At 46.3% G+C, this 124,396-nt stretch overlaps 9 protein-coding genes, 2 long non-coding RNA genes and 1 other non-coding gene across 38 annotated transcripts; 8 read left to right on the top strand and 4 right to left on the bottom strand.

Annotated features, from left to right (window-relative positions):
* The first annotated feature begins 5,566 nt into the window (after positions 1 to 5,566).
* Positions 5,567 to 18,483, top strand: ANXA9 (annexin A9). 10 transcript variants are annotated; one of them, XM_010803038.4, is made up of 14 exons: positions 5,567 to 5,680; positions 5,836 to 5,925; positions 6,395 to 6,485; positions 6,662 to 6,758; positions 7,289 to 7,383; positions 7,633 to 7,746; positions 8,290 to 8,380; positions 9,519 to 9,598; positions 9,764 to 9,823; positions 10,261 to 10,345; positions 10,484 to 10,579; positions 10,666 to 10,724; positions 14,439 to 14,561; positions 14,797 to 18,483. In XM_010803038.4, exons 3-14 carry the CDS (start codon positions 6,411 to 6,413, stop codon positions 14,857 to 14,859), a joined length of 1,038 nt encoding a protein of 345 aa, XP_010801340.2. In that variant the 5' UTR covers positions 5,567 to 5,680; positions 5,836 to 5,925; positions 6,395 to 6,410; the 3' UTR covers positions 14,860 to 18,483.
* MINDY1 (MINDY lysine 48 deubiquitinase 1) lies at positions 10,359 to 25,902 on the bottom strand. 5 transcript variants are annotated; one of them, XM_010803008.4, is made up of 11 exons: positions 25,295 to 25,902; positions 22,132 to 22,931; positions 21,515 to 21,572; positions 21,054 to 21,118; positions 20,097 to 20,255; positions 19,660 to 19,762; positions 18,615 to 18,757; positions 17,428 to 17,619; positions 16,940 to 17,095; positions 16,546 to 16,665; positions 10,359 to 10,781 (listed from the first exon to the last, which is right to left on the bottom strand). In XM_010803008.4, exons 2-10 carry the CDS (start codon positions 22,582 to 22,584, stop codon positions 16,585 to 16,587), a joined length of 1,410 nt encoding a protein of 469 aa, XP_010801310.1. In that variant the 5' UTR covers positions 22,585 to 22,931; positions 25,295 to 25,902; the 3' UTR covers positions 10,359 to 10,781; positions 16,546 to 16,584.
* On the top strand, positions 25,829 to 45,672 carry PRUNE1 (prune exopolyphosphatase 1). Of its 6 annotated transcripts, none has more exons than XM_010803029.4 (8): positions 25,829 to 25,911; positions 34,083 to 34,175; positions 34,851 to 35,053; positions 36,700 to 36,884; positions 37,607 to 37,765; positions 39,379 to 39,473; positions 41,888 to 42,046; positions 43,813 to 45,672. In XM_010803029.4, exons 2-8 carry the CDS (start codon positions 34,137 to 34,139, stop codon positions 44,239 to 44,241), a joined length of 1,269 nt encoding a protein of 422 aa, XP_010801331.1. In that variant the 5' UTR covers positions 25,829 to 25,911; positions 34,083 to 34,136; the 3' UTR covers positions 44,242 to 45,672. The 6 variants fall into 6 exon arrangements, with proteins under 6 accessions (XP_010801331.1, XP_015318194.1, XP_024845139.2 ...); XM_024989371.2 differs by lacking the exon at positions 25,829 to 25,911 and adding an exon at positions 27,196 to 27,373; NM_001035352.1 differs by lacking the exon at positions 25,829 to 25,911 and adding an exon at positions 27,248 to 27,289 and having other exon boundaries at positions 43,813 to 45,671.
* A 497-nt stretch (positions 45,673 to 46,169) lies between these two features.
* On the top strand, positions 46,170 to 54,420 carry BNIPL (BCL2 interacting protein like). The gene is given in 10 exon segments (NM_001079621.1): positions 46,170 to 46,349; positions 47,344 to 47,439; positions 47,644 to 47,708; positions 47,926 to 48,150; positions 51,097 to 51,279; positions 51,470 to 51,572; positions 51,720 to 51,851; positions 53,023 to 53,109; positions 53,297 to 53,395; positions 53,843 to 54,420. Coding segments are annotated over 10 exon segments (1,071 nt in total). The 5' UTR covers positions 46,170 to 46,305; the 3' UTR covers positions 53,880 to 54,420.
* On the top strand, positions 47,146 to 47,215 carry TRNAG-CCC (transfer RNA glycine (anticodon CCC)). Its single transcript has one exon. It is a non-coding gene; the product is annotated as a tRNA-Gly (tRNA).
* Positions 54,421 to 54,602: 182 nt separating the features above from the next.
* On the top strand, positions 54,603 to 56,947 carry C3H1orf56 (chromosome 3 C1orf56 homolog). Of its 3 annotated transcripts, XM_024989700.2 has the most exons (3): positions 54,603 to 55,775; positions 56,113 to 56,236; positions 56,675 to 56,764. In XM_024989700.2, the coding sequence occupies exons 1-2, from the start codon at positions 54,735 to 54,737 to the stop codon at positions 56,212 to 56,214; spliced, it is 1,143 nt and encodes a 380-aa protein (XP_024845468.1). In that variant the 5' UTR covers positions 54,603 to 54,734; the 3' UTR covers positions 56,215 to 56,236; positions 56,675 to 56,764.
* A 492-nt stretch (positions 56,948 to 57,439) lies between these two features.
* Positions 57,440 to 65,069, bottom strand: CDC42SE1 (CDC42 small effector 1). Of its 3 annotated transcripts, none has more exons than XM_015462774.3 (5): positions 64,766 to 65,043; positions 61,523 to 61,835; positions 60,890 to 61,000; positions 59,957 to 60,044; positions 57,440 to 59,712 (listed from the first exon to the last, which is right to left on the bottom strand). In XM_015462774.3, exons 2-4 carry the CDS (start codon positions 61,574 to 61,576, stop codon positions 59,970 to 59,972), a joined length of 240 nt encoding a protein of 79 aa, XP_015318260.1. In that variant the 5' UTR covers positions 61,577 to 61,835; positions 64,766 to 65,043; the 3' UTR covers positions 57,440 to 59,712; positions 59,957 to 59,969.
* Positions 65,070 to 65,911: 842 nt separating this feature from the next.
* MLLT11 (MLLT11 transcription factor 7 cofactor) lies at positions 65,912 to 70,983 on the top strand. The gene is made up of 2 exons (NM_001076169.1): positions 65,912 to 65,979; positions 69,711 to 70,983. The coding sequence occupies exon 2, from the start codon at positions 69,717 to 69,719 to the stop codon at positions 69,987 to 69,989; it is 273 nt and encodes a 90-aa protein (NP_001069637.1). The 5' UTR covers positions 65,912 to 65,979; positions 69,711 to 69,716; the 3' UTR covers positions 69,990 to 70,983.
* Positions 70,984 to 71,874: 891 nt separating this feature from the next.
* Positions 71,875 to 73,558, bottom strand: LOC104971501 (uncharacterized). The gene is made up of 2 exons (XR_805374.4): positions 72,985 to 73,558; positions 71,875 to 72,521 (listed from the first exon to the last, which is right to left on the bottom strand). It is a non-coding gene; the product is annotated as an uncharacterized lncRNA (long non-coding RNA).
* A 4,087-nt stretch (positions 73,559 to 77,645) lies between these two features.
* Positions 77,646 to 93,735, top strand: GABPB2 (GA binding protein transcription factor subunit beta 2). Its single transcript, NM_001076242.1, has 7 exons — positions 77,646 to 78,018; positions 78,563 to 78,757; positions 80,730 to 80,868; positions 86,175 to 86,291; positions 88,050 to 88,235; positions 92,279 to 92,409; positions 92,531 to 93,735. Exons 1-7 carry the CDS (start codon positions 77,830 to 77,832, stop codon positions 92,828 to 92,830), a joined length of 1,257 nt encoding a protein of 418 aa, NP_001069710.1. The 5' UTR covers positions 77,646 to 77,829; the 3' UTR covers positions 92,831 to 93,735.
* Positions 93,736 to 105,355: 11,620 nt separating this feature from the next.
* Positions 105,356 to 118,436, bottom strand: SEMA6C (semaphorin 6C). Of its 5 annotated transcripts, XM_015462996.3 has the most exons (21): positions 118,235 to 118,436; positions 116,209 to 116,258; positions 114,297 to 114,465; positions 112,567 to 112,681; positions 112,205 to 112,268; positions 111,992 to 112,048; positions 111,533 to 111,634; positions 111,218 to 111,308; positions 110,900 to 111,019; positions 110,632 to 110,720; positions 110,122 to 110,339; positions 109,721 to 109,852; positions 109,304 to 109,456; positions 108,900 to 109,073; positions 108,484 to 108,630; positions 108,133 to 108,210; positions 107,951 to 108,006; positions 107,737 to 107,781; positions 107,293 to 107,388; positions 105,990 to 106,857; positions 105,356 to 105,814 (listed from the first exon to the last, which is right to left on the bottom strand). In XM_015462996.3, exons 3-21 carry the CDS (start codon positions 114,409 to 114,411, stop codon positions 105,757 to 105,759), a joined length of 2,778 nt encoding a protein of 925 aa, XP_015318482.2. In that variant the 5' UTR covers positions 114,412 to 114,465; positions 116,209 to 116,258; positions 118,235 to 118,436; the 3' UTR covers positions 105,356 to 105,756. The 5 variants fall into 5 exon arrangements, with proteins under 5 accessions (XP_015318482.2, XP_010801384.3, XP_024845741.1 ...); XM_010803082.4 differs by having other exon boundaries at positions 105,356 to 106,857; XM_024989973.2 differs by lacking the exon at positions 118,235 to 118,436 and adding an exon at positions 116,910 to 118,189 and having other exon boundaries at positions 105,356 to 106,857.
* LOC132344839 (uncharacterized) lies at positions 110,655 to 112,111 on the top strand. Its single transcript, XR_009493860.1, has 2 exons — positions 110,655 to 110,743; positions 110,888 to 112,111. It is a non-coding gene; the product is annotated as an uncharacterized lncRNA (long non-coding RNA).
* Positions 118,437 to 124,396: the final 5,960 nt, after the last annotated feature.

Below are 124,396 nucleotides of genomic sequence, written 5' to 3'. Positions count from 1 at the left end.
TTTTACCTTAATGAAATGTTGGTGTTTTTATACCGAGACAGGTAGAACCTCTGAGGGCAGCTTGTTTCAGGGTTTATCTAGTCAAGTTCAGGTGTTTTGACAGTTCTCTTAAGAAATAATATGATGTCTCACTCATCCAGTTTGAGAGCTTGGTCCTCACTGAAGACACTATCTGGAGAGGTAAAGAGGCAGAAGCTGTCTGATTTCCAACTTTTCCTTTGCTTTTGCAGTGGGCCCCCCAGCCCAGGCCAACAGGGGGGGAATGAAACTTGTTGGGCCACCCCCTGGCCCCTCACCACTGAACCAGTACCCAGGGGACTCTAGCCTTTTTCAGCCCCAGATTTGCCTGATTTTCCAGTTCCCAGCAATCCCTCCAGCCTTTAATTCCTTTGCCAAAGGGTAAACTCCTTTATTTGCAAGTCATATCCTTTCTACACCTAGGCTACAACCCACCCACCCCCACCCCCTCCCATTCCCAAGTTCCCCCCACCTTTCTTGAGTTCCCGCCCCAGCTTCCCTTTTCCAGTAGGGTTCCAATGTCTCCTCTTTGGGCCCCAGCTAAACTTTGGGTACCTCTCTACCCCCTCCCCAGATCTGTCTTACTTGGCTTTCCTCCTTTAGTTTCTGAACCCTTTTCTCAGGAAATTTTCCTAGACTTCCCCAAGGCCCTCACCAGACTTTATAAATGATTCCTCAGAGCACTGAAGACCAGTTAACTTTAAGATAGCAGTGGGAGGGGAAGTTTGGGGCTGAAGCTGAATAGACAGGCCTGAAAAGTAAAGATAAGAGGGTATACCCCCCCAGGAGACAAAGAAGATGGATGGAGAAAGAGAAACTGGACCTCAGGCAGCATTTGAATGATGCTGCCTGTTTAGAAGGGGCTTCCCTGGTGGCTCAGTGGTAAAAAATCCATCTGCCAATGCAAGAGACGCAGGTTCAATCCCTGGGTCAGGAAGATCTCCTGGAGTAGGAAATGGAACCCACTTCAGTATTCTTGCCTGGAAAATTCCATGGAAGAGAAGCCTGGCGTGTTACAGTTCATAGGGTCCCAAAAGACTTGGACATGACTGAGCAACTGAGCACAACCAATTTAGAAACTCACTCTCCCTCTCTCTCTCTCTCTGCATAGTTTGGACCAGGAGCTCTTGATCACTCTGACCCATCCCCCATGGCCCAGGCCTGGCATGGCCACGCCCACAGTGCCCCAAGCTGCCCGCCTTGCAGTGACTCACTTCCTCTGTATGGGCTGCTGAGGTGTCCGGAGGCACAGGACACAAATAGGCCTTTGGCCGGGGATTTAGGTATCTGGAGCAGGCAAAGATGTGGACTCCAGTTGTGGAAATGGGTCTTGGTCTTCCCAGGTCAGGCTTGCCTGTGTAATACACAAGACTCTGGATAAAAAGAGTAGAGCTTGGCCAAAACATGAGCAGCGGGATTAAGATGCAAGGAATTCTGGGGAGAAAAAGTTTTATAACAAGAGGAGAAATAGCCAGGAGGAATTTCTGTGTATTCTGAAACCCATGCAGAGTGCAGAAAAGCAATATGGACCTAGAGCTGAACAAGTTTTCATGAGTCAACAGCTATGGCTCTGTATGTTACTTGCTGCTTGTCCTCCTAAGAGGAGACCCCAAGTCAGTCATGCCCTTCTGAATGAAAAAATGTTGCCTACCATATCAGTAAAGAAAGGATATTGCAGCCATCAAGCCATCGTATTATAGCTGCCAGGATGATGAGTCCTGAGAGAACTCAAAATGAAAATAGGATGCCCTCCATTAAGCTATCAGCCATTGCAGTCACTCCCACAATGGTGCACCCTTTGGAGACGCAGGATGGGAAAACACAGGATACTGGCCCCAGATAGCTGAGATAGATATCAAAGGAATGATTTCAGCGAGCCCTGACTTTTGCATCTTTCCTTACATAAAAAAGCACTACATTCATTGATTTGACATGTCTTGTTTTCCTTAATAAACAGTAATCTTTTGATATTCTGACTACCTGGCTTTTGTTACAAAATTCCTATATATCCTGGCTCCTCCTTTACTTCTTCAGAGCAGACCGTCAGAGCTATTTGAGAGGCTGCATTCCAGGCTTAAGTTCCCAGTATTGTCCACCAAACAAAACATAATTCTCTACTTTTAAGTTGTGCTTTTTTTTTTCCAGTTGACCTTCTCATCTGAGTGATGAGGAAAACACTGAGAAGTTAGGAGACCTGGATTCTGGTCCCAACACCATGGCCCTTGGAAGTCACTCAGTCTCCTTGAGTCAGTAACAAGAGGGTGGTAGGTCAGGTCATCCCTAAGATCTTCTCCAACTCTGAAATTCTAAGATTTAGAGCATGGGTATGGAGGGTGATTTGTTGCTGTTGTTCAGTCGCTAAGTCTTGTCCAACTCATTTGCAACCCCATGCACTGTAGCCCACCAGGCTCCTCTGTCCATGGAATTCTCCAGGCAAGGATACTGGAGTGGATTGCCAAATCCTTCTCCAGGGGATCTTCCTGATGCAGGGAATCAAACCTGCAACTCCTGCAGCTCCTGCATTGTAGGAGCATTCTTTACCCTTGAGCCACCAGAGATGCCCTGGAGGGTGTTTTAGTAAATCTGAAAAGGGCCTCAATCTGACCCTGGAGTTTAACAAAACAAAACCCAGGGACAAAAGGAGTAAAGCTTCCACCAGTCTCAGAGAGACATCTGTAAATGCATCACACACCTCCTCATAATGCTAGGCAGTCAGGACCACTCTTCTGCCTCCTCCAAATTCAGTATTCAGCCTTGCAGGTCAGCCAGCATTACCTTGCAGAGGTTTAGACTGGAGAAACAGGAGCCCTCTTTTGCCCTTCATTTCCCCCTACGCATACTTGGAACATGCCCAAAAGAGATTCTCAAGGGTACAGAAAGCCAAAGCCCAGGGACCCTGGCTGTGAAGCTGCTCTTCTGCTATACCAGCCTAGAAGTCTCCTGCGTGTGTGCTGAGATCCGTCTCAGCGGGGCCCCTGGAGTGAATGTCTACCTGAGGCTCTTCCCCAACCCTGCCTGCCCATGGAGTCCTCTGGGGAACCTCATGTCCTCGGGCCAAGAGAGCCCCTTGGTATCTGAGGGATACCAGGGGGAATCAGAGCCTCCTAGACCACGAATGGCCACCAGGGGGTCTCAAGGCTTTCTTGCAGTGGCTCTCTTTTGATGGCCTCTTGTGGCCAGATTGGGGATTTAAAAAAAGAAGCGGCAGAAGAGAGCCAAGGTTGGAACTCTTAGGGAGATGCTAATAACAGTTACCACTATAAAATAACATTATAACATATGTATTATTAGAAATTAGTAAATATTTTACCTGTATTTACCATTCAACGCCCAGCACTCTCCTAAAGTGCTTTCCATATATTTATTTAATCCTCACAATAGTCTATAATATAAACACTGTTATTATCACCAGTTTTTTTTAACCTCTGTTTTGACAAGGAAGAAACTGAGGAGAGAAATGTTAAGATGGTTGCCAGAGTCACACAGCAGACCAGAATTCTAAGTCAAAGGAGTCTGGCTTCAGAACATTTGCTTTTAATCACCATGCTGAAACTGCATCCCATTTTTCAGGCTGCCAGATAAAATATAGGACACTCAGTTAAATAATTTATTAGCATCGTGCATGCATGCTAAGTCGCTTTAGTCATGTCCAACTCTTTGCGAACCTATGGCCTATAGTGCGCCAGGCTCCTCTGCCCATGGAATTCTCCAGGCAAGAATACTGGAGTGGGTTGCCATGCCCTCTTCTAGGAGCTCTTCCCAACCCAGAAATCAAATCTAGTCTCTTATGTCTCCTGAATTGGCAGGTGGGTTCTTTACCACTAGCATCACCTGGGAAGCCCTATTAGCATTGTATAGCCTTGCTTGGGGGACTCCCCATGGAAGGCTACAGTCCATCCGGTATCAAAGAGTCAGATACAATTGAAGTAACTTAGCACACACACACACATTCTATGAAACATGTGGGTCATACTCAGTACTAACAAATTATTGTTATTTACTAAATCTGGCAACCTTAGTTTATAATGCACGTCAGAATATTGTTTATTATTTTAGATGTAATCCCACAGAATGACCTATTGGTATAAATCAGGATCTGGGCTTTTTTTTTGGCCACCCTGCAGCATGCTGGATCTTAGTTCCCTGACCAGAGATTGAACCGTGCCCCCTGCAATGGAAGCATGGAGTCTTAACCACTCGACTGCCCTACAGGGCATTTTTCTGTCTCAAATGCCATCACACATATTACTTCATTTAATCCCCCCAGGAAGCCTATTCCCAGGTGCTGCCAGGATTCCCCCTCCAATCACCCAACCCTCCTACTCCCCCAAGCCCCACCCACAACACTTCATCCTCTCCCATTATTCCCTTTTTTTCCCCTGGGTAAAGAAACAGAGACAGGAAGACCTGAAATGACTAGCTGAGGTTATAGAACTTAACAAGTGGCAGAACTGGGACTGAATCCACGTTCTTTAGCAAAAATCGGTGCATGCTTTCCCCTTTAACAGGAGAGAAAAATGAGGTGCAGTGATTGTCACCATGAAAATCTCCCTTTATAGCACCTCCTTAGGCCTGGTCTGCTCTGAGGATGAGCGGCCGGTCCTTCCTCAGGGATGCAGGAAAACCTTCCAGGGTAGGAGCATGGCAGAGGAGTGCAGATAGCTTCTGTGCCCAGCCCCTGCCTGACCTGTCTAGCATTGCAGGAAGGAGACTGCTCCCAGGCCCTAGGGAGTTGTCGGTGAGATTCGAGTAATTGCCTGCTCAGGGGCCCCTTTGGCTCCCTAAAACTGTTTACCTGCTGTTCTGTGCCCTGACAGCCTCCAAGAAAGCTGCTGGAGTTGCATCACCTACCGCTAAAATAGTCCTGGCTGCTAAAAGGCAGCAGCAGGAATCTAAGACGCAGGGACCCAGGAGCCTCCTTCATCTCCCTATTGCCTTTTGGGCACACGATGCTTCTGTCCACGGGGATTACCCTTCTCATTTTTCTTTCTTGACTCTGCTGATCTTCCCCCACTCAGAAATACCTGTGCTCTTCCTTCCGCGGAGGTTTACACAGTCTCCCCACCCTACTCTTTCCATCAGTCCCACTCACTACTGCTCCAATAAGTCAATCATCAAGGGGTTCTGGGTTGGGATCTCTCTGGGGTACAGGCTGGGGTGCCCCACTGGTATGTGCCCCAACAGGTTTTTCTCTATCAGCCTCCAAATCAGCCTGGAGCCTGTCTGACCTGCCCCCCCAACCCCCCCGCAGGGAGCTGGAGTCAGAGGCAGAGCCAGGTCAGAAACTGAACTCAGAGACTGGGCTTCTGTGGTCCCAACCCAGCCCCACAGAGAAAGCAGTGCACAAAGCCTCCTGTGTCAGGGCTGAGCTGCTGAGAGGCCAGCGGAGTTCTCTTGTTTGGGCTGAGGCCAGTTCCTGGGAGGAGAGATGCTGTAGGGAGGTGTTTGCATGTGGGACACGGTACAGCCTGGTCCTCTCCCACAGTTGGGAGGGGCCAGAGCCCGAGGACAGTGGGGCTGGTCTGCTGCAGAGGTCATCTGACTGGCTGTTCGGCTTGGGCGGCACATACCGCTGTCCTGTACCAGGCCACACCGGAGCTGGTGCCCACAAAGGCACCGCGCCAGAGCCTGACGACACCCACTTAGCCCCCAGCACCTCTGGGTAAGCACTGGACCTGGGCTCTCATGCTGAGGGAGGGGGGAGATTGGTAGGAACTCGCTGATCACTTGGGGGAGGGAGAAAGGACTTTTCTAACATGAGTGCCTGAGTCCTTGTCCAGGTACCCATGTACCCACAAGAACACACACTCACCTCAGCTCAGAGACTGTGGCTGCTGACCTAAAGATTCCAGCGGGAAACTCCGAGGGCGAAAGACACGCAGCACAGTGGTGGAAGCTGACAGGCAGGTGACAGTCTCACTTGTAGTCTGGGGCTGACGGTGAGGGGAGGTGCTGTTATTTCCCACTCTGCATACTTAATCCTCACCTCCTCCACACTGCCCCAGGAACAACCAGCCAGGCCATGGAAGGGAGGGGGAGGTGCACCTCAGGAGGGGATCATCCATCTCAGACCACGGGGCTGGGGACCCTGGGGACCAGCCCTGGAGTCTGGGAGGGTCTGTTTTGGCACTAGGTCTGGCAGCATCCCTGATCAAACCTTGCTTCCTAACGACGGTGAGTGGTGGGAAAGGTGGGGGCACCATTCTTACCTTCCCCTTGGGCTCCCCAACCTGCCAAGCAGGTTGTTCTTTTTTTCTGCAACAAGGGAAAGGAGTGGGCAAAGGGCTCCCAGGCTCCCAGGCCTGGGTGTCATAAAGAGGCCCTGAGGGGCGAGGGGGACGTTCCCCTCAATTGGCTCCTATGTCCCTCCCCCCAGGGCAGCCAGTAGCACCATGTCTGTGACCCACGGGAAGATGGGACTCTCCTTGACTCAGGAGATCCTCAGTCACCTGGGCCTTGCCAACAAGGTAAGGGCTGCTGGGATTGTAGGAATTATTTTTTAAAATTATTTTCATATCAATGCAGAGGCTGTGGGGTGGGGTGAGGAGTAGGAAAGGAAGATCTAGCCTGAGGCTATGCCAAGGGCCTGGCTGGGTCACTGGGGAGGAGCATGGGCAGACTCTGGTACCTCCCTATCTTACAGACTGCAGCTTGGGGCACCCTGGGCACCCTCAGGACCTTCTTGAGCTTCAGTGCGGACAAGGATGTACAGAGGCTGCTGAAGGCCATAGCAGGTCAAGGTGAGCCATTTCCCTCTGCGCTTGGGCATCTATCTTTTAGAAACCAGTCTGTAGACCAAGGAGCCAGAAGGAGGAACTGACAATACTCAATAGATGTTTGTGGAATGCCTTCATTCCTGTGTGTCTGGTACCCAGTAGGTATTTATCTCCATTTTCACAACAGCCCTGTGAGGCAAGTCATACTATTTCTGTTTCACAGATGAGGAAACTGGGGCTTAGGGAGGTCAAAAGCCTTGCCCAAGATCACACAGCTCAAAATATTGCATAGCTGGGATTCTAAAGCAAGCCTGTGATCCCAAAAGGCCATTTTCTGCACTGTACCAGGCCACCTTTGCTTAACTTTGGGTCAGATTTACATGCCATTGGCAACTTCTTCAGGATCAAATGGTGGTAGGGGTGATGTAGCTTTTCCCAGACCTTGTCATTTCCTCCTCCGGAGGCTTCAAGTCAAGGACTAAGGGGATCTCAACTCTGTAAAGACCCTGACAGGGCTCTGCCAGGCTCACGGGCCAGCCCTCACCTTGGTTCAGGTGTTGACCGTATTGCCATTCTGGACGTGCTGACCAACCGGAGCCGAGAGCAAAGGCAGCTCATCTCTCGAGCCTTCCATGAACGCACCCAGCAGGTGAGACCACACTGATTCCCAGGAGCAGTGGGCTGGGATGAGAAGCTCCCAGGAAACTTGGGCACAACAAGAGCAGTTGAGACCAGCTGAGACCAGCCCTTACCCCCTGCTAAACCCAGTCTGTGGGGGGAAGGTAAGCCTGGTGGTTAGGTCTGAGATGAGAGCCAGCGAAATATTCCCAAACCTCCTCACACACCTGGGACTCTCCCCCTCATGCCGTTCCTCTGCCATGGGGACTGTTTCTTGTAGGACCTACTGAAGTCCTTGCAGGCAGCACTCTCTGGCAACCTGGAGAGGATCGTGGTTGCTCTGCTGCAGCCTGCAGCCCATCTCGATGCCCGGGAATTGAGGACAGCCTTGAAGGTACCCTGGTAGCTCAGCTGGTAAAGAATCTACCTGCAGTGCAGGAGACCCCGATTCAATTCCTGGGTCAGGAAGATCCCTGGAGAAGGGATAGGTTACCCATTCCGGTATTCTTGGGCTTCCCTTGTGGTTCAGACAGTAAAAACTGCCTGCAATGCAGGAGACCAAGGTTCAATCCCTGGGTTGGGCAGATCCCCTGGAGGAGGGCATGACAACCCACTCTAGTATTCATGCCTGGAGAATCCCCATGGACAGAGGAGCCTGGTGGGCTGCAGTCCATGGGGTCGCAAAGAGTCAGACAGGACTGAGCAACTAAGCACATTGAAGATACCAGGAGAGGAGCTTTGCCAGGAGTGATGACCCTATTGAGGGAAAGAATACGTTGACTGCCTTGCCTTTGCCCACTCCAGAGGAGTGGACTTGGCAGAAGCCCCCTGGAAAAGTAGTCCCTGTTGACCCTCAGAAGGACAAGTGGTCAGCGTCTGCTCCCCACCATTCTAACAACATGGCTCAGTCTCAGAGTGGCTTCCCAATTTCTTGTAGGGCTCAGGTTCTGCTGAAGATGTGGCCTTGGAAATTCTTGCCACCCGAACCCCACCCCAGCTGCAGGAGTGCCTGGCAGTCTACAAACATAGTAAGAGTGTGGAGGATGGAGCTCTAAGAGCTGGACAGGACAGTCCTCGCCTCCCCTGCACTCCCTGCAGGGAGCCCTCTGGGAGCCTTTCTGCTTCTGTTGTTCCCTTGGGGTCTCTCCTCCCCCACCGCCCACTGGGCTCAGTCTCCCCAGGGAGACAGCCAGTTGTCATCATTAAAGAGAGAGAAGCAATCATTAACTGTCATAGTCTGGGGTTCCAGGGTGGATCCCGAGGTAATGACAATGTTGAGCCCTGTGACAGTCCCAAGGGCACCCAAGTCACCTTCCCAGCCCCTTGCTGATTCTGCCATCACCCCACATCCCAGGCTGAATGGAAGCTCGATGCAGCCAGGGGGAAAGGTGGGGACCTGCTTTTGTAGGTGTCAATTCTCGGCCCCTGGCTGCTGTCCCTGCAGTGACTGCCACATGCCTCACCCACTAATTGGTAACTAGTTTTTTCTCACCCTCATCTTAACACACCCCCTCTTTTTCTTGCTTTCCCCAGTTTTCCTTTGATGTCCCACCTCGGCCTATCTTTTTTTTTTTTTTTAACTTTTTGGCTATGCCAAAAGATCCCGGGCATGTGGGATCTTGGTTCCTCAACCATGGATGGAACCAGTGTGCCCTGCATGAAAGTGTGGAGTCTTAACTGCTGGACCTCCCGGGAAATTGATTTTCTTAACCCCTCTCCTACCCCTTTTTCCTTCCTGCTTCTCTTTTCCCCTTCCTTTTCTCCCTTTCCTGCTCTTTCCTTTCTTCACATTCTACCTCCCTCATCACCTAGCCTCACTTCCAAGGAGGGGGACTGGCCCTAGCCATCTTGCGTCACAATATGGGCACCCCCATCCTCTTTTCATTGTCTGGCCACCACCCGAGTAACTGATTGCCTCCCGCTCCCCGCAGTCTGGCACTGGGAGATGAGGCCCCACAGGGCACGACCCCACAGCGCACAGGTTACTCGTGGCTTAGAGATGCTTTCAGGGTGGCCATGGTGGTGCTTCTGCCTTACATGCTGGGAACTAGTGGCCATCAAGCAGGGGACAGCGGGACTGACAGGGCACAGGCATCTGACAGGTCCTGGAGGTATCCTCATTGGGAAAAATCAGGAGGATTCAGAGAGCTCCTGCTCCCATCCCAGATTTCCAAGTGGACGCTGCGGAGGACATCAAGTCTGAGACCAGGGGCATCTTGCGGGACTTGCTCCTGGCCCTGGCCAAGGTAAGGGGGACTGGTCTGGGAGGAAGGGAGTTACCCCACTGGGGAGCACCCACCTGTGGTGTAATGAACAGGAGAGGGCTTTAGGGGAAGACCAGGGTTTGGTTTGTTGGTCTGGTGATAAAAAACTGCCCTCCAAAGAGTCCTCCTGAGAGTTTCTCCTCCTAGGGGGGCCGCGAGGCCTACACTGGAATCATTGACTATAACCTGGCTGCACAGGACATCCAGGTGAGCAAGGGGTGGGGGGAGTTTACACCGTCGTGCACGTAAGACACTGTATCTTAGAGCCGGTGACCTGTGTCCCCACTTGTCTTGCAAAATTGTCCTTGCCTTGGGAAGGAATCCTCGATGACGTAAGGCGGACATGGAGGGTCGGGCAGTGTCACACATGGAGCTTTTTCCACTCATCTGGACTCTGACTCCTGAACTCACACATTCTCCTCTCATGGGCATTTGGGGATCATTTAATTCCTTCCACGGCAGGGGGCATAGGTTCTATCCCTGGTTGCAGAACTAAGGTCCCACATGCTGTGCTACACAGATAAATAAATGCAACTAATTTATAGGTTAAAATAAGCTTTTCCATGTTTATGGATTCTGGGAACACCATAACCGTGGCTCCCCAATCCCCAAACCAGTGATTCTGATTTGCTCCCTGCTCCCAGGCATTAAAGCAGGCTGAAGGACCCAGCACAGAGAGGACGTGGGTCCTTGTCTTCACCCAGCGCAATCCCGAACACCTCGTCCGAGGTACACAGGAGTCTTCCGGTCTCTCCAACTTGCTTTAATGATGAGTTCTGGCTGAGGAAGGTGGGGAGGGCTCATCCTTCTCTGGGATAGCCACCCCCTCCCCCATGTATTCTTCTAACTCCCTTCCGTGTGCACCAGTGTTGAACCAGTACCAGTGGTACACGGGGCATGAGTTGGAGAAGACTGTCCGGGCCCGTTTCCATGGAGCCGCCTGCGTGGCTCTGCTCAACCTAGGTAAGGGGTCTGCTTGGAACCCGTGGGGCAGAGGTCTCCTGTGGAATGGCGGTGGTCTGTCTCCATCTTTGTCTCTTTGCTTCCAGCCTCGGTGATCCGGAACACACCCCTGTACTTTGCTGATAAACTTCATCAAGCCCTCCAGGTAAGACTGACGCTCCTTTCCCCTTGCGGTGGAACAAAAACCGGCGGGAGACACCTCCTGGGCAAGAGAGAGGAAGTTTCACGCTGTTGCTAATGTAACCATCTCATATTACTTTGTAAACATGGAGTAGCTCTCTTTTCCTAAGTTTACAAATTGTCTTGTCAAGAGTAGAGGAGGGAGCTGTGGTTAGAGATAAGTCCATTGACCCATCAGGGCCCTAAAGCTAAAATTTTTGGTCCAATGAATGTCTAGGTGGCCAGATACAGATATGAATTTGCTCTGTAAAGACACTGCCTTGTCCGGGTTCAGTTGTTGCCAGAATGAGGCTGGCGATAACACTAAAAAGAAGAAAGAAATAGCCGCCCGTTTCTGAGGGGCTCCTTGTGTGCCAAGGCCTCTGCTGAGCACGTTTCAGTAAGTCCTCACATTAACACTCCATCCTTGTTTAATAGACAAAAAACTGAAGCACAGAGAGGTTAAGTACCTCGCCCAAGGTCACACAGCAGTCTCCCTACAATACACATAATGATCCTATAGGACAAATTTTAACTGCCACATGTCAACTCCTAGTCTATTCCATAGGTGTTGGTCTATACTATAAGCTATAGCCTACTCTTGGTACCCAAGATCACCTTTCTCCATACTGATCAGACTTTGTTCTATATAATCCAAACTTAAATTGGCAATCTTGGTTTGAGTAATTTCATAAACAGAATCCAGTCATTCTGCTCATTCAACTAGGTGTCCTAATACAACTGTCCCCCAAGGCCTATAAATAAAAATCCCACCCAAACTTTGAAGATGGAATAGTTTTTGGTACACTGGTTGAGAAACCATGATGCCTATTGACAACTATTCAAAATGTTACACAGAAACTTTCTTAAAACGTTTTCTTTTTGTTTATTTATTTACGGCTATGCTGGGTCTTCACTGCTGTGAGGGCTTTCTTTAGTCGCTGCGAGTGGGGTCTCTTTGCTGTGGTGTGTGGGCTTCTCTTTGCAGTGGCTTCTCTTGTTGCAGAGCGTAGGCTCTGGGGCACTCGGGCTTCAGTAGTTGCGGCTCTTGGGCTCTCCAGCTCGAGCCAGGAGTTGTGGTACACGAGCTTTAATTGCTCCGTGGCATATGGGGTCTTCCTGCACCAGGGATTGAACCCGTGTCTCCTGCATTGGCAGGCAGATTCTTTACCACTGAGCCATCAGGGAAGCATTTATTTATCATCCAGAGATTTCCATTTTGACAGTAGATTATTGTACTTATCCAATAAATCCTGTACTATTATAATCAGTGAACTCTAGGATTCACTTGAAAAGTTGTAGTTCTCTAAATTCCTGTCATAAAAAGAACCTGTACTCCAGCAGTGATTGTAATGTATTTGGATTACAGGACTTTAGACTCCTGGATATAAATTGTGGGTTTAATCTTAGAAGGAGTCAAGAAGTGATGCAGGCTTATTTTTCTGGAAAAAAAATTTTTTTTTAAAAGAAAAACTCAGTCAAGATACTTCCATACTATTCTTTTGTGAGAAATATGTAAAAACATAATTGTGATAAATATTTATTCAGAAAAATGACCTTTAAGTGATGGCTGATTCAGGACAGTTCAGTTCAGTCGCTCGTCGTGTCCGACTCTTTGCAGCCCCATGGACTGCAGCACGCCAGGCCTCCCTGTCCATCACCAACTCCTGGAGTTTACCCAAACTCATGTCCATTGAGTTGGTTACGCCATCCAACCATCTCATCCTCTGTCGTCCCCTTCTCCTCCTGCCCTCAATCCCTCCCAGCATCAGGGTCTTTTCAAATGAGTCAGCTCTTCTTATCAGGTGGCCAAAGTATTAAGAGTTTTGGCTTCAACATCAGTCCTTCCAATGAATATTCAGCACTGATTTCCTTTAGGATGGACTGGTTGGATCTCCTTGCAGTCCAAATTCAGACCAATTTGAACCATAAAATGAATGTTCTTTATAAAGATCCTAGGGCAGTATGAGATGCCAATATACCCTCAGGTAACAAGAGAAGAATGATATTTGATATAGGTTTAGTGTGGAGAGCCACTTTACACACTGGGAATATTCACTTAATGAGCAACTCTTACCCCAGTTCTACAACTGTGGAGTACAAGAGTTGCAAGAAGGGAAGAATGGATACTGGGAAGCATTCAGCAATCTTCGTCACAATACAAAACCAATGGTACATGCCGTCCAAAAGAGTAGCCATCAGGGAATTCCCTAGCAGCCCAGTGGTTAGGATTCTGTGCTCTAACTGCTGATCCCTGGTGGGGGAACTAAAATCCCACGAGCTGTGCAGCCAAAAAACTAATCAGATTAAATTAAAAGTGAAAAAAAAAAAAAAAAGTAGCCATCAGGCCCACTGACAATTAGGTAATGAGTCCAAATAAAATATAGCATCCTATATTCCCTCCATCATTTTTTGTTTCTTCTGGGAGTTTATGATGTGTAGGGTTGCCATAAGTGTGGGTTTCAGGCAATTCTGGGAAGGGTCTCAGAAGGCAGGTGCCTGAGGAAACTCTGAAAAAGAGGATATTAGAAAATGATGACAGCAGCAGTACCCAGCTCATGACACAAACAGGATTTTTCCAACCAAAATACTTTATTTAGAAATCTCTCATGATAACATTATTATAATCAGTTATAGCTCCTGATTTGATGATACCTCTATTGGGGCTTCCCTGATAGCTCAGTTGGTAAAGAATCCGCCTGCAATGCAGGAGACCCCAGTTTGATTCCTGGGTCGGGAAGATGTCCTGCAGAAGGGATAGGCTACCCACTCCAGTATTCTTGGACTTCCTTTTTGGCTCAGCTGGTAAAGAATTTGCCTGCAATGTGGAAGACCTGGGTTCGATCCCTGGGTTGGGAAGATCCCCTGGGGAAGGGAAAGGCTACCCAATCCAGTATTCTGGCCTGGTGAATTCCATGGACTGTATAGTCCATGGGGTCGCAAAGAGTCAGACACGACTGAGCAACTTTCACTTCACAGGTGGCGCTAGTGGTAAAGAACCCTCCTGCCAATGCAGGAGACATAAGGGACAGTGGGTTCAACCCCTGCCCTGGAGAAATAAATGGTGCCCCACTCCAGTATTCTTGCCTGGAGAACACCATGGACAGAAGAGCCTGGCAGGCTACAGTCTATAGGGTTGCACAGAGTCAGACACTACTTGAAGCGACTTAGCACACATATACCTCTATTATTTCTAAACTGAACCCTCCGTGACTGTCTTTAACCAAAAGGCAAGAGGCCTGTTGCAGGTACAGGAGAAAGAGAATGATGCTGAACCTCAGGGGTCTAACCAGGAGAAACCGATGACAGTTTAGGGATAGGGTGAGTGTCCTCCTTAGACATTCCCTGTTAACAGTCTCTTGACTATCATGCTGTAAGTCTTCACAGGTAGCACATCTCTATCCTTTCTTGAGTCCTTGCTCTTGGAGTGAGACTCTAAGCTAATGGCAACGCCAGAAAAGATGTGGAAGGAATGAGTGATATTGCTGTAAATATTCCCCGCAGCAACTGATTTTTCCTGCCACATCATCTCCCTTGAGGATGGACACAGATAATGTTTGCCCCTAGATAATGTATATTTCTCTTTTTCTTGACTTTCTCCTCACCAGCACTCCCTATAATAATTCACCATGTGGCCCAATCCCTGCCCTGTGAGAATTTCCCTACCACCACATCCCCATTCTGTTTTTTCCTCTACCAGGAGACTGAACCCAATTACCAAGCACTGATGCGCATCCTTATTTCTCGAAGTGAGACTGATCTTCTAAGTATCCGAGCCGAGTTCAGAAAAAAATTTGGCAAGTCCCTCTACTCTTCCCTCCAGGTGAGGCTTGGCTGGTTCTTAACCTGGAGCCCCAGAGCTTCATCTTTTACCTCCACCCTGCACACAGTGGGGCATATTCATGGCCTGGAGAACTCCTGGGTCTCTGGTTAATTTAGAACCAGAACTCTAGAACTCTAGAAACCAAACAAGCTCTGGACCAGCACGAGGGAGAGAACAGAGTGCCTGAGCCACGATGGTGGCAGGTCTTCCTAACATCTGACTTTGCTGTCTGCAGGATGCAGTGAAAGGGGACTGCCGGTCAGCCCTACTAGCCCTGTGCAGGGCGGAAGACCTTTGAGACCTCATCCCCGCATGACCTTCAAGGATCTGAGATTTTCTTGTTTGGCTGAGCCTGCAGGAGACTAGCTGGGCCTCCAAATAATGACCCCTCACTGAGCACCACATGTTCCAGCTTCTTGTTGAGGCCAGAACTCAAAGTTTCTTTTAAATTCCTTCACCTCTCTCATTTCAAAGTGATGCCTGCACCTGGATCCCCTAGCTCTGTCCTGGGTGTGCAAAACAAGATCGCTTGGATAGTTTCTGTCCTATTCATTCTTCCTGAATTCTGGCCAGAACATCTCGCTGATGCTTGATTTCTTTTGGCAAACTTCACTGTCATTTGTGTCCCCTGACTGAAGTTTGGGTGGAGCAGGACACTGGCTGGGAGCAGGCCTTGAAGTTGGAGGTGCCTTTGATGTGCCCTTGGATATTCAACAGGAGTCCTGTTTGAGGCTCTGAACTGCAGTTGTCAACAACCTGCCTCCTCTGTGCATCCCCCCTCACGCCCATTATTCTCTCTTCCCCAGGAAATTTCAGGCAAAATAAGAGAACCAGGAACCACGAGGCCAGAAATGGCTAGAAGTAGCAAAGGACCGTCTGTATGACCTGAGAAGCAAGTAGGAGGATCAAGCTACCCTTTCCCTGAATGGGAACATTTGGGTGGGTTAGCGGGGCATACAGTCCTCAAATTCATCTGTCCAAAGCTGGGACTTAGAAACCCACCCCCCAAATTAGAGTTCTAGCTCCAAAAGAAGGGGCTTCCCTGGTGACTCAGTGGGTAAAGAATCCGCCTGCTAATGCAGGCGACATGGGTTTGACCCCTGGGTCGGGACAGTCCCCTAGAGAAGGAAATGGCAGCTCATTGAAGTATTCTTGCCTGGAGAATCCCCACGGACAGAGGAGCCTGGCAGGCTACAGTCCATAGTGTGGCAAGAGGTGAACATGACTTAGCAACTAAACAACATGTGTACATGCTAAGTTGCTTCAGTCATGTCTGACTCTTTACGACCCTATGGACCGTAGCCTGCCAGGCTCTCTGTCCATGGAATTCTCCAGGCAAGAATACTGGAGTGGGTAAACAGCAACAACCACATGAAAAAAAAAAAACAAAAAACAAGAAAGGACAAAGTGGACTTTTGGCTCCCCCTGCTGGCTCTATTAGAAATGACAGGCCACCCCCTCTAGCCTCTACCATCCCTGCACCCCTCCCACCCCCACCACGCTTTGCATTCCTCAATTGGGTCAAATACTTAACCGCTGCAGGGTAAGGCAAACAACAGACTTCAGGAAAGAAGTTTTATTTCCAAACCCCTAGGAAGGCATTAAAAATAATAGAGATAGAAACCCAAATCAAACCCTGAAACAAACAGATGGATGGATGGATTCGGATGGGCCTATAGGATGACCCAGCCAGTCAGGGGTGGGAAATAGCAGAGATGGATTCTAGACAGGAACTTCACCCTGGAGCCTGAGTCTGTACATTAATGTGACTATTCTGGGGGAAAAGAGTTAGAAATCAGAAATCCTCACCCCATCAACTCCAATGTTGTCCTGGATGGTTGGGAGGAAGAGGAGGCAGCACATGAGGGCAAAGAGGTCACCAAGTCTGACCTTAGCATTCACTGCCTGCTCTGATCCCCAACATCCCATAAATAAGTTACCCTGCATATCTCAAGTTGAGGGGGAGCAAGCAAATAGCCCCCACCTCTGAAAGCTGAGGCAAGGCAGCCGGGCCCGAGCAGGGCTACAGGAGGACACAGTCGGACTCTTGCTTCGGCCTTTGCCGACGCTCAGCAGCTGGGCGTCCAGATGCAGCTCCTCTCCCCTGTGTCAGATTTAACAGCTGGTCACCCATCCGAACCCATGGCGGAACAAGGACAGGGACTCTAGATGGAAGCAGGGTCAGGACTGGGAGGGGCTGTGGGGAGAGAAAGACAGGAGGGGACCCAGGGCAGAGGGACAGACAGAAGGGCCCCGAGGGAAACCTTGAAGAAATGCTGGTGGCAATAACAAGTCTGGATCAGGGAAGCCGGAGTGGCACGCTGGGGATGCAGGGATGCTGGAGGGGCAGCACTAAGAGCAAGGAGGAGCAGGCCCACCTGCGGTGATGGGGCCCGTGCAGGGGCAGCCTGGGCCGCTTGGTGCTGCTGGTACTCCTCTTGCTGAAGCTGCTGGGCCAGTTCCAAGTCGCTCAGACCCGATGTGCCCTGGGGCGGGGGCTGCTGCTGCTGTAGGGACAAGGCGATCAGGTAGTCCTAGAGACAGGGGCAAGAACAAGGGCAGTGAGGGAGGCTGGGGCAGGGGGCTGGCCAGGCTGGGCTTAGGCTTCCAAACCAGCTCAGCCTTTCCTTATCCTTCCAATCTCCCCACTCCTCCTCCAGAGAGAAACACACAGCCGCGTATTTTATCTGTGATGCCAGAGAACACACACCAAGCGCAGAGATGGTCTACAGAGCCCAGAGAAGGGCACAGTGTCATAAGTTACAGTCTCTAGAAGATAAGATACAGGCTGCCCGCCTTGGGCACAAAGCTCTCCGAGGCAGACATGCGCTCTGCACCCCACCCCGGTCCCCAAGGCCCCACACACCTGGTCCACCTGCCGCTGCTTTTCTGGGGAGCCACTCCCACCTCCCGTTCCGGGTCCCTTGCCCGGGGAGTGGCTGAGGTGAAAGTCAGAGTCACAGAAACAGCTGTCTCCGTCCACGTTGTGCAGGCTCTCCCACACCACTTGCTCCTCCTGGAGAAAGCCCTGGTCAGTGACCAGTAGGTACAAGTGGCCCTGTGCGGGAGAGAACACACGCGCTGGTGGGACGGGCGGCAGGAGCAGCGCACGGCAGAAGTGATCTGAGCTTCGCAGAGCCCCTGTGACTGGTCGGCACGCTAGCTGAAACGTGCAGTGTGAGTGCGTGGACCTCTTGCTAAGTACACATGGCTGTGGGCAGAAGGGCTGAGGGCATGGTCAGTGGCGTGTAAGTGTGGCAGTCACTGCGGTCAAGCACTGCGGGGCGGGAGTCTTCCTACCCTACTTCCCGAGGTTCTCTGGGCTCACGGGATGCCTATGAGGATAAGTCCTTTAAGAACCAAAGATCTTTCTCTCTTCTACTCAATTCCTAGAACGCTTAGACAATTTCTAGCTTTGGAAAACTATGTGTGTGTTAGTCGCTCGCTCGTGTTTGACTCTTCGTGACCCCATAGAGTGTAGCCCACCAGGCTCCTCTTTCCATGGAATTCTCTAGGCAGGAATACAGGAATGGGTTGCCATTCTATTCTCCAGAGGATCTTCCCAACCCAGGGATCAAACCCGGGTCTCTTGCACTACAGGCAGATTCTTTACAGTCTAAACCACGAGGGAAGCCTTGGAAAACTATAGTATTGTTCAAAACTTCCACTGCTCCTTCCTGGCAGAGGACGTGCACTTTCTTGGCCCACTGATGGCAAGCTCACTCCTTACATTTCGCTCTGGGCAGTGAGATGGTAGCAGAGCCAACGCCGTGCGTGGTGTGTTCCTCTTGCTCTCCTATGTTCCAGAGAAAGGCTGTTTTGTCAGCCAGGGCCCCAGACTGAAGATGATGTGGGACAGAACTGCAGCCAACCCACAGTGGACACACACATGAATGAAAAAATAAACCTTTGTCATGGTGAACCACAGGGATTTTAGGGGTCATTTGTTACCACAGCTTAATCTACCTTGTCCTGACTGAAATACTGACCCGGAAGAAATAGGCATGAGGAAATAGACAGCACTCCAACCTCCCACCTCCAAACCCGAATCACCTTATGCTTAGTCATAGTGCTGAAGTGGTTGTTCCGGAAAAAGACGCTAAGTTCGCCCTCCTTGGCAGCTGCTGTTAGTTCACATAGGCCATGGTAGGTCAGCTGGGCAGCAGTGGTCTCCAGAAACTGCTCTGCAATCAGGCCTGGCAGCAAGGACAAGAAAAGAGGGACAGGGGACTCAAATCCAAAGTCCACAGGAGGATCATCCAGAGAGCCCCTATCAAAGCCCTAGGGATCAGTCCCACCTTGGGAAATCCCTTCCTTGAAGCCTGGTTAAATTCATCCATTCAACAGATGCTGAACTTCCCTGGTGGTCCAGTGGCTAAGACTCCGAGTTCCCAATTCAGGAAGCCCGGATTCGATTCTTGGTCAGAGAACTAGATTCCAAACACCATAGCTAAGAGACGCAGGTGGGGACCTCCCTAGTGGTCCAGTGGCTAAGACTCTATGCTCCCAATGCAGAGGGCCCAGGTCAGAGAACTAGATCCCACATGCCACAACTAAGGCCCTCCACAGATAAATAAATCATTATTTTTAAAAAATGAGAGAGAAAGATGCAGGTGTACACACATGCTAAGTTGCTTCACTCGTGTCCTACTCTTTGCACCCCTACGGATTGTAGCCCGCCAGGCTCCTCTGTCCACGGGGATTCATAAGGCAAAAATACCGGAGTGGATTGCCATGCCCTTCCTCCAGGGGATCTTCTCAACCCAGGGATCAAACTTGAGTCTCTTGCATGTCCTGCACTGCAGGCAGATTCTTTACCCACTAAACCACGTGGGAAGCCCATGCTGCCACTAAAAAAAAATCCCACATGTTGCAACTAAGACTCAGCCAGATAAATAGATGCTATCGGAGCAAACAGGCACTGCACTAGGTACCGGGGGATACATCAGTGAACGAAACAGACAACTCCCCAAACTCCCGCTCCCGGTGCCTACATTCTCATGGGATGTGGTGGTGGAAAAACAGACAATAAACACTAAACCTCGGTAGCCATCATTCCCTCCACATAAGATTGCTGAGGAGAAGGGAGGAATGTCACCTTCTGTCACAAGGTTGGTGTCACTGGAGTGCTTGCAGGTGATGATCTTCTCTACCAGCTGGTTGTAACTCAGCTTCCCGACTGCACTCACAGCCTCAGGACTCTGCGTGGGCAGTGGAGTGGGGTGGTACCCCCAAAAATGGAGAGCTTTTTTTAGGAAGGAAATGAACCAAGCCCACAAGGATTGCAACCCTATGACAAAAGCTTCCTGAAACTTTTGATGTCTAAAGAACTGACCCATCTTCAAATTGCTTGCTTGTGTTTGAATGTTACCCCCAAAAGTTAAAAACTAAAGGAATTCCACACTGAATCCAACCTTGAAACATCAATCCCCTCCCTAGCCAATCTACTCCCTACCTCCCTAACCCCAACCCCACAAAATTCTGCTTCTCTCTCAGCTTGAGCTGGCTGTCTCATTTGGGCCCTCCCACCCTCACCTGGGGATCAACAAGCCAGCCATGGTACAGAGGAATGCCAAGGAGGTCAAAGACACTGCACTCAGGAGTGTACTCAAAATCAGAGACGCCTGTGAACCGCACATTGACATCCAGACCTGTGGCCAGTTTAGGCAGCACTGTCATTGCATCGTCCACATTCTGGGGTGGAAAAGAAAACAATGGATAGGTCAAATCAGCACACTGTACATTTTAAACTTAGTGTTATAGATAAGCAACAAGGATATACTGTATACCACATGGAATTATAGCCAGTATCTTTTTAAAAAAAATTTTATTTATTTACTTGTTTACTGGCTGTGAGGCACGTGGGATCTTAGTTCCCCAATCAGGGATCGAACCCATGCCCTCTGTATTGGAAGCACAGAGTCTCAATCACTGAACCACCAGGTAAGTCCCATATACCCAGCCAAACTAATTATAAGATACCCAGTATCTTATAATAACTTATTACAGAATTTAATCTGCAAAAATACTGAATCACCACACTATATACCTGAAACTAACACAGTATTGTAAATCAACTATACTTCAATTAAAAAAATTAAATGAAATGAAAAAATAAACCTTACACAGTATTATATGTCGATTATATATCAATAAAACTGGTGGAAAAAGAAAATGATGGATATTCTAGCCTTCCCTCTTCTTGTTCCACTCCTACCTCCAGAAAACAAAACAAAACAAAACAAAACAATTAATCTTGTTGCTTTTTCCCCCTGGTTTCCTCTTACAATGGAAAGTCCTCCCTTTTCTCAATCCTTCTTTATTTTATGTAAACGAACATGTTTTCTAAGACAGAGATACACTCTCTCCCTCCTGCAGAAAGAAATGATGGTTCAAAGAACCCTCTTGAGAAGCATCAGAAAGGCTTCTCTTAATAGCCTGGGTGCCCCTTATGAACCTGCAAGCCCCCAGTTCACAGACCTTTCACCTCACCTGCTGAAAATTAAGCTGAAGTCCCTCTGACTTTTCCTGAGGTTTGATGGACAGAAGGCAGTCTCCTACAAGACAGGATTCCTTATCAGCTTACCCCACCACTGTCCCAAAAGCTGCTTCCTCTTCTCTAAGAAAACAGAGGTATATCACAGAACCACAGATTTTCAGAGTTGCAAAGGGCCTTCGTTTATCAGAGGAAGAAAGAAGCCACAAAAGGTGAAGGACCCACTCAAGGTCACATGTGAAAGCTAAGGGAAGAATGAGGGTGACGACCCAGGACTCCTGACACCTTGATTTTTGCTTTTCATTCCCCAGCCTTGCAGAGAAACCCTATAGACATTTACCCTCCCTGCCACATAAGATCCCTGAATGCGGAGTCCCTCTCAATACTCTGGATTTCTGGCTCAGTAGATAGCACTGGAACCTTTCAGGTAATTCCTCTTGAAGGCCCAGTCACTCACCGAGATGGGCCATGAGCTCGTCGGATGTGATCACTTCTTTCTGAGGCGGCAGCTTTACCTGGAGGCAAGGAGAGATCAAAGAGTTGGCCAGTCATTGGTAAAGAATCTGCTTGCCAATGCAGGGGACAAATTCGATCCCTGGTCTGGGAATATTCCACATGCCATGTGGCAGCTAAGCCCACGCACCACAGCAAGGAGTAGCCCCCACCCGGCCACAACTAGAGAAAGCCTGTGTGCAGCAACAAAGACGCAGCACAGCCAAAAATTAATAAATTAAAAAAAAAAAAGTGAGCCAGGTGTGTGCTTTCCTTCAGGGAGCACTGAAGGAGGAACCCAGAGAAAGGCGGGAGGGCAGGGCTTATCCAGCAGTCAGGTGTGGTGGGCAAAAACGGCTTGCAACTGGAGCAAGGGACTGAATGGGAAGAACTGCAAGGCATTCCCATTTGCCAGACAGTGGAAGACGCAGGAGTAGGACAGATAATTGTCTTGTTTTTGCAAATATCTGATCTCATTTGTTCAACCTGGAGATAAAGGAAGAAAAACCTGGAAAGTTTGACAGGCTTGAGAAAAGCAGAATGATCAACATTTCCTAAGACCCCATCCAAACTCCCTCTTACCTTCCACTGAAGAAAAAGGATATTCGCGATGGCGATGAGAGGGCAAGGGCCATTGGCGCTCTGGGTGATGATAGGTGTCTGTTCTCCTTTCCAGGGGATCCACTTGACACAGTAGAAGTCTAGCTCAGGCTGTCGGGCCCTAGGGGACTGGGGAAGCTCCTGGAGCCTGGAGCAGGCCCCCGCTGTCTCTGTCTCAGGTCGAGTCTCCCTGGCTGGCCCTGGTTGGCTTGAGCTAGCATCTGGTGGAGGGGACTCGAAGTTATCCTGGCCTTGGGCTGGCAGTGAAGCTTGGTCTACTGGCTCCTGCTCTCCAGCTGCCCCGTCTGCCTCTTTGGCATCCTTGTCCTGAGGGTGCTCTTTGGGTTCTGACAAGACCTTGTGGTTTTCAGGGCTGACCGCTTCTGCAGTCCTGGTCTCACCAGGGGCTGGATGCTCAGGTTGATAGTGTTCCATGGTCAGGAAGGGCTGACTGAGGGGCTTTACTGTCCTCAGAGACTGACCTTACTCTAAGCTTGATATGCAAAAGGGAGACGGATCCAATAAGAAGGAAATCATTGGGCTGAAAAGTAAACAGACCCAGAAAAATTTGGCAAAGGAATGTAGTGCAGAAGGCTTGGTGAGCGTCTGTTCAGCCACTCCAGGCTACGGGCAGTACAGTTTTAGGTTAAACAGAAGGGTCCCAGGCTGAGCTGTCACCTCTAACTTGCTGTGACCAGATGGGACCAAAGAGGGTATAGGACTCAAAGGTTTGGAAGGGATAATTCTGGTGGGATTGAGGACATTGGGTGGCGTCAGCTTTCCTGAAACAGAAACAACAAGGAATGAAGACAAGATAGAAAGGGAGAGCAAAAGGAGAAAGAAGGAAAAGAGATGGAGAAAGAAATGTTATACAATACTGACAGTGATCTTAATACGGTGATCTTTAGCTAACCTTGAAGTAAGCATTGTGTCAGTAAAACCCACCATAGCTGGAAGTAGGGTAACTCCTCTGCCTCATCTCCCACCCCTGCCCTTGACTCTTCAGGGAACATCCTGAGCACACAGGGCTTATATCTTTAGGGTCCTGTTTTCTCTGCTTCATCCCAAGGCCAAAGAGCTAAACAGTGCTTGGGGTGGAGAAAAAGAGTCAGTATCATACTCCTAAAGGGGAAACACTGGTGAGAAAGAAGTCTTTCTCCTTGAAGGATTCCACCTTTATAATTCCAGCTTTATACAATTGCAAACCACAACAAAAAGGTCCTGGGAGGAGCTTCCTGTAGGCTGGAGAGGGGAAATGCGGGCAAGGTGACTTGAAACAGAGACGGGTTCTGATAAGTGATTTCAGGTTAGAGGTACAACTTGTCCCACCCCACCCCCAGCCCCGTTCTTCCAGTAAGCTAGCTTCTCTTGCCAGCTGGAGTTGGGATAGCAACTTCTCCTCAGTTCCTCTATGCTCTGAAAACTGCTCAAACCCAGTACTCCCTTGCTCACTACATGGAATATGAAAATACTGATTATTGATTTACATTAAAAAAATTACTCCCTCTACATTCACCTATCTGTGCAAATGTTCTTTCAATCTATTCCCATCTAGGTCATTTTAAATGTCAACTCTGGACCTGTTTAACCTGCTCTCTCCCAGCACTAAGCATGACATTTAATTAACACCATGGATAGTAGATGATAAAAAGCCACAAACTCTGCCTCCTGGAAAATATCTCCCTTCAACCTCCTTGCTCCCCTCTTCACCTTGGTCAGGGTGAGAAAGGTAGAGAAATAAACTTGTTAGAAATCTTTTCTCTTGCTTCCTCCTAACCTGAGACTATGCTTCCTTTCACAATCAGGTAGGATTTAGGGCTAAGGTAAAGCCTCGGAGGTGAAGTTGAGAAATGTAAAAGTTATGGAAATAAGACTAGTCACCCAAATTGATCATCCTTCTGATTCAAATATAATCTATGCTGCTGCTGCTTCTGCTGCTAAGTCGCTTCAGTCGTGTCCGACTCTGTGCGACCCCACAGACAGCAGCCCACCAGGCTCCCCCGTCCCTGGGATTCTCCAGGCAAGAACACTGGAGTGGGTTGCCATTTCCTTCTCCAATGCATGAAAGTGAAAAGTCAAAGTGAAGTCGCTCAGTCGTGTCCGACTCTTAGCGACCTCATGGACTGCAGCCTACCAGGCTCCTCCGTCCATGGGATTTTCCAATCTATGCTAGCTGCATCTTATTTCCATGTGATTAATTTAGAATCAGAGTAGCAAAATTTGCCCGCAGGCCTTACACCTTTTTTTTTTAATCTCTCTCCTTTTTTCCTTCCTTCCCAAATGACATTTAGAATGAGCCTCAGAAGCAGAAACCAGAGCCTGGGACAATTTTTTAAAAGCCTGGAGAAAAACAGGGCTTACTTCTTATCTTTTCTATCCAAATGCCAGAAATGATCTATAATTAAGTGGGGGCTGGGCAGTCCAGTGAGCCAAAAGAACCCAGAACTGGACTACCAGAGGAAGCTGGGTCTCAGAGAAACTGGGTTGAAAGCTAAGAGGGCTAATCCTTCAGAAGAGGGGAGGGAGTGTAATGGAAGAGTTCCAGGCTACAAGGTGCACACCAGTGGAGTGAGCATGGAGTACTCCAGAGCGTGATGCATTCTGAGACTCACAGGTCCTTAAACAAACTAGGAATTCATTCTTCCCCTCTTAACTAAGTCCTATACTTTCTGGAATAATCCTCTGGTGGCGGACAGAGGAGGTAAAACAGCCCCTGCTCCTCCCTAGCCAGTGGCAATAAATAGCCAGAAGTTGGAAGAATGCAGGAATCAGGTCTGTAGCTTCAAGAAGACACGTCCCCGCTCCCACCCCCGCTCCCCAGGAACTTTACTCTCCCTTCAAGAGCGTAGGGTTCCCCTCCAATCTCCCTCTCACTCTGACCCAAATCTTCACGCAACTAATGGTTTAGATTTTCCCCTCAAAATAAGTCCACCACAGTGCCCTGTCTACTTGTTAGCAAGGGAGAGGGGGAAGGTGTAATTAAACGGGGGAAAGGTAGCATCTCTTTTACTTACTCCTTCTGCCCGAGCGCCTCTAGAAACCCAGACGTACAGAGACCCAGGGTGGGAGGATAGGCAGTGTCACCTCCCCAAAGCTAGAGAGGAAAAGGAGAAAAGGTGAAGGAAATGGTTAAGACGGTTTTTACCTTAAAGAAGTGGGGGCTGTTCCAGGACTTCGAAGGAGGGTTCAACTCCCGGACTGCGGTGAGGGAGGTGGGCTCAGAGGGGGTCGCCGCCACAGTCCCGGCCGCCTCCCAGCTGTCAACGCCAGAGTCTACACAGGTTTCCCCACGTTTACGAGCGGCGGTCCCGGCTGGCTCGTGGCTACTTCCGGGCTCACGCCCACGACCGGGGGGCCCTGGAGAAGGGTGCAGGCAGGCAGGGGTGCAGGCAGGCAGGGGTGCAGCCCAGGTGCGCCCAGATCGCTCAGAGCGTCTTCAGGATTTCTGAATCGCCGCGTCCAGGGCGCGCGCTCCAGGCCCCGTCTACAAGCGCTGGTTTTCAAAGGAAGTTTGTGGTTTTTCTTTTCTTCTTTCTCGTTCTCTCTTTTTTCACCATCGGGACAAAGAAAAATCAGTCAAGGACAAGCTCCCCGAAGGAGGAGGAGCTTGCCCGGCACTGGCGGATTTCTATTCGGGGTTTCTGACCTGGTCAGCAGCTTGGTGATCAGCAGTGAGCGAGAGAAACAAGGAGAGAAAAACAACAGACCCTTTCTCTTCTCTCCGCCTGCCGCTGGAAGGGATGGAGCACTTGTGCCTCTCTGGTGAGAATAGGGAAGAGCAAGGGCCCTGGCTGCGCTGGGAGGAGCAGGGCTGGACAGCAGAAGCTTGTTGGATCTCCCTGGGTGCGGCAGTCCTCTGCTCTGCCTCCACAAAAACAGGGCCAAAGAGCCTGATATTTTCATATTTATTCATTTAAAGGGAAAAAAATCCCGATCCTTTCGAAATCCTTACTGTATCATTTTTTCGTTTTTTTTAGTTAAGAAATGAAACCGGTTGGGCTGCACCCTGGTAATGCAGAAGGTGTGGAAGAAGCAGCGGGCTCTGGGGAGAGTGCAGCAAGCAGAAAACTAGCTGAGCATGCAGGGGATCCCATATCCCTGTGGTCTGGTCCTTGTTACCCCCAAAGGCCTCAGCTTCTCATCCATCACTTCCTCTCAATTCCTAGCTTGGTGAGGAGGAAAAACTGGTGTGAGGCTGGCGGCAGAAAAAAAAGGGACGGATTCATAACTGAGGGAACCTTTGATGATGAGAGTACATATACTTGCAGTACTCTGCACTACTCTGGGGCTGGAAGGTGGCAGTTAAAGGAGGTTGGAACACAACTCTACATTCTGAAAGGCCTTCCAAGCTCTACTCAGGGCTACGGCAGGATGAAACTTCAAGCAACTCTGCAGGCTGAAAGGGGAGTTGGAACAACTGGGGAGGCAGGGAGTATAGATCCCAGGTTACAACAGACCGGGGAAGAATGAGACATTTGCCAACAGGCGACAGAGTTGTAAAAGAAGCAGCAGGAGTTGGCAAGAGACTGTAGGTGTTAGGTAAAGAAGAGGGGTCAGAGATTATTAAAATTTTTTATAACAAGGAAGACCACATAATTGGTCAATTTGGTAAGGAAGAGAATTCAAGAAAGATGAGTTAGTTGTTTTTGCCCAGGGGAATTTTAGATGTCAACCAGGTGGTCGATATAATTTATGGAAAGACGCTATACTTAGCCTGACTAAAGACGGAAAGTTCAGAAGCCACAAGGATAGATTATATGACACATACACACTTGTGAACTCAGATAATTCTCCTTCCCGCAATTCTTGGGGAAACCATAGCGGAGATGCGGGACTACATTTCCCAGGATGCCCCCGCACCACGCTGCACTTCGCGCCTCCCGTGAGTCTCTGGGCGCAGAACTTGGCCTCCGCCGCTGGGGGCGGGGCATCGCCGGACTCCCGGGGCGCCCGGTTACGCACTTCCTCCCGGGGTGAATCGCCGTGTGGCGGGTTCGAGTCCCGCCTCCCGACTCGCCGCAAGCCCCTGAGTCCGGGGCGGGGCTCATTCGCCGGTTAACCTCTCCGCGGCGAGGGGCGGCGGCACACCTTGGGCTTCACCATGGAGAACTACCTGCAGGGTTGTCGAGCTGCTCTGCAGGTAAGGGACCCCTGTTTGTTATCGTAAGGAATGGATCCTGGGGTCCAGGAAAGACGAAGATGTGGGATCTGGGGAGCACCGAAGGTTTGTGTGGAGGGAACGCGGAATTGTGGGGTGGGGGCTTGGAAACCTGAGGAGGGAGGAAGGAGAACCTAGCCTTTGAGAGTGGGAATGCATGCTCACTTAGGGGCGCCAGCCTTTGGGGTCTGCTCGTGAGCGGGGAGGCGGAATCGTGGGGCCGGGTCCTGCCTCTGAGCCCCTGCTCGGTGTCGCTGGGTTAGTTCCGTCAATGGGACCCGGGCTGTGCCGGCCGCGAGGTGTATTTGTTCCCTTTTCCCCGCCCTTCTTTCAGTTCTCCATTCACGAGGCCTTACTGGCGCCTTGGCCTCCAGGTGAACCCCGGGAGTACGAGGGAACCTGTGCCCACGGCTTTGTCGCCTCTCAACGGCGGTTTTTGTCTGACGGGCCTAACTCCTTCTAAATTAAAGGTGGTCATGGTGTTACACTTTAAATCTGTTTTTAAGGTAAACGCACACAGTACATCAGGCTTGCATTCCTTTGCCTCCAGTTTACTTCCTTGGCCTTAACACACACAAATTACATAAAAATCCGCGACCTGGATGGGGATAAGCACAAAGTATATTTGGAATCAAAACTGTATGCATGACTCCTGAATGCTTTGTGGCTTATTTTTGGTACTCTCTGAGCCAGTTGGAGTCTCCCAGCCTTGCTAACTGGTCGTGCAACGTTAGGTCGCTATTCCCAGTTAGCAGCAAACAACGGGCCAGAGAGAGGCTCCAGGAGGTCACCTGGCCCCCCTGCTTCAAGTTATACTACCCTTGGAGAAACCTTGACAGATGGTTGACTCTGCTTCCTTTTAAAGTATCTTAAACTCGACAAATTCACCTGGGAAATAAGATTCTGGTCTGTAACAAATCCTAAAAGTCACCTAATTCCTCCTGCAGAATCAGCTGCTGTCATAAAGGAATGTCCTCACCTGAAGAATGGGAGTGAAGTTCTGGACTTCCCTGGCAGTCCAGTTGTTAAGACTCCACCCTTCCAACGTAGCGGGTGCAGTTTTGATCCCTAGTGGGGGACATAAGATCCCGTGTGTGTCGTGTAGCATGGCCAAAAACAAAGAATAGGAGTGAAGTTCAGTTAGTGTAAAACGAATTACTCTACGTTTTTCCTTGTGAAATACAAATTTGGGAAGGTCATTTTAATGTATAAGACAATCTGGGACCAATTCATTTTGGTTACCTCTGATTTCCACCACAGGGACCTCATTAAAGACTAATATAGAGGCTTTTGGGCACCATTCCAAGGGCCAAGAAGTTGGATTTTTCCCTAATGACCCAAATAACCAGTCTTTTTCACCATTTGATAAAGAGTCTTTGAGCCTGAAACCTTACCAGATAGCATTTCATTGCATGCCTCTATTCTATAGCATCTACTCTCTAGAAGTGTCCCAGGTTAAGAGTATGTCTTCCTCAGGAATATGAAGCTGAGAAACACTGGATTTTTTCAGTATTACTGATATCCTGACTTTTCTCTGCCTGAATTCATTCTCCCAGGGAACAAGATCTAGATCTTCCTTTTTCCAAACTTGCGAAGGAAAGATCATATCTTAGAGCTCTTATCACACAACCTAGCGTGGGCCAAGAGAAATTAGAAAGTTAGACTAGCAATGTTAGTGGGTGGCCTGGTAGTAGGAGATACCGGTGGACACCCAATGATTTAGATTGTTTTTAATTATGGAAGTAGAAAATGTACAGAGTGAAAAAAAAGTTAATACAAAAAAGTTATACAATTAGAAAGTGAGAAAGATCTTTTTCTTCTCCATTTCCAACTTCCCAGAGGCCACACTTGTTTCTTAGCTAAAGAAAGACATGATTTAGAAACTATTTTTTTAAACTTTTTATTTTGTATTGGGGTATAGCTGATTAACAATGTTATGATGGTTTCAGGTGAACAAGCAAAGGGATTCAACCATACATATATAGGTATCCCTTCTTTCCCAAACTCCCTCCCAATCCGGGCTGCTACATATCATTGAGCAGACTTCCACGTACTCTACAGCAGGTCCTTGCTGGTTATCCATGTTAAATACAGCGTTGTGTACATGACCATCCCAAACTCCCTAACTGTCCATTCTCCCTGGCAACCATGTTTGTTCTCTAAGTCTGTGAATCTCTTTCTGTTTTGTAAGTTCATTTGTATCATTACTTTTTAGATTCCACAAATAAGGGATGTCATACAATATTTCTCCTTCTCTGCTGACTGACTTCACTCAGTATGACAATCTCTAGGTCCATCCACATTGCTGCGAATGGCATTATTTCATTCTTTTTAATGGCTGAGTAATATTCCATTGTATATATGTACCACATCTTTTTTATCCATTCCTCTGTCAATGGACATGTAGGTTTATTCCATGAGATACTGTTGTGGGTTTTTTGTTTTTTTTTTAGTTTTTATGTATTTGTTTGGCTGTGGCGGGTCTTAGTTGTGGCATGCGGGATCTTCTTTCTTCATTGTGGCATGCTAGATCTTTAGTTGCAGATTGTGGGATATAGTTTCCTGAGCAGGAATGGAACCTGGGCCCCCTGCATTGGGAGCGTGGAGTCTTAGCCTCTGAACCACCAGGGAAGTCCCCAGAGACACTATTAAGTTTGAGGGTTGCTGTTAAAATACAGTATAACTTTTAGGAAATTGTGAATACTTGGACTTTTATATAAGACAGAAACAGCTGATAACTCAGCCAACTTTCCTATTGATACCATATTTTCAGCATTTGATACCAGTGAAATTTTCTAGTCTGCCACCACAATGATAGTAGATTGTTCTATTTAAAAGAAATCTTATTTAACTAAATGTCCTAGTCATGGTAAGTCATCTGTCACTTTTAGTTTGGCGGCAGGCGGGGGAGTCTTGGCTTCAGGGTGTGGCCACATTCTAGTTGAGGTGTTCATCCAGAAGCTTTGGATAACGTGTGTTGTCTGCACTTCTCAGGCATGAGGCAGAAATCAGGATTGGCTGACTCTCCCTAGAAATTTACAGTCCTTGCATCACTGTCAGTTAGTCCCATCTTCCCTGCCGGAAATGCTTCTCTATCTCTGACTCCTTGTCTCCTTTTTTCTTTCTTCATTAACTAGTTTGTAGAGTAAGCATCAGACCGTATTCAGCCTCAGAAGGGAAGGGGTTGACTCTGCTAGCCCTAAAACCATCCCCTCTCACACCATTGAGGCCACAAAGAACATCAGAATACAGTCATTTCAACTAGTGGGTTTTTTAAAGGAAGGGAAAAAAAAAAGTTTATATCTACTTGTGGCTCTCAGATTGTATTTCTTCCATTGGCAGCTCAGGTTTCCTCATGCTCTAAGTATAGCTATATTTGCCCTGAACTCTTCTCTGATGGTCAGAAAACTGAGGCTGTTTGGCTTGTGCTTTCAGCTAGTGGGGGATGGCATGGGGGTTAAGAGTTACACGTGTTTTTCCTAAATGAGGAGAATCGTACCTTGTAAGTTAGGCATTCATATACCTGGCTTGCCCAGGATAGTTTATTGAAATATAATCATTAATTGCAGCCCTTTTCATTCTCAAAAGAGTACTGGTTTGAACAGCAAAGTATATAGTCACCTAACTTGTAAGCTATGTTAAGGATTTGTGATACACGCCCATGAACAGATAGCGAGCTCCTTAAGGTGGTAGTTAAGTTCTGTACCCCAGGTACAGGAAGCTGGAAGTAGAAGAGGCTGGTGTGGCTTGGGTGCAGGGACAATTTGCAGAGAGCGGGGGCTCGGGTAAGGACAGCAAGGGCTGGAGAAAGAAGATGGAAGGAAACTCCTCTGAACTATGACAGAGTTGGCTCTTATGTGCTGTCTCATTTAATCCTCATAACAACTTCATGAAATTGGTTACAGTGGTATCCCCATTTTTATATGAGGAAAAAGAAGCTTAGAGAGGCCAAAGTCCTACAAGAAGCAGAGCTGGGATTCAACCCCAGCCTGTGGTCTTTTCCAGTGACAGTTCGGCTGCTCTCAGAGAAAAGCAAACAGTGCAAAGGACAGAGCTGGGAATGTGCGCATCGTGGGCGGTGAATGGACCAGTCAGGCTAGGGGAGTGGTGGGTGCTGACGGCGGGGGGCGGGGGGAAGGAATGCCACCACCTCCCTTGGTTGCTCCTGTTCCAAGATTTGCTGACGGTCCCAGAGTATTCCTTTCGTTTTAATTCTTTCTGGTTGCGGTCTGAGCTTGGCTGAGCACAAGGGCTTAGTTATTCACCTTCCTCTGGTGGTCATTCCTCCTCCCCTCAGAGCCATGACGTTGTATTTGGTCCCTACTTTCTGCTTAGCCTTCTCCTGGTGCTGGGGATCTGATTGAGTCTAGTTCAGCTGCCACTTGGAAGGAAGCAGCACCAGTGTGAATTTTGGAAGGGTTCTCTGAGGGCCTCTTCAAGCCCAGCAATAGACCTCTCCTGCTCTGCCTGTCCTGTGTTTCTCTTACCTTTATTCTCCGGGGTCAGGACCGTGTGGCCTCTCTTGTGTATATAGTTCCTCTAGAGAACACGTGCCCTCCCTTACTGCTTCTGTGAGCCAGTTATCTCTGCAGCCACTTATCTCAAGTGCTTTGTTGTCACTTTGGTCCACAGCCATCTGGTCCGTGGTATCCAGGAAACAGAGGCGCCTTCTCTGGTATCAGGAGGACAAATTGCAAGTCAGAGGGGTTATTATGGGCCTTGGGTCTTGGGTACAGAATTCTCATATTGTGTTGGCAAAGAGTTTAATATTGAAAAGAATCTTCCCTCTCCCATGCTGTTCAGTGTGAATGGGTCTTGGCTGCCACACTCTTGAAATAGGCTTAGAGAAATGGGCAGAAGGGAGAACCTAAGGGCAGACTTTCCCCAGAGGTAAAAAATTAAAAAATGTGACCTTTGGGGTGCGTGTGTGTTCAGTCGCACGGTCGTGTCCGTCTCTGGGACCCCATGGACTATAGCCTGCCAGGCTCCTCTGTCCATGGGATTTTCCCAGGCAAGAATACTGGAGTAGGTTGCCATTTCCTCCTCCATGGGATCTTCCCAATCCAGGAATTGGAACCCATGTTTCCTGCCTCTCCTGCATCGCAGGCAGATTCTTTGTCACTGAGTCCACCGGGGAAACCCTTTTTCCCAGAAGCTGTTTGTGCAAAACCTTGACAGACAACCTCTGCCTTTTGTCCTTCTCTGTAGGGCTACTCACTGCAGTATTCTTGCTTGGGAAGTCCCAGAGGAGCCTGGCGGGCTACGGTCCATGGAGTCACAGGAGTTGGACATGACTTAGCAACTGAACAAGAACAGCAACTAGGGCTGGGAGTAGAAGATGGAGAAGAGGGTGGTTTCAAAATAAAAGCTTACCTAGTTACTAGACAGGACAGTTTTTACCACCAGAAGTCTTCTAAAATTGGCCCTTTCTGGCTTTGGGTTTCTGGCGAGTGAGGAGAGTGGATAACAGTCAAATACAGGGAAGCTGATTCTAGGTCCCCCTAGATTCTCTTTCTTCCTAAAGTTATATTACTTGATAAACCATTGCTTATTATGTTTTACTCTTCTAAATGCTTCCCCACTTCTCTAAAATCTTCTGTCTAGCATATCTTCCCTGACTGAAGAAGCCAGAGTGGATTTTCACTTTTCTGTAACCCAGCAGTTCTCAACTGGGGGTGATTTTGTCCCGTGTGGAATATTTGGCAAATCTGGAGACATTTTGATTGTCATGACTGGAGGTGGAGTTTGGGGGTGCTGCCAAACATATGACAATGCACAGGCAGACAGCCCCTGCAGCCAAGAATTGTGCAGTTCAAAAGGCCACTGGGGCTGAAATTCAGCAGCTAGTGCATCTCTTAAGGAATCTCTCGTATTCCTTCCTCTCTTTGAGAAGTAGGCTGAGATAGAAATTCAAAAGTAAACTGGTAAGAGAATCCTTGTGCCTAAGCCGAGCCATGGATGATATGGTCTCATCTCACCTGGCCAAATGCATCTTTGCTATTTTGGGCATCTGTAGGTTTTAGTGTATTTTATTTAAAGTCCGATAGGGAGATGCAAAATTACAAGGTTAATACTAACAACAGATGTGCCTCCCTCTTCAGACTTCTTATCAGCTGCTGGATTTTCAAAGCTTTAAAAATAAAAGTTCCAGCAGCAGCAATTGTTTTTGTTTTAGTCTGAACCCATTGGAGAAAGTGTCAGTTTCTTGGGTGTGAGAGTGTTGGTTAATCTGGCTATCATTGACACTCCTCTGAGTAGGGGGAATTTCATGGACTAGATATTTGGATAAGGGACTTGATCTTATTTTTAGTTTTATTTTCAAAGTCTATTCGCCTGTTCTCATTTAGAAGTAAAAGGATTCTTTTCCCTATTTGAAAATAGGAAAAAAGTACAAACCAGAGTTGGTATGGTTTGAATACATCAGCTACCCCAGATGCTGTACCTTTGACTACTCCTTGAGTTTCCCAAGGAGCGTAAGAATCAGAGGATTATTTACTGCTCTTCTGAAAGTTTAACATTCAAGGAGACAGTGTGGTAGAGAGGAAGGAGTACGTTTCCATTAAGTAGACACGTGTGGAATGCTTAAAGCTTGGCCAGAACACATATGCCCTTTTAGCTAATATCCTTATCCGGGAAATGAGGACCCATAAGAATATCTGACCTACCTCCTCTATGAAGATCACCGAGAGGATGTGTGTGCAGCCCTACATGTGTATTAGATAAATGGACATGATTAGAGGATGCTTTTGTTAATCCCATTCTCCCGCCTCTCTAGGAGTCCCGACCCATACATGTTGTGCTGGGAAATGAAGCCTGTGACTTGGACTCCATGGTGTCAGCCCTTGCCCTGGCTTTTTACCTGGCAAAGGTGAGTACCTAGGAACAGAGTCCCTTAGAAAGAAAAGATTTGGATTCAAAACCCAGCTTTGCTGTTTGATAGCATTTAGCCTTAGGTAACTCAGATCCCTTAACTTTGCTAAGTCTCATATCAGTAACTATACAATCTGAAATGATAATACTTTGCAGTGTTGCTGTAAGGATCAAATGAGCAGATGTATTTTGTACAATGAGCAGAAGAATTTGTAAACCATAAAGCAGTATTCATAGTCAGTTACTGGGTTATCACTGACTCATTGGGCATGAATTTGAGCAAACTCTGGGAGATAGTGGAGATAGGGAAGCCTGGTGTGCTACAGTCCATGGGGTTGCAAAGAGTCAGACCCAACTTAGCAACTGAACAACAGTGGGTGTCAGTGGTCTGTGTATATTCCTCATGCCCGTGTCGGCTCTGGAGGACCGATAGTTTCTTCTCTGCAGCATCCAGAACTAGGCCTTTTCCATGAGTTGTCTTGTTGACCTTCATGTTATTGCTAAGAAAGAAAGAGGGTAAGGGTCATCCTTTTATTTTGATCAGACTGGAAAACTGTGGCTTTGACGAAGGCAGTAACTTCCCCAAGATCATGTCTCCTTAGTCCCAGTGGTCTTGTGACTTCCTATCCTGTCACATAACACAGCCATATCTTCTTTTCACTTTCCTATCCAGACAACTGAGGCGGAGGAAGTCTTTGTGCCAGTGTTAAATATAAAACGTTCAGAGCTACCTCTACGAGGTGACAATGTCTTCTTCCTTCAGAAGATTCACATTCCAGAGTCCGTCTTGATTTTCCGGGATGAGATTGACCTCCATGCACTGCACCAGGCTGGCCAGCTCACCCTCATCCTTGTTGACCATCATGTCTTACCCAAGTACGTGGAAGAAATAAAGCTGATACATATCGTGTGCCATGGGCTGTGATGAGTAAGATTTTCAAAGAGAAGAATGTTTGCTCTCAGGGATCTCATGGGCTAATCATAATTGATGAGTGATACCAGATATAGAAAGGCAGTAAAAAATATTGTCACTTCTTTAATTATACAAGTAATAAAAAGAAATAGAAACATGAAGAGTTCAAACTAAAGGATAACTCGGAAATAATTTAGATCTACCTTTGGTATCATTGTTTTAAGATTTCATGGCAGATTTATTGTAATAGAAACCTTTGAATAATGGTTACAATTGTATTTTTAAAAAATTAGCAAAATCATTTCCTTCATAAAGCAGTATCTCATTAGTGCTATTTAATAAATGAACACACCTATAATAATTCCATCCCTAATTTAGGATTGGAAAAAACTGGCCAACAAAGCAATATGAATACTGATCTTTCCAAGTGTCTCTGGCTCCTACTAATACTAATATGTATATTTTTCTCCTTGAGCACACTGGTTATAGCAGGGGTACTGATAGGATAGCCTTCGGGCGCTAGTCCATCTATCTACTCACTCATTAATAAACTTCTGTTTAGAGGATGAAGGTGAAGTGGAGTCTGTTCTCAAGCAGTTGTTAGTCAGGAGGGAACTAGACAAACGGGTCCTTGTAATGGGTGTTAGAGGTAAGTGGTAACTGTCATTTAGGGGACAGTAGGTGCATGGAGGATGGAGTGGTTAAATATACAAGTGGGGAGTGGAGGATGTCAGGAAAGTTTTTCTAACAAAACGGATCCTTGATCTCAGTCTTGAAAGACTCGATGTTTGCTTGGTGTATGAGGAGGTGAGGTAATTAGGAAAAGTATTCAGGCAGAGTAATGAACATTCAGATAAGTAAAATGCAGGTAGGCATGAAATAGTATGGTGACTTGGGAGAACTGGAATTTGTTTTGCATGACTGGAACATAAACTATGAGGGAGAAGCAGGACATAAAAAAGATAACTAATAGGCAGGGGCCTGATCATGAAGACCTTGTAGGCCCTTCCAGGAGATTAGACTTTATTTTAGAGCAGCGGGGAGCTATTGTCAGTTCTCTTTATTCCAGGTCTTAGCAGAACCAAATTTGCATTTTTCAAATGATCATGCAGGTAGCCTTGTGGAGGACAGTTTAGGAGGACCCTGAAAGCAAATGTTTGGTTAAGGAACTATTGGAGTAGTTCAGATGAGAGAGATTAAGGGCCTAGAATAAGGCAGCAGCAGAGGGCTGGAGAGAAGGGAATGGATGGGAGTTGAGCCAGAAGCCATAGGATCCTGTGAGTTGCATGAAATTGCGATGTTAAGTGAATTAAGGAAATAGGAGAGATTTAGATGTTGGGTGTCCAGGTGTCAACTGGAAAGGCACATCAAACATGTGGATGAGATATGGGTAGCTGATACTTTGTCAAATTCACTTATGCAGTATTTAAAGATGGCCTCAGTTATAGTATTTAAGACAAGAATTGAGAGGAGTGGGGCAGAGGTGGAAGTGATCAAAGATCTACGTGTTCACCTAGGATGTCTGTATTTTCTTCGTGTGGAGGTGCAGCTGGAGTGCCCCTACCTGTCTTTCTTTCTCTTTCCCCCACATCCCCCCTTTCCCACACAGAAGTGACGCAGCCCTAGAGGAGGCAGTGGCAGAGGTGCTAGACCATCGGCCCATCGATCAGAGACACTGCCCTCCCTGCCATGTTTCAGTTGAACTGGTGGGGTCCTGCGCTACCCTGGTGGCCGAGAGAATCCTGCAGGGGGCACCAGAGATCTTGGACAGGCAAACTGCAGCCCTTCTTCATGGTGAGGGTGGCTTGGGGGTTGGGACCTGACCCTTTATCCCATCCCAGAGAAGGGAAAGTGAAGAAGTTCAGAGTCTTCCAGCCTGACCATACCCTCTCAAAGCCAGTTAGTCCATAACGAAGGAGGTTCTTTCAAGGAGCAGTTAGGCATTATAAAGGCTTTCAAGTACTTTGTCCTTTGAAGGCTTGGGGAATATTTTGTTGGAGAGAGTAGAAAGGAAGCATGAAACAACAGACCTAGGAGCTGCCTATTAGTAGCATTGTATAATGGAAGGAGGACTAGCCAAAGAAGCAGGAAATGAATTCTAATACCATTTCTGCCCAGGAAGTAGTTATATGACCTTGAACAAATCTCTTAACCTTTTTTGTTCTTATTTTCTCCATTTGTTAAAAAAAAAGAGAGAGAGAGAGAACTGGATTCAACTATCTCTTCCAACTGGAATTTGGCCTACGGAAGAGAGGTCATCTCTCTCTGACTAGGTTTCAAAATCTCCAGGAATTGAGATACACTTCCTTTCTACCTTTTCCCCATTTCTGTGCCTACATTTCAGTTTGGATTTGGGATGTCTCACTCAGGACACGGTCCCAGTTGTTTTGTTTTCCGTGAGTTGCCATACAGTCTCCTTAGGTATTGTGTCCATTGGGTTTGAGGGTAATGTGTGCTCTAGTTGCCAGGAATGGAGTGCCACAGCATTTGAGTTCTGCCATGCTCCTTCTCCGCAGGAACAATCCTCCTGGACTGTGTGAACATGGACCTTAAGATTGGAAAGGCAACCCTCAAGGACAGCCACTATGTAGAGAAGCTGGAGGCCCTCTTCCCAGATCTGCCCAGCAGAAATGACATCTTTGATTCTCTGCAAAAGGCCAAGTTTGATGTATCAGGTATGAAATGTTAAACTAGTGGACAAAAGCCTTGTTCATTATATGCTTGAAAACCAGCGAAACAATGTCAGAGCATGCTAAATGATTTAAGCTTTACACCAGAAAGAAGCTGGCTAGTATGTTGTGTGGATAAGAAGGAATATATTAAGAGTCTCAGAGGTTTTCAGTCGAATTAGAAAATACAGACATTTAAGGACTTCCCTGGTGATCCAGCAGTTAAGACTCTGCACTTCCAATACAGGGAGACCAGGTTTGATCCCTGGTCAGGGAACTAGATCCCACATGCTGCAGCTAACACCCAGCACAGCCAAAAAAAATGAATTTTTTTTTAAAAAGAAAGAAAATATAGACATAAGTATGCTGAAGGAATATAGTTGTCCCTCGGATCTGCAGGTAAGTGGTTCCAGGATCCCTCACAGATGCCAGAATGCTTGGATGAACTCAAGTCCCTTATATAAAATAGCAAAATATATGAATACAGCCGGCCCTCCTTATCTATGAGTGTGAAGCCTGCATACAGAGGGTCAGCTGTACTGAATTATGAGAGGGAGATCTAGATCACTGGTTAGGGAAGCAGAAGAAACATTTAGGGTAAGTATACAAAGGATATTGATGCTTTTGAATTGTGGTACTGGAGAAGACTCTTGAGAGTCCCTTGGACTGCAAGGAGATCAAACCAGTCAATCCTAAAGGAAATCAACCCTAAATGTTCATTGGAAGTACTGATGCTGAAGTGCCAATACTTTGGACACCTGATGCAAAGAGTCAGTTCACTGGAAAAGACCCTGATGCTGGGGAAAAAATGAAGGCAGGAGAAGGGGGCAGGCAGAGGATGAGATGGTTAGATAGCATCACTGACTCAATGGACATGAATTTGAGCAAACTCTAGGAGATAGTGAAGGACAGGGAAGCCTGGCGTGCTGCAGTCTATGGGGTTGCAAAGAGTCAAACACGACTTAGCGACTAAACAAAAACAGTAATAGAAAGGACAAAATAAAAGAAGAAAAACTTCCATGACTTTTTTTACCCAGCTATTTCTTGTTGATATTTTAAAAAAGAGAAAGAAATGGACCACCAGCTTTCCCTGGTGGCTCAGACAGTAAAGAATCCACCTGCAGTAGAGGAGAGCCAGGTTCAGTCCCTGCGTCGGGAGAAGGGCATGGCAACCCACTCCATTCTTCTTGCCTGGAGAATTCCATAGACAGAGGAGCCTGGCGGGGTACAGTCTAAGAGTTGGACATGACTGAGCGACTTTCTTTCACTGCTTGTGGATATTTAAAAAGGTCCCACATGTACTTTTAGAAAAGTGAAACAACCCAGAAAGGGGAAAATCAGGAGTAAAAGCCTCCCTTCTTCCATTCTCCCTGCTCCCCAAAGTCCCTTGCTCTAAAGGTAACTGTTGTGACCCAGTAATTGAAAATAATTTTTTATTTAAAATAAATTTCCATTCTAGAATTACATCCTGAGGTATGAGCCCTGTTCTTTGTGCCTCAAAGAGCGACTGTGTTTTTCCTCTTCCTTGACGTGTCTTGGTGTCATCACCTTCCTGATCCTAGGACCCTGGGTTCTCTTGGTTCTCTTGTTTGACCCTTAGTCTCACATCCAATTTCTAGGACTGACCACAGAGCAGATGCTGAGAAAGGACCAGAAGACCATCTCCAGACAAGGCACTAAGGTGGCCATTAGTGCAATATATATGGATATGGAGGTAAGAGCAAGATGTAGGTGTGAGTGGAGAGAGAAAACCTTCAGTTTTGTTTGTAACCTTGTCCCTTATTCCTGGCTCACCTCCAAAATATATCTTGTACCTACTTTTCTCCATCTCTACTGTAACTCCACAGTCCATCATCTCTCACTGCACTGTGAGACCCCCAGTGACCTGTAGTGACCCCACGCTGGTTTCCCTGTCTCCACTTTCAGTCCCTGCAAACCGTTCTCCCCACAGCAGCCAGAGTGATCCCTTTTAAGACATAAGTCAGATCCAGGGGCATTCCCTGGTGGTCTAGCGGTTAGGATTTGGTGCTTTGGCTGCTCTGGCCTGGGTTCAATCCTTGGTTGGGGAACTGAGATCCTGCAAGCCACAAGGCATGGACAAAAAAAGACGTGTCAGATCCTATTGGCCCTCCTCCCTTTACTGCCTTCTCATCACACTTCTAATAAAACCTAAAGCCTTACTGTGGTTTAAAGGGCCATCTTTGATCAGGCCTTCATCCTTTTCTCTGACATCTGCTCATTCCAGCCCCATTCCTGCACTTACAGTACTGCAGCCACCCTGATTTGCTTTCTGTTTTTCAGAACCATTAAACTCACTCTCAACCCAGAGCCTTTGCACTCCTGCAGAGCTGGCTCCTTCTTTTAGTTCAGGACTTAGCTCAGGTATCTCCTCCTTTAAAAGGTTTTTGCTGATTACCCTAACTAAAGTAATACCCTTTGTGCTCAAAAGTCTCTAAGAATTACTTTTTATTTTTGGCCATGCAGTTTGCAAGATCTAGTTCCCTGACCAGGGATCAAGCCTGGGCCCCTGCAGTGGAAAGCACAGAGTCTTAACCTGCCAACAGGTTTTTCATAACACTTAGCACACTGAAATAATCACGTTTCATGGTTTCCTTGTTTTTTGTCTCTATTCCTCTGCTAGTTTATCAACTCCCCCAAAGCAGGGACCCTGTTTGTTTTGTTTTGGGGTATATCTCCAGCACTTTGACAGTGCCTGACACGTAGTGGATGCTCACTGAATCTGTCAAATGGGTGAATGAATATAACTCTGATAGTGGTATTTTAATACCTAGTTCCATATCATATTGGGTTAAATCAGTCAACAACCTGATCTAAACACATACTTTCATAGACTGCACAGCTTTCTCCTAAGTAACATGTAAAAAACACTAAATAACTAAAAAAAGGATAGTTTGGCCTCTTCTCTTGCTACTCATAACCTAGTTTGGGAACCTAACATAAGAGCACAAAAGGCTTGGAATTCCCTGGCAGTCCAGTGGTTAGGACTCTGCGCTTTCACTGCAGGGAGCAGGGGTTCAGAGCCTGTTCTGGGAACTAAGATCCCACATGGCACATGGCACAGCCAAAAACTTTCTTTAAAAAAACTTTTTTTATAATAAAAAAAACTAGAGAAAAAAAATTAAAGAACACAAAAGGCTTTCCAAGTACCATAATCACAGTATAAATTGACTCATTAGAAATACCAAGAACAAAGAAAAGCCCTAATCTGGAGCAGCTGGTGGTGTTATTCATTGGAGGAAACACTGCATGAGATTTTGGAGAAGAATATAGACAGACAAAGAATGAAGAGCCCAGGATGCAGTTGTCATGTTGTCTGTGCTTATTTGTATGCACCATTTATATTCTGTTTTTATTTAGAATAAAAATACCCACAAGGCAAAGACCTTGCTTGTTTGATTGCAAAAGCAAGATAGCCTTGGACATGTCCAGCATGTTAGTTACATTATCATTTTTTAGTTCTTAAAACAATTATGTGGAGATGGAAATGGCAACCCACTCCAGTATTCTTGCCTGGAAAATCTCATGGACAGATGGACAGATGAGCCTGGTGGGCTAGTCTATGGCATCGCAGAGTCGTACACAACTTAGCAACTGAACAACAACAACACACAATCAGGCAGATTGTGATTTGGGGAAATAGTTCTTGATGGAAATGTGACATAAAATGAAGAGCAAAGTGACCTAGCAATATGGAATACAGAGTTTTGTAAGAAATTAACGTTTGTGTATAGAATAATAATTGCAAATATTCAAACAATAAAGTTCATGGCTAAAGAAGCAAAAAAAAACCAAAAACAATTATGTTCGATAAATGATTTATCCTCATTTGACATAAGGAAATTTATGATCAGGGATCCTTGATCATATAACTGAGAAGCAATAGAGCTGATTTTCTAACCAATTCTGTCGGAACCCAAAGCCTATATTCTCCTCATTCTATATGTTGCCTTCCAGCACACACATAGCACAGAGGAAATACTAGATACCTTTTTTATGGAGTACAAGTCCCAGGTTATCATGCAAGAAGCCTTTCACAAGCATCTTCTGTGGGGATGATAATGAGGGTCCAGCTGTAGCCCTCAGCCCTGTCCGTTTCTTCTGTTTTAGGCTTTTCTGCAGAGGTCTGGCCTCCTTGCAGATCTCCGTGCCTTCTGCCAGGCTCATAGCTACGATGCCCTGGTTGCCATGACTATCTTTTTCAACACTTACAATGAGCCAGTGCGGCAGTTGGCTGTTTTCTGTCCCCACGCAGCACTTCGAATGACGGTGAGTCTCTATCCTAGGGGTCCTATGGAGTACAGCCTGTGTGCACTGCTCTGTTCTATAAAGACTTCTCCTTGGTTCTTGTATTTATACAGAGGTCCTTGATCTATTTCCAGACTCCCTCCTCCTTTTTTTCCATTTTCTCTATATATGACTATCCTTAATCATGCTATTGGTGAGAAACGGAGATTCCAAAGAAAATTAGAGACACAATTCCTACTTAGTAGGACTTGAAATTGGGCTAAAAGAACCTGTTATAAATCTGGAGTTAAAACTTGACTTAATCACTATTTCCTAATTCCTGGAAATCAGTTTCTTTCTTTTTACCTTATTGCTTTGAAAACTGAAAACAGAAGAGAAACCTTTTTCACTCTTTAACCGGGCAAGGATTAGTTACTCTGTGCTAACTGCAGAGTAGTTGAGGAGCAGGTTTGGTTTTTAACTCTGATCTTCCATTTGGCCATCTTTCTCACTTCTTCACCTTTCTTTTCCTCTGTTGGTTACTTATAAACTCAGGGAAGAATTTAAGAGTGGACTTAAGGCAGTCCAGAGATTCTTTGGATTTCTTAGCAATGAGGACTGCTAGACTGGTCTGGATTCAGCCAGATAATCTTTTTGATCATAAAAGGTATGTCTGCCTTTTCCCACCTCTCTCTGTCTTTATCTTCTCCTCCAGGAAGCAAACATAATTTCATTCAATGGAAAGTAAGTTTGGCATTGTGGAAAGAGCTACCCTTTTAAAGGTAGATAAATAGGCTTTACTGTCCCAGATTTGCCACTTACTGGCACGTTGACCAAAGGGAAGTCAGTTGACTTCTGAGTCCATAAATGGCATATTACTACCTAGTGTGATGTGATCGTGAAACATAGTATCATATGTGAAGTTCATTGCTGGGCACAAGGAACTCTTAGTAATCATGTCATGAAGGAAAGGGTGCTTTGACCCCACCTTCCTGAATCTCCCCTCTTCTGCCTGCCACAGTCCCTCTGATGACTTGACCATCGCCCTGGCTGCCTCTATGCTGGGAAACGGTAGTCCTCTTTTCACCGTCTGCCCTACCATTTCCTCTCTTTCTCCTTTGGTAAGATGGTATATAATAATTTAGGACACTGCTCTAGTGACAGACCTGAGTTCAACTATCAGCTTTGCTTCATTCAGAGTTGACCTTTGGCAAGTACCTAATCTATCTAAGCTTCAGTTTCCCTAACTATAAATGAGGGTAATAGTAATACCAACCAGTAAGGTAGTTGTGAGGATTGAGAAAATTAGTATTTGAAAATGGCCAGACATAGCGCAGTGCCTGGCATACTTCCCAGCCCCATTGGATCTATTCATTCTTTCTGCCTCTATCGTTCCCCTGACTTCAATGCAGATACTTGGCCCATCTCAGCTAAGGATAGAGTTCAAGTTTTTAAACAGAGCAGTACCCTTGGAAACAACAAAATTCTAGGAGCGGGGAGTCCCAGATTCTGGTTCAGACTCTACCATCATCTGTGTTCAAGACATCAAATCTCTCTGGACTTTGGTTTACTTATTAATAAAATGAAATATATGATCTCAAACGTTTCTTCTGTTTCTAAAATACTGTATATTAATAATCAGTATTAGCTGATGTGCAAGCAATAAAACAACTCTGGATGACTTAATTTAAATTAAAAAAAAAAACACATTTTTTTTTTTTCCTCTTCTGCTAGAGGCGTCTCTTAGAAGTCTCAGCCTTTTGCTTCACCACCTTATATACCATCTCCCCATCTTGTCTCCTCTTTAGATCTGTGGAATCCTGGAACATTCCCACTCTCCACCCCTGAAGCTGACCCCTGTCCCAAGCAGCCACCCTGACCTCCAAGCCTATCTTCAAGGCAACACCCAGATCTCTCGAAAGAAAGTTCTGCCTCTGCTCCAGGAAGCCCTGTCAGCGTATTTTGACTCCACGAACATCCCTTTAGGACAGCCTGAGACAGAGGGTGTGTCAAGGGAACAGGTGGACAAAGAATTGGACAGGGCAGGCAACTCCCTGCTTTCTGGACTGAGTCAGGATGAGGAGGAGCCTCCACTGCCCCCCACGCCCATGAACAGCCTGGTGGACGAGTGCCCCCTGGATCAGGGGCTGCCGAAGTTCTCAGCCGAAGTCATCTTCGAGAAATGTAGTCAGATCTCGCTGTCAGAACCTACCACTGCCTCCCTGTCTAAGAAATGACCGTTGAGAGGGAAGGGGAAAGTGAGAGAGGTTGCTTGAACCATCCTGAATGCATGTTTTGAGGTGTTTCAGCAGTTCCGTCTTCTTCATTGTTCCAGGATCTGGTGTACTGTTGTCATTACTAGGAGGAGAAAGAAGAGAAAGAAAGCTGAGCTGGCTTTCTACCTTTTTCCCCCACAATCTCAACCAATCAAACAAATTTTATTATTTAATTTAACTGTTGAATACCGCACTGACTATCATCTGTTTCATTTGCCAGGGTCATAATGTGATAACATACATTAGTATGTATTACATAATGTAGTAACATACAGGTGCCGCAGAGTGGCACAGAAATAATGTGTACCCCAAGAGTGCCCTCAGTCAGGCTCTTTGACAGAACTGGTATTTCTTATGGAACCAAACATGCATTGTCTCCAGTATTCATTTATTCTCTTATTAATTCAAGTATTTATTGAATACAGTACCTACCTTAAGCTTATTCTGGTTTTAGCCTTTAGCTCATTTCCACCTCCATAACTCCTCTCTCTGCCCCCCAGTTAGGTGATGGTGTCTGATCCCAAATGGCTAAATTTCTATTAGCTTATTGTGACTGTTTCAGGATTATTTAGGGGCAGATTGGAGGCCCTTGTCTTCTGTCCTGATCAGGTGGCCTAGCTCTCAGTTTCTCTGGATCTCTGAGCCAGAGCCACAGGGATCCAGAAGACCCCTGGTTCAGGAGACCCCTGGGAAGACCTTAAGACTCCTGGGCACTCTTCTCAAAAGATGGCAAAAATACCATGAGAGCCCTGGCTCTACTGATTTCTTACCCATCTCATTCTCCTCTTGGAGAGAGTAGAAGGAAACAAGAAGTTTCATAACGAGTGCCATAAACTATGTCTTTTGTCCAGACACTCACTCCTTCAAGTCTCATTTCCCCGTCTGCAAAACTGATGTTCCCTGGTTTCTGTCCCGTTGCCACCTCAGCCCCTCTGGTTTTTTGTTTTTGTTTCTGTTTCCCTGGGAGTGCTCAGGGTCACTGGATTGTCTGTTTCTCTGTAATTGTACCAAGGTCCTCAGCCTCATGTAGCATGTACAGGGGTATGATTCCTACCATAGTGACCCAGCACAGAGCCCCCCCACCCCCCGACTTGTTCTGCATGTGTAGAGTCCCTCTTTTCTCTTCAGACCAACCTTTTCCCTCTTTTCCTCCCCAACAGCTCTGTTTCCTGTGGGTTGTCAACAGTTTGGCGGAACAGTGGGGTATGTGATGGTTTTGACATGATGTCTTCATATAAGGGAAACGGTCTGACTTCACTTTGAAGGGATGATGTTTGTAGCCATTGGAAGGTAAAATAGTGGTGTGATTATTGAACCAAAGGAATTTACGTTTTGTAACTTGGTTACTTTTATTTTGCATTTTGTTAAAGTATTAAATACTTTTTTCCTGTTTGAGGTCTTATTGTCTCTTTTTACAACTATAATCAGCCCTTTCCCTTGGATAATTGTTTTAACTTCCTCAAGATTCATTTCCCTTCTTTCTACTGTACTTACTGTCTTCCTTCTGTTGACTCTCTTTGGGAATAAGGAGCAACAGTCTTTTTATCTCCCTTCATCCTCAGCCTTTCCTTTAATGTTTCTTCTTCCAGAACTCTATCACATACTTCTGTGTCCTTGATTTTGCTTATGCTTGAAAAAGTAGGCACACGATAATTTTAAAACCAAAATGGTTTATACCATTGCCTTTTTTTTTTAAAGCAGCTTCCAGAAGGTTTTAAGGAGTCTAGAAAATTGTCTTCCTAGACTCACCCAAGACTAGCCACTTTAGAAAATGTACTCTCCTCCCCACAACCCGCCCCCACATAGGCAGGGTTTGTCTTTTGTGCAGACCTGCTTCTTGGGAAGGGAGGTGGCAAAACCTGTTTGAAGGTGAGGTTACCTCCCTTCCACCCCTCCTTCCTCCTTGGAGGCAAGAGCAACGACAGCTGAGACAGAGAAAAAGGGGGCACAGAAGTGTTGGGGAGCTGGGGCATCCAGCTCCCCGACAACTACAAGTGTTTCAAGGTGACAGGAAGACTTGTGAAGATGGGAACTATACAAGAAGCCGGAGAAAAGACGGTGGATCTCGGGTGAGTAAGATCTTGGCTGACGTGATCGGAAACAAGGAGTGAATAGTCCTCAGGGATTTTCCCACCATCCAGCTCTTACCAAGTCCTAGCAGAGACTAGACTAAGAGAACTAATTGGCAGGGAAGGGATGGGGGTGGCCTTAGGTAGGAAGTACCAGTATCCTATGGGAATTAGGGAATGGGATTCCAGGGTAATTCCCTATTGCTTTTCTTTTAAGGAAATTTCTATACATTGATATCTGCCCCTGTTCTCCATTTTCTAACAACCACACTGCAGAATGGCCATGAGAAAAGCTGCCCCAGAACTGTGCTAAGATCCAGGTCTTCCTTCCCAGCAAATCTCTCTTCCTCCTTATCTTCTCCCCCCACCCGTCCACCCATGCCATGGTTCCCCTAACCACTCCCCAGCATGATGGAGGTAAAGCAAGCCTGACAAGGTGCCATCTTTCCCAGCTTTGCCCAGTGACAGCTGGGCAGGTCTGTCAGGTTCCAGCCTATTGTGATGTGAAATACCTCTCACCCCGACAGTCCAGGTGGAACAACTGCCACACAGGTCAAAATAATTTAGCTTTTGACCTTAGAGCTAGAGGGATCTTAGAGGGACCCTCCATGCTCCCTCTGCTCCTATACCCAGCAGTAGGGATGACTGCCTTTCAACAAGTGAAGGTGGTAGAAACATCTAGGAGACAACAGATCTGAGTTCTTTTTAAGGCCTGGCCTCTGCTCTGTACCTTACTACTATTCACACCAGTGTTCTCACCTACTATCCAGTTTCCTTAAGACATTGCCTAGGGACTTCCCTGGTGGTCCAGTGGAAGACTCTGCACTCCCAATGCAGGGGCCCAGGTTCAATCCCTGGTCAGGGAACTAGACCCCAGGTGCTACAACTAAGATCTGGCACAGCCAAATAAATAATAAATATATATATATATATATATAAAAGATATACCTAGTTTGTCTCATAATAATATTTTCTTTCTGCGGGACTATCTTAGCATCAAGGAGAATGCAGAAACAGCAATACTAGGAGCATCCTTGAGACTTGGGGAACTGGAGCTGAAGGAAGAATGGCAAGATGAAGAATTCCCTAGGTGAGATGTATGAGTGAGGCTGGGGAAAAGAAGAGCTGGTCACAAATGGAGGGTGGGGATGGTAAATTTGGACTTAAAAGAGAGAGAGATGGGAAAAGAAAGAAGAAATAAAATTATGGTAGGGAAACAGAGTTGATAAAGTGATACCTGGCTGAATAAGCCTTAACCTATGTTTCTGCCCCCTTTTTGGCTTTCCCCGTCTAGATTGCTTTCTGAAGAGATTGGCCCTTCTGAGGATCCTCATGATCCTGAAAGAGACACACAGGCAGGTAGGTAAATGAGAACCTAGGCCTCAAGTCCTAGATTCTAGAGTCAAGGTTATGCCAGCCTGTCCCCTTGTGGGTCTACCTCCCTTTTCCCAAATGTCCCGCATTAGTCCTTCTTTAGAATTCACCCCATAGTATCACTTACATATACAGGAATTCTAATGTCCTGCGCCAACACATCCATCTTTCTCTTCTTTTTTTCCTCCTCCTCCAACCCCAGGCACCCCCAGCACTTTAGCCCTGTGTGGCCGGCGCCCCATGCGCAAGCGTCTTTCTGCCCCGGAATTGCGACTGACTCTGACTAAGGGGCCTGGAGATAATGGAGCGTCTCCCACCCACTCTGGACCTTCCTCTTCTGATGGCAGTTCTGACCTGGAGGTAGACGAGTTGGAAACACCTTCAGACTCGGAGCTGCTGGACAGTGGACATGAATTTGAATGGGAAGGTGAGAAAGAAAGCTGAGGACTGAGCTGGTAGAAGTAGAGGCCAGTCTTAAAGCAGCTCAGGATGGATTTAATGGGACTGAAGTTAGAACTAATAAGGGGATCAAGAGGTAAGATGTGCAGAATTTCCTTGGAATGGAAAGGTGGAGCCTACAGATCCAATGTAGTCAGTATGAGGGGAGGGCCACTTCATTTATTGAGGGAAATTTTATTGAATAACTGTTAAATGCTATCAGTGAGCTGGAAGTGAAAGTGTAGTCGCTCAGTCATGTCCAACTCTTTGCGAGCCCACGCACTCCAGCCTACCAGGCTCCTCTGTCTATGGAATTCTCTAGGCAAGAATACTGGAGTGGATTGCCATTCCCTTCTCCAGGGGATCTTCCCGGCCCAGGGGTTGAACCTGGGTCTCCCACATTGCAGGTGTATTCTTTACCATTTGAGCCACAAGGGAAGACATCAATGAGCTACAGCCAGGTTATGAAGATGAATAAGATAATCCATACCCTCAGGGAATTGTCTGTTTAGTATAAAATAAACATGTATAGATTAAGTTTGGTAAAGATTATGATCTACATGTATGTAGGATACAGATTAAGCAGGGAGAAGGCAAAGGTCAGTTCTGGCTGAGAGGTATTAAGAAAGACTTCACAGAGGAAACAATTCTGAGTTTATCAGGTAGCTGGAGAGGCATTCTAGACGGAAAAAGCAAATTGGGCAATAGCATGGCATGATGGGGAATTCAAGGTATTGAGCATGACTCTTTGGATATTAAGGAAAACTTTGATTTCTTCTCTACTCACAACACTTTTGATACCAAATGTATCAGTTTCCGCCCACCGATTCTCCAGACGCAAATTGGATGTCCTACAATTCAGTCACAACACTTACCTGGAGATAGTACAGACACTACAGGTTGAGGGCTCACCCACAAGACTGCCCTCAGACTTCAGACTTCAGTCACACGTCCAGGTTGTCACCTGTGCTTCTGACTGACGGGATAAATCACAGGTGCCCACCACACCCTCCTCAGATTTGATAATTTGCTAGAACAGCTCACAGAACTTGGGAAAACAGTTTACTTACTAGATTACAGGTTTATTATAAGAGGATACAGCTCAGAAACAGCCAGAAGGAAGCAATACATAGGACAAGTTATGTGAAAGGGGAGCACCAACCTCCCAGCACCTCTGTGTGTCACCAAACAGGAACCTCTCCGCATCCCTTCAGTTAGGGTTTGTTTGTCTATAGTATGACTTTTCGCTTGTGCTGGGTCCTCATTGCTGTGCGTGGGCTTTTTCGAGTTGGGACGAGCGGAGGCTGCTCTCCAGTCGCAGTGTGCACAGGCTCTGGGCACGCAGGCTTCAGTAGTTGCAGCACATGGGCTCAGGAGTTGCAGCAGGGCAGGCTCTAGAGTGCAGGTTCAGGAGTTGTGGCTCTTGGGCTTAGTTGCTCTGTGGCATGTAGAATCTTCCCAGACCAGGGATTGAACCCATGTTCCTTGCATTGGTAGGCAGATTCTTATCTGTCGTACCACCAGGGAAGTCTCAGTTAGGGTTTTTTTTTATGGAGGCTTCATATGTAGGCATGACTGATTAAATCACTGACCATTTGTGATTTAGCATGACCTCCAATCTCTCCCCTTCTCAGAGGGCAGATGGCAAAAGTTCATCCCTCTAATCATGGTCACTTCGCCTGGTAACCAGTCACCCATCCATAGGAGCTTTCCAAAGTCACCTCATTGACATAAACTTGTGTGGTTGAAAGAGACCTGTTATGAATAGGAAAAGAGACTACTTTCACCTTTATTGTCAGGAGCCAGGAACAAAACCAAAATATACATTATTATATTACAGATCTGAAGGACTGGGCAGTGAAGAGAGTGACAAAAGACTGTCTTAAATAGGCAAGGGTCAAATTATGGAGGTCCCAGCTGCCACACTAAGGCGCTTAGATTTTATCCTGTAGGCAGTGAGTTTTAATCAAGGGAATAACATGATCAGGTTTAATGGCTTTTAAAAGATTGAAAACAGCCTAAAGATCTGTGAGTAGGATGTTAATTCTATTACTGTACACCCATACAATGGGATAGAATGAAACTATTTTTTAAGATGAAGCAGTTCTTTCTATGGCTATGGAAAAATCATGCAAAAAATTAGTGAATATAGAATATTGCTATTTGAGTGAAAATGGGAGGGGAGGAAAAAATGTTTGCTCTAGCAGTGGTGGGTGGGATGGAGGAAAACAGCTAAGAGTAGGGAGATAGAAGGCTAGTACTAAGGCCAGATAAGAAATGCTAAGAAGTTATACCAGGACAGTGAAAGCAGAAAGAATAATTTATTATCTAATGGAAGTAGATGGACGAGGATCTGGCTTGAGGGCTGGTAAAGAAGTAAGAGTCTTGGATGGCATAGAATTTTCTCTCCTAGGCAGTTAAATGGATGGGGTCATTCATCAAGAAAGAATATAGGAAAGAGGAGGAAGAGAATGAGTGTGAGTTGCACTGGTGACTTGGAGATGACAGAGAAACACAAAATAGAGGTGTCCACTCCAGACATTCAAGAATATGGGTCTGGTATCAGGAAAGCAGTCTAGGTTAGAGAGGAGTCATCACCATACTGGCAGTAACTGAAGACACAGGAATAAATGAGCTCACCCAAGGAAGGAAAAGCATCAGAAGAAAGAAGGAATCTGGGAAAATGGCAGGGGCCATCAAGCTACCATAGTTCAAGATTACCTTCAGGCCATTGTCCAGTGACAAAGTGAGGATGATAAGTCACAAGAAAGAGAAATCAGCAATAGGTTGGGTTGACTGGACAAACCAGGGCTAGTCATGGGGGGAAAATGAGAAATTAGTTGTTGGGGTAATAAATGCTAAGAATCTAAGGAAGTTTCAAGATGCTGAAGACACGTATTCTGCCTTGTTGATCCTTCCCCATCCCTCTTTTTAGATGAGCTGCCCCGGGCAGAGGGCCTAGGGGCCAGTGAGGCAGCTGAAAGGCTAGGCCACAGTTGTATGTGGGATGTGGCTGGAGAAGATGGTCATCGCTGGAGGGTGTTCCGAACAGGACAGCGGGAGCAGCGAGTGGACATGACTGTCATTGAGCCCTATAAGAAAGTCCTATCTCATGGAGGTAATGGCTATAATAAATGAAGGGTTAAGAACTGTGACTTCTTGAATAAAATGCTGAAGCTGGAAATTCAGTTATTGGGTTCAGAATCCTTCCTTCAACTTCTAGAGACCCACAGAGATGCTCAACCTAAACAGACGTACTGCCCATCAGTACTTATTTATTGAGTGAGTTTTCTCCTTCTCCTCCCCAGGCTACCATGGTGATGGCCTCAATGCTGTTATCCTCTTTGCTTCCTGTTACCTACCCAGAAGCAGCATCCCCAACTATACCTATGTCATGGAACACTTGTTCAGGTGAGGTGCAAGGCTTAAAGGGCTCCAGAGTGGATGTTACGGAGGCAAATGTTAAAAAGCACCCCTGACTGTCGAGTCTACAGCAATGTCCCTCTCTTTCCCCACAACCCAAAATGCATACCTTCCCTGACAATTTCATCTGTCCAGGTACATAGTGGGAACTCTGGAGCTGCTGGTAGCTGAAAATTATCTGCTGGTTCACCTGAGTGGAGGCACAAGTAGGGCGCAGGTTCCACCTCTGAGCTGGATACGCCAATGTTATCACACTCTGGATCGGCGGTGAGCCTCTTGGACAAGAGAACTGTAACTCTCTCTTATCCTTTTCTCTTTCATCTTTCCATTTTTTTCTTCTAATTGGTCTCTTCTACTTTTTTTTTTTTTGGCTCTGGGATCTCATTTTCCTGACCAAAGATTGAACTCCAGGCACTGTCAGTGAAAGCCTGGAGTCCTAACCACTAGGGCCACCAGGGAACTCCCTCTTCCACTTTTCTTTGTCCCCCTACAACCCTTTCCAAGGTTCTCCTATTTTCTGTTTTCTCTTGGAGTCAAGGAAATCTAGTTTCAAATCTTACCTTTATCATTTACTACCTGTATGACTTTGGACAAGTTATTTAACCTTTCTGGGGTTCAGTTTCCTTCTCTGTAAAATGACAATGATAAAATTAATATCTTTGCCACTAAGCATTTGTGAAAATCAAATAACTCAACATGGTGCCTTGCCTGGCACATGGCAGGCAGCCCTTCCTTTTCTCATAGTGTTGCTGATTATTTCATTTTCCACATCTCCATTGTCTTTTCTTGTCTGCCTTCATCCCTGACCCTTATGCCCTTTTTTTTTAAATTTAACTGTGTTGGGTCTTAGCTGTGACGTGCAGGGTCTTCCTGTGTCACACAGTATCTTTTGTTGCAGTGCACAAACTCTTCGGTCTAGGTACACAAGTTCAGCAGTTGCAGTGCATGGGTGTAGTTGCTCCAAGGCATGTGGGATTTTAGTTCCCCTACCAGGGACCGAACCCACAACCCCTGCCTTATATGATTTTTTTCCCTCCTGGTTTTTCTTTTTTTCCTTTCTTCCTTCCATCTTCCATTTGGCCACTTTTCTCTTCTGGTTCCTTTTTTCTCTCTCCTCACTGGTCTTCACCTTGCCATGGAGGGATGAAGGACTATACAAAAAGAAATATGGGGAGCATAGGGCACAGGGCATAGGAAGGAAGTGGGGCTGAGAAGACCAGGCTAAAGGATTCTGAGAGAAGAGTTTCCTAAAAAATGAGAAGGTTAAGCAAGATGGATGGAGCTGAGATGGCAATTAAAGGAATGGGGATTCAATCCAACTGTCAGAGAACTCTAGAAATTAGAGAAGAAGTGAAGGAAACTAAAGTACAGAAGGTAGCTCCACCTGATCATCAGGTATGAAGGCGGAAAGAGAGTAGGATGGTCTCATGTTCTTCAGGCTCCGGAAAAACCTGCGTGCTCTGGTGGTTGTCCACGCTACATGGTACATGAAGGCATTCCTGGCATTGCTTCGGCCCTTCATCAGGTACTTGTTCGGGGGACAAAGACCCCCTGCCCCTTCCCCACTTTCACAATCAAGATTAAGACCTTCTTGCCCCACTGTGGCTCTTTCTAGCCTTAACCACTCTCTACTTGTTATGTTGCACTTTGTAAGTATCTCCAAGAGCCCTCTTCTTAGTATAAAACACACTTGGTTGATCCTCTCTTTTCAGTTCCAAGTTCACACGAAAGATCCGTTTTCTGAACAGCCTTGGAGAGTTGGCCCAACTCATCTCCATGGATCAGGTCCACATCCCAGAAGTTGTCAGACAGTGAGTCCTGGTTTAAGGATTAAAGTTTGGGATGGGATATGTAAAAGCCAGTTCCCGTTTTCTTAATGCCTTGAGGGAGATACAAAGGAACTGAAAGACAGGCTCTGCTTTCAGCTGCTTCCGTATATCTGGGAAAATGCCATACATGCAGAGAAGAAATTAAGGACACTACTGTAAAAAGAATGAAAAAATTACCCCTAAAAGTGCATCAAGGAATAAAGGAGTAATCACAGCAAAGAATTTAAGGAGATTCAGACCAGCTGTAGAAATTAAGAAAGGATGTTGGCAGTGAATAGGAGAGAATATCCAGTGGGGGAGGGTTGTTAGGGAGCAAAGGAATGATGACTGACCCAAGCATCTTCCAATTCACCTGGCTTCTCTCCCCAAACCCCTGAATTAAAACCAGGTCTGCTCTTGTACCGATTTTTCCCCCTCTTTTCCTCCTAGGCTGGACCATGATCTCCATGGCTCAGGAAGAACCTAGCATAGGACTGGAAAAATGGGCTTAAGAACCAATCAAAGATACGGATCTGCCTATACCCTAAACCTGAGCTGTTTTGTAAATCATCTCATCTTCAACCCCAGTACCACTGGATCTTCACATCTCTGTGGGATGTCTTTCCTTCCATGCCCCCGACTTCAAAGCAGGGCCCTGATGTGCTGGGTAACTTTCGTTTCAGCTGGAGGGCTGCATGTCCTGGCATTTTTTTTATAGGAAAGTGCAAAGCCGTGCTGCTTTAGCTGTAGAACCTTGGGCAAATCACTTCATCCCTTTTGAGTCCGTGATCCTTTTCACCTGGGGTATTCCCGCAGTGTGTAGAGGTGAGGGGCGGGTGGACGGGGAAGGCAGGCCTCCTCCAGGGAGCCAGGAACCAGTAGCCTCTATTTCCCTCTTCCCGTCAGTAGTCACGTCTGCTGCCTGTGAGCCCGAGCAGGGGCACTTTCAAAACCTGTACTTTGTCCTCTTTAGTAAATTCTGATCTGTAGTAAATTTATCTCTTAATAAATCAGAGATTTATTAAGCACTGCGCCCAGGAAGTGAACTACTCTTTACCCAACCGCTGCATCACACACGATCCGTCGGTCGGTTCCTGCACGGAGTTCTCGCTGCAGATGTTCCCGGGGATTTTCACCTGAGTCCCGGGGCCTGCCAGGGCGCCCCTTGGGGAGAGGGCTTGGGGGAGGGGCGCGGCGCGCGCGTGCGAGCCCCCGCCCCTGCCCCCGCGGGCCTCGGTTCTAACGACCCGGTGGGTCTGGGTCGAGAGCTGAAGGGAGGGAGAAAGGTGGGAGCCCCAGCCTTCCTCACTGGCTCCCTCCCAACCCCACACCGTCCAGCCCCATGGTCCCCGCCGCCGGCGCGCTGCTCTGGGCCCTGCTGCTGAGTCTGGGGCCCCGGGCGGCGGGGGCCGAAGGCCTGACTTCGACCGCGATGCCGCGGGACAGTTTCCGCTTCGGGGGCCCTATGACCCGCAGCTACAGAACCACCTCCCGGACCGCTCCGGGCGTTGTATCCCCGAGGATGAGGGTGACAATGGAGGATGAGGACGACGTCCTGGCCGCTGCCGACCGCCTGGCAGGCCCGGCCGCTGCGGAGCTCTTAGCCTCTACCGTGGCCACAGGCAGCAGGTCACGATTGTCGCAGGAGGAAGATGGGTCTTTGGAAGAAGGGGTTGTGATTTACGCCAGAAAGAATGACACCGAGTCGGAGACTGACAGTACGACTCGCATTACGCCTGGGAGACCTAGCCCATACTTGACAGCGAATGACCAGGATTCCGACATCAAGATGAGTTCAAGCCTACCTCACTCCAGCTGGAAGGCTAATGTGGACTCACAGCCCTCTGACAGTACCACGAACCCGTGGTCCTCAGCAGGGTCCACGCTGAACCAGTGGCCGCCTCCCTCGCCCACGGCCATGCCAGCTCCGGAGGATCTGCGGCTGGTGCTGTTGCCCTGGGGCCCGTGGCACTGCCACTGCAAGTCGGGCACTATGAGCCGGACCCGGGCCGGGAGACTGCATGGCCTTTCGGGGCGCCTGCGAGTTGGGGCGCTGAGTCAACTCCGCACCGAGCACCGGCCTTGCACCTACCACCTATGCCCCTGCAACCGCGAGCGGGAGGAGTGCCCCCTAGATGCAGGTCTCTGTGCTGACACCAGCTGCACCACTCAGACCACCACCAGGGCCACCACCAGGGCCACCACCAGGGCCACCACCAGCACTACCCCCTTCCCCCCTCTAACCAGCAGACTCAGACCCGCCCCTTTTATCCCCAGTCCCATTCCCAGCCCCCACCCAGCCTATGCTTTTTGGAAACGGGTCAGGATTGGGCTGGAGGATATTTGGAACAACCTCTCTACAATGTTCACAGAGATGGAACCAGTAAGTGTTTAGTGATGAGCCAGGATTTTTGTTAATGAATCTGAAAAGTCCTGATATACAGAAACCTGCTGCTAAACCAGCCAGCATGTCTGCATGAACTGTTAACTTGTTTGGTTATTGATTCATAATATGCATTGGTTATTCACATTATTGTTAGCCATTGATTCCATATACCATTTCTTGAGCAACTGCTGTTTGGCTATTAGGCAACATGTACTGTTGGTCACTAGATGATTATTGACCAAATTGTTAAGATGGTAGTTATATAAAGAATTCTTGATGTGGAGATGATTAATGCATGTGGAAGATATTCATGGTTTTCAGTTTATTAATGCAGCTTAACAGTAACAGCCACCAATATCTGAGGTCTTCCTCTGTGCACTTTGCCTGGATCAATCCTCACAACAACCGTATATTATTATTCACACCTTACAGATGAAGAAACAGGGCTTTCAAAGCTAGTAAGTAGCAGAATCACAGCAGGATTTAAACTAGGTTTGTTTGACCCTAGTGCCAATGCTCTTAACCACTACTAACCCAAAGAATTGTCCTTCTGGGATTATTCCCAGAAACTTAAGAACTCTCAAGTAAAGATAGTCCTTTACTTTTACCAAAAGAGCTACCAAAGTTCCTGACTGACCTGATAAAATATTCTCAAGGTCTCAGGATAATAGGTCCTTTGGGGAAAGACAATAAAATGTATACTTGGTTATTTTGTCAGTTTCTGTCCTTGTCTTTCTCCTTGTACGTCCAATACCATTATTCAATATAATAAAGCATAGTGTGCAATAGTGTTGAGGGGATGAGGGTTTGTGGAAAGAGGGAAATGAGGCAAGGGAAGGGAAAAGAATATGGATGTGGTTATAATATTTTCCCTTCTATTTTGTTTCCTCACCCAGATAAAGAGAAATCAGAGGTAATGGCCACTTCAACCACAAGAGGAGGTGTCAGCATCTCAACCTCTCCTCCCCCTCGAATCCCAGTACCCACTGGATATATTTTTAGTACAGAAAAACAAAACTAGAAAAAAACTGTTTGGTCATGTATCTTTGTACAGAGGTATCTGAAGGAGACCATAAATCTCCTGAACCTTAAACCTGAACTGAGTAGCTAACAGCATCTGACTTGGTCTCTTCCCCGCTCCTCCAGGATAAAAATGTTGATATTGCTTATCTTCCTCATTTCTATTTTTTTAATGTCTATTCATGTCCTCTATTTTTTAAATTTTTATTTGACTGCGCCGGGTTTACTTGAGGCACTCGGGGTTAGTTGCAGTATGTGAACTCTTGCTTGTGGCAAGGGGCCTCTGGTTCCTGTCTAGAGATGGAACCTGGGGCCCCCACATTGGGAGCTCGGAGTCTTAGCCACTGGACCACCAGGGAAGTCTTCATCTTCCTCATTTCTAAAGTTGTTTTTAAACAAGTACTTCTTTAAAGACTTGAAAAATCTCAGATGAATGCCCCCAAAAAAGGAACAGGAAGAACAAGTTGAGCCCTTGGAAGGTGATAGTGATCTTCTCCTTGCCTTCACAACACTTAGCCTTCTCTCCTCAGAAGAGGCAAGGTCAGAACAAAACTCTACGACAGCCACTTTCTTGGAGTGGCCTTCATTAACAATGTATCCCCTCTAACCCACACATACCTGTAGTGATTACTCTGCAACTATTTTGCTTCAACTTTTTTTTATTTGAAAATGTATTTAAAAGTCCAACAATTTTTAATATAAATTATGACTCTCAAACCCATTCCCATCACTCTCAATATTGTTAAAATGATGGTAGCATACACATTAGAGAAGGTAGCTAAAGGTGAGAGAGCACCAAAGAAAAGAAGATTGTGTGTAAAGAACAGGCAGTAGAATAAGGCTCAAGATCAGGGTGACCAGAGATTCCAGGAGGTCCTCATCTTCCTGCCCTATCCTGTTAACACTTTAGATCTAGTATAACCCTCAGACTACTGAGTACTTGCAGAGCAATTAGCTAGACTGGAACTGAGTACATTGGGAATGTATCCCTATGACCAAGCTTAGACACTGAAAAACTGCAGGAAATACACTGAAATTTGAAAAAATGAGAACCTCAGTTACTATAGGTGGGGGCGAACCAGATGGATGGTGGAATCAGCAGAGTGGACCTTAGTTCTCACATTCCTGACTCCCACTCCCATCAAACAGGATGCTTCCTGTTACTGAGCTAAAGAGACCCCAGCCTTCTCATCTGAGCAGGCAGGAGCTTATCTGTTCTGCCCTTCTAAATACCCTGCAAGGAAGGGGCCAGAACAAAACACCTGAGAAAACTGAAAGCGCCTTAAAGACCCTGCTCCTACAGTATTTTCCCACCTAAGGCAGACTCTTCAGCCAGGTGGGCAGTGGGATGCTGGTCTTCAGACAAAACTCCCTGAGTCTTAGTTGTGTCTGGTTCTAGGACTAGGGCACAGAAATACAGTTTAAATTTGGGGGGGATAAGCTGGGTTGGCTGCAGCTCTACTGTTTCTCTTCCTTCCTTCTGCAACCCCATTTCACCCTGTTCAGGCCCCCACACCGCAGGAACCCCTCCCCTGGAGAGAATAAGGATGGAGCATTGCAGCACATGTCCATACAGAGGCGTGAACCCACGCAAGCACAAGCAACACAGTGAGTAGAGTTTGGAGATTAGGTGCAGCCCTACTGAACCTGTTTTACAAGGGGCCCTCATTTATCCATGGTTCAGGCTTAGGATGAACAAGTGGAAGTCAGGTAAGAGGAAAATATCTTGACTCTAAGCTGTGGCTCTCAGCGGGGAGGTTGCCCTCTAGGAGACATTTGGCCACATCGGGGGACATTTTTGGTTGTCACAACTAGGGTGGGCAGGGATGCTGCTGAATGTCCTACAATGCACAAGGCAGTCCCTCCCTACGAAGAATTATCCAGCCCAAGATGTCAAAGTGCCTAGTTTTGAGAAAACTTGCTCTAGAGGTCTTCCAACTCCCATGCTATGAGGATCCTAAGCTCATTTTAGGATGACTTTTCAACCTATTTATCTCACCACCCCTCCCATCCTCAGTGATCAATAAGTCTACCCTGAGACATAAACTCCTAGTTTTGTGGCCTTCTGGGTTCTTCTCCAAGATCCCTCTTCCTCCTCTCACCTAGGCCAGAAGGGAGGTTGGCAGAAGGCAGATCCCCAAGACTAAAAAGGGATGTCTCCAGGTTAAGACTCACCCCTTAACTCTTATCCAATGGGAAATAATAAGGCTCATGACAAGGTTGGGGTTAAGGGCAGAGGTAGTAGCAAGATGGGGTAATTAAGAGATCTCATCTTAAATTAAAATTTTAATTAAAAAAAGAGGAAAAGATCTGAGGGAGCCAGCAATGCTGCAGAAACAGGGCTAGAGGCCTGAGAGAAAGAACCCGGTACTGGCAAAGAGATAGGAGGGACAGTGAACTTAAAGTCCACACTCTAGAAAGAGCAGCCAGTTCACCCCCCAAGACCCGACCTGACATCCACTTCAGTTCCCTCCAGGAGGAAAGACAAACACAGCGGGGTAGGGAGCTCCTCAGCAAAGCTGGCTTCAGCTTAGGTCATCTCACCTACCCACCACATGTAAGGAATTCCAGGTTAGCAGTTTAAAAACATATGGCACCTAGACCATCATTCAGGAGACAGGAACTCATTCCAAGTTCTCAGAAATCTCCTATCTCAGATCTGAGAGTGTCCAAGGCTTCAGCCGAGCTCCTCTGGCCAATTAGTCATCACTTGGTCAGTCCTGCTGCCTTGACCCCATCTCCAGGAGGGGCTGCAACCAGAGGGAGGAAAGGGAGTCCAGCCCCCAAGCCTTGTGAGGCACTATGAGACAGACAGGGAAAGAGGGGCCCTGGGCCACTGATTCTGGGAGGAGAACTGGTAGGGGCAGCATCTCTCTGGGGCTGGACAGAGTGGAGGCTGGACACACAGCAGATCCTGATTAAAGAAAAAAATGAAGATTAGCCTCGAAGATAACCTTTGGGAGAGAGCATCACCTGGCTTACACTCTTAACTGCTTCCACAATGTGCTCTTTTTTTCTATTTCTCTCTGTACATCCATTTCTCTCTGCCTTTCTGGATCCTAATTCTTTCTTCTTCCCTTCATTTCCCATTCCTGCAAAGGATCACAGTTCCAAGGCAGGGGGCTAGAGGCGCTGGATCAGTTGCTCTCATCACTCACCATTCCTATGGAGCTATAAGCCCCTAGAATTGCTCCATGGCCTGTCTCGGTTTCCCTTGGATCTCATCTGCTCCTGAACTGCACCTGTCTGTGAAAAAGCACATGTGAGACCCTCCAAAACCTTAATATAGCACAGCAGGAGTTCTGCCCTGTGCCCTCCAGGGAAGAGGTTGACCCCATCTCCTTGACAAGAAAATAATCACGAGAAGGTAAAAACTAGCCTCCATTCCTCCAAGGGAAGTTTCAATGCCTCCCTTCACATTGACCTTTATGAGATTCGATATACTAGGTCTTTTATAGGTAAGATTCTCTCACAAAGGACTCTCTCATATTTATCTCAATTTCATAACTGGTGAAAAGATTCCTTCAATATCTCCAAGCCCACCCCCTCTTTTTTTTTGGGAGGTGGGGCATGGCAGGTGGGATCTTAGTTCCCTGACCAGGGATTAAACCCATGCTCCCTGCATTCAAAGTGCAGAGTCTTAACCAATGGACCACCAGGGAAGTCCTCGGTTATTCTGAGAGCAGAAATGCATATTTAACAGTATTTAGAACAGAGGTGCTCAGCCCTTTTCCTGACCCAACACTCCCAACCTCAAACTGCTGAGACAGCAGTTTTGTTTTGTTTTGTTTTTGAGACAGTTCTTAATAGAAGAAAGGGTTATGATTTTGGGAAAAAAGCCCTCTAAGTAACTATTAAGACATATATCCTCCATCCCAATGGAGAACAATTTGCTAATTGTAAAGATGAGGGCGACTACACCAGAGACCTGAAATGCCAGATCTCAGATTTATGCAGCCTGCACACAGGACTAGAATCCTAGCCTCTTGCTTCCCTTCGAGTATTGTGTTATGCCTCCAGGTTCAACTTTCAAAAAGGGGCACAGTTCCAGGCCACAATCCCATCTCAGCCTCTCCCCATTCCTTCGTTACCATGGCAAGTCCATCTCCGGCCCCCATCTCCCCAGAGCCGATGTGAGTCAGGTGGACAAAATTCATTGGTTCCCCAATCATGGTCCGGTCAATCCGTCTCCTCTTCTTCTTCTGCTTGGAGAAGACGGGGAGTTACATCACAGTGGAAGAAGGGAAGAAAGTCTTGAAAACCACTCAGGGAAGAGCTAAGGGTCTGGGGGCAAAGGGGATATGGCACTATAACAGGGAAATCATTAGGGTATGAAAGCCGGGGCTAGAACAACACAGATGCAGAGGACACAGGCAGGGTGGTAAGAGCAGTGGCCGGCACAGTGGACAGAGAAAGGCATGTCAGAGTCACCTCTGGCTGATGAGGGAACAATGGGGCAAACTGACAGGTATTAAGCTCCACCTACAACCTCCTGTCCAACTCAAAATGGACAGGAAAAGGAAGTGACAGCCGGCACTGTTCACCCCTTCCATCATTCAGCCCCTTTATTCCATGCCCACACCAGCCTGGCCTTAGAAGCTGTTCTGATAGAGAGGTAGGCAAGAAGTGGGCTCTTCAGACGGCAGATTCCAGATGATGTGTCTTCGTCACAGTCTATGGTAGCTGATTTCTGTGTGTGTTGGGGTGGGGTTGGGAAGACTCACCGGCTGGGGTTTCTCTACCACGCAGCAGCCCAGTTTGTGCCAAAATTCACTCATGTTCCCTGATGGTTCCAGTTTCACTCCTCTGCCTGAGGCCCCAGAGGGCTCTTGTTCTTGTGCCTTGACTGCCCTCGCCTCACTCCCCTCAGGTGTAACAACGCCCTGGGTTTCGCTGGACAGGTCTAGACAAAGTGGAGTCCTTGGAGCTCTGAGCTGAGCGGTTAAGGTCAGCGTCTCAGATCCTGAGAGGTTAGCAAGGTCAGAGAGTGGGGTGGGCAGGCAGGTGCAAGGTTATGTCTTCCACAGACTTGGAACCCTGGATGAACAGAGAGTAAAGAGAGAGAAAAGTTAAGGAGAAATCCCCCATCCCCCACTCCTTGAGAAGCCTCCTGATGAGCCTGTATCTTCTTGCTCCTGTTTAAGGCCACAGTCCTGTAACCAATGTTAACCTCTGTAAACATAACCTCAAAGTATGATGATCAGAGAAAGGCAAAGAACCAATAGGGCACCAAGGGGTTAAGAAGCTGTAGCTGCTGAGAGAGGAAGAGGGCTAGAAGCTAAGGTGACAGGATGGGAGGGGACCAAAAGATACTGGCAGAAATGAACAAAGTTGGGGTGCTCAAGCTCCACCTCCCTTCTCCCTGGGTTTAGGGCAGAAGGGGAGGGGCATTTAAGTGACTTTAAAGAGGAAATGGTGGTTTTTTTGTTCTCACAAACAAGGCCTCCACCCCTGACCCTCCCTTTTACCTTACCCTGAACACCTAGATTTTCTTTACCAAGAAAGGCTCTGACTGCCTAGGTCCTTCCTGGGTGACTAACTGCAGCAGGTTGGAACCTAAGAAAGATTTTCTTCAGTGAGGAATTCTTCCCTCCCTGTTCCCTGCCCTTGTTCCTCCTCATTTCCCTCAAGTGAGATCCAACCCCTCCCCAAAGCCATTTACTAGTTCCTTCATTACTTGACCTTGAGAGCCTTTCCGAAGACTGCTGGCACTGTGTCATCTGTGCTCTGCATCAGCGCACTCCTGTGTGTGCGCCTCAGCGTGCACATACGTGGCATGGCCCTTTCTCCATGTGCGTCTTGTGGTGATCACCTGTGCCCAGGTCGTAGGTACACATGCCAGGCATCTTCTGTCCCATGAGGAATCTCTTTCCAGGCTCCCCACCCTCTTCACGTGTCATGTCGTGCCACTCCGCTCTGCCTCACAACCCACAGGGCCTGGGCCAGCCTGCCTCCTCCCCTCATGCTGTGACCTGTTCTCTTTCTCCCTTCCCTCCTTAGCACTTCCACCCCCAATCTTCATCAGCCAACCAGATGTGAGGAACTTTCCAGCAGCATTAGTGTCCAAGGACACTACTTCACTACTGCCTGCCAGGGTAGGACACATGGGTTTCCTCTATCTTCAGTGCCTCTTCCAGTCGGATAATACAAGCAACCTCAAAGATTCCAGATAGGGCAATTTCACAGACACCATACTGGAGCCTGGATAGGAATCTCCCCTCCCTCCAGGACTGGAACCCCGATGCTCTGGCACCCTAGGCTGATCTAAGAGCTGAGAGGGATTTTTTTTTCTCAGCCTTGAGATGAGATCACACAGACACTGAGGTACAGTTTCTGGGGGATGGAAGGACCCAGGAGTCCAGGCTTCCTCTAACTTCCCTTTCCACCACTGGAGGGACAAGTAATGAGACAGGGAGGAAGTCAGAATGCAGCTGTCCAGAGAGGAGGGCTGTGGTCAGTGGGACAGTCAGTCAGTCACAGGGTTTGTTGTGATGGTGGTGGTGTTGGTTGGTAAGGGCTGGGGGGTGGGAGGGGATGAAGAAAACAATGAAGAATCAGAGGAAACCCCCAACACTACCAGACCGGCTGTGCTAAGACTGGACTCTCCCCCAAACCACCCCCCGGCCCTTGCTCAAAGCTGAGTGGACAGAAGCGGATGGTGGGAGGGAAAAGGAGAGAGGAGGGGGAGGAGAGAGGGAAAGGGGCAGTGGAGGGAACAAGGGCGTTTCTGTTCCTTTTCCAGGGACCTGGCCAGGGCTGGGTGGAGGGAAAGTGTGTGTGGGACTTGGCATGAAATGACCAATGATGATTAGAAGTGACCAGGAAATTCCATTCCCTAGGACACAGGACATAAGGGTCTCTGAAACTTGGCGGTGGGGTCAGCCTGAGAAGACTGGGCCGGGTGAATGCGGTGGCAGAGAAGGGGGAGGGGAACAAGGTCAGAAGAGGAAGTAAGAGTGATTGGCTGCCGCTCTCCTTTAAAACAGCTAAATCCCTAAAGAGTGAGTTGTGGACAAACGAAGTCCTGAATTGGTCAGTCCAGGAGGAAGAGGCACCTGAACCCACTACCCACTATTTCAACCCCACAAATGAAGGGGAAGGGGCTGGGTAAACAGCAGGAGAGGTCAGAATCTGATCAGATAAGGCCATATCCTGAGTCAAGCAGTGCCTTGACCTGGCTTGAGTCCCAAATAGGAAGGGTGAAATACAGAGCTGGAGAAGACACCAAGGTCACAACGGAGCTTAAGAACATTAAAACTGCCAGGGAGTGAGCAGGAGAATGGATGGGAGAAAGGTTCAGGGAGAAAGGATGCACAGAGGTAGTTCCCGAGTCCTGTTCTAGCCCCAAACCGGTTTTCCCGGTCCCGCTGCCTCCAGCCCCAAGGCCTCCAACCCGCTGCTTGACAAGCCTTCACAAGAAGCAGCTGGGGAAAGAGAAAGAGAATGGAGAGAATGGAGCGGGCAATTCTGGCCGTGAGCCCGGGGCTGCAGCTGGCCCTTCTGAAGACCTCCAGGGAGGAGGGCTGCTGAGGGGCTCTAGAGAAGTAGGGGGGACCCCGCTTTTCAGTCAAGTGACAGGCATTCGGCCCAGCACCAACCGGGCCCATCCCCCGGAAAGGTCTTGTGGAGGCTTGAGAGCAGAGATAGGCCTTCAACTCCCCCTCCCCAATATAATTAGTCCCATAGACTCCATTTCTGCCCCCACCCCCGCAACTCTATCCAGAAATTCTCTGCTTCTCCCAAGGTTGAACTAGGATTGGGGCCTCTCTGTGAATCTTTCCGACTTTGTCGCTGTCTTCCGTGACTGCTTGTCTCAGATTCAGACCTTCCTGGACCAGCTCAGCTTCACTTTGTTGGCACATCCCAGCACCGAGGTTGGTGAGTCTCAAAAGAGACCTTCTTTCCACCGCCCATCTCCCCCCAGCACTCCAGACCCGTCTTCCCTTCTGCTCTTTCACTGGCCTCACCTGCGCACCGCCGGAGCGTGGACCGGGACGGTTACTCACCCAGCGCATCCGCGTTTGCCACCGACCCAGCATCTCGACAGCCGCGGACTGCCTGCTCCCCCACCCCCAGCATCCGGTGCGTCTCCGCCAGGCTGGGCAGGCGGGGCGCACCGGCGGAGGGACAGACCCCAAAGCCTCACCTGCTCTGCTCTGGCATTGAGGCGTCCGGCGGCAGCTGATGGGGGGCTCCCGCTCGGGGCACGCCAGTGTGGGTTCCCGGGCTCGCTCCTCGGCGCGGTGGGGGAGCCGAGGGCGGACCGGCAGAGGTGGGGCTGGCCGAGGGCGGAAACGGCCGCGACGCGATTACGAAACCCGTCCGGCTGAGAGCCCAGCGCGCCGCTCTGCTCGGGACAGAGGAGGCGCTGCGCTGTGCAAGGACGTGGGAGGGGCCTCGGAAGCCCCCGAGGGCCGCCGCCCTGCCGGGCGAACCCGGGAAGGTGGGCCCTCGAGGAGGGCCTGGCACCCACCCTGGACAGTCCGGAACCGCACGTTCCCTTTGCGCGCCGGCGGTTGCGGGGCAAAAAGGAAGCGGAACCCCGGAATCCTCCAGCCCCAACCGAGTTAAGAGATTCGCAGAAGCACACCCCCGTCCCGATCTTCCTGTACCCTTCTCCAAATGGAAGGGGGCTAGGTTATTTACCCATTGTGAGGGTGGGGAGGCAATCAGGAGGGAGGGCTGGAGAATTTTTTCTGATTCTCGAAAACACGTAGAGTAATTCAAAATCCTTAAATCGGGGAATAAAGGGACACTCCTCTTCTCCATCGTTATCTAGAGTCAAGATTTTTTAATCCATAAACCTAAAATTAGAGGACAATTAAGTGCTCATTCATTACTTCATCAGTCAGCACGGGGGTGCTGGAACCGTGGTGCAGACCAATAAACCTACGGAGATGCTTTAATCCTGTCTCCCTCCCTCAAGTGTTCTGGAACCTATCATTTGAATTAGCCAAGTCAGGCCGGGAGGGGGCGGGGAGTCCTTCCGCCCTTCTTAGGAGGGGCTGCATTGCAGGGGGAGACTGAGCAGACTGGCTCAGTCACTGAACAGGGAGAGGGAGTGAGAAGACAAAGCCGTCAAAGCCCCAGTAGCTTTCTTTTTCTCCAGCCCAGAGCACACACCGGAGCCCTGAGGTACTCCCTCCATCTTTGGAACACGCTAGTAATTCATTGATAACAGGTAAACGAGACTGAGGGAGGGGGGCAATGGGCTGAAAAGATTTGAGAGGTGCTGCTAGTTAGGTTGAAGACCCACTAATGAGGGTGGGGTGGGAACAATAGGTAGGTAGTTCTTCGCCGTTTTACATCTTTCCGAAGATCTCCATCCATGCCTTATAATCTTTTACACAGACATTAATTTCTAACAATTTACGTGTAGCTATTTTTCAGCATTTATCTCCTTATTTCAGTTGTCAATCTGCCTAAAATTTGTCCTGAAGATAAGAAAATTATTGTCATCAGTTATCTGTATCTTCTTTTTCGAGCTGTCATTTGTTCTTTTTTTTTTTTTTAATGACTCTCTAGTCCTCCTGTATCAATCACTCTGGCCTCTACTTCCCTGTATTTTCATTTTTTTTTCTGTCATGTTCCATTGATGTGTCTACCCTCACCCCAAACTTATTTGTCTCCATAGAAAGGAGTTTGGGGGGAGAGATGTGATAATACTGAGCTTAATCCTGACTTTTCTTTTAAATCTTCTTCTCCTATTCCCAAACCTTTGCTCGGAAGTCAGTTTGAGGTAGGAAGGTAGGGACCTCTGTGTTGGACAACTGCCTGATTTCGTATTGCAATCAGTACAGTCCACAGGAGCTAGATATGGGGGCAGATTTTGGAAAGGGAATGCTTCATTGTAGCTCAGTAGAGTAGGTGGGGGAAGGACATGGCTAGTAGGAAAATCCAAGCCCAGAATGAGACACCTATAATGAGATGCCAGGGAGGTTCCATTCCCCTCCACCATCATCCCTTGTCCCCTCTATGGTGGCAGCATGACACAGCAAGGCCCTGTTGGGTAGGCCCTGGATTCCCACAGAGGGTCTGGACAAAGGGTATTTGGGCGTGTCCTTGTGGCTCAGAGAGAGCCACTTTATGCTGTATATTTGCTAATTGTGTATCTCTAAGAATAGATGGTGATATTTAGAAGTTATTATTGCCTATAACAAGTGAATAATTTAAAATGAAGGATAGTGGGAAGCATTTATTGAGCATATATTGTGGTACAAGGCACTATCCAAGCCCTTTGAGATAAATAAATGATATAAAGATAGATGAGGCATGGATAGAGAATATTTGGGGAAGAGAAAGCTAGCTGAAAAGGAACCTTATGCAAAATTCAGGTACTTGGGAATTAAATCCATACTATATTAAAAATGTCATTGCTAATGCAAATTTTAGCTTCATTTTTGGTACAGCCAATATTCTTGACTTGATTTTAAGTGCTGATATGCTTGATTGAGTGCCTTTCTGAAATGCATTTGGTACCACATACATGTCTCTGAGTCAATGAATGGCATGGCTAGGGATTTGGGGCTTTTTAAGTTATTATTTTGTAAAATTTCCTTTTGCTTTTTTAATTTCAAGAGTAGCTCTGCCAGACACTCAGAATTGGTTGGATGGTTTTTATACATACACTGGTTGAAAAAGGAGTCAGTTTGTCAAAGAGCTTTTTCCCTTTCTCAGATCCTATCTTCCTCTCTTCTGCCTTTTGCATTTTCGCCATTCAGATACTAATCACAGGAATAATCAACACCAAACCCACTGAATGTCTGTTCCTCAGGAAGTAAGAATTCTTGCCAGTGCTGAGAATACTGGTATAGGATTATATCAAGCTGCAGCCAACTATGTATAACACATCAAAAAAGGGTCAGACTGGAAATTATGAGACCCTATCCAAACTGACTGGATAATTTCTAAGGTGTTTTCTTGTTTTAAAATCCTATGCTTCCCTCTCCTCCTCCATGATTCTATTCTTTAAAGAGCCTATTTAAAATAGAATTTCTAAAAAAAAGGTTGGGGGAGGAGGACCTCCCCGGCGGTCCAGTGGTTGAGACACCACGCTTCCAGTGCAGGGGGTGAGGGTTTGATTCTGGTGGGGGAACTCAGATCCCATATGCTGCATGTTATAGCCAATAAATAAAAAAAATAGGATTTCTTAAAAAAAAAAGAGAGAGCCTATGATGTGCTCAGCATTATATTAAGCTAACTCTGGAGGAAATATAAGAGAGACCAGCTAGATAGGCAAACTAGTACTATTAATTAAAATCCCTCTGGGAAGGTTTACTTCTTACAGTCTCTACAGTCCCAGACTAAGCCAGGGTTAGTTGGTTTATAGGAACTTTTTTTTTTTTTTTAATAGCTTTCTGTGCACATGTCTCTGCAAATTACTGTGGAGATGATCAGCGCTGAATATCATAGGATGATGACCTCACCTTTCCAACATGCTCCCCCACCCTTTTCCAGTCCCCAAATTACTCTCCTTCTAAGCAGCTTCTCTGCTGAGTAATGCTCAGTTCTCAGGGTTTATTTTGGAGCTTTCATCTAAGAAGACAAAGAGCAACTCAGAATTCACTTTTAATATTGAAAATACCCTAGTCTACCCACTTAACATTCCTAAAACCCCTATACTCGCATATAACCGTACATTTATGGGGGCATTTTGGAACTTATTTAAGGTCACTAGGAGTCTCAAAGCTTGGTGAAAGCCAATGGAGTGTGTTGGAGGAAAGCCTTTTTGAGATGGGTGAGATGGGGGTTCTATTTTTAGAGGCAGTGGAATGTTCTTTCTGCTCCTTTGGAACATTTCAACTAATGCTTCTTGCCCCTTCCCTTGGTTAGTAAGCAACAGGGAGGTCGCAAGGAGGTGTAATAGTCTAACTTGAGGGTGTGCATGGGACACACAGGAAAGATGAAAGGAGTACTCATTAGAACATGGAAAAGTAATCTATTAAAGGATCTTCTCCTTCTAATCTAAACTTTCCTGAAATTTCCAATCCATTTGCTGTATCAAGTGTATTCTAGCACTGAGATCAGAGAAAAGAAATCCTGTTATAGCATAGGAAAATTAACTTTAAGAACCCAGGTTTTGTTCTGAAGGAGAGGTAGGCTAGAGAGAAACAGATAGGCTGTAAGATTTATCTGTGGGCTTATAAATGGGAGTGGGAAAATATTCAATGTATTACATACTGAGGGAAAATTAGTCAGCAGCTTTGGATGTTTTTTTGTGTGTGTGCAAAGCCCAGCACTTGTGAAGGTGTAAAGTAGACTGGTTTTTACTTGGGGAAACTCTCAGTCCCTTGAAAGAGTTATTATCCTTATATAAAACACATAACAGTGATCTGTAACCTCAAACTGATGTAGTCAGGTAAAACTCTACAAGGCATTGTGGGAAATATTGCAAGAAATAGGCTAGATGGAGTTAAGTTTAAGGATGTCCTCCTGGAAGAAGTGAGTTTACCGTAGGGTTTAGAAAGCAGGGAGGAAAATAGAAAAATCATGGACATGGAAACCCTCTTCAGAGGTACCATGACCTATTAAACAGGAAGAAATCAAGGATATGAAATATAGTAAGAGGTCAATGGAGATTCCTCTAGGGACTTGAATGGAGCCTTGAAATTTGGATAGTATTTAAGATGGAGAGCGTAGAGTTAAGAGACAGGAGTAAGTATAGCTGTAGCATAAAATGTACTAGGAAATATGGGGCCAGATTCTGGAAGGCCTTGAAAACCAGACCCAAGCAGTAGGTAGTAAATAAGTTATTCCAAGATGGGGCAGAGTTAGGAAATGGCAGGAAAAGGTAATAGAGGCAGATTCCTGAAACTTGTCCTGGTTGGATTATGTACAGAGGCAAATGGGAAAAGGCCATGGGCCACAAAGAGGTGGCTGTAGCATGAATACTGATAATTGGTTTCTTTCCAGGAAGTTATGAGGGACCCTGTGAGTAGCCAGTACAGCTCCTTTCTTTTCTGGAGGATGCCCATTCCAGAATTGGATCTGTCGGAGCTGGAAGGCCTGGGTCTGTCAGATACATCCACCTACAAGATCCAGGACAGCAGCGCTGCCAAAATGACGGGGAAAGCACCGGGAGCAGAGCAGGAGAAAAACCCAGAAGGCGATGCCCTCCTCGAGTACAGCACCTTCAACTTTTGGAGAGCTCCCATTGCCAGCATCCACTCCTTCGAACTGGACTTGCTTTAAGCCCAAGACCTCTCTCTTCCACCACTTTGCCCTCATTGCCTGACGTTTCAAACCCCCTTCCTTCCACCCTTTTCCCCTATCAATCTTGCTGTCTCCCCTCTACTGTGTTGAGGTGGTGCTGATGAATCTGCCTGAGTTGTGTTTTATGTATTTATTTATTTATTTATCTTACCAGTTTTTCCCCAAAGTCCTCAAGTCACAAAGTAAAGGGTACAAGCAATGGAGTATTGGTCACAGGGATCCCTCCTTTCCTTCCCCAGACATTAAATCCAGAAAAAAGACTGGTGAGGCCACAACTGAGTTGTATAGCAGTGTAAAATGGAGGACTGATTTTTTTTTTTTTAGTTCACTTTAATCAGCTTTCAGAGATTGCTCAAACCTTCCTAATTTGTTGTTCCAAGCCAAGAAACATAAATATTTCTTCAGGGGTTGGTGAAAACCCTGTAAAATTTGAGATTATCTGCTATAAAACTGTAGGGTTTCTAAAAGGTTAAGGTGATCCTGCTGCTTCTTGTGATATACTTTTTTTGCAGAGAAATTAGGGGCAGTTGAAGGTATGAAACAAGAGGAAATAACACAGTGTGGGAGATGATAAGAAGAAAGCCCTGAATCATTTCAGAAAGTTATACTCTCTCAAAAGTTGTTCCTTCTTTAAACCTACTCAATTTACAATTTTGTTCCTGTGGGCTGAAAATGCTAGCTGAGGAAAATCAGATTTCAAATCTTAAAATGCAATCTTGCTGTTATGATAATTTCTAAGATTTTAGTCTCTAAAAGGCATAGGCATGGGCCTTAGTATTTTAGTTTTGCCCTCCTGCATTTTCAGTGTAGGATACTGATCAAATGGGCCTTGGGCACAGTTCTTCAGCTCCCTTGACACTATGAAATGAACAATCAACTCTGACCCTACACCATGTCTCCATTCCTCCCCAAATTATTGCTGATTTGTGCTGCCATTTAATCACTTCTTTAATAAAGATATTCAATCCCAGGACTGGATTCTAGTTTTCTCTCTTCACAGGAAGCAGCATAGATCTAAAAAATTAGCTTTGCTTCCATGTTCAGCTTATATATTTTATCTGATGTTCAACTTTGAGGAAGAAGGATTTAAGTAGCCTTTATACATTATAATGATGAACTTCAGGTTGAACAGATGTTACAAGGGTGAAAACAACTTAAAAAAATTATTTTGGGGAAAGCTGTAACCAACCACTCTTGTGCTTGCCCACTGACTACCAATGTATTAGGCAGTAATTCCAGATGCTGCAGAAGGCACCTGTGACATTAAATCTGCACTTCATTATCTCAGCCTGGGTCTCTAAGAAAACAAACGACTTAACCCAAATATGTTATATGCTTATACTTACAAGTCACTTCATTAAAAAAAAAAAAGTTATTTGGGGTAATTTATAAGTAGATTATGAATGCCTACTGTATGAGACACCGAAGAGGTTATAAACAAGACTGATTTTGACCCTCAAAGATGCTGTAAACACCAACTTGGGCAATAAGCCAAAGAAGTCCTTTAAAGAACATGAACAGGATCTACGGAAATTGAGAAAAGGGATGGATTGGGAGTTTGGGATTAGCAGATGACAATTATTACATACAGAATGGATAAACAGGTCCTACTGTATAGCGCAGGTAACGATATTCAATACGTTGTGATAATCCATAATGGAAAAGAATATAAGCATATATATATAGTTACAACGGAATCACTTTGCTGTACAGCAGATATTAACACAGTACAGCAGATATTAACACACTATCATCTATACGTAAATAATTTTTTTTAAAAAGCACGTAAATCTTCCCCATAGGCTTTGAAAAGCGTTGATGGTCTCCACCAAGCCAAAATCGAATAAAGAGTGGAGCAGTGATGTCTCCTTTTCTATTTATTTTCAAAAGTCTTCTTTCCCAGCTTCGCGCTGTCCTTTAGTTCCTGGCGAATGGTAGGTGGAGATGGGAATCAACTGGTAAGTAAGGTGCCTTAATGAATTTGCAATTCCTGCTCCATCCTCTTCTAAGCCCCCACCAAGAAATAACTGTTGACCGCTTGGCTCTAGGATCCTTACGTTCAGGCTGTAGCGGAAAACATGTCCGTCCGGCAGAAGAGCTCAATTCACGCGCAAACCCTGCAACGTCCCAGACATCTTCACCCGAGGGTGGGACTGCGAAACATGGCGTTCCTAAAAACACCCAAAAAACAGCGGGACAGATGAGCAGAATCCGATTTCACCAGGTTCTTGGCGCCAAAACAAACCATCGGGTCCGTCCCCTGCCGGACCTATACGACACGTAATCGACAATCCTCCGCCTTGCTAAATAGTCCTGTCTAAAACGTCTCGAATACACACTATTTTACCTCAAAAGGCCTTCTGAGGATAGACAGTGACCTCTGGGGCGCATCATCGTCCTGTTCGAATACATATACGGTTTTCCTATCATTTTCTCTTCATAGATTCCTCCGCCAGAAATTATATTCGCCGAGTCTTCACTTCCGGGTCCGCCATTTTGCTGCCTCCATTTCTTCACGAGGGGGGGTTAAAGGCCCCCAAAATATGCATATGTGAAAAGGCCAAAAAGTAACCGTCATTGACAGGGAGTCTTAACTAGAAAAGGAAACAGGACAAAACTGGCAGGCTCGGTGAAAGCACAGCCGGCAGCGTCCCGGACGAGGAGGTGAGGGGGAAAAAGAGATGCGTGGGCTCAAGGGGGCGTCAGGGCTGGAAGGGAGACTGCCGAGAAAAGTTGCACCGCTTCCCAGCTCGGCCCCGAACTTCTCGGTGCAGTCGGAGCGGCGCCCCCTCGCCAGAGCGGGGGCGGCTGAGGGAAGGAGAGGAAGGGGATGCTGCCGGGAGGAAGGGGAGGGGACTGGGAGGTGAAGAAGGGGGTGGGTGTAAGACCTGGGGCTGGGGAGCTGGACCGAGGGAAGCCAAGGCCACAGAGGTGACCGCTAGGGGGCAGCGCGGCGCGCGGGCTGGGGGCTAACCTCGAGGCTGAGACCCTGGCTCCCTGTCCCTAGTCGATCCTTCTTGCAGAAAGACTGAAGAGAAAAAGGATTCCCTAACTCTCTGATCCCAGAAATAGCCTAAAGATTATGAATGAGCTCAGCAATCTGAGCAAGAGCAGTGAGGGCTCCGCCTCCAGTTCTTGCACAGTTTGTACAGCTGGCGGAGCAGTGGGGACGTGTGCAATAGAAAAAGGTCTTCAGATCATGGACTCTTCAATTCCATTTCTCCTTCCCTAACCATTCTCCTTTTCTCACAGATTTTCTTGAGCCCGCAGACATCGTCCCATTCTTCTCTCCCTTTCCAGAAGGACCTTTCTCTCTCATCTCTCTTTTTAAAACATCTATGGAAAAGAATATTCTATGATTTACCTTCAGCAACTTAACATTTTTGGCCATCTGAGACTGTATTTTCATTGTACCATTTGATCCACCCAGTCCACAAGAGATGTTCTTAAGCATCTATGTTCATATATGCTTTGAGAGCAGTGAAAGAAGTGCCCCACCTAAATTTTTGTATCAACAGGCGAAATTACTCTCTTGTAATAGAGTATGTTGTTGTGAAGAGCTCAAGCACTTCATCAGTTATTAAAAAACACTTATTGAAAATTCTTGTGTGTTCGTTTGGGAGGGGAAGTGGATGCTCTGTTATTTTATTCATCTCCAAAATCCTGGGAGGCAAGTTAGATCAGTAGGGAAAGTGGAGGTACATTCACTAAGGGAGAATGTTTTCCTTTTGTTTTTAGTAATCAAGGGAGCTCAGAAGTACCTAGACTGTCTCTTATCCTTAGGCTGCATCTCTCATCTTGTGGTATATGGGAGAATGACACATAGAGCCCCCAAAATGCCATTATTTTAAAAATACATTTTACTTTTAACTTAAAAGCAAAGAGTGAGAATAAGGGAAGAAAAGAACCTTGAATACATATCTAGGAAACTTTTTTTTTTCCTATCAAATGATGAATGCAACAGCCTATTCACATTCTGACCCCAAAGTTTAACTTACAATTTATAATAAGAAATAAGGTTTTTGGTGGCCTGTTTAAACAATGGGATGAAACATTTGGGTCACTTGTCATTTAGAGGTACTGATACACAGACTCATAAATATGATTTGAAAGTGATAAAATTGACATATATATGAAGGCAGACTGTAGTGGACAAAATTGAGGGCTCAAAAATATTTTGTTAGAGTTCAGGAGCTAAGGACACTAGTTGCAGTGGGATTAAAATCGACTTAATTAAAGGATCTTGTCTTCCAGAAGTATCAGCTTCCCAGGAATGTGAAACAAACTAGGTATCTCCTTAAGCAGATACCTCAGCCTACGACTGAATATTTTTTTGTGGTAGAGAATAGAGCTGAAATTTCAATATTAGGAGAATTTAATCTGCTGCATGTCAACATTTCTCAACATTCCTGTGTAGGACTTTCTTTCCCTTTGTAATCAGTTATCGTAGAGGTGTTTTGGGTTTTGTTTTGTTTTTCATTTTTTGAGGGGGAGGTGAGGGAATGTGCTGTGTGACTTGAGGCAGGATCTTAGTTGCCTGACCAGGGATTGAACCCAGCCCTAGCAGTGATAGTGTCAAGTCCTAACCACTGGACCGCCAGGGAATTCCTATAGAAGTGTTTAGGGCTTGGCGATACTTTTTTTATATATAGATATAACACATTGGCAGGCAGATTCTTAACCACTGGACCACCAGGGAAGTCCAGAGGAGTGTTTTAATAGATTGTTCGGGTAATGGTGATTATTCTTCTTCTATGTTACACAAAAACCCAACAAGTGGCAGGTGATTTCTTAAAAGTTAGTTGCAGTGAGGAATCTGAAACCATGTCAGTGAATGTTTTATACTTGATTACCTTAAAACCCATTGATGTGCTTTCCTTTGAATCACACTTTTTACCTGTATATTTTGTGACATATATGGGTCATTTGAAAAATATTGGTTCACCAAATAATGCCCATCATCCAAATGATGTATTTTATACAATATTTAAAAATCACAGTTATTAGTATCACCACCGTTTTATCAGAAAAGTTTATAGGGACTTCCTTGCTGGTCCAGTGGTTGAGAATTTGCCTGTCAATACAAGAGACATGGGTTTGATTCCTGGTCCAGGAAGATTCCATATGCCACAGAGCAACTAAGACAAAAAAAGTACAAGATGAAAGCAAATAGATAATAAAAATTAGATTTATCAAGAACAGCCATTTCCTCACTGGTTGGAAAGTTTGTAATATGTGGTGATTATATACCATTCAGACAATTCTCCATCGCATATAGGAACTTATTATCCTCTGCAACTCTGAATTTATGCCCAGGCCTCTTTCTTATTTACTTTACAACAACTATCAATTTAAATGGCCATTTTGGTTGCTTTTTAAGACAATCTCCATCATTTATTGCCTTTGATTTCATGTGTTTAACACAGCATTTTTTTTTTTGGCTGCGCTGGGTCTTCTTTGCTACACTTGGGCTTTCTTCACTTGTGCAGACAGGAGCTACTCTTTGTTATGGTGCATGGGCTTCTCTTTGTGATGGCTTCTCTTGGGTGGACCAGGCTCCAGGGTGCTCCAGCCCACGGGTGGATGGGCTTAGTTACTCCCCAGCACGTGAAATCTTCCCAGATCCAGGGATTAAACCCACGTCCCCTGCATTGGCAGGCAGATTCTTATCCACTGCACCACCAGGGAAGTGACAGAGTTGACTGTATGCCTTTTATGAGGAAAAAACTCTCCTACTCAGATGCTTTTATTTTACTGTGAGCTTTCACAACAATTTAATAATGCCAGCATTATTAAGTGAAAAACTGTAATGATTTTAGACGTAACTGTACCTTTAAACAAAGTATATAATCTGGCCAAACTGATGACTTTAAAAAACTCTAGGTATTGCTGAGGCACCTCTGACAGGTGCAGTGACATCTCTGTTCATTTTTGAAAAAGTGTCCTCCACATACCCAAGTCTCAATATCCTTGGTTTGTCTATTCATTTTTGTGTAACACATTATTTCTACCCATGGTTGTTTTGAAGGGATGCAATGCTGTTTTATTGAGTCCTTAAGCTAGAAAGGCAGCAATGTGTTTCATGTATTTTCAAAGTATTTTACTGGAGATTGAAAGTGAGGGAACTACGATTTAGGGCCTGAAACTTTGCAAATACCTGACAATTTGTATTGAAGTAGAAAAGAAGTGCCTTATCAGATAGTCCACTTGAGAAGTATCTTACTTGTATTAGAATATGTATTCTAATACAAGAGGTCTTCTAAAAATATTTTTACAGGCATCTTTCCTTGTGTTTGAGTTACAGCTTCCTGAAAATTTGTGTTCCTATGTATAAAGATGTCTTTGGTGGACTTAGGGAAGAGGTTGCTAGAAGCAGCAAGAAAAGGCCAAGATGATGAAGTGAGAACATTGATGGCAAATGGTGCTCCATTCACCACAGACTGGGTAAGCTTTCTTAATTATTCCCAGCGTGTGCTGTTAGTAGCCTTTTTCTAAAGACTAAATAGTCTGAATTGATTTTTGTTTATTGTCTTTCTGCCTCAGTCTCCCTACAAGAGTTTCATTATCTTTGTCTCATCTGAATATATGGTTTTCTTTTTCTTTTAGTTTTCCAAATTGAACGAATCTCCTGTGGATAGATAGGTGGTAATTGTAAGGTATTATATACTTGTAATTTTCTATAATGTTTTTTGGAGTATTTTCTAAAAGGTTTACTTCTCTCTGGAGTGTACTTGGGTTATAGGCTTCTGTAATTAGCTAGAAATTAAACAAAATCAGTATACTAAGAGTACATTTCTAAACTAATAAACTCCTGGTTTCCTTTTTTCTAAAATGTCCTCATTAATAACGAATAGCCTAGCCATTTTGTTTCCTTTTTCACTGTTAAAAAAACGTTAAAGAGGAAGGTGTAATTTCATGAGTTCGAACAATCAGCTTGGAGAGCAGAGTGTCAGAAGGTCCAGGGTCTAGTCTATAACACGGGCTTGCTCAGTAGTCATAGATTTTGTTAGCATTGCCTAATTTTAACAATTCAATAAGCGGTGTCCTCTATTCTGAGGTGATTAATTCATAACTTTAGAGGCCAACACATCACAAAAAGGAAGAAAGGAAACCCAGGAGATTAACATTTCTATAAATAGACTTGAAAAGCACAGTGTGAGTTAAATCCAGTCAGGCAGAGAGACTGAATATAAGAAAAGCAAAGAATAAATGAAATAGGTTTTAAATTAAAGAGCATAACCCAAGGAAAGGGCTAGATCTCTGACCAAATGGATGCTGATAGATAACTCTGATAGTAACAAGATTTACTTTGAGATGATACAGCCTTGTTTGTTGCTATTGACACACTATTGCTAATCTTTTTTCTTTTGGCTCTTCATCTCATCAGTCTTTCTGCTTTGCTTTACTGTGGTAACAAACTTCTATTTCAACCAATTAGATTTGCACCCTAAATTTCACATGTCACTTTGTAGTTTTTGCCCTTTTCTCAAGAATTGTTTTGAACCTGCCTATCCCCCCACTTTGTTCCTGACTCAACATGCTCTCTTCTATTTTTTTAACCTTCTAAGCCCTGTTTAAAATCATACCTTTATGGAATTTTACTTGTTAAGTCCACCTGACTTAAAGCCATTATACTTAGCACTTATTTAATTGATAGTATGTTTATTTGTCCATTAGTATATTAATTTTAGTTAAATCATTTCTTCAGTTTATCTGTCCAGCCAGATTCTCTCTCCAAGGACAGGAACCTAGGCTTCTCCTGTTCTTCGTTTGTATCCCTCCAGTAACGATTTAGGACTTTGCACACAGTTGATATTAAATGAGTATTATTTCCCCACAGCTTGGAACATCACCCCTCCACCTTGCAGCCCAGTATGGTCATTATTCCACAGCAGAAGTGCTCCTTCGAGCAGGAGTTAGCAGGGATGCACGGACCAAAGTGGACAGGACCCCTTTGCACATGGCTGCAGCTGATGGACATGCACACATCGTGGAACTACTTGTTAGGGTAAAGCAAGAATAGTGGCGGGTCTATATTGTAAAAAAGACAAATAACCTTTCTATTTTCTTACTTAAACAGGCATTAGGAAACTAGGTTGGAAAAGATTAACTTTAGGACAGTTTATAGCACTGAGTTGTAGCTCTTTCAAGAGTCATCATAGCTATGAGTATTTTACTTTCTAATCTTTTGAAGGCGAAACAGACTATTGATTTTTCTTCATTCTTCTTCTGCAGGTGTTCTTTGCTCTTATGCCTGTTTCAGGCACTCAGCTTACTGTTAATAAATGCAACAAAAATCTGTTCTTTTCCCCTTTCTCTCCCATCTGTTATAATTTCCCGGTGATGTCCTTAAAAGACTCTCTCGTTTAAGGCATTGTGTCTGTCAGCATGCAGGAGAATTTTAGACGTGTTTTTCCCTTGATATTTCTTAAACCTTTCTAAATTTGAGTATGTGTAATCACTATGGAAATCCTCAGTATCTGGTGATGGGATATTGCACCTGTGCTACTATAACCAGTATCTCTTTGAAAAAAATTACTTTTTTATGACAGAATGGTGCAGATGTGAATGCCAAGGACATGCTAAAGATGACAGCTCTGCACTGGGCCACAGAGCACCACCATCGAGATGTTGTAGAGCTGCTTATCAAATATGGAGCTGATGTCCATGCTTTCAGCAAGTTTGATAAATCTGCTTTTGACATAGCCCTGGAGAAGAACAATGCTGAGATTCTGGTCATCCTTCAGGTCCTGTTCTTTTTATACCACCACAGTATACTTCAGCTGAAATTAAGGATTTTTCGTAGGAGCTGAATCAAAACTGAATTTTCTGTATCTTATCAAAGTAGTACTTTCATTATGTCTCAATCTTGTGATTGTCATTAATATCTTAAAAAAAAATTCTATAAACCCCTGAATTATCTGTGGTGATTGAAGAGCAATGTTGTGACCAGTACAAAAATGAGATTTATGTGGCTTTAGAAATTTTTTTTCTCCATGAAAATTTCCCTTTTTAATTAAGCTTGACTTGGGATAATATGAAAAGCCTCTTTATGTTTTATGAACATACATCAACTGATGTGAGATAGAACATAGCTCTAAAGCATATTGAGTCGTAAGGAAACTATCTCAGAATTAAAAATCAGCTGTGATGGTATCATCCATTGATTTCTTAAGCCAGTATGTATATATCAGAAATAACAGGATGAGTGATACAAAGATTAATAGGGCATAGCCCTGTCCTTGGAGTGTTTACAGCATAATGAAGGTAAAGAGAAAATATAAAGCAGTACAGTACTATACTGATGTAACACTATGATGATAAACAGATACCTGGTAGGTGTTACGAGGGAGTTTTGATCATGCTTAAGGCAAAGATCAAAGTATATGTAGACTCTGAACTGAGTTTTGAAGGAGCATTAGGCAGAGATGTGAGAAAATGATACTCTAGGCTAGAAAAAGCAAATCAAAGACACAGAAGTGTGAAAGGGCATGGAATGATCAGGAAAGAGTACGTATTAATAGTTCTGTGCCTAGAGATTGGTCAAGAGAAGCAGAGTTTAGGAGTGGCAGGAGCTAAGACTTGAAAGGCAGAGTTCTGAACATAGGGGTGTGCAAGAGTATGGGCCATTTTGTGATGTTTCAATAGAAGCTTTTAAATATAGGATTGATATGAGAAAGTTTTTTAAAAAGGTAATTGTTTGAAGTGCGGTACACAGACCTGAGAGAGAAGACAATGCTAAAGACCGTATAGTAGTAGTAGTGTTAGTCGCTCAGTCGTGTCTGACTCTTTGTGACCCCACAGACTGTAGCCCACCAGGCTCTTATGTCTCCAGGACTCTCCAGGCAAGAATACTGGAGTGGATTGCCATTCCATTCTCCAGAGGATCTTCCCAACCCAGGGATCAAATCTGTGTGTCCCGCATTGCAGGCAGATTCTTTACCGTCTAGTGACTTTCATTAGGCCAGGCAAGAGTCAATGAGGGCTAGAATTAAGGAAGTGATATGGAGGGTAGAAGGGGCAGGTTCAAGAAGGAATTTTACGGTAACCAGAGAATGGATAATCTGCTTCAATTGAAACTCGTAGCAAAGGGATAGTTGTGTGTTAAAAAAAAAATAGCCAACGAAATAAAATAGAGATAAGCATCTTTATACCAAAATTGTGCAGATATCCCTGAAAGCAAAAATGCAGTGTATGAAAATAGCCTTTAAAATCTGGTGCTCATTTGATTGTTTGTTATATATTCTCTTAGGGATTTCTTCAGTGGCAGAATGGAATAAGTAGTTGGACAAAACTCTGGAGAATATTGTTCTCTGTAGATTCTCTGCAGGGATCTTCAGCTAGCACCATGTTTATACATAATTGATCATAGAATATTAGTGCTGGAAATTCCTTTTTAGGCTACCCCTTTTATTTTTCAAATTAAAAGCCAGGTCCAGAGAGGTTAAGTGAATTGTCTAAAAGTCTTTGCAAATATACACCTTTTTTTTTTTAAGGTAGAAGTAATAGGGAAAGCAACCTAAGCTCTCTGTTGCCCTGGTCTGAGAAAAAAACAGTGGTGGTAATGAGAACTCTGAGGTCCCTAGGACATTGTGTGCCGGAACTAGATCTGCCTGACAGAGCATTGACGGGGGGAGGGGGCATGGCTGTTCAGTAACTATATAACTGAGGCTAGTTAGTAAGTGTTCTTACTTTGAAATATCTTGTGTTGTTTTATAGGAAGCAATGCAGAATCAGGTGAATGCTAATCCCGAGAGAGCCAACCCTGTGACTATGGCTACCCCATTCATCTTCACGTCAGGAGAAGTTGTCAACCTCGCAAGCCTTGTTTCTTCAGCCAGCACCAAGACAACCTCAGGTGATGTTCTGATAATGTGACATTTATTTTAGACTTAAAATGAACCCGAATTACAGGTTTTTTTAATAAGATGAATAGATACTCTGTCTGATATCCCCTCCTTTATTAAAATATTCCCCAAATGGAAGATTTATAATAGATTTTAAAGCTAATGCTTTATTCTTTCTGGAGGAAGGGAAGATCATACTTTAGGATTATACATAAATGCTTGACTGTGTTAAAAGTAAAATATCCTACAGATTAATCTGTTGAAGGGTTATGTCTGACCCCAAAATGAAAATATAAGGTGCTTTAATATGGTACTGCTAAGGAAAATAGTTAAATATTTATAGTCTAAATCAGTAACAAATAAGAAAATAAACATAAATGGTTGTTGGATGCTGATATAAAAGAGGTGAGTATGGTTATTCGACTAAAGTTGAAGAGTCCTGATTTGTTCTTGAGAACATATAAAACAACAATATAGCGAAGAAACGCCCTTGGTGTTGCTCTTTTGACACTTGTATGTATTTGTTTTAATTTATTCATTTTTGGCTGCTCTGGGTCCTTGTTGCTGCTCAGGCTTTCTCTAGTTGTGGCAGGTGGGGGCTACTCTTAGTTGGGTGCACAGGCTCTCGTTGTTGTGGTTTCTCTTATTGAGGAGCGCAGGCTCTAGGTGTGTGGGCTTCAGCACTTGCTGCGTGTGGGCTCCGTAGTTGCAGCTCGTGGGCTCTAGAGCACTAGCTTAGTAGGCTTGGTTGCTCTGCAGCATGTGGGATCCTCCTGGACCCAGGATCAAACCTCGTCCCCTGCATTGGAAGGCAGAGTCTTATCTACTGTACCACCAGTACACAGTATTTATGTTTTAAATAAAAATAAAAAATCTATCTAGAAAGGAGCAAATCTAATTTTGCTGTACAGCAGAAACTAGTACAACATTGTAAATCAACTATAATAAATTTTTTTAAATAAAAAAGAACAAATCAAGTTTATTTTCAACATCTCCTTACAGATATTTTTTTACAATGAGGAGATTATGTCTTCATTTAAATAAATGTTCCTACTGACCCTGGGTTTCTTTTTCTTTTTCTGATTTTCATTTAAAAATTGCAACTGCATTCATAGTTGTTTGTAAAATATCAGAGGAAGATCTTGACTGATGTATTATTATTGAGAGGCAGTATAAACTAGAAAGAATAGATACACAGTATACAAAGGTTTTTGCATTCCAGAACTGCTTTCAAATACTGATTTATTAATTGGCTAAGATACTTAGCAGCAGCAAGATACTTGACCTTAGAAATACTACTTACTTCCCTAAGCCTTCTGTACTTATATATTAAATTAGAATATAATAATCTACTTCACGAGGTTGTGGTGAGACTGAGATTTTGTATTTCAGTACCCATTTTATAGCAGGGCTTCAGTAATAGCTAATGTTGAATGAAAATGTAACTTCTCAGTGAAGGTTGACTCTCTCAGGCCCACAAGGGGGCAGTAATGCCCTTCATTTTATAAGCTATCAACTGTCATTTAAAATTGCTATGCTTTAGTTTTCAGCTGGATGATTCAAAAAGTTTATCTTAAATATATGTATACATGTAATCAGAATATTCACAGCCATTTGGGTTTGTTGTGGTTCATGCCGCACTGATTAGAGCAAGTGTTTTTTTAATTCAAAAGTTTTTAGAAGCCAATCAAGTAATATGTTTACAACATGGGCTAGAATTAAGTCTTTAGTCTAACTACTGAAATTCTCCAGACTCTTACCTGAAATGATAAACAAAGTTGAAGGCATGCAGCATAAGGATTCTTAGCCTTGGTTCCTGTGGACCTATATCATGCTTGTCATGTTGCTTCTGGCAAACCTACTCCTTTTTTCTCTTCTGTATGTTGACAGCAGCAAATTGAAATTGCTGAACCCTCTCATAATTAGAGCTGATCTCTCCGGTGTCATCCTACTCATGAAGCAGTTCTACCTAGCTGTTTCCCTTGAGGGGACTGGCCTATCAGTGCAGATAAAAGAAAGGAGAAAAGTTCTAAGTCAAATTCGGGTTGTGTTGTTGAACTGGGTTTAAAGATTTTCTTTTCCTGAATGGTGGAGAAGCCCTCTTGTTTCCCATCATCCAACAATATTTTTAGGAATTAACTGAAAGTGGGCTTCCCTGGTGGTCTAGTGGTTAAGAATCTGCCTTGCAATGCAAGCAACACCAGTTCAGGAAGATCCTACTTGCTGTGGAGCAACTGAGCCTGTGCACCACAGCTACTGAGCCAGTGCTTTAGAGCCCAGGAGTCACAACTACTGAGCCCAAACACTGCAACTACTGAAGCCCACACACTTAGCACCTATACTTTGAGACAAGAAAAACCACCACAGTGAGAAGCCTGTGCACTTCGACGAAGAGTAGCCCCTGCTTGCCTCAACTGGAGAAAAGCCCGAACACACAACGAAGACCCACCACAGCCCAAAATAAAATAAATACATAAATTTTTTTTTATAAGAATTAACTGTAAGTATCCCAGGATTGTCATTTTGGTGGATATTTTTGATACCAAAATCCAGACTGTAAAGATTGCTTTCAATTTTCCATTTGTGACTAAAGATATCAGTTATCATCAGTGCCACCATCAAACTGCAGTGACTGGAGAAGGCAGACTTAACTTAAATATTAATCAGGGCAAAACAGAGTTATGAAGATAAATTTCCTTTTTCTGTAGAATCATAAGATGCACTCCAAAGTCAAGTACGAATTGCCTTGTATTGGTTCATAAAGAGTACAGGCTTTGGAATCTGACATAGGTTCTAATCTGGGCTCTTGAGATTCACTAGCTGCATGACCCTGGGCAAATTACTTAATTTTTCTGAATCTTAGCGACTAAACCACCACCACCAGTTTTCACTGACTTGGTGAGACTGCCTAGCCAACCATAGCACATGCCCCTAATCCTGATCTGAAGAGTTTATTTATATAAGCCACATTCTGAGTAGGTAACAAATTGTCACTAACAATGCCATTTTCCTTCCAGCAGCCATGCACATTTCACTTTATTGATGGGGGTCTTGTATTAAAACGAAGCAATTAGCATTGTTTAACAATAAGGTACTTTATTTTTCCAGAACTCTCTGGGATAAGTCTAAAGAGATCATTTGTATCATTTCTTTTCAGTTTCAACTTTTCAATTTAGTATTCTATCAGAATACTAAACCTAATTTTTCACAAATGTTCTTTCTTCATCTTGTTATTGAAGAGAAGTTGGGTGAGTCATTATGTTTGAATTAGAGGGAGAACAAATACCCTTAGGTTGGAATCATCATATGCTAAAAAGTATATAATGCCTTTTTCATGAAGCAGTTCTACACAAGTAGTCTCCTTTAGCTTGGTGGCCTACCTGATTTGTCCTACTTGAACTTTAAGTGTAACAGCCTTGTTTGTGTGTTTGTCTGTGTGTATTTAACTGTGATAAAATAATAGCAGTGTATTTTTTATTGTTAATGACTTACTGTCACATATATTCCAACCTCCATGAGGGATGTATCTAAAACTTGCTTGTTCCTTGTTTGTTTCATTTGTGAGTTCTTATGTCAGCACTTGGTATGATAGTCTGAGTGATAAGAAAAACATGAACTAAGCAGGAAAATTAGAGTATAAGCTATAGCTAATCTTGCTCTTACAAGGTCATTAGATTGACACAAGCTCTTTCTAGAGGTCACGCACTGTGTTTCACTGGGTTCCTTGAGTATGAGAGAATTGAAATAAGCATATCATTATTTTCTCCACCCTTATCTTCACTCCCACAGTCATTATCCAAAAGCTTTGAAAGTATTTTACAGATAACTGACTTTTTTTAAGGTATATTATTGAGAAAACAAAAAGTAAGAGTACATTTAGGGCTTCCCTGGTGGTTCGGAGGTAAAGAGTCTGCCTGCCAGTACGGGAGATACAGGTTTGTACATGGCGCAGAGTAAGCCCGTGCCCCACAACTGACTGAGCCTGTGGTCGCGAGCCCAGCAATTGCAACTGTGGAAGCCTCACGCCCTAGAGCCCATGCTCCACAACTAGAGAAGCCACCACAATGAGAAGCCCATGCCCCACAGCTAGAGAGGAGCCCCTGCTCCCTGAAACCAGAAGAAAGCCTATGTCGCAATGAACACCCAGCCCAGCCAAAATAAATAAAAGTAACTAATTACTTTTTTTAAAAAAAGATAAGTGTATCAGTCCATTTCATTCAGGAGACAAAATCATGTGTGGTATATTTTAATTATACATAATTTTATTATACATATGTAAGAAATACTTATGTATATACAATAAATATATATAATAAATATATAATTAATAAACTTAATTTCTAAAAACTTGTTAGTAACAATGGATAACTATTAAGAGGTGAGGAGAACTCTAAAGAATATAGGAATAGCCAGTATGGGGAGCAGTCACTTCTATGTGATAAAACTTAATCTCCTGCCAGATGACAGGAAATATTTATAGGATTAGCTTCAGTATCACAAGGCAAAGAAGGGTGGATTTGGCGCCAAGCAGCAATTAATTTGTGATTGGTACAATAAGTTATTTCTGAAATTATAGTGAAAGACCTGGGGAAGTGCAATTCATGTTATTAAAGTTGGATTTATGCAAAAGTGTTGAGTAATACTTCCGGTTCATAAAATTAGGCATGCCTGTTGCCAGATCTAATGCACTTCCCTCTTCGAACTTAGCTGTAAGTATATTACATACATAAAGGAAAAGGTTATGAACGAAGTTTTTTTAAATAGCACATCATGACATAACTAAGTAATTGTTATTTTTTAGCATCAATTATTGTACTGTCCTTTGACATTCAAAATGTGAAACTGCATGTTTTTAACTGTCCTTGCCCTTGAGGTCAGTCCTAGTCTTCTCACCTCTGGTGAAGAGAAGAGGCGTGACTGACTAAAGCCCAGGAGGGGCCTATTCCCTCACCACTGCCTAGCTTGGGGTGCGGCATGCTCTGTATGCTTACTGCCTGCTGCCAAGAAGGGCTCTGAACAGCCAGCCTTGGGAGTGGTTGGAACTCTTGGTGTGTTAGCTGCTGATGCTCAGCCTTGACAGTGCCAAGAGAATGATCAGATGAAGAGAATGTAATGGCCCTATACCAAGCATATTATCTTAATCCACTTTAAAGGGAAAACTTTAAACCTTAAGAGTTTTAACACCATGATAATCAGTTTATATAAGTTTGTATTAGAAAGCAAGATTAAGGAAAAGCTGAGATTTTGATTTAATAAGCTATTTTAGTTCATCTCTATTCTCTCCACTGGACCTCATTTGCCTTTTTTACCAAAATAGGTGACCCCCATGCCTCCTCAACAGTACACTTCTCAAATTCTACCACCTCAGTGCTGGCCACCCTTGCAGCTCTTGCTGAGGCATCAGCCCCCCTCTCCAACTCACACAGAGCCACAGGTAGGTAAGGGATATCTGCTGGGTGAATCACCATTTCTTCTTTTGTTTTCAACTCTCCAGCAGATTTACTTTTCCATGAAATGTTAAAGAATTATGGTTAGAGACAACTAGGATAAAGGGATGTAGAGTCACTGAGCATCAGGATGAAAAATCACTAAGTGATACAATCAGTCAGCTGAATAATGTCAGAGAATGAGTAAGTTACTCCTTTGTATTCTTGCAGCTTCAAGCTTGTTTGCACTGACTCGAGTTACATCAGATTGAAATGTTTCGTCTTATATAGCATAGTTTTGGAAATACTCTATGTTGTGTTTTGACTGATACTATCATAGAATGATTCAAAATAGCAGCCTAGATACCTTGTATTAAAGCATCAAAATACATGGGACTGCTGCCTCGCTCATTGTTCCATCCTGTGTACCCCAGGTTGGCATGCTTCATTTCACTGGAGATGTTACTTTGGCATTCCCAGTGGATTTGTGGAGATAAATCCTGTATAGTGCCTTCTGATTTTAAAACAGAAAGGTTTCATGTCCCTTAGCCAGAGCTAGTGGCCTCCAGGGAAAAGGTTTAAGACTTCATATAGGTAGGAGGCAAATAGTTATAGATAGGGGTAAATAGTCATCTAGGAATCTTTCTGGAGCCCTCTGGCAATCTGCTCCATCATAAATGAAAGCAGATTGTTGATTTCTTTCTGCCATAGACATTTAGATGCTGAGAACATTCCTCTAATTCTATTTTTCCAACTGGTAGCAATCATAAAGATCTCTACTCAGATGTGTATGAATGAGCAGCATGGCAGAGGAAAAAGCAACATATTAAACTTGTGCTTGTTAATTTTTATAATTTGCTCTTTGATGTTGGATAAATCATTTGACTTCTTCAGGTCTGTCTCCTCATCTCTAACATGGTAGTTGGATTAGATTATCTATCAGGGTCCTTTCAGCTCTAACATTTAACTGTTCTTTGCTTCTAAGAGGTGTGAATGCTCTATTTCCATTGAACTGCCTGAATGCATCTCATATGGATAGTTCCTGCCCCTGTTGCAAACTTCTCCTTGTGACTCTTTAGATACAGAAATTTCATAGTAGTAGGAGCTGTTTCCCCTAATAGTTACTGGGGATATTGACTAACCAAAGTGAAAATCTTTATTCAGTGTGATACATGTAAAGTTCTTATTAATAGAAAAGTGCCTGGCCCATAGTAAATAGTGTTCGTTGCTATTAATGTTATTGTTGATCAATCAGATGGGAGAAGCCACCTGTTTTTGTCTGTCAAACTTCTTCAGTGTTTTGACTTCTTGACATGTTATTTTGTTAATTCTCTATTAAATGCCTTTATTTCTTATAGAAATAGGTCTACTTTAATTTATAGTTATAGTTCTAGGCTCTATAGATTTATTTAGACTTTCAAGATACTTCCTGAAAAAAGAGTCCCAAGATCAAGTATGTTGGGGAAACTCAGCATATCTTATTTTCTATTAGAGAGTCACAATGCTCATTTGTCTATTAGGGTCTCTGATACTTACTGCAAAATAAAAACAAATTTAAGCATATTTAAACTAACATTTTGAAAATGTGTTTGTATATAGAACCTGTCTGGTGAAAGCTAACATGTCAGTGAAGACATTTTAGAAAATACTGTTCTAATGCATTTCAAGTTTTTCTATTCCTGATATTATCAATTTCAAGGAGGCTGAAATTACTCTACTCCTAATTTTTTAAGCTGTAGTTTTATATTTACTTTTGTCATCTCTAGCTAATTCAGAAGAAATCATAGAGGGCAATTCTGTTGATTCATCAATCCAGCAAGTGGTGGGGAGTGGAGGCCAGAGGGTCATCACCATAGTGACCGATGGAATCCCTCTGGGTAATATACAAACTGCAATCCCTGCTGGAGGCATTGGCCAGCCATTTATTGTGACTGTGCAAGATGGACAGCAAGGTGAGTTGTCCTATTAAAAGATATTTTAGACACTCAACACACCTCTAAAAACGAAGCATTAGGGCAAGTTAGGGGGAAATGGAGAATGCCATATCCTAGATGGGGCAAAGAAGCTCTGAAAAAGAAAAAAAAAAAACCGAAACCAGTCAAATTCTCCTGCTGCTGCTGCTGCTGCTAAGTCGATTCAGTCGTGTCCAACTCTGTGCGACCTCATAGATGGCAGCCCACCAGGCTCCCCCGTCCCTGGGATTCTCCAGGCAAGAACACTGGAGTGGGTTGCCATTTCCTTCTCCAATGCATGAAAGTGAAAAGTGAAAGTGAAGTCGCTCAGTCGTGTCCGACTCTTCACGACCCCATGAACTGTAGCTTACCAGGCTCCTCCATCCATGGGATTTTCAGGCAAGAGTACTGGAGTGTGATGCCACAAATTCTCCTAATATATATAAAATATGTGAGTAAAACCAATAATCTGATAGAAAAAAGAGCAAGTATTGCAAACTAGTAGTTCACAGAAAATACTGATGGTTCTTAAAAATAGGAAAATTTATTTCATTTATGGCAAGAGAAATATAAATACTGTACCAATATACCATTAAAGCATGATGCTGTCAAGGGTATGGGGAAACAGGCACTCTTATAAATCACTGGTAAGAGTGTGAATGCATCCTCTAAAGAGCAAATTGTCAACATGCATCAGTATTGAAGCTGCACATACCTTCTGGTTAAAAAGTTATTTTTCTATGAATTTATATTCACACACACAGAAATGACCTATATACTATTTGTTACAGCATTATTTGTAATCATCAGATTAAAAAGAACCTAAGTAGAAGTCATTAATGGAACTTGATAAATAAATTATGGTATACCCTACTCATGCAATGGAATACTATGCAGCTATTAAAAACGATGAAGAGGATTCTTATATACCAGTATGGTCTGATCTCCAAAATACCTTAAGTGACAAGAGTAAGATACAGGCAGTGTGTAGAGTATGCTACACCGTATGTTTTAAAGGGATAAGTTTATATGTATATTTGCTAATATATTTGTAGACTTAGACTATCTCTGGAAGAACATTCAGAAATAACATTTAACATTGGTTCCCTTCTGGCAGGGCACCTGGGCAGCTAGAGATGGATGAGAAGCTTTTAAGTGTATATGCTTTTATAGCTTTTAATCTTTGAACCATCTGAATGTATTAGTTATTAAAAAATACTTAAGTAAAATTTTTTTTAAAAAAAGAGAAACTAACGTTACAACTTCATTCCTCAGAAATACTAGAGGTTGAAAAAGGAGGGTTGGTATCATTGCCTTTTGTGTCATCAGCAATTTGAGTTGGCCTAAATAATTATGAGGATTCTATAATTTTTAAATTATTTGAATTGATGGATCTTTGCAGTATGGGAAGAAAGAGTAGGAATTAAACCTTTATAATCCAAGCTTTGGTATCATAAGTTCTTGGAATTTTATTTGGAAATATACTACTGATGTTTTTGTGGACATTATCACTTAAAGTTTGGGGGAGCTCACAGAGTAGGTGAGAGACTACTTAGAATTAAGTAAATGAGAACGGTGTTTTGGGGTTTTTTTTTTTTTTTTTTTGCTTTTTTAAGATTGAAGTTGTTTTAAGGGAAAAAAATAAAAATTTAAAGTCCTCTGGCTTGCGGGATCTTAGTTCCCTGACCAAGGATTGAACCCGTGCCCCTTGCATTGGGAGCATAGAGTTTTAACCACCGGACCACTGGGAAAGTCCTAGGGGGGGAGTTTTTTTCAAGGTTTTGCCTGGATAAACTGCACTACTTTTTACAGATGCATTTAACCAGGCTCAAAGAAGGAAAGCCAAAATTTTGTGAATTAACTGTAAGAAATTTTAAATTCCAGACAAAACTTCCATTTCCACTTAGCAGATATCTAAGCTGCTTTCTACTGCTATCAATTGATGCTATCAATTTTTGCTTTAAACGAAAATCATAATGCATCCTAAAACCTAAATATAATTTTAACTTTTAATTTTGAGATAATTGTACATGTAATTGTACATGATAATTCATGTACAGTTGTAAGAAATAATATAGAAAAATCCCATATATCTATCACTCAGTTTCCCCAAGTGATAGCATTTTGAATAATAGTACAAATATTTTGTACTGTTTTGTGCATGTGTGCTAAGTCGCTTCACTCATAATTCAGCTCTTTGCGACTCCACGGACTGTAGCCCGCCATGCTCCTCTGTCCATGGGATTCTCCAGGCAAGAATGCTGGTGTGGGTTGCCATGCCCTCCTCCAGGGGATCCTCCGGATCCAGGGATTGAACCCATGTCACTTATGTCTGCTGCGTTGGCAGGCAGGTTCTTTACCGCTAGTGCCACTTGGGAAGCCTACTGTACTATTTTGTATAATATACAAATAGTGCAATATTACAGACAGGAAATTTACCTTGGTGCAACCCACCAACCTTATTGAAATTTTTTTTGCAGTTTTCTCTGCCTTCATTTGTGAGTTTGTGTTCTGTGCAATTTACTGTATGTGCACCACCACAGTTGAGATAGAAAGTAATTCTATCACAGGGATTCCTTGTGCTACTCTATATCTACAGCCACTTCCCTTCCCACCCCATTCCTAACCATTGGTGACCACTAATTCATCTGTTCTCTATCATTATACTTTCGTCATTTCAAGAATGTTATAGAAATGGAATCATATAGTATATAGCTTTTGCAATAGGGTTTTTTTCCCTCAGCATAATTCCCTGAAGGTCTATCCAGTTGATGTTTGTATCAGTAGTTCATTTCTTTTTATTGCTGAGTAGTATTCCATGGTATGGATGTACCATACTTTATATAATCACTTAACTACTTAAGTTGTCTCCAGCTTTTAGCTATATATGAATAAAGCTGTTATGACTCATCATGTACAGGCTTTATAGGAACATAAATTTTCATTTTCTGGGGTAAATGTCCAAAAGTACAGTTTCTGGGTCATATGGTAAATACATGTTCAGTTTTGTAAAAAAAAATTTCTACAGTGAAAAAAAAAAAAATTTTTTTTTTTACAAAACTGAACATGTATTTACCATATGACCCAGAAACTGTACTTTTGGACATTTACCCCAGAAAATGAAAATTTATGTTTGACTATACCATTTTACATTTTCACCAGCAATTTATGAATAATCCAGTTTCTCCACATTCTTGCCAGAATTGGGTGTTGGGTGTTATCACTGTTTTTAAAATTTTAGCCATTCTAATAGGTGTGCAGTACATCTTGTGTGTTGTATGCATATGTGTTGACCCTTTTCTCACTTATCTATGAGAAGAGAAATAGTTAAATTAGATATAGCTGATGGTAAACTGCTTTCATGAAAGTTTTCTTAAAATTCTTATTTAAGACATTATACCTACTTTAGATAAGTTATTCCTCCAGAATTGCAAGCTAAGTGGTCACACCTTCTGATTTATAGTCAGACACTTTTATATAAAAGCTTCAGAGTTGGGTCTTAACTGCATGGCTTCCACACCTGCAAACCATTGCCCTTCCTTTCTGAAGTCGTCTTTATCTTTCTGTTTTTAAAAAATGTGTATTTGGCTCTGGGTCTTAGTTGTGGCACATAGGGTCTTCATTACATCATGCAAGATATTTAGTTGTGGTGCACGAACTCTCTAGTTGTAGCGTGCAGGCTTAGTAATTGTGATATTCAGGCTCCAGAGCACACGGGCTTCACTAGTTGCCACATGTAGGCTTAGTTGCTCCAGGTCATACGGGATCTTCGTGTCCTAAAGAGAGCTCAAACCTGTATCCCCTGCATTGCAAGAAGGATTCTTAACCACCAGGGAAGTCCCTCTGAAGTCTTCTTAGTGCCTCTAATCTTTTTGGTTTCTCTCTACAAAGCCATGCCTTACCGTTGATTCTAAAATCCGAAGAGATATGAACAGTAAGATATCAGAGAATATGTTTTAGTTTGTTTTCTGATTCAAAGTAAGCAAAATCTCTTTGTTTTACTATGTATTCATCACCTCCAATTGGTGTCCTTTGGCTTATAGTTCTAACTGTACCTGCTGGTCAGGTTGCAGAGGAGACTGTCATTGAGGAAGAGGCAGAAGAAGCAGAGAAATTGCCACTGACTAAGAAACCAAGGATAGAAGAGATGACAAACAGTGTGGAAGAAAGCAAGGTAATATTTTTAGCAGTGGTGGAGAGAAGGCAAAGACTCAAAAGCCAGACTTCTCAAGGCCTGAACCCTTGTCTTTTTGTCTGCTCTTAGGAATCCTCACCTGTGTGGCTTACTTTTACAGGAAGGCACTGAGAGAGAGCTACTTCAGCAGCGCCTCCAGGAGGCTAATCGAAGAGCCCAGGAGTACCGACACCAGCTCCTAAAGAAAGAGCAGGAGGCAGAACAGTACCGTCTCAGACTGGAGGCCATGGCCCGACAACAGCCCAATGGAGTTGATTTTGCCATGGTTGAAGAGGTGGCTGAGGTAGATGCTGTAGTAGTCACGGAGCGGGAGATGGAAGAGAGAGAGACAGAAGTGACTGGGGCAGTAGGGACCGCAGAGCCTCATACTGGAGTTTCCATGGAAACTGTTTCAACTTAATGTGCAAGGGCCACAACTTGTACTGTGTTCATCTTTTTCCTCTTAAAAAAAAATACAGAGGACAAACATTGTGTAAAAATTAAGAATGTCCTAAAGAAGAAAATTATAGCAGGGTACAATGCTATAGGCTACAACTTGGGCTCAGGAAAGCTCTCTATGCAACTGGAAAATTTGAAGCCAAATTTAGGGAACACGTCTTCTGAGGGTCCAGAATAATAAGGACCAGATTTCTCAGCTCACATCATTGCTTGAAGCATAGTGGTAAAAGAAAGGTGGATGTTATGGACCGATTGTTTTTTAAATAACTGACTTTCTATCAGAAGATTTTGAAATAATATTTCTAATATGTACATCCCCAGAGCCTTTAATAGTTGTACCATCAAGTGACCTGAAACTTTGCCTTAGATTATGATGTGTACCCATTAGGGAAGAAACCTAATTGGGAGGAGGGATTAGATGTAAGCTTTGGGGAAGACAAAGAAATATACTCTGCTCCCAAAGGAACAGGCAGGCACTCCCCACTCTCCTGAGTTAATTTCCCTGAGAAGAAATCACCTAAGTAAATTTGCATCCACTGTGTGTCCATAGCCCAGATGCCCGTTTAAGAAGCTAAAATAGAATTTTTAAAAACTGGAAAGGAAAGAAAACTTGTTCATGTGCGAGAAGTGTATGTAGATCCCAAATCCTCCAGCTGCACCTCTGCGATGCTGGAAAGTGGCCAGAAAAGAGGCCCATGGGGTTAGGAAACAGTCTGGTCTCGAGATACCAACTTCGCTTTGGCTAGATTTTATGAAATTGCAATGAGGAGGGTAGTCTGCTGTCAGAACAACTTGCTTTCAAACATTTATTTATGTAATGTCAAGCTTTAATATCAACTTTTTTTAAAATATAAATTTATTTATTTTAATTGGAGGCTAATTACTTTACAATATTGTATTGGTTTTGCCATACATTGACATGAATCCTCCACGGGTGTACACGTGTTCCCCATCCTGAACCCCCCTCCCACCTCCCTCCCCATACCATCCCTCTGGGTCATCCCAGTGCACCAGCCCCGAGCATCCTGTATCATGCATCAAACCTGGACTGGCGATTCGTTTCACGTATGATATACATGTTTCACTGCCATTCTCTGAAATCATCCCACCCTTGCCTCTCCCACAGAGTCCAAAAGACTGTTCTATACATCTGTGTCTCTTTTACTGTCTCACATACAGGGTTATCGTTACCATCTTTCTAAATTCCATATATATGTGTTAGTATGCTGTATTGGTGTTTTTCTTTCTGGTTTACTTCACTCTGTATAATAGGCTCCAGTTTCATCCACCTCATTAGAACTGATTCAAATATATTCTTTTTAATGGCTGAGTAATACTCCATTGTGTATATGTTAAACTTTTTAACTTTATAAAATTTTGTTGAGTTTGCTAAGTGTGCCTTTCTGTGGAACTTACATGGTATCCACTCATATGCAAGAAAATACAGGAGAGATGAAGGCTGAGGATGTTGTATAGTTTTTATCCATCTGATTTGGGATGCGTACACTGTTTTCTAAGATCAGGTCTTGTGTAGAGCTTTTGTGCTTTACAGGTGCTCAGTGTGTTGGCAGAGGGGATAAGGACAACCAGTGCCATAACGTAAGGAACCCGAGATTCTGGCCAGATCTTTGTCACCTTACTCTTCTCTCTCCCACCATGCCTGCTCCTTTTGCCTAGACACTTTAGAAAGTGTTTCATTGCTGGGATTTCTTGGAGCTTTTTTTTAAAAAGAGAGTTGGAATATGGGTGGAGAGAGAGAGGTTGTGGAGAGGTCATCATCCTGGACTTGCTTTGTTATAAATTAGAAGCAACCAGAGGGAGATGTGAAGGACAGGGAAGCCTGGCACGCTGCAGTCCACAGGTTGCAAAGAGTCGGACACGACTGAGCAGACTGAACAAGAGGGAGATGTGCCAAGTAAACAGTTGAATGACTGTTTAGAATAAGGTTTTCTTAATTAGCGATCATGGGGAAAACATATATTTTTAGTTTGGAATAAAATGTGACAGTTAACAGGGTTCTGTTTACCTTGATTAGTGAAGTAATTTGCTGCAGTTTTCCAGAGTAGCAGAATCATTTAGGGCTCAAAATAGACTGTAAACATAACTCCCCAAACCAAATTTAACAAAAGTGAAAAGAAAAGTGAAAGTGAAGCCGCTCCATCGTGTCCAACTCTTTGCAACCCCTTGGACTGTAGCATACCAGGCTCCTCCATCCATCGGATTCTCCAGGCAAGAATACTGGAGTGGGTTGCCATTTCCTTCTCCAGGGGATCTTCCCGACCCAGGGATTGAACTCAGGTCTCCCGCATTGCAGGCAGACGCTTTACCCTCTGAGCCACCAAGGAAGCCCCGAAAGAATTGGCTATTAGAGGCTTATAGACAAAAATATCAGTTTTGAAATGAATCTTGGCTATGGGCCACCTTAGCTAGGTTTTCTCCATGGACCAAGTACTGAGCACTTTCCAGATGATCAGAGATTAGTCTGCACCATTGGGGATGGTGGAGAAATGCAGTGGAGCAGCCTAGGTAAGGGTGAGTGTAAAATGGTGGTTTCTGCTGTCAAATCGTCCTGTTTCTATTTGCAATGTTTTTCCTTTTTCTGAGTCCCTTTGTGAATCAGGTGCTAACAGTAAGCTGCTATTGTGTTCCATTTCAGAGCTTTAGCTTAACTATAGAGGGACCAAGTGTTATTTTAGATGTGTTTTGTGTGTGTTCTTGGTGTATATACTGACTTCAGTTCCTTATTTTTTTTTTTTTTTTCTTTCCTGTTAAGGGGGTGGAGGTTGACCTTGCAGAAAATATCTAGGTCCAACCAGCTTACTCTCTAAGGTAGCTTCTGATGGAGGTTGATTCCATCCAGCACACCCTTCTGAGTATACAGAGCCCCTACTGTTTGAAGGAACTGTTTAGAGGTTCTTATTCTTTTTCTGTAAAAGCCTATCATTCCCACCCAGAAAAAATATCTAATATAGCCCAAGTCATTTTTGATGATGGGGTCTCTGAGACAGGGGGGTTTAAGGAGGGGTTGGGTTAGGGAGAGAGAGAAGGGTGATGTTTGGAAAGGAGTGGGTACTAAAAGGGCATTTGTTTTTATTTACCTGGAATAGACCATTTAGCATTCCAGAGAAGGGAAATAGGATTTGATCTCTAGTTGTATTGCCATAGAGAGAATGGTAGGTCAGGATCCCTTGTAGTAGTTAATATTAATGACATTATTGGGAGTACCATTATATAATTGTGCATATTTTTCTGGATCAACCTTGGAAGTTGGGAAAATGTGGCTAGGTCTTCTGGGTTTGGGAAATCCAACTGGCCTATTGGCAAGGTTGGATTACAGAGACTCAAATAACAGACAGGTGGTTCAGAGATGGTACTTGAACAGGAAAATCTGAAACCTGGATGACTGCTTATTTTAAAATAAAGCTGCTTTAATAGTATCAGTATTAATATAGAAATTTTAGACCCTACATTTACATTATGGTTTTAAACTTCCCCCTAAATAAGAGAAAGAAATAAATCTTAATATTTCTGTTCTTGTTCCTGGCTTCAGGGAAATTACTTACAAATGTATAGATGGACATTCCCTTCCTATCACTACCTCTGTGGGATCTCTTAATTATAATGCCACAGTTGAGGTCTCTTACTTGAAATATGAGAGAACTTGGCTTTAGGTTTTCTGTATTTTGAACTCAGCACCTTAAAAGAGTTCCTTTTTTCTCTGTCATATCTGTTTCATTATTTTTGGCTTTGCCTCGTCCTCTTTTTCAGCCTCTGCATTGCTTCATTAAGATTTTTGTGTCTGCTCAGTAATACTAGAAATCTGTGGCATACAAAATGGCTTTCCTTTCTTTCTTTATATTGCTGTAAAAGAAATGAATTTACCAGAAGGCTCTCCAGTTGAAGTTAGGTATTTTGTGACCAGTGAATTTTTTTAACACCCCTTTGCTGCATATATATTATTGTGTATGTTTATAAATACATATGAATTTTCCCACTTTTCTCTTTGTTTTGAGGTCCAATTGTAAAAAGTACCTGGTAAAAGCTGGAAATATTTTTTATCTCATTGAACACTTTAGAGAGGGTTTCTTTCAATTCATTAAAGGGACTGAGGAAGAAAAAGTATTACTTTGGCCCTTTTCTGAGAGGCACACTCAACAGGCAGTAATGAGAAACCTGAGGAGTAAGGCCCTAGGGAGAGCCAGTACCTGGCTTTGCAGAGATTTCTTCAGCATGTAGTGTGATGACATCATGTAAACTGAAAGCTTCAGAGCAGAGTCGGGGGTGGAACTGGAGCAGCCTTTCCACAGAGCAAGCCTCCTTTCCACTCCTGTGGCAGCTGTTTTGACTGACATTTGCATAATTTCTTACACTTCTGAATAGGAAAGAAACTCTAGATAAATGTCCGTGGCAGAAGGTGCAGACATTCTATACATCTGCTTTTCTGGTTTAGACACCTCATCTTTTTAAGAAAAGATCATTTTGAGAAATTTCTGTGGCTCTCTCCTAACAAACAACATCATGGATCCCCAGAACTCAAAGACCTGAGGCATATAGAGAACTATTTCCAGAAGTTTAATCCTGAATGGCAATTAGTCCTTGTCCAGATTTATTGGAGAATGGCCTCTTGTTCTCTGCTCCTTGTGTAGACATCTCTGTATGGCCAGAAAAGGAGCTTTAGAATGGAATACAAGCCAAGCACACCTATGTGCTGCTCTAAGCTCTTATCTATTTCCATTTTATATTTTCCCCTTCTGAGTTAGTATTCTATTTCCTGTGCCAACATATTTACCAAGAGACAAGAGCAAGAAGGATGTGAATTCAGTTTAAGTAGCTTTGAACCTCTGGTACTGCCTTTTTTTTTTTTTTTTCTAAGCCTCTCTAAGATTAGGAGGTGGGGTGATACCCCAAGATTGTACTACAGAGCAGTTTGGCTTGTTAATGGCAGGAAATTGTGATTCCCTGTCTCTCTCCTCCCCTTCCCCTCTAACTACTTCCGCTTCTGTGACCCCATTGTTCTTATCTCATTGAGTCTTTCCCAGGCACTGGGACTTAATTAGCAGGTCATTTCTAATCTATGGGACTTGTCTTTCCTCTTTCTATTCCCTGCCTTCCCCACCACATATTTTCTGTTTATTAAGTGGTTTATTCTTAATTCTGAGAATTAATCTAGGTCACGCTCTATATCCTGTGCTTCCTCATTGGTTTCAGGCATCTGGTTCTGTCAGCAGTAATGATAACAGCTCCCTTCTCTGGCTTTGCCCTGTGTTCTGTTCTTCTGCCAAGGCCACTTGTGTTAGGCCAGAGAAAGGGTAGGTGGGGTGCTTAGCTTCTCAAAACAGCTTCAGTTTTACAAGTTGTCTGACAGCTTTATGTACAATATATTTTAGGAAAACAAATCTACTTCTCTTTTATTTAGGATTTTAATAAAATAGGGTTTGAATCTGATGAGCAAGTTCATGTGTGTGTGTAAGCATTTATGTGTATGTACACCTATACAAATATATATATACAATTTTTGTACTATCATTTAAAATAAAAAGATATTTCTTAATAAAATGTCGAAGTCTTACCATTTCAAGTGTCACTGAAATTTTTTCCATCTCCTGAGCAAAAATTATATCTATTCCCTGGTCCCAGATAAACCTTAAGAGCAAGTTTCCCTGTCCAACTGAACTAATGAGAATGGAACAGTTTGAGGGTGTTGTGTTGGTTTTTTTTTTGAGGCGGAGGGCAGTGTCTTCTTTCCCCTGTTGAGGTCTCTTCTACCCATTCACACTCTCTACCTTTTCCTTACCTAGCTACTATTTGACAGTCTTAACAGGCAGAGCAAGTTGAGGCAAGAACAGAAGTGAGAATGAAGAGAGATTTTGACTGGGTTATTAATTTATATCTTCTTCCCTTCTTGATCACTCCCATCCCTAAAAGCAAACAACCAAGAGAGGAGAAGAGTAGCTGAAGGAAGTGATTCTGTGTCTTGTGTGGGAGTAAAGTCAATGCCAAGATATTCAGGGACGGGGTGGGTGGACATAAGGCCCAGGGAGGCTGGGACAGTTGATTTGCTCTGCTAACTTCTAAGCTACTCTTGGTTAATAAGGTGCTTGGTGTTATCTCAGTCCAATTCAGCACACATTTACTAAGTAAATATGAGTAGCAGTCTGGTTGTGGTACAATGCCCATTGATAGCCAGGCTTGAAGGGATCTGTCTGGCTGGCTACTAAGGTGTCCCCATCAAGTATATGTGAAAGTCGCTCAGTTGTGTCCAATTCTTTGCGACCCTATGGACTATACAGTCCATGGAATTCTCCAGGCCAGAATACTGGAGTGGGTAGCCTTTCCCTTCTCCAGGGGGTCTGCCCAACCCAGGGATCGAACTCAGGTCTCTCACATTGCAGGCAGATTCTTTACCAGCTGAGTCACCAGGGAAAGCCAAGAATACTGGAGTGGTTAACCTATCCATTCTCCAGGGGATCTTCCCCACCCAGGAATTGAACCGGGGTCTCCTACATTGCAGATGGATTCTTTACGAGCTGAGCTACTAATATATGGTGTTCTCAAAAGCTGCTCCATTGGCAGTAAAGATGCCTTTCTTAAATAAAGGAGGGTAATACCAAAATCAAGGACATTTAAGTATCAGTATTCAACATTAGAATCTCCAGGTAACCTCTCAAAGTCAGTATTTAGGAAACTGAACACTCACCATGTATTAGGCTGCATGTGGATAATTGCTTTTTGGTAAATAATACTGTGTACATATTAACTATAAGGTACATCTGGCAGGTACCTCATAAATGGATATATGATCTTTGTGGTGCCGAAAGAAAAACAGAAATTTAAAAAGCTTTGGAAAGCAAAGAACTGAAAGTGATGAATCTCTCTGTAAAAGTGAGCCCTCTACTCCAAGATCAGTAGGTAGAAAATACAAGAGAAGGCTGAAGTGTGAGCAGCCTCGTGGTAATTACACCTACTCAGGGTTTACACAAGATGTCTGATAGCTAACAGTAAGTTAGTTAAGACTATAGAGGGGGACTATCCTAATGGTCCAGCGGTTAAGAATCCGCCTGCGAATGCAGGGGACACGGGTGTGATCCCTGGTTCGGGAAGATCCCACATGCCTCAGAGCAACTAAGCCTGTGCACCACAACTTTGAGCCCGAAAGCTGTAACTACTGAGCCTGTGTGCTGCACCTACTGCAGCTTGGGTGCCTAGTGCCGATGCTCCGTAACAAGAGAAGCCACTGCAATGAGAAGCCTGCACACTGCAACAAAGAGGAAGCCCCACTCACCACAACCAGAGAAAGCCCGGTCCCAGGAAAGAAGACCCAGTACAGCCAAAATAAATAGAAGCCAGGTATGGGGCTGTACTCTGCTCCCATAATCAGTCCCAAAATTTAAGAAAGTTCTTATTGTAAAGTAAAATGGTATTTGAGAGAGAAGCCAATATCATAAATAGGCCCCCCACTCCAGTGTTCTTGCCTGGAGAATCCCAGGGACAGGGGAATCTGGTGGGCTTCCGTCAATGGGGTCGCACAGAGTCGGACACGACTGAAGTGACTTAGCAGCAGCAGCAACATGCTTTTAGCTTTTGCTATATATCCATCAATGAGCTAGGTACTTTGTATATACACAAGCATACCTATCTTGCAAGGTATGTATTATCTTCAGTATATAGATACTAAAAAACAGGCTGTGACTTTGCCCCAAGTCTCTCAGCTTAAAATATTTTTTTTTCTTTCTAAAGCTCCTGTTTCTACACAGTTATTAGTGTTTTTTTCTCTATAGTTTGTCCTTTAGTCACAATACCATCTCACTTAACTTTGGGCAACTTAACTCATCCCAAATTGTAGTTAAGAAATGGGAGAAGTGGATTTCCCTGGTGGTACAGTGGATAAGAGTCTGCCTGCCAATGCATGGAACACGGGTTGAATCCGTGTTCTGGGGAGATTACACTTGCCTCGGAACAGTTAAGCACAGGTACGGCAGCCCCTGAGCCCGTGCGCTGCAACTACTGAAGCCCGTGTGCCTAGAGCCTGTTCTCTGCAACAGAAGCCACCGCAGTGACAAGCCTGCATGCTGAAACAGAGTAGCCCACACTCACTGAAACTAGAGAAAGCCCGCACGAAGCAACGAAGACTCAGTGCAACCAGAAATAAAATAATTTTTTAAAAAAGGAAAAGAAACTGAGGAGAAGTAACTTCTCCAAGCAGCCTTTCCTGCAAAATCCCCAAAGTAAAATTTGCTTCTGAACTAACTTAGGAGGCATCTTCATAAAGTTGCTGGTCAGCAACACTTAAACAGGGAGAGTTAAAGATAACCCTTCTTGTGGGAAATGGATGGGTCTTCATATCTAGGTATGCTGGATATTTTTATATTTCTTTCAGATCACTCTCCTTCTTCCTGTATCTTGTTCTGTATCCTGGGAGGCTGTGTGTGTGAAGCCGTTTCAGTTGTGTTGGACTCTTTGTGACCACATGGACTGTAGCCCACCAGGTTCTTCTGTCCATGGGATTTTCCCGTCAAGAATACTGGTGTGAAAAAAAAAAAAAAAATACTGGAGTGGATTGCCATGCCCTCCTCCAGGGGATCTTCCCAGCCCAGTGAACGAATCCTGCATTGGCAGGTAGGTTCTTTACCACTAGCGCCACCTGGGATGCCCCCTGGGAGGCTAACCTGCATGAATTTCATCAATGGGTTTCCTGCACTTTGGCTTCCAGTTGCTGCTGCTGCTGCTAAGTCACTTCAGTTGTGTCCGACTCTGTGTGACCCCATAGACAGCAGCCCACCAGGCTCCCCCGTCCCTGGGATTCTCCAGGCAAGAACACTGGAGTAGGTTGCTGTTTCCTTCTCCAATGCATGAAAGTGAAAAGTGAAAGTGAAGTCGCTCAGTTGTATCCGACTCATAGCGACCCCATGGACTGCAGCCCACCAGGCTCCTCTGTCCATGGGACTTTACAGGCAGGAGTACTGGAGTGGGGTGCCATTGCCTTCTCCAGGCTTCCAGTTGGAGTCAGTCAATAGGAAGTTCTGGGCAGAAGACAGGATGGAGAAAAATGACTGAAATCAGTGTATTGATTTCCCAGTTTCCCTCCCTTGGGGTCGCCTGGGCCCTACTCCTTTGATTAAAGGCCACTGCTCCTCTCAATGCTATCTTGCGAAGGCTCAGTAACCACTACCTCCCTTTGTCCTTTCAGGTGTAAGGCTGTTACTAGCCTCCAGTTCCTAACCTATTCCTTGCCAACAATTTTTAAAAGTAGTTCTTCAAAAAAAAAAAAAGTAGCCCGTGATTATTTTGAGCATGTCAATTATTTTCTGTTGGGACCTTAATACACCTGGTAAAACCAGGTGATATTTTGGATTCATAAATTTCATATTTTATCCATATACTTCAATCTTACTCTCATACATGTAACCTTAAATTCTTATGAGTCAACAGTTCTAAAGGGTCAACTGCTGGCTTAAGTAACAGAGAGTGACTCATACCTGTGAGGTTCCCAAGGGTAGGGTAGTGGTATCAAGGAGACATAAATCTGAGAGATAATAATAGCTCAGGCCCCTGTGACTTAGCTACAAAAGATGCTGAACAGCTTTTCAAGCTTTGTGACTGTGGAACCTTCTGTGTTTCAGGTCCCCAAAGCTTTATACAAGCTGATGGACTCTGCCTACTGGGGCCCTGGTTTCTCCATAACCTCCCAGGATGCCTCTGAGAAATCAGCTTAGAAATCCCTCAGGATGATAACTTTATCCTCCTGTTAGCACATTTTGTTTTTTTTCTGAAGACAAAGTTTGAGCTAATATCCTAAAAAAAAAAAAAAACTATCAGCAGATTTCTCATTTAGGATTATGTTTATCCCTGTGTTGTCAGTGATAATTTCTTTCAATTCAACCCTTAATTATTATTCACTACTCTGTCAGGATGAGGTTTTTCATATGTGCTAATGAATTACATTCTTGGTAGTAGTCTATTTGGGATAAGTTCTGGAGTGGTTTGCCATTTCCTTTCAGTAACCTTGAAAATACAGAATCATTTGGAAAGGAGTATGTCACTAATAGTCAGACCTGACACGACTGAGCGACGTCACTTTCACTTTTCACTTTCATGCATTGGAGAAGGAAATAGCAACCCACTCCAGTATTCTTGCCTGGAGAATCCCAGGGACGGAGGAGCCTGTTGGGTGCCGTCTATGGGGTCACACAGAGTCAGACATGACTGACGCGACTTAGCAGCAGTAGCAGCAGCAGCAGCAACTATTTCCCACAAGGCAGTTAATTTAAACCTATATATTTATATAATGTTTTATAAACCCCCGTTGGCATATTTCTTTCCATACTTTACAAAAGAAGTTGAGGTACAGAGAGGTTAGTTGAATTGCCAAGGTCACCCACAAGACTATTCAGTGGCAGAGTCCAAGGACTGTTTGCTCTCACTGCAACATAGTTGCTTTCCCAAGCCCTGAGAAAGTTCTCAAGAGTCCAGCTTGGGTACTCTTGACTAAAGAAGTTGCCATCCTTTAGAAATACTAATAAATGAACACCCTTCACAATTAAACTGAAACCAGGACTTTGTAAATTGCAGCTGTAAATTGCAGCTGCCTGCAGAATCACAAGGTTAAAATTCTATTGTACTTCTCTTTGGGGTCTACATTGAAACCTGAGGGTATTTTACCCCTTTCTTTGTGACCACCTTCAGGGCTGAACTGAAGAATTTATGTGAATTTGCCCTCAGAGGGCTATGAAAGTTTGCAGTCTTAGAATTTTTCTTTGTCCTGGCTTGGTGTGAAAGGGATAATGAAGTCAGGGGACTGAAAAGTTTCTTTACTTCTTCCTTGCTCTCCTCTACTATCTAGAAACTAGCAATGATTTTAAAGAATCTTGGTTTAAGTAAGGCATCCGGTGAGGAAAAAAAACAACGAAAACCTGAGATCTAAAGGACCTCTCCAAGCTGGTGTAAACAAGCTTCAAGGAGAAAGAAGGTAGATTCTCGAGGGCAGCCGAATTTGGTGGAACTAGCTAACCAAGGTGTGAGAAGTATTCAGAGAGCATTTAAAAACCTTGAGGGGAAAATCTTTAAGTGAAGTTTGTAGGGATACAAAGGGAAACAGATTGCTGAGTAGAAGAAGATGGCAAAGATAGGAATAATATTCTAATTTTGAGTTTGGAGGGCTCAGACGGTAAAGCGTCTGCCTACAATGCGGGAGACCCGGGTTCAATCCCTAGGTCAGGAAGATCCCTTGGAGAAGGAAATGGCAACCCACTCCAGTGTTCTTGCCTGGAAAATCCCATGGATGGAGCAGCCTGGTAGGCTTACAGTTCATGGGATCGCAGAGTCGGACACGACTGAGCAACTTGACTTTTTCACAAATCATCACAAGATACCAATGTTTTCTCCTTTAGAGTTTTCTCATACATTATCGTACTTGAGCCTCTCAACCCCAGTTTTCGGGCTAAGGTTAAGGGGTGGATCTTTGACTCTGCAGGATAACAAGGAGTAAAGGGCGGAACTAGAAACCATATCACGGTTCTTCAACAAACTGTTTCAAGCGGATTCCTGCCCAAGCCTTTTAGGCAAAGAACCGGGAGAGAGCCCGGCGAGATTTCCTTAGCTGCAAGGCGTGGACTGGCCTCTAGGCGGCGCCCGCGATAGGGAAGCCTAGGGCTCCAACCCTGTGGGATACTCCAGCCACGCGCCGGTAAAAAGCCAGACTTGTAAATCCGCAAAATCGGCCACCGCCAGCTCAGGACCTTAAGTGTCCTTAGCTCGAGGTAGTGGGCGGGCCAGATCCTGTTCGTCCCTCTCATTGGCCCCCGGGAGTAATGGACAGGTATCTACAGCCAGCCCCGGCCAGAGGAACCGCACTTCACAAGCTAGCTGATCTTTGGCGCGCGGTGTTGGAGTGTTGCAGGGGCATTCGCTAGGGGAGGCTACGCATGCGTGCAAAAAATCATGCTTCTCGGCGCCCCTCTGGTTCTGTGAAGGGTAACTGCTCCTTAGGGAACTGTTGGGGCAAACCCCTGACTCGTCCAGGACTAAAGCCTTTGCTGGTGTTTTTCTTTTTGTAGCCTTCTTCTCTTGCGACCCACGTTCTTCCAGCGAAATTCTCTTTTGACAAGATTTCCTAATGCGAAACTTCAATCACTTACACTGCAGCTTCATTTTATTTCTCCCCAAATACCCTCCTCCCGCCCTGTCGAGCATTCTACGAAAAAGTGCATCTTACCTCGATCCAGAAACGGGCTTGGAGTACCCTCCCTAACCCCACCTAAATTCTACCCGGGGTCTCCTGGGCCCTGGTTCATCTCCACGCACCATTTCTTCGCTTGCCTCCTTCAGGAAACCTTTCCTGATTAACCCCGGTGGGACTGCAGCCATCCCAATTACTCGGGAGAGAGTCAAGGCCAAGTTGAAGGCAGAAATTCTGGAGCAAAGGTGCTCAGAGTAGCCGACCGGTTCCCGTCCCGCCCCGCCCGCTCCGTGAGTAAAGTCATGCAGCGGCTCAGGGACACAGCTGTATTGGGAAGCGGAGGCTCCTACATAGTAGGAGGAGGCACGTCCCAGGAGGCCCGAGGACTCTGTACACAACGCGAGTGGCTCAGCCCCGGCCGTCCGCCGTGCGGCCCGCCCGGGGCCCAGTCTGTGGAGGCCCGGAGGGGCGAGTTAAGGCAGCTTGGCTGAGGGAGAGGGGGAGTGGGAGTGTGCCAGTTACCCCCGAAAAGCTGGCTCACTGAGGGGGCGAGCTTCTCGCCTCCCACTCCTCTCGAGGACAGGGGGAAAAGACAGTCGGCAGTCAATAAATAAACCCGAGGCGGGCAGGGTCCTCGGGAGACTCTGAGTCCAGGAAGGCTGGAGGTGTGGAACAGGGAGGGAGGTCATCTGTCCTTGGAGACGCGTCCACGCTCACGGCCTCTGAGGGCATGGGCCTCGAGGGTCCCACTTGAGGCCTTGAAGCAACTCCCTTCAAAAGTTAAAATGGCTGCCGTCAGGGACGGCCGCCTGCAAGAAGAGCCCGACAAAGGGAGGCTTCAGGGGCCCCTGGGGCTTCTCGACCTTCCACCCTCTTGAGGGCGCGGCCCCGGTGCCCCTCAGGCCGACCCAGGTACAGGAGGTGTCTCCCGGCACCCCCCGAGTACCTGGAGGGGCCTCCCGAGGGGACTCGGGTGAGCAGCGCAGGGGGTGCACGGTGCGAGGAGAAGGGCAACTTCCGGCTGCCGCCCACCCCGAGCCGGGGAGCTGGGGCGGAGAGCGCAGGCCGGGCGGCCGGGGCCGGGCACTTGCCCTCCGGGGGCACGTCCAGCCTCCGAGGCGGGGCACAGTCCCGGGGCAGCAGGCTGGGGCCGGCAAAGAGGGTGGGGGAGGGCTCGGGGGGCAGCGGCCGCGAGGTGAAAGGGGCGGCGACCGGGGGCTCGGCCTCCTTCCTGGGCGCCTGCGGGCCGTGCAGGTAGCGCAGTAGTTCCTCCAAGGTGGTGACTTCCACGGCCTGCCCGGGACAGCCAGGCGGCGGCGGCTTCACCAGCACGCGCGGCGCGGCGCCACCCGCCGCGTTCCCGCCCCGGGCGCGGCTCCGGCCCTCCTTGGCGTTATTCCCGTTCTGGTTCCACTCCCAGGGACCTCCAGCATGGCGGAGGTGCTTGACCGGCAGCTCTGGCGTGGACTCCGGGGTGGGCAGGCAGGCCAGCTCCGGCGGGGGTACGCCCTCGGGGGGAGGCAGGAAGGTGGTGTAGAGCTGCGGCGTCTGGGCCCCCTCTCCGTCCTTGGACGGCGGCGGCGGCTCTGGGCCCGCCCCATGCAGCCGGGCCAAGCTGCGGAGGGAGAGAGGACGTGGGATCCCTGCAGACTCGATATCCTTGCTCCGCCGTCGGTGCGCTCGGCGACAGGCGCAGGAGACCAGGAGGCCAGAGACCGAGGCGCCCAGAGCGAAGGCCGCAGCCACACAGGCCAGAAGGAGTGGGATGGGGACTGAGCGGGAGGCTGAGGCTGGAGGGAGGTCCCGCCGCACGCCTGCCAACCGAAGAGAGAAGAGAGATGGAGGCTCAGCGAAGGTAGGCCAGCGGGAAGGCGAGTTCCGAAGTGTCCCTCTCTCCCACTGCTGCTCTGCTTTCACTCCGACACAGCCTTGACCCTCTTCAGGAGTCTCCTCCCCTGACCCCTCAACACACAGCCCACCCAACCACCCTCACACACAAGCTAGAGCCTGGGCCTGGGGAGTTCCATCCCAGCTCAGGCCTCTGTAGCCATGCCAAGAGCAACTGCCAAACTCTGCCCGTGCTGAAGGAGGCGGGGCTGGGAGGGCCAGCTCTGGGGAGGGGAAGGGAGGGGAGGCTCCAAACAGGCATTATTAGTGAACACCAAACAATGATCAGTGAGGGGCTTAGAATTCTTCAAGAATTGGCAGCTCCACACTTCACTCCTGTCCCTCCCAACCAGCCCCCTTACCCTGAGTGTGAGCTCCAAGAGTGGAAGACTGGGGCCGGGGGTGGGCATCACTGGGGGGACTGGGGGTCTCAGGGGAAGGGCCAGGACTCAGAAGCACTGATGACAGAGACCAGGTCAGAGCCAATGAGACTCCTGTTCTCCACCTCTGATAACCCCAGCGGGTCCCCCACCCCTTTTGGAACCCAGAAGTCCAGAACTGCAGCCTTCATTTTCCTCTGGGAATGGGGAAGGGCTTACATGCAAGGCATTCTTTGATTTCTTTGTTCAAAAACTATCTATTAGGCATCCTATTATGTGCCAAGCACTGAGCTATATGCTACTTAGAATGTTAGCCCTTTCTGAGACTCTCTCAGAGTGTCCAGGGTGCTGATCTGCTGCTGCCATGGGGCATGGACTTGGGTGAGTATGGGCTGACCATGGTGAAGTTGGGACAACAGAACTCACCATAAGTGGAATCCCCTGTACCAGACTGACTCCCAGTAGCTCCATCTATGAAACAGGGAGAGAAAGGGTGAAGGTGGGGGGAGGCTTCATGAGGAACTGATGGGCATGACCGTGCCACAGAAGGAGAGAAGGACAAAAGCCCACACCTGGGATGGTGTCTATGGCCATCAGAGCCATGCTCAACAATGGATACAGCTGCCTTTGCCCTTTTTACCTTGGCAGTCATCATGCTCCATGGATTCCTGGTTACCAGTTGGATCCACATCAATCCTAGGAGGAAATGGAGGTGGCTCAGTGCAGGTATACCTCTTGTCCCCTCCCCCACCCTAGCTCTCAGCCTCCTCTCTTAGTAGTGGGGAGCTTTTTCCTCAGGAGATCCAGGAGCCCCTCACTTACCCACCAGGTGCCCTGATATCCACGCAGCCTCTGGAGCTGTCCCATCCACAGTATGGGTCCTGAGAAGCCAGACAGCTCCTAGGGAAAACTGAGTCATATGAGGCTGGGACCCTCCACTCTAATTACAGTCCATTCCCCTGCCTCTTTCACTCTCACCCTGGCCTGCAGGAGGCTCCTAGCCTGATACTCCCATCCTATCCACACCAATCCCTAGTCCTGTCCCTGGTGACTGCCCACCGGCAGGATGCTTGTGGACATCCCACCACACACAACCATCCCCTGCATTTCCCTGCCACCCCCAATGCCTTTGTGCCTGCAGGCCCAGGGAGCCTGGCCTCAAGGCCCTCTCACCTCCGACAGGCCCCATGCCGGGCACACCGACTAAGAGGGAGGTAGATGATGCAGCCAGAAAAAGCCACAAAGAGCCTGTGACCTTCAGTGTCCAGCTCCAGCCCTATGACCCGCCGTGCTGTTTGGGCTGCCCGCTTCCCACTGCACCTAAGGTGAGGCCAGAGGGAGTCAGAGGTGGAGCAGGTGAGGCTCCTTTTTCCCTGGGTAAGGTAAAGAAAAGAAGGTGGGGAGGCATACAAGCAACTGAATACAACTCATGGGGCTACCCTGCCGTGCTACACAATGTCATCTCTCCAAGTCCCTCTCTCTTCCCCACAACTTCCAATATCGGAGTCCCCCCCCCATCCCCATATCCCCATCTCCCACCTCACATTCCATCCCTGTTCTGCAGGGGGCCTGCTGGACAAAGGGCTCACCGGGAGGGGCTGTAGGCATCGATCTCTTCCAACAGAATGGGCTCAGAGCCCCCAGATTGCCCCCCTGGGGGCAGCACCTTCAGCACTGTCCCATCATTGGAGCCAAGGAACAGGACTGTGATGTTACTGTAGGGACCAGCCATGCCATCCACAGCCACCTGGGTCAGTAGGGCCCTGGAGGAATAGGCCTCGGGTCAGGACAGCCTGACCAGTGGAAGCTTGAGTGTTTCAAGGACCTGGATACCCCTTCTCTGCCCTTCCCCCAGCCCAGGGTTTCCTTCTTAGCTCTGTCCCTCCCACTTTCATAGGTTCTTCCTCCTACTAATATGATTTACCTTGTGGGGTCAGAAAAAGAGAGTGGGTGAGGGGCGGATGGCAGTGGTCAGGATTTTTCAGCCTGATACCTGCTGGTGAGGGTGAGCAGAGGCTGATGGGTGGCAGGTGGCACGGCAGGGTCCAGGAGTGGGTGAGCCTTGATGAAGGTCAGGACATCATCAGGGAGATCTCGGGAAGAGGGGAACAATGCAGCCACACCTACTCCTGCACAGGATCCGGGCCTGGAGGACACATAGGAAGAGGCAGCCTTGGGACAGGGAGCTGGTGGTTACAGAGCCTAGCTAAGCCCCAGCAGCCTGCCCTAGGGCCAGGAGGCCTCTTGTTCCATCTGCACACAGACATTCATACTACTGCTTCCCTTCCCTGCTGCCAACCCATGACAGCCCCCTCCCCAGGCCTTGGACACCTTGCCCTCTCCTCATAACTTATTTGGGGAGCAGACACTGCTTGCTTCTGCCTCCACCAAAGCCCCCCATCCTGGGTACCTGGGGGAGGGGACCCTGTCCTCAGACACAGGGGTCCAGGCCCCATCCAGACTCCTCTGCTCCTTGAACTTGCCCTCAAACCCACGCTCGATATCATCCAGGTAGAAGGCGCAGACCGCAGAGCCAGGAATGCTGAGGGAGCCAGAGAACGACGTGGGCTAGGTTTAGAAGGGACAGCAGAGCGCCTCCCAGGTAAGACTTGGCCACCCCACTTCAAGTACCATCTTAGGGGAGAGCCTGAGAGAGCGGGGCAGCCCCTGGGGGCCATGCAAAGAAAGTACAAGGAAAATGGAGCTTCCCCTCACCACCCTCATCAGTAGGCTCTGCAGGATGATCTTTGTTGCTGGGGGGCGCGGAGGGAAGGGGACAGACTGGGCTGCATTGACTAGTCTAGTACCAACCTATTGGTCTGGGTGGTGAAGACCCCAAAGAGAGCAGAGCGACCATACAAGTTCACAGGCCCTGTCAAGGCCTGTAAGACATCAAAATAGAAGGTCGAGTCTCCAGGGACAGAGCAGTTGAGCCGCAGCTTCAGGAAGGATGTCCAGTGGCGGTCCAAGGCCCTAGGTGAGCCACCCATGTCGCGCTTACACACACGGGCCACACGAGAGAACTGCACCTGCCGGGAGAGCCAGGGAGGATGGAGGTCAGCGAGAGCCCCGGCCAGCAGGGGGAGAGCGGTTTGGTGGGGTTAGAGTACCAAGAGACCAATGTCAGGGGCACAGCTAAGGGAGGATGTGGTGTGGTTGGTCAGTCCGGGTCAAGGTGAGGGACAGCAGGATGAGGGGACAGAGGCCTGAGGGCAGCTCCGCGGTGGGCTCAGAGCCCAGCCAGGAGCTCTTCCCCAAATGTCCAGCTCCTAGGAGCCAGCAGAAGCCTCTAGCTACCACCCCCACTGCCCACCTCCTTACCCTCCCCAGCCGGGCATCCTCCACAGAGACTTCTCGGAAGAAGAAGTAGACATGGTCTCCGTGCTCCAAAGCGTGGACAAAGTGTGGCTCTGAGTGGGAAGTGACAGGAACGGTATGGAAAAGTATCTGTACCTGTCCAGAATCTCCTGATCCCACACCGCCTTTCCCCTTAGCACACCTGCACACAATTACCACCACCTGCCTGCCACAGCCCTCCCCCTGCACCTCCTCCCCAAGAGCAGCCTCCCTCCCCCAGGCCCACCCTGACCTCGGAGCCACTTGGAGTCGTACTTGGCGGAGCGGAGCGGGGGCTGAGGCCCAAGGCTTCGGTAAACCACAGCATCACTGGCCTGGAAGTCTGCAGCTGTGGCTGAGTACAGGCTGCCCTCTGGAGGGGTGGGTAGGGTGGCATCAGGGGGGCTCAGGGATCTGTATCTTGGCTCTCCTTGGGCATCCCACACCCCTACCTTGGCCTGACCCTGGCCCCTACCTCACCCCTGATTCAGGAGCATGCAGGAAAGACCAAACTCAGAAAGGGGCTAACATGGCAGCCACATGCCTGCTTCTCACATGCCCAGGTGCACACCTGCAAACACGGCCACGTTGGACTGGGTGGCATCAAAGGGGCATCGAGCTTGCCCACTCAGCTCCTCACCCTCCTGCTGCAGCGAAGTTATCTGGAGGCAGAAGGAACAGGTTCTTGGAACCCTCGGGGTGTTGCAAGTCTGGCTCCATAGCCCACTTCCTCACGTCCCCTTGCCTCCTTGCCCCACCTCTTCCGGACCCTCCACCCAGGGCACTCCCATCCCCCACCCCCTGCTTGTCCATCCCCACCAAACTGATTGCCCAGCTTGAGTTCTCCTCCTCCTCCCATCCTGATGCCCCACCCTCGCCTTTGTACCCCATAGCTGCGGCACACGGGGCTGAATGAGTTCGTTCCACAGGCAAGGAGCGTCTGGGAGTCCCAGGGCACGAGAACGCGAATGTAGTTGTAGCACTCGTCCTAGAGAATCCAGAATTCTAGGTCAGCCACAGGGCTCCCTGGGACTGGGACAGGGGTCATGGAAGTAGGGTTATCCTCCTTGAGCCAGTTAGAGCAATAGGGGGTAAAGTTTCAAAGAAGCTATTTACTACTAGTCCTGGGGTCTTGGGCAAGTTCTTTGGCCTCTCAGAGCCTCGCTCTTCTTTTGTGTGAGATGTGTAAAGGAAGCTAAAAATCATCAATTCCCTTTCCTGTATATTTTCCTCTGTGACTTGAGATAAGAGAAGTAGCAGAGATTTGGGTAGGTGGAGGGTCAGTTGGACAGAGCCTGCAGGCTGGATCATCTCCTACCCTCAAGATTTTCATCCCACTCCTCACCGTCAGCTTGCCCCGCACGGCACAGTTCTCCACGTCTTGGCTCCTCCATGTTAGATACTGGAGGGAAAAGTAGAAGAGGGAAAATCGTGGCACAGCCTGGACCCACCGCACATTGTGGTTCCCTTTTGGAGTCTTCTTCCCACCCCCTGGATCGCCGTTAGACCTTTCCAGCCTCATCTCCATGCCTCAACCTCCTCCCACACAGCCCCTCACCTTGTTGGGCACGAGCCCCTCCCCTTCTTCTTGGGCTTGAAGATCAAAGGAGAAAACGTGATCCCTGAAGGGATAAGCAAGGAGGGATCAGAGCCAAGCCATGGCTCCCCACTTGAACTCCCGTGTCCCCACCTAGTCCGTGTTCAGATGCTCGGGACAAACAGTGTAGACCTCCTGCCCCGTCTTCTCCCCCTGACTCCACACCCATAGGACCCAGCTATGTTCTGGGTCCTAACATGTCCAAACCCCAGGGCTTGTACACCTGCATGTGTCCTCTTCAAGATGTGGCAGTGGCCATGCAGGTCCCATGCCTGCCTGGAAACAGGCCTGGCAGCCCCACAGTGGTGCCACAGCCAGTTTACCTGGCAGCCACTAACAAGGTCCGGTTCAGGGTCAGGAATCTCTGAAAGTCCAGCCCAAGTTCCGCAACCACAGCATCATCCTCCAGGCCCCGGAACCAGGATAATGGAGAGATACCTAGAAGGCACAGAGAGGTGGGTGCTGACGCCCTCAGACACAACACTCCCTCAACATCCTCCCCAGCCAGAGGAAACCCAGCCCTGGGCATGTTAATAAAGGTATTAAGAAGGCTAAATACAATATCAGCTAACTCTGAGCACTTCACCTCTGCCAAGCACTGTGTGAGCACTTGAGCGGCATTGTCTCATTTCAGACAGCAACCCTATGAAGTAGGTTGGTGCTATGTTACAGATGAGGAACCTGAGGCTTAAAGCCAATAAGAAATTTGCAGAGCTCATTTAGCTTGGGAGTGGCAGGGACCCCAATTCAGATCCAGGCCTGTCTGAGTTCAGAGCTGAGCCCAACCCAGTTCTTAGATCTGCCTTAGGGCTAGCGATTCCCTTTCTTTCCACATTGTATGCTGTCCCACGTAGTCCCATTTCCTCACCCCATCTCTCCAAGCCCTCTTTTTGCACCCTCCCCTCAAGGCTCTTCACAGACCACCTCAATCCTCCAAGCTTTCTGCCTCCTCTAACCAACTCCAGCATCCACCTGGCCTGATCATGGAAACCACAGTCATCAGTGTTCAGAGGGAGCCCAGAGTTCAGAGAGAGATGATTTAACATTTGTACCGTGATTAGAACACTGTCTGACACATGGAAGTGTTTGCTACTCTTATCTATCCCCCAACAGTTACTCTCAGTAACCTAACTGCCATTCCTTCAACCTTAAAATTACTCTAAATTCTACATATATAACAGGAAGCTGCAAATAGATCTATCTGCAAGGTCTGTCACGGTGGGACGGTGGCCCTTCCCTCTCCAACTGGGCCCAACTGGCTGGTGTGAAGCCTGCCAGTGTGACCCCAGGTAAGGACTGGATAAGCCTGCTCCCTCCCCCTAGCCTTCTCACTCAGCCTTTCCTCCTCTCTCCTGACTGGGCCTGGGACATTCAGTAAGTCCCACCATGACGGACCTAGATGTGGTGGTGATAAAGTGGTGGAGAGGGAGGTAAGAGGTGTTGGGAACCACTGAATTAGTCCCAAGCCTTCATTTTGTAGCTAATAATAATAGCAAACACATATACATCATTTACTTTGTGCCAGACAGTGTTCTTAGCACTTTACCTGTATTACCTCATTTAATCCCTAAATAACTCCATGAGGTAAAATACTATTTTTTGGCCATGCCTCATGGCCCATGGGATCTTGGTTCCCAAAGCAGGAATTGAACCTGTGGTCACTGTGGTGAAAGCACGGACCACCAGGGAATTCCTGCTAGAATACAATTATTATCTTCATTTTGCCGATGAGGAGACTGAGGCAAAGAAGGTTAAATAACTCCTTATAAAGTGAGCAGCAGGAATTTGAAACTGCCACGGTTTGGTCTGACCAAGAGTCCCTGTTCTTTATCACTGAACAATGCTGCCTGGAAGTGAAGAAAGTTGGCCCACAGATGAGAAGTGACTGGCCTCTGTGCCACTCCACCTATCTGCTCCCCTTTCCTGTCAACTCTTAGCTTCCTTGAGACGGAGAGCCCTCCTGCAGCTTGCCACCCACACAAAAGGTCTCCGTGTCTCATTGCCAAGACTGAGTGCTGAGCTCACATAGAGGGCCAGGGTGCCAAGCACTCACCGTGCAGGTCAGAGGTCAGCAGAGGGAGAGGGTCCTGGGGAAATGCAGCCTGCGTGTGTGGAATTGAGAGCAAGAGTAGTAGCAGCAAGGGCATGAAGTGGGGGGCACGGGGCATTCTGTGTGGGGCAGCTCAGGCCCCAGGGGCTGCCCCCTCACCCATATGCTGGCCCTGAAAGAGAAGACAGAAGTGGGCGAAGGGGCCAAACGTCCTCCACCTTTGAAGCAGGAGGGCTCCTTCCCAGGTCTATCCCCAGAAGACCCTGCGGAGAAGGGTAAAGAATCCTATCTCTGGCACTGCCTCAGTGCCAGCCGGCTGTCACTGTCACTCAAGGCCCTTCCCTCTCCAACTGGCCCCAACTGGCTGGTGTGAAGCCTGCCAGTGTGACCCCAGGTAAGGACAGGATACGCCCGCTCCCTCCCCCCAGCCTTCTCACTCAGCCTTTCCTCCTCTCTCCTGACTCGGCCTGGGACATTCGGTAGGTGACACCTCCTGGCCCCCTCTTGCTAACCTCGTCTCAGCTATAATTAGACACTGAAGCCTTAAAATTATAAATAGTGATTCCTTGGCACTGGGGGGGAGGAAGAGGATATCATGTCTGCCTCCCCTCCCTCACAGACCTCCATGGCACCCTGGGAGCAACTTAGGCACCGCGCCTTGGTAGAGGCAGCTGTGAGGCAGCCATCATCCTGTTTACGGCTCAGGAAGAACAGAGTTGGGGAGGCAGCCCAGGGGTCTTTGCCCTGGTCTAAGCTCCTGCTTCTAGGGCCCTTTCCATTGCTAGGGGGAAGCTGCGTAGGGAGGGGAGTGAGGGAGGGGGGCTGTCTTAGCCAAAAATGAATCTGCATCAAAGCCAGATCAGAGGCTAAATTTAGCTCTGGCTGCAGCTGTCTGCCCGACCACTGTGCCCCCTCCCAGCCTCCCTAGCCCCCTGTTCCCTCCCCAACTCCTAAGAAACCTTGCATGTGCTCAATTTGTAAAAGAGCAGACCCACCCCCTGTGAGGAGCCAGTCATAGAAGAGGCTATACTGGTGAGGAGATATGACTGAATATGTCCCTCTCTCCCTTCCTTCCCTCTTTGGGCTGCCGTGGAATGAAAATGTAAATAATTCAATGACAGGCAGGCGATTATAGCCCAAAGTCCAGGAAAAGAAAGATATGGTGGAAGGGACTGTAAGACAGCCCTCCTTCCCACCCATCAGCCTCCATCGGCCTTCACCAGCCAAGCTGACCCTGGCTAGAACCCACAGTGGGAGGTGGACACCAGCTTCCTGCCTTCCCCTGATATTGAAGTGAGGGGCTGAGTAAGCCCAGGAAATCAGGTCAGCAAGGGTGAGACTCCCTCCTTTCCATGAACAGACAGTTATCCTACACTAATCCTCAGTTGCCTGTCCTGCCATGTTCCCTGAAGAAGAGACCCTGGGCTTCCAGGCCTCCCCCATTCCATCTCCCCCACAACTCCACTCTTGGAGCCAGGACCCAAGTGTACCCCACCCCCAATCCAGCGTCATTAATGGGGAGGCTGACGTCAGATGGGATCCCAAGAGAGCTGGAGGAGGGGAAGGGATAGGAGCACCTAATGATGACCCCCTCCCCAGGGGCAGAGCAGTCAGCTAGCTAACGACCCTCTGGTGCTGAAAGGCCAAGCCTCCCTCTGCCACCATCCCCTCCCCGCCCCCCACCCCACAATGGTTCCGGATGGTGCTGCTCCTAGGGGAAGAGAAAGGGACACAGCTTGTCTCCTATCCTCCCCCTCCTGCCCCCCCCACCCCAAGTTGCCCTGGGCAACTGGTATCTTCACCCAGGAAACAACTTCAGTCTCAGGCAAGTGGGGAGAATGATCTGACCCTCTTCTGTTCCCAGGCCGTGCCTACTTCCATCCCCTGCCCTCAGGGGCTATTGCCCTTTCCTTACCTGGGGTGGTGACTCCTGTGGGGGTTTGAGGGGGGTAGGAGACCTCTGACCTGATGGAAGAAGGGACAGAAGGAGGGAAGAGACTGAATTATACCTCATTACCACATCCCTTAAAAGTAAATGTGAACATCAAGAGAAGTCTAATGAGGCTAGGGTAGGGGAGATGCTGCCCTGGAACTGGGGGACACATTGACATTGAGCTTGATTACAAAGGTCCTGGCCATTCATGCCTAGAGCTGTGAGGACAAGGGGAGGTGCTGGGGCTGGACCCTACCCAGAAAATCCTGGAACTTCAGGGCCAGTCTTGGGAAAAGGGGTGATTGGGAGAGTTTGGAGGGCATGCTGACCACTCCCATATGAAAACCTTCAGAACCCCGCAGCCGTCTTAGCAAAAGCACCCTAGCTGGGGACAATAGAGGCTAATTTGCATATCATTTGCATGTTTTTCATCCCTAAGCAATATGCTCTAATACCAAGCCCCTTCCTTCCCTCAGAGCAGGCCCTGCCTCCCTCCCACCCAATCTCTCTCCACTCTACCCCCCACTTTAGACTGGATTAGTTCAGCCTCTGAAAACACTTGGTTGGCCATTGCATTGGCCCCCCAGACTTTATGCTGTCTTTAAGAGGTCTTCCCACAGATGATTTTAGTGAGCAGCATCTGAGTTGCCCCCATGCAACGCCTGGCTTGGGGAAAGGCTTACCCTGCCAGGACCAGTCCCAGCTGCTTCACACTCCCCATTTGGAGTAAATGGGGGAGGCCTGGCCAGCTCTTTCTCCCCCTCCTAGGTTCTCCCCTTGCTGGGAAGAGGAAACAGCCCTTCTCTCTCCTCCTGGCCCTGCAGCCACCTCTGAGGAGTGGCCAGGGTCATAGCCAGAATCTAGCAGGGGGCTGGGGAAGGCAGGGAGAAGAGACCCGGCTGGGGACAATAGCAGGAAGCCTTCAGGCTGGTCGCCTGCCCCAGTCCACGTTCCTCTAAGGATGGGGTGGGGGTGGGGGGCGCACCAAGGAGCCTCAGGGAACAGGCGCCTTCCCTTCTCCAAGACAGTTCCCCTCACCCTTAGCTATCAGCCCCCGGTTTGGTCCCTACCTTCCCTCCCACCCAGCCCCGAACGAGGATAATCCAGGTGTCTAGAGGCTCGCCTGAGGTGGGCCTGGGGCCAGGGGCTCGACGTGTCTCCCCCTCACTGGATCTGGGGCTCGGAGAGGGGCGGGTAGCAGAGTCTGGGCCGGGACCGGGTCCCAGAGCCACGTTAGCGGGAGGAGGGGCTGGAGGGGCCTGCAGGCGCAGATCGAACAGGGATGGGAGCGGGGGTTGGGAACGGAGGCGGGTCTCCGAGGCCAGGGAAACAGGGCCAGAGGCTTGGAACCGAGGAGGGCGGGCCTGCGGCCAGCGCAGAGCGGGGTCCGCGGGCTGGAGATGCAATCGTCAGCCGGGCTCTCCGCCTTGGGAGACCAAGGTCTAACAAAGCCCCTGGGCAAGTGGGGTGAAGGAAGGTTATGGGCTCTAGGACTAATGTTCCTCGGGGCCCATTCCCGACTCTATGATCAAGTCAACCCCGCTGGGAGATGCTCAGACTCCCGCTTGCACAATGACAGAGGTGCAGCCGGAGCATCAAAGTCTGGAGCGACGCGTTCTTCCCTTCCCTGCAGGGGAAACGCGAGGGTCCGGTTCCCCACGGGTCTCGAAGCCTTAATCTTTCTGCTGGGGAGGCAAGAGACCAGGTTTTCCACCCTCTGTATGATGCGCGCCTCAAATAATGCCTTTCGCGCTCCTCAATGCGAGGGACGCGACTCGGAGAAGCCAGGTCACAGGAGGCGTCCAGACCTTGCGCCCCACAGTGCCGTAGCGTGGCTCCCCTCTTCCCTCGGTTCACCCCAACTCCGCTGACCCTCTCCGTCATCCAAGCACGACAGAGCGCTGGCGCCCTCCCGGGTCCCTCTGGCACTTCGAAGCTTACCCCCAGCCTTCGGCGCCCCGATCCTCCCCGCCTCCCTGCAGCCCCAGCCCTACTCCAGGATACTTGCTCCGAGATCCGGGTCAGCGGGAGAGAGATCGCAGCGGTCGAGCAGCGGCCGCGCACCGCGCCGAGTTCTCAATCGGTTGGGGCCCCAGTCAGATGTGGTGAATGTCCGAATTGGATGGAGCTTGGATCTGGGCTCCCGGGCGCTGACAGGTCGCGCGAGTCCTGGATCCCAGTCGCAAACCCCACTCCCGCCGCGGTTCCGCGGAGGAAAACAATGCGACCGCCCGGAGCTCTGGGCCGGGCCCCAGCCGCCCCGCCCGCCTCCCGACCGGACCCGCCTCCGGCCCGCCTCGGGGTCCCCATTACTAATCGGGCTCTCGGAGGCCGGTTAGACACCGCCTTCTCGACACCTCTCCGCCAATAGTTCTCGGAGGAGGAGGGGCGTCGGGAGCACCGCCCACCGAGAGGGCCTGGCCGGGAGGCTGAGCAGGAGACCCTAGCCAGGCGCGAGATCCACGGACAGTCGCTGAGGCCCGGTCAGAGGAGGGGTCACACGCTTTAACATGGAGAGGCCCGGGGAAGAAATCTCACAAGAGAGGAAGGAACAGCAGCTTGGAGGAGAGACAGACAGGAAACCCGAGGACCTCGGCTGGGCTGGGCTGTCAGAGCCGGCGTGACCCTCCCTCTCTTTTCTCTCTCCAATGTCTTTGACTACCCTGCTCCTGGGTACACCTCTCCCTTACTCTGCCCCCAAACCTCTATTCCTCCTCTCCACTCTTTTTACATCAAATCGTTTATTCTTCTCATGTGCCTCCTCTGGTTCATCCCGACTCGGGTAAGGGAGACCTAGCATGCATTTGAGGGCTTGAGGCCTGGAAAAGGAAAGGAAGATGTCGCCAGGAATTTGCCTTATCTTCATCATCTCCCCTCCTATCCCTACTATCAAAGCAAGACGTACTTAGGCCAGTAGGCCAGAAACTAAGGAGCCAGGAAGTCAGGGTGGCCAGCAGTTAGGCTGCTGGTTGATGGAAGAGGACAGGTGAGTAGGGCTGAAGCCAAAACAGAGATGTGGAGACTGGGACAAACTGATTCAGAGTCACACAGAAAGAGGAGCAACATGGGACCTGAAAGAAAGGAAAAGTAATCAGCTGCCCCAACCCCACATATCCTTACTGCCCCACAGACAAGGATTAGTGATGTCCCATTTTTCCTCAGGGGACCCTGGACATCCCTCCAAACAGCAAAACTGCCTTTTCTCGATTCCCACCCTCTATAAAGACCCTTTGATTCCAGGAATGTCAGTGGGGAGGAAGAATGAGGCTACTTCAGACAGCTCTGCTTAGCTCCCACCTTGGTATTGCCTGCTAAGATTCTTCCCTGCGTGGGGTCTGGGACAAAAGACGTTCTCAAAATTCCCAGGATGGTGGGTGGCATGGGAGACATTGATATTATTGGATAGTTTATCTGAGCGGGCACACACACACAAACATGCACATCCTGGTCTCTGGACTTGAGGAAAGGAGAGGCAGGGGTTTGCTACTCCTGGACAGTCTTTAATGGACTGAGATCAGAGTGGATAGCATCACTGACTTGTGAAATGAAGTGAAGTGAAAGTCGCTCAGTCATGTCAGACATAAACATATACACACACAATCACAGAGACAGAGATGGAAGGTGAATCAATGAGATAAACAGAATCAGAAACAATGGGACTCTCCTTACACAAGGTTAACTGCCAGGGGATTCTTGGGTCCAAAGGAAGTCAGTGGTCAGACAGGGCTGTTTTGGGAGAAAGACGCCTCAGAATATAGAGTCACGTGGAGGTCGAAAGAAATGTCCCCAGTTGCAAGTACAAGGCTTCGGTATAATGTGCTCCCCGGATCTCCCCTGGAGGTCCAGTGGTTAAGACTCTGTGCTTCCACTTCAGGGAGCGTGGGATTGATCCCAGGTTGGAAAACTAAGATCCCCAAATATTAAAATATGTTCTCATTGAATAGAATAGTGAATGGGGATTAAGGTATAACTCATTTAAAGTTTTAGGGCCCAACTAAAATCTCAATTCAATCCAGTAAATATTAAGCACTTACTTCAAATATAATCTACTGTGGAATGTGGTTGGAGGGTTTAAGAAAACACCATCTATTTGAACTAAAACAAGACTTATATGTACTGAATGATTAAAAAGCAATACGAAATCTCAAACAAAAAAAGTCTTCCCCCCCACCCCCAACACAAAGTTACATTGGACATAATTCCTAAATGAAAGAAAAGACAGTAAGTGCCCTTCAGGATAACTGCAAGGAAAAATGTTGGATACATTTTATCATGGAGGCCAGGGAAAACCTGGGTGGGAGTTGGCTTGAAGCAAAAGAAAGGAGAAAATGTTTCAAAGAACGTAGCTTCAGCAAAAGCTTTTACTTGGTGAGCAAGGAGCCTGAAGCCTGGGTAGCAAAAGGACCTGTGTGACTTGATATATAAGGAATATACTAGCAGAGGACAGGGGAAGAGGGAGACAAACTATGGAAGGCCGGGAATACCAAGGTGAGTAGGTTAAAATAATTTGATAGGAAAAGGACATCATTTCAATTTCTTGAATAAAGGTATTACCAACAAAATACTTTATTTTAGCAAGATAAGGAGACCTTCTAGCAAGAAAACACGAAGGTTCAAGGACGAGGGGAGAGGCAGTCAGACAAGGATGGTAGCTTTGGGTATGTAAAGAAATGGGTGAATCTGAGAGCTATTTCAAAGGACAAACCCAGATGACTTTCTTCCTACTCCCCGGGGTCTTCTGGAAAAAATCACAGTCCCACAGACTAGAGCCTTTTATAAGTTCAGCATCTCCAAGCTTGGAAAATTACCCTCTCCCAGCCCCTACAAATAGCTGTCTCAAATGCTTCTTTCCTCAAGTTCCTTTCCTCAGAGCTTCCTTGCTCATCTTCAGATCAGATCAGATCAGTTGCTCAGTCACAGCACACCAGGCCTCCCTGTCCATCACCAACTCCCAGAGTTCACCCAGACTCACGGCCATCGAGTCAGTGATGCCATCCAGCCATCTCATCCTCTGTCGTCCGCTTCTCCTCTTGCCCCCAATCCCTCCCAGCATCAGAGTCTTTTCCAATGAGTCAACTCTTCGCATCAGGTGGCCAAAATACTGGAGTTTCAGCTTTAGCATCACTCCCTCCAAAGAAATCCCAGGGCTGATCTCCTCCAGAATGGACCGGTTGGATCTCCTTGCAGTCCAAGGGACTCTCAAGAGTCTTCTCCAACACCACAGTTCAAAAGCATCAATTCTTCGGCGCTCAGCCTTCTTCACAGTCCAACTCTCACATCCATACATGACCACAGGAAAAACCACAGCCTTGACTAGACGAAACTTTGTTGGCAAAGTAACGTGTCTGCTTTTGAATATGCTATCTAGGTTGGTCATAACTTTCCTTCCAAGGAGTAACCGTCTTTTAATTTCATGGCTGCAGTCACCATCTGCAGTCATTTTGGAGCCCAGAAAAATAGTCTGACACTGTTTCCACTGTTTCCCCATCTATTTGCCATGAAGTGATGGGACCGGATGCCATGATCTTCGTTTTCTGAATGTTGAGCTTTAAGCAACTTTTTCAGTCTCCACTTTCACTTTCATTAAGAGGCTTTTGAGTTCCTCTTCACTTTCTGCCCTAAGGGTGGTGTCATCTGCATATCTGAGGTGATTGATATTTCTCCCGGCAATCTTGATTCCAGCTTGTGTTTCTTCCAGTCCAGCGTTTCTCATGATGTACTCTGCATATAAGTTAAATAAACAGGGTGACAATATACAGCCTTGATGAACTCCTTTTCCTATTTGGAACCAGTCTGTTGTTCCATGTCCAGTTCTAACTGTTGCTTCCTGACCTGCATACAAATTTCTCAAGAGGCAGATCAGGTGGTCTGGTATTCCCATCTCTTTCAGAATTTTCCACAGCTTATTGTGATCCACACAGTCAAAGGCTTTGGCATAGTCAATAAAGCAGAAATAGATGCTTTTCTGGAACTCTCTTGCTTTTTCCATGATCCAGCAGATGTTGGCAATTTGATCTCTGGTTCCTCTGCCTTTTCTAAAACCAGCTTGGACCTCAGGAAGTTCACGGTTCACATATTGCTGAAGCCTGGCTTGGAGAATTTTGAGCATCACTTTACTAGCGTGTGAGATGAGTGCAATTGTGTGGTAGTTTGAGCATTCTTTGGCATTGGCCTTTCTTTGGGATTGGAATGAAAACGGACCTCTTCCAGTCCTGTGGCCACTGCTGAGTTTTCCAAATTTGCTGGCATATTGAGTGCAGCACTTTCACAGCATCATCTTTCAAGATTTGGAATAGCTCAACTGGAATTCCATCACCTCCACTAGCTTTGTTCATAGTGACGCTTTCTAAGGCGCACTTGACTTGACATTCCAGGATGTCTGGCTCTAGGTGAGTGATCACACCATCATGATTATCTGGGTCGTGAAGATCTTTTTTGTACAGTTCTTCTGTGTATTTTTGCCACCTCTTCTTAATATCTTCTGCTTCTGTTAGGTCCATACCATTTCTGTCCTTTATCAAGCCCATCTTTGCTCATCTTAGCAGAATCCATATCCCTCTTCAGAGAAAAACAGAGATAATAAAGTGAGAATCTCACCAACCTTTTGCCCTCTAGACACTAACTTAGCTGCCCCCTCACATCCGTCTCATCCCAGCAGGTGGGGCATCAATACTGCTTGTCTAAGGGTCACCATTCTGCTTTACTGTAAGCTCCACACACACAGGGCCCACCTATGTCTCTCTCACCTTTGTATCCTTTGCGTTTCCAACACGGCTTGGCACATTGCAGCTATTAACTGTTAATACATTGGTTGAATAAATCTGATTCTGTATATCCTCCTTAGGGGTTTTATGCCACATATTTTCAAATACTTTCTTCTTTATTTCTAATCTCTCCTTTTCTACTGACATCTTCCCCTCTGCATATATACATGCTCAAATATCTCCCATGATGAAAAGAAAAAAAAAAAAAAAAAACACTGTAAACTTTCCCTTGGAGAAGGCAATGGCACCCCACTCCAGTACTCTTGCCTGGAAAATCCCATGGATGGAGGAGCCTGGTTGGCTGCAGTCCATGGGGTCGCTAGGAGTCAGATAGGACTGAATGACTTCACTTTCACTTTTCACTTTCATGCATTGGAGAAGGAAATGGCAACCCACTCCAGTGTTCTTGCCTGGAGAATCCCAGGGACCGGGGAGCCTGGTGGGCGGCTGTCTATGGGGTCGCACAGAGTTGGACATGACTGAAGTGACTTAGCAGCAGCAGCAGCAGCAGCAAACTTTCCCTTGATCCTTCCTTCTATTTAGCCATCACTCAATTTCTCTCTTTCCTTCATAGCTTAATTTGTAGAGTCATCTATTCTTGCTGTATCCATTTCCCCATTTGCCAATTATTTTCATTTTGGCCCCCATCACGCCATTGAAATTGTTCTCATCCAGGTCACTGATGACCTCGTCACATTCGATGAACAGCTTTTCAGTCTTTATCCTTTTGGCCTCTTTATGACATTTGGCCAAATTAATCTGTCCTTCCTTGAAATGCTCTCTTTTGCCTCCTGAGTTCTTTCTTTCAACAAAGACTAGGGACTTAATAGATATATTTTTTAAGCGAATGAATGGCTTCATTTCTATTGATATGGTCTCTTTCTCAGCCTTTCTGACCTCTCCTTAAATATTAGTGTTCCCAAGGGTAATATCCTTAGCTTCCTTACCTTGCTCTACACACCATCATTGGTCAAGATAATACACACCAACAATTATTATGGTAACTATTTATATTTATATATGGCTCACCATAAACTATTGCTATTCAATCTCAGTCTTTCTCCTGAGCTCTAAACTCACTTTTATAATTGCTTAGTGGATACTTCCATTTGGATTTTTCAAAGGTACTTACCACTTAATCTAAAGAAGGAAGCTTGTCTTTTATCTTTGTATCCCCAGCACTTAAGTCATAATGCCTGGCACATAGTATATAGTAAATAGAGAAAGAAAGAAACGCACCAAAGATGTGAGCTACCTCCAGGTATGTCAGGCCAAAGTCTTGCTTGCCTGCTTCAAATCATGTTGAACTTTCTCTTTCCAAACTGTTATGTGAGTACTGATCCTAACCAGTGTGGTAAAAGTATGGTAAAACCTCAGCTGAGGAGAAACATAGAAATGTTCCACTT

The sequence above is a fragment of the Bos taurus genome, chromosome 3 (assembly GCF_002263795.3).
Source record: "Bos taurus isolate L1 Dominette 01449 registration number 42190680 breed Hereford chromosome 3, ARS-UCD2.0, whole genome shotgun sequence".
Lineage (NCBI taxonomy): Eukaryota > Metazoa > Chordata > Mammalia > Artiodactyla > Bovidae > Bos > Bos taurus.
This window is presented reverse-complemented; position numbering and strand designations above follow the sequence as displayed.

What these genes read in the sequence shown, in the direction of transcription:
- ANXA9 (XM_059884611.1), top strand. Translation starts at nt 6,411, where the DNA reads ATGTCTGTGACCCACGGGAAGATGGGACTCTCCTTGACTCAGGAGATC. An exon ending in ACCTGGGCCTTGCCAACAAG is followed by an intron (nt 6,486 to 6,661) that starts GTAAGGGCTGCT and finishes CCTATCTTACAG; the next exon opens with ACTGCAGCTTGGGGCACCCT. An exon ending in TGGCTGCACAGGACATCCAG is followed by an intron (nt 9,824 to 10,260) that starts GTGAGCAAGGGG and finishes CCCTGCTCCCAG; the next exon opens with GCATTAAAGCAGGCTGAAGG.
- MINDY1 (XM_010803008.4), bottom strand. Translation starts at nt 22,584, where the DNA reads ATGGAACACTATCAACCTGAGCATCCAGCCCCTGGTGAGACCAGGACT. An exon ending in TCCTTTTTCTTCAGTGGAAG is followed by an intron (nt 21,573 to 22,131) that starts GTAAGAGGGAGT and finishes CCTTGCCTCCAG; the next exon opens with GTAAAGCTGCCGCCTCAGAA. An exon ending in TTCAGCTTAATTTTCAGCAG is followed by an intron (nt 20,256 to 21,053) that starts GTGAGGTGAAAG and finishes TTTCCACCCCAG; the next exon opens with AATGTGGACGATGCAATGAC.
- PRUNE1 (XM_024989371.2), top strand. Translation starts at nt 27,320, where the DNA reads ATGGATCCTGGGGTCCAGGAAAGACGAAGATGTGGGATCTGGGGAGCA. An exon ending in TGGCTTTTTACCTGGCAAAG is followed by an intron (nt 34,176 to 34,850) that starts GTGAGTACCTAG and finishes TTTCCTATCCAG; the next exon opens with ACAACTGAGGCGGAGGAAGT. An exon ending in GACCATCATGTCTTACCCAA is followed by an intron (nt 35,054 to 36,699) that starts GTACGTGGAAGA and finishes TTTCCCACACAG; the next exon opens with AAGTGACGCAGCCCTAGAGG.
- C3H1orf56 (XM_024989700.2), top strand. Translation starts at nt 54,735, where the DNA reads ATGGTCCCCGCCGCCGGCGCGCTGCTCTGGGCCCTGCTGCTGAGTCTG. An exon ending in TGTTCACAGAGATGGAACCA is followed by an intron (nt 55,776 to 56,112) that starts GTAAGTGTTTAG and finishes TTATTAATGCAG; the next exon opens with CTTAACAGTAACAGCCACCA.
- CDC42SE1 (XM_015462774.3), bottom strand. Translation starts at nt 61,576, where the DNA reads ATGAGTGAATTTTGGCACAAACTGGGCTGCTGCGTGGTAGAGAAACCC. An exon ending in TGGTAGAGAAACCCCAGCCG is followed by an intron (nt 61,001 to 61,522) that starts GTGAGTCTTCCC and finishes TTCTCCAAGCAG; the next exon opens with AAGAAGAAGAGGAGACGGAT. An exon ending in CCGGAGATGGACTTGCCATG is followed by an intron (nt 60,045 to 60,889) that starts GTAACGAAGGAA and finishes GCTTTTTCACAG; the next exon opens with ACAGGTGCAGTTCAGGAGCA.
- MLLT11 (NM_001076169.1), top strand. Translation starts at nt 69,717, where the DNA reads ATGAGGGACCCTGTGAGTAGCCAGTACAGCTCCTTTCTTTTCTGGAGG.
- GABPB2 (NM_001076242.1), top strand. Translation starts at nt 77,830, where the DNA reads ATGAGTATTATTTCCCCACAGCTTGGAACATCACCCCTCCACCTTGCA. An exon ending in CAGCACCAAGACAACCTCAG is followed by an intron (nt 80,869 to 86,174) that starts GTGATGTTCTGA and finishes TTACCAAAATAG; the next exon opens with GTGACCCCCATGCCTCCTCA. An exon ending in ACAGTGTGGAAGAAAGCAAG is followed by an intron (nt 92,410 to 92,530) that starts GTAATATTTTTA and finishes TTACTTTTACAG; the next exon opens with GAAGGCACTGAGAGAGAGCT.
- SEMA6C (XM_010803082.4), bottom strand. Translation starts at nt 114,411, where the DNA reads ATGCCCCGTGCCCCCCACTTCATGCCCTTGCTGCTACTACTCTTGCTC. An exon ending in GATATCAGGGCACCTGGTGG is followed by an intron (nt 108,007 to 108,132) that starts GTAAGTGAGGGG and finishes ATTTCCTCCTAG; the next exon opens with GATTGATGTGGATCCAACTG. An exon ending in GGAGCATGATGACTGCCAAG is followed by an intron (nt 107,782 to 107,950) that starts GTAAAAAGGGCA and finishes CCTGTTTCATAG; the next exon opens with ATGGAGCTACTGGGAGTCAG.